General features: G+C 47.2%; 3 protein-coding genes, 1 long non-coding RNA gene and 1 other non-coding gene across 6 annotated transcripts; 1 reads left to right on the forward strand and 4 right to left on the reverse strand.

Moving 5' to 3' along the window:
- Positions 1-19,302: 19,302 nt before the first annotated feature.
- On the reverse strand, positions 19,303-24,306 carry LOC135254556 (glutathione S-transferase P-like). Its single transcript, XM_064334819.1, has 7 exons — positions 24,172-24,306; positions 23,115-23,150; positions 22,305-22,411; positions 21,807-21,894; positions 21,578-21,681; positions 21,068-21,169; positions 19,303-20,084 (listed from the first exon to the last, which is right to left on the reverse strand). Coding segments are annotated over exons 1-7 (627 nt in total). The 5' UTR covers positions 24,173-24,306; the 3' UTR covers positions 19,303-19,895.
- Positions 24,307-25,604: 1,298 nt separating this feature from the next.
- On the reverse strand, positions 25,605-25,676 carry trnap-ugg (transfer RNA proline (anticodon UGG)). The gene has a single exon. It is a non-coding gene; the product is annotated as a tRNA-Pro (tRNA).
- Positions 25,677-27,550: 1,874 nt separating this feature from the next.
- trpc3 (transient receptor potential cation channel, subfamily C, member 3) lies at positions 27,551-48,255 on the reverse strand. Of its 2 annotated transcripts, none has more exons than XM_064334821.1 (12): positions 47,325-48,255; positions 43,302-44,067; positions 40,755-40,940; positions 36,176-36,340; positions 35,582-35,798; positions 33,877-34,110; positions 33,414-33,678; positions 32,049-32,244; positions 31,479-31,688; positions 30,422-30,505; positions 29,657-29,732; positions 27,551-28,815 (listed from the first exon to the last, which is right to left on the reverse strand). In XM_064334821.1, exons 1-12 carry the CDS (start codon positions 47,477-47,479, stop codon positions 28,673-28,675), a joined length of 2,697 nt encoding a protein of 898 aa, XP_064190891.1. In that variant the 5' UTR covers positions 47,480-48,255; the 3' UTR covers positions 27,551-28,672. The 2 variants fall into 2 exon arrangements, with proteins under 2 accessions (XP_064190891.1, XP_064190890.1); XM_064334820.1 differs by having other exon boundaries at positions 29,657-29,786.
- Positions 48,256-54,754: 6,499 nt separating this feature from the next.
- Positions 54,755-118,387, forward strand: kiaa1109 (KIAA1109 ortholog). Its single transcript, XM_064334822.1, is given in 85 exon segments — positions 54,755-54,919; positions 63,851-63,977; positions 66,011-66,127; positions 66,457-66,535; positions 67,185-67,249; positions 67,341-67,500; positions 67,847-67,928; positions 68,354-68,547; positions 69,078-69,157; positions 69,506-69,653; positions 69,981-70,137; positions 70,388-70,466; positions 70,593-70,684; positions 70,936-71,053; positions 71,790-71,945; positions 72,333-72,430; positions 73,378-73,559; positions 73,689-73,795; positions 75,131-75,327; positions 75,742-75,963; positions 76,345-76,482; positions 77,202-77,378; positions 77,904-78,032; positions 78,638-78,757; positions 79,322-79,611; positions 80,030-80,280; positions 80,530-80,779; positions 80,951-81,803; positions 81,953-82,023; positions 82,124-82,297; positions 82,446-82,566; positions 82,985-83,110; positions 83,459-83,586; positions 84,076-84,263; positions 84,608-84,805; positions 85,082-85,293; positions 86,495-86,646; positions 87,166-87,316; positions 88,592-88,744; positions 89,211-89,490; positions 90,151-90,236; positions 90,481-90,691; positions 91,348-91,512; positions 92,344-92,519; positions 93,047-93,222; positions 93,400-94,124; positions 94,505-94,753; positions 95,030-95,123; positions 96,130-96,180; positions 97,573-97,779; positions 98,095-98,330; positions 98,667-98,911; positions 99,141-99,246; positions 99,450-99,547; positions 99,745-99,930; positions 100,250-100,418; positions 100,550-100,761; positions 101,594-101,792; positions 102,148-102,207; positions 102,570-102,796; positions 104,191-104,321; positions 104,572-104,725; positions 105,010-105,119; positions 105,293-105,383; positions 108,050-108,300; positions 108,694-108,909; positions 109,242-109,422; positions 109,595-109,781; positions 110,355-110,516; positions 110,621-110,760; positions 110,880-111,078; positions 111,579-111,782; positions 111,957-112,133; positions 112,461-112,598; positions 112,732-112,986; positions 113,125-113,278; positions 113,752-113,909; positions 114,133-114,325; positions 114,844-115,061; positions 115,155-115,406; positions 115,520-115,723; positions 116,537-116,731; positions 116,863-116,997; positions 117,366-117,615; positions 117,744-118,387. Coding segments are annotated over 84 exon segments (15,042 nt in total). The 5' UTR covers positions 54,755-54,919; positions 63,851-63,880; the 3' UTR covers positions 117,961-118,387.
- A 10,242-nt stretch (positions 118,388-128,629) lies between these two features.
- LOC135254559 (uncharacterized) lies at positions 128,630-134,403 on the reverse strand. Its single transcript, XR_010329921.1, has 6 exons — positions 133,450-134,403; positions 133,295-133,339; positions 131,047-131,175; positions 130,879-130,917; positions 130,556-130,639; positions 128,630-130,444 (listed from the first exon to the last, which is right to left on the reverse strand). It is a non-coding gene; the product is annotated as an uncharacterized LOC135254559 (long non-coding RNA).
- Between the last annotated feature and the right edge of the window lie 9,339 nt (positions 134,404-143,742).

The raw sequence follows: 143,742 nt of genomic DNA on the forward strand, positions 1-143,742 counted from the left end.
CTGGTCAGCCGGCTCTGAGACCCCAGTGCTGCAGTCCTGTAGGGGAACTATCTATAAAAAGGGCTGTGATTCCCATATGGATCGCCCAATATAGATGTTACTGCCCTACAATCAAAGCTGACAGTCTGCACATTAACCCAATATTAATTTTTTTTTTTCCAAATCCAATGTGACAGAGTACAAAGCCAGAACAACAAAAATTGTATCACTGTCCAAATACTTTTGCATGTAGCTGTATGCATTTATAGAGACGCATTGATGAAGACTCAGCTGCTAATGCATTGAACACACATGACTCATGCCATCGTGTGCTGTAGCTGTCTGGAGAAAAAAACAGTTTTATTATCAGAGCTAAATATGGTGATAAACACACACCCCAGAAGACAAATACACGCACATACACACACACACACACACAAACATCCATGCACGCACACATATGCACACACACACACACCCAAACACACATATGCACACGTACGCATGCTCACGCACACACGCACGGACATCACACACAAACACACAAGCACACACACGCATGTATGCACGCACACACACACAAACACACGCACACACACACACACAGATACACACACACACACACACACAGATACGCACACACACACACACAAATCTACAGGTGCAGAACATTCTCACCAATTAATCTGTCGGTTATAGTCTGTCAGCCAATAGCCGGGACAATTAACAGCTTAATGAATAAAGATGTGGAATAAAAGTGCTCGGAATGAAGCTCAGATGGCCAGCAGGTTGAACTGCTTCTCTCTGCTTGTCTTTCATAACGTAATGGTGCCAAGCAAATGTGTTTTATGCTTGACGCAGTGATATCGCCTGCTCATAACACAACGTAAACGGATCATTGCATCACATCATCTTTTCATAATAAATTGCTCAGATTAGTTGATAATTTAATAACGGACTCATAAAATATTACACTTAATTTGTACATGATTAGGCCTCTCTCTGAGAGAGTGAGTGTTTGTGTTTGTGTGCGTGCGTGCATGCGTTTGTGCGCGTGTGTGTGTGTATGGGTATGTGTGTTTCAGTGTGTTTGTGTGTGTTTGTGTATGTGTGTGTTTGTCTTTGTGTGCGTGTATGTGTGTGTGTGTGTGTTTAAGATGGCTCCCTAGCGCACCTTGATGGACACAAGCCGCCTTGGCAGCGGCACCTTCTCTTCATCAACCCATGAGAATCGTCATGGAGATGGATGATTAGACCACAACTTGTTGACTTGTGTATTCTCATGCTTGATCCCATGTCAGGTTGCCATGGTGGCCAATTCAGGAAGAGACAGAGTAAACTTCGCACCCGATAAGAAATCTGTCACATCTCCTGGTACGGACGTAAATCACAGAGTCGCAGTACCAGAATAGCCCCCCGTCCCCTCCCCGAAAGAGGAGAAGGGAGAGACACAAAGCAATCAGCAATATGAATGGTCTGTCAAGGGCTTAGTTTCTTTGGAATCGAGAACAGATCAGACAGCCAAGTCAGTCTAACAACACCAACACTCAACAGTACAGCAATGGTGAGGGAATGGTCTCAGCCTTAGTCTTTACTATTATTATTATTATTATTATTATTATTATTATTATTATTATGTTCACGCATGTTGTGGTGCCTATACTTTTGGTTCACACCTGTAGACCAGGTAGAATTTTCTGGGGCTGTGTTTGCGTGTGTGTGTGTTTGAGTGTGGGCATGTATGGGTGTGCTTCAGATATGAGCACTATGACTGTCAGGTGTGTGGTCTTGTTGTGTGGAGTGTTTTTAATTTTCAGTGGGGTGTTTTTATTTTTTTATTTTTTCGTCGTAAATTGCTTTTTGGGTGTTCAGGCCTGGATTAAGCCTGTCTCCTCTGTAAAGCATCTTTGTGACAGTGTCTTTGTAAAAAATTGCTATACAAATGAAATTGAATTGAACATATCCAAATTGACTGCCTGAATTTAATTTTTGCCTCTTTCCTACTGTTGACCTGGAGCCAGCCCGAGTCATTGTACCCCTTTCCCACTGTAGAGCTGGAACCAGGCTGGCTGATTTTTGCCCATATAGAAACGTGTCTGGCACTCCAGGACCAGTTTTGCCTACCCATGATCTAGACGGCCTGTCTTTCTGTCTCAGATTAAAATACTTTTTTTGGGATCGTATACTTCTGCTCAAAATAAACAAGAATAAAGAGTTTAGCTGTTTATAAATGAACGGCTATGTAAATTAGAATGTGAAAAAAAGAAATATGATAAGTCATGATTTTTATTGTTGAAAAATAAAATTCTAGCAGAAAGAATCATGAATATAAATCTTAAAATAAAAAAAATATTTTGTTGGCCGGGCCTGTGCTTGCTGAGTCTGTATTTTGTTATTATTGTTCTGAAATGTATTTTACAGTGAAGGTATGATATATTATCTCCCCGAGGCCAGAATTAGCTTCATGCTTTTGTTTGTGTTTCCAGATGAGAGCTCTAGGCTTTGCCGCGTTCTGTTTGTTTGACCCTCATTATCTCCTGTCCTGATCTGTGATAGCTCTGTAGCTTTTAGGGCTTGTGTCTCTGGACCAGTTATTCTCCAGCGAGCACTAGCATTAGCATTAGCATTTCAGGGCCTTGTTTTGAGGTGGTTGTGTAAGTTAGTGCCCATGTAGTGGCTCTTCTCTGGAGGATGCTTTGATTAGCATTAGTGGATATTGCTCATTGTAGTCATATGTCGTTTTTTGTGTGATATAAATGCGGAGAGGTAAGTAAGGGATAATCCATGACAATGGTGGTCTGCCATCGGAAATTTACAGCTGACGTGGAGGCGATGAACCCTGAGGGTCTGATACAGAGAGCCCCAGTGTTCAATGTCAGTCTGATACAGAGAGTCCTGTGTTCAGTGAGTCTAATACATTGAACCCCGTGTTCAGTGAGTCTGATACAGAGAGTCCCAGTGTTCAATGAGTCTGATACAGAAATCCCAGTGTTCAGTATGAGTCTGATACAGAGAGTCCCAGTGTTCAGTGAGTCTGATACAGAAATCCCTGTGTTCAGTATGAGTCTGATACAGAGAGCCCCCGTGTTCAGTGTGAGTCTGATACAGAAATCCGGGTGTTCAGTATAAGTCTGATACAGAGAGTCCCAGTGTTCAGTGAGTCTGATACAGAAATCCCTGTGTTCAGTATGAGTCTGATACAGAGAGCCCCCGTGTTCAGTGTGAGTCTGATACAGAAATCCGGGTGTTCAGTATAAGTCTGATACAGAAATCCCAGTGTTCAGTATAAGTCTGATACAGAGAGCCCCTGTGTTCAGTATGAGTCTGATACAGAGAGCCCCCATGTTCAGTATAAGTCTGATACAGAGAGCCCCCGTGTTCAGTATAAGTCTGATACAGAGAGTCCCAGTGTTCAGTGAGTCTGATACAGATATCCCTGTGTTCAGTGTGAGTCTGATACAGAGAGTCCCTGTGTTCAGTGTGAGTCTGATACAGAAATCCCAGTGTTCAGTATAAGTATGATACAGAGAGCCCCGTGTTCAATGAGTCTGATACAGAAATCCCAGTGTTCAGTATGAGTCTGATACAGAGAACCCCGTGTTCAGTGTGAGTCTGATACAGAAATCCCCGTGTTCAGTGTGAGTCTGATACAGAAATCCCCGTGTTCAGTGTGAGTCTGATACAGAAATCCCTGTGTTCAGTGTGAGTCTGATACAGAGAGCCCCCATGTTCAGTGAGTCTGATACAGAGAACTCCGTGTTCAGTGAGTCTGATACAGAGAACCCCGTGTTCAGTATAAGTCTGATACAGAGAACCCTGTGTTCAGTGTGAGTCTGACTGCTGTCAAGGTCGCAGTTGAGCGTGGAACAGAGCATAACTGATTTAACGCCCAGACAAATCTCATTACAGCCAGAGCAACAGACACGGAGAGAGGGTGGCAGGTGGGGGTCGGGGGTCTGGCGGTGCAGAGGGGTGCGCGGATGAGCAGGTGTGGCTTTTCATGCCCCCATCTCATCATGCTCTCTGATTGGCTGGTCTCCGCTCTGTGATTGGCTGGCCCTCGCTGACCCGCGTCCTGTTGCAACCTGGACAAGCTCAACTGTGCACCGCACCTCATTTAAAAGAGTAAAAAAAGCCTGTCCCTGGCCGCACCTTTGACCTGGACTTGATTGAATCCATGCTTGCATAACCTGAGCAAGTAGACAAATTAACCTGCATGGCTGTTTGTGAAGTTTCCGGAAAAACGGAATTTCCTGGGGGTTTTTTTTCATGTCTTTTTTGCCTTGATCAATTGCCCCCTGGTGAAGTGTAAGGACTTCATTCTCCGTATAAAACCCACTGTTCCTTGAAGCATTCTTCAAATGAACAGGCAGCTGAGATCCAGCCTCTGGTGTTTTCTTCTAGTGGCGATCGCAGTTGTAGTTTGATTTGTGCGGTTGTTTGTGTTTTTTTCCACCGTTTATTTCAATTAATCATATTGTTTTTTTTTTTGTGCCCTGGACCCGTTTGACTTGTTCTGTACATTTGCGATTCAGCTCTTTACCTTTTTAAAGACAGTTAATTTGTTCTGCCATTTTTATTTTGTGTCAGGAAAAATGACTCTCCGTTGTGTTCATTACCGTTGGGTCTTGTTCACTATCCTGTGTGCGCAAGAACACAAAGGCCGCTGTGAATAAATCACTCCGGGGAGCCCGCAGTTTGTTTCTGCTCCAGTCATCGAGCCGTTCGAGTCCGTGTGGGGGAAAAAAAGCGCTTTAAAATCCGCTATCTCCCGCATGACCAGCAGAGTCCCGTGACTCCGTCAAATCGAAAATGCGACGCTGTTTCCAATGCATGTGTAATCCTGGGGCAAATGGGCTTTCCAGCCTGAACCGGCTGTGACGTGGTGAAAGCTAAGGCCCTCACCCCTCACCCCCCACCCCCCCCCCCCCCCCAGGCCCGTCGGTAAAAGGCAAGTCTCGGGGCCCGTGGCTGCGCCCGGTTGATATTCATTGGCTCGGAGGCAGCTGTCACGCTTTAGTCACGCTGCGATTGGCCGCGCGGTGAAGTGCAGCCATTTTTTTTTTTTTAGCTTTCTCCCGACCTGTGATCCTCGAGCATTCAGCCAATGCGTCTCCCTCGTGAGTCACAGCTTACGTATATAAATCGGTTCATTCAGCAGAAAGTGCTCAGGCGGTTTTCCTGATGGTGGAGGTCTCCAAAATTAAGGAATTTATGCCATATTTAGAATAATTAAGAACTATTGATTTAGAGACATGGTTGTGACAAGAAGGCACTGAACATCCCTTGCAAACCAGACTGGTGTAAACCAAACAGCAAAGGTATCTGGGTGGAAAAAGGAACATCGGAGTCACACCTGGTGCTACTGGAATGGGATTCGTTTAAAGTTATCTCGGTTCTCTGGCCCCAAAATGATGTTTTGACCTTTCCTCTGTGCTAGCAGTTACACATAAAAGGAGACTACAAATGAGGGGTGAAGGCCTCTTTCCACCAGAAGTGCGGCTCTATGCCGATTGCTATCTACCTTGGCAGATGTGGACGTGCCTCTGGGTTGTGTAGCCTACAAAGACACTATTCTGTATTTTGTGACAGCACTAGTGTGTAGGTGAGTGACTACGCAGTGCAGTTCTATGTGTATGTTAGGACCTTAAAACCGCATGGTGTGTAGTTGTTTAGAGTCAAAGAGGAATGGCATGTCATGGTGAATGCAATTAATTATACAGCCTGTTCGACAATAGCAATATACAAAGGTGCACTACAAAATGTGAGTAGTGAATTGGCTATAAGCGAATGATGCACAGGAGACCTTGTTGGCGACTGTCCTTGAAGCATTCAACTTTTCCCCGTATATACCCAAGGATCAAAGGAAAACACCCAATCATCAAAGAAAGACGCAATCGCAACAAAACATCAGTGACCCTGCTTGCGTTATCTCTGTAAGCCAATAAAACCGGGATAACCTTTATGGCACAGCTGGCTTCTGTCTCATAGATAACTTGCATTACCCACTGTTCATTTTTGAATGGTGTTCCAAGATCTTTATTCAGTGTCCACTGTGCCACACCATCAATGAACACCAGCTTGCCATCCCAACAACACCAAACCAACGGCACCAAAGGTGATTAAACATGTAGGTGGTAAATCTCCGGTTTACATAATGCTATTTCAACTCAGTAAATGATTGCAATTGTGCAGTATTGGAGCAAGGTGTGCTCAGTTGTGTTTAGGCTCTGCGTAGACCTTACCGATGGCATACTGTGTCTTTACCCATGGGTGCGGCACAAAATCCTGGGCCCTATACATAAGCAGTCTCTGTGGGCCCCCTTCCTCTCTTGATCCATGTCTCTCATGCATCATTCCAGGCTTTTCGAGGGCCCTCCCCACATCCAGGCCCTGGGTAGTCAGTCCCACTTTTCACCCCACTACGACGCCCCTGGCTTTACCTAGATGAACATTCCAGTCCTGCAGATCAGTGGATATAGCTTGTTCATGTTTTGAAATATATTTTTTTAAGCACAATAAATAAAGAATGCCTTTTAAATCTGTGGGAGCATATCAATTCCCTTAAGAGCATATTTCGCTCAAAAGCTTGCCCCTTGCTATTGATGCCTTTTAGTAAAATATGAAAATGTGGCAAATTGGTGTTTATCACTTTCGGTAATTGAACGCTTGAAATATTTATGTCTGTGTTATTTCCAGGTGAGCGCCGGTCGACGGTGTTTGGCCCTTCCCGGAGGCAGGTGTGCGGCAGCGGAGCGGCGGAATCGGAATGCGGCGCTCGTAGACGCTCCCCATCGCGACGGCGAGCGCGGCGCCCGAGAGCGCCTCAAAGCGGCGAAGGCCGCGCGGTTTGTGCCTAACGAGCCAAACGAAACGAGGACGAGGAGGTTCTCGCGGACGGGCGCGCCCGGGGCCTCGCCGTCGGTCGGAGGCTTTTTTTTTTTTATCCGCGCGGCGGCGGCGACGGGGCCGAAGAGCAGCGGCGGCCGCGCTCCTCAGGTTTCCCGCGCATTAGCGAGCGACGGGCCCGCTGAGCCCTAGCCTGGGGTCGCTAGGCAACCGACGGCTCCGGAGAAGTTGAAAGAACGCGTGAGGAGCGAGCTTTCACCGAGTTTTGCGGAGGGAAAACAAATTAAGCGCTGGGAACCTCGAGGAGGAGGAGGATGAGGAGGAGGAGGAGGATGGGGGGGAGAAGTGTTTCTTCCTATTTTACGGCATCAATTAAAGGTGCAACTTGCAAGCGAAAATCTGGACGACGTAATCGCGCTCGGAAAAGAAGGCAGCGGCGCGGGTTTTAGCCGCCGTGCTGAGAGGCTGACATCACGCAGGCGGCTCCCCCTCGCCTTCTGAATGGATTCGGAGCTCCAGCTCAGATCCGCGAAACGCAGCCCGTTTATCACCCGCGGACCCGCAGGGGCGTAGCGCAGGCGTCTGAAGTGCCCCGCGCCTGACTTCCTGACGTCTGTTTTACACACAAAAATAAAATTCATTTCGTCAGCGTCATTCATTAGATTGCATTATTTATTTATTTATTTCCTGCATTGCTTTTAATAAATATGACATGGTTTGAGATGCGTATACCGATTGGGTGCGTATACTGTTGTGAGGAAATCGTGAGATAACGTGCCAGATCTCCACCGTCTCAGGTGCGATGAGAAGATTAATGTGGGAAGACAGGCAGCAACTCCACCAAGGGGAAGCGGCAGAAATGGTCGGTGTTTCTTTTTTTTTTTTTTCACTCATTCATTCATTAATTTACATTTTCATTTATTTATTTATTTATTTATCTGGATGCTCGCGGAGAGCCGGCACCTGGCTGATTGATATTTAGATCGGCAGTCAGCTGGTGCCGTGATGAACCGTCGGCTTCCCAGAGCACAGCTGGCGGCGATAAACCACCCAACATGGCCGCCGTGTGGGGCCTTTCAGCGCGTGATTAACCGTGATTTCAATATCTGTGTCTAATTAACACGGACGACGAGATTAAAGGCGGACTCCGGGCTACGGAGGCAGCGCGCTTAAATGGCAACTGTCACATTGCTGCAGTATGTAATGAATTAAAATTAATCTGTCCATAAAAAATTTATGCAACTCGCGGAATATGTTTGAGAGTTTAAGCTATTTTACGTGGTTTCGAATGCTAAAATGATTCTCCTTTCTTTTTGAATTTTTCCTGTTTGTTGTTTGTTTTGAAGGACAAAGTCGCAGCCACAATCTGTTTTATATAAATAACTGTACAGTGCACAGTTTAGTATTTCATACGAGTCACAAACCTATCCAGGTAGCTCAGTGCACTGTCAGTGGCATGTTGTCAGTTGTGTCCTGTCAGTGGTCTGGTGTCAGTGGTGTGGTCTCAGTGGTGTTGGTGTTGGTGTGGTCTCAGTGTTGTGGTGTTGGTGTGGTCTCAGTGGTGTGGTGTTGGTGTGGTCTCAGTGGTGTGGTGTTGGTGTGGTCTCAGTGGTGTGGTGTTGGTGTGGTCTCAGTGGTGTGGTGTTGGTGTGGTCTCAGTGGTGTGGTGTTGGTGTGGTCTCAGTGGTGTGGTGTTGGTGTGGTCTCAGTGGTGTGGTGTTGGTGTGGTCTCAGTGTTGTGGTGTTAGTCGCATGATGTCACTGGTGTATTGTCCAGCGCAGGTCCACCTGTCAGGCCTCATGTAAAGTGTGTTCCTTTGACTCATGTCTGTGGGCATGACGCACACGACACGGTTGTTTCGGAGAAGAGCACATGCTCGTCTGCACCGTCCCGAATCGGTGGTGGAGGCGTCAGAATAGAGTGCCGGTAAATACATATTTGGGAGAAAAGAACTACACAGATGACACCGTGGTCTTTGAAACCGTGCAATTCTCTCTGCTGCACCACCTGCTGTAATCACTCGGAGGTCAAAGGTCGCCGATGTCGAGAGAGAGCGTCGGCTGCAGTCTCCTGTCAGAGGGCACGTCTGGGCCACAGCAGGTGTCTGAAACTCCGCGCGCGTCTCACAAACCACCCCCCCCCCCCCCCCCCCCCCCCCCCCCCACCTCTCACACCCCCCAGCGAGAGGAAGGAGGAGGTAATTGACAGCTAGCCAGTGGAGCCGCCGGCCCCCAGTCTGACAACGCTCACATTATTACCCGCCACCTCTCTGGTACCGCGCCGGGGCAGTCTGATTAGCCAGAGCTGGGGGTCGGCCTCTGGCCCGCTCTGTCACGCGCGTCATCCGCACCGGAGAACACTCCGCCCAATGATTAACTGTCAGCGGACATTTTTAGCCGAGGAGACGTTGTTTTTAGGGGCTTCCAGATGCTCGATTTTCGATCGCAACGTCTGGCTTTCTGCTGATTTGTGCAGGTCTGGTTTGTGGTCCCGTGCCGCCCTGCCCCATCGAGGCCCCCGCCCCCCCTCCCCTGGTCCAGCATCTATTCCGATAACTCCCCATCTCCTCACCTTGTTTGTGATTTAGCTTCCAGCTGTGCATGTTTGGTCTGGCTTTTTATTTATTTTTGAAATTCCAAATCTGGCAAAAACCTAGAACTCTTTCACAGAGGACACATTTTTGCAAAAATTAGATATCTTCTAAAGAGAAGACATATTCTACAGAGGAGACATTTTTCTCAGACGAGACGTCTTTTCCAGAGCAGACTTATTTTACAAAAGAGTGCCTTCACAGGGGACGCATTCTTTACAGTTTAGACATCTAGAGGAGGCGTGTCTTACAGATAAGACGTCTTCTCTGAGGGGCAGAAGCAATGCATCTTTTTTTTTACATTTGTTTTTCTTTTCTTGGCATTCTTCTAAATAAATGATGTGCATCCTTCAGAAATGTGATGCCCCCCCCTCCCCATATTCTCAGTGGTTATCTGTGCTGTCAGGTGGATCCTGTCTGACAATCTTGAGCTTGAACTTTGCACTGGAATACAGCACAACATGCTACTCAGAGTCAAGAGGAACAAGTTGACAAGTTAGTCACAATGTCTAGCTGTCCTTCATATTTGCTCTTACCATAATCCCAGGGATTCCCTGAATACCTTCCCAAGTTCTATATTGTCAGGAGTTATTAAAGCTACACAGTCGCTTTTTGGGAAAGGCAGCACTTGTCAATACATGGTTCTGCACTTCGTCTCTCCAGCATGGCTAATTCAATTTATCTGAATCCGAGAAAATTGAAACTGTTGCTTCCTCATAATGAAAAATGATGTCATCTGCCAAACTCTACCCAGGGCCCGTCGCGCTGATACCCGTGCAAGATGGAAAATATTCCGTCCTGTCATTTGATTTCTTTTTTGCCTTGCAGGCTGCACGTGAAATCGATCAATATGTGATATTGCACGGTGCACATCACCACCCCCCACCTCCACCACGCTCCCCCCCCCCCCCACCCCAATGGAAATGAGCAGCTGAAGACACCTCCATAATGTTTAAGGCCATTAACCGGTCCGTATGTCCCGGCTCCTGTTTCTGGTGTGAAATAACACCCTTTTCTCATCACGTGGCTCATTTCCCTCTGGTGTTAGTGGAATGACATGGCACACTTAAATCCTGGTGCCAGTGACCAGGCAGCACATACCGTGTACTACATCACACCGTAGTGGTGCCGCTTTTAAAGGCGCGGTGGAGGTTTGACTTTTATCATTGAAATGTTAGAAGAGACGTGCGCTCACCAATGCAATAGCTCGAGGTGCGGAGTAAAAATTATGAACAAATAAGTCTTGCACACTTGATGTAATGCTTATTTAGTGTTAATCCGGCGATAGTGTTGACGTTTTGGCATTCCAAGCCAATCATTTTAGAGCATTATATCAAGTGTGCGAGGCTTATTCTTTCATTCTTTCATGAACTTGTATCATTCATAAAATGGATGGAGCTACCTTAAGATTTGTATGTGACAGTGTAAGTACGGTTCAGTTTTGTTACATTTGGAGCACACTCGATGACATCAACACTAGCATCAAACAACCTTTGACCTAAAAGTAAAATAAAAGTACACCGCAGTCACTCGTTTCACAACCAAGTCAACTACGTAATTAGTTAGAATTAACTATCTAATTAGCCTAGAGCTGAGGAAATTTTACCGACATTGATGCTGCTAGCTAAAGTTAGCTATCTAGCTATGATGGCATGCAAGTTATCTCCAGCTGTTTCATTGCAGTTATTGCCATTGTCACTTAAGGTACAATTCAATTTACAATGTGTTTCATGATGCATATCAAAAATATACAACAAAAAAAAAATTAAGATTACTACCTCGCTATCAGTGACATTAATCTTGTTAATTTATTTATATAGAGAATTACATTGTATTCAGAGTTCAATACATTTATTTTAATTTCTGTGTCCTGGTCACTGTGGTATTGTTCTGCCCTACCGCAAACAGAACAAACATGTAAAGATTCAACAGAGCATGCTCAGAATCGGGATTAGAGGGCTCTGTGGGTGTAGAGCCAAAGTGCATTTTCACTGGATAATGAGCCAGATTTGTACCAATAATATCTGAACAGAACGGAGGAGAACTCTTTCTCCTTTGTAATGGCAGAAAATAACCCCATTATAGCAATGAAAGGCCACATTGCGTTTGTGTAATTCAGTGAACTTTCTTGACCCGTCCTATTCAAACATGTTCAAAAGGCTGTCTTTCAAATAGTTTCTCTCTTTTTTTCCCCCTTTTTTACTGTTAACAATAAATGTTACAGCATCAGATTCTGCGGTTATAGGCTTGTAGGTCCAACTTCAGTTCGGTCCTGAAAACTGGCACATGGTAACACGTAGCCCAATCCTTTGCAAGAAGCAAGAAGAGGGGTGCCCGATTAGCAAATACTTCAAGCTAAACCCGTAATTATATACATGTTGCCAGATAATATTTTGGAGGTAGCAGATGGCTTCTGGCAGCCCATATTTCAGAGAGCACAGACAATATGTACCACTGACTGACACACTGGAAGCCTGGCAAGCTGTTCCCTGTGAAGCCAACCGCGGCAGAGTGAACAGCGCCCTCCGGTGGCAGACCTGGGAAAGCGCACGGCCGCGGGTCCGCTATGATGTCACTCTGATGACTCCCGCTGGTAGATATCCGCTGCTCAGTAAATGAATATGTGGCGGTACCACTAACCCCCACGGGCGCTGGCTCGGCCCCGTGGTCCAAAATGGAGCACCGACCGTCTCCGTCCCGGCTGAGGTCGACTGCCCCGAAGGCTGCCGCGTGATTGGACAGAGCGTTTTCACGGGCGGGAGGGTTTTCGCCCACTAAACAGCAGTGCAGTCCCCTGGAGCAGTGACTGCGCAGTTCAGCTGCAGACTATGCAGCTCACTGCAGAACAAAGCATCCGGTAAGAATGGGCCTACAAATAATATTGCCTACGATCTGCAACACAAACTTCTCAACGAGCTTCAGGCAACACTCACATTTATGTTAAACACTCTTTTTTTTAACACTTAAAACAGTCAAGGTCAAACGCAGTAAAGCGCTGAGAGATAGCAACGCTAATTAGTCCTGTTAGAAGCGGCAAAGTGGGTACGAACGGCAACCAGGGCAACTACACCAGACAACAGCTCGCAGCTACGAAGGGAACAACAATTCAGCAGGAGAGATGAACTGAGGCCTGTTCGCGCGCTGCTGGAGAGGAGACGCTTCCCTGTTTGTTTACGGTGTAAAGTTATTAGCATTCTCGCTCCACGCTGGCGACTGCTGCATGCCAAAGCAGCACGACAGTCACACCTGCTACCGTAAATGTGCTAGCGAATAAACGAGGTCTCTGTCGCTCGGTCACGCTGGTCCTCTCCCCATCCTCCTACCGTAAATGTGCTAGCGAATAAACGAGGTCTCTGTCGCTCGGTCACGCTGGTCCTCTCCCCATCCTCCTACCGTAAATGTGCAAGCGAATAAACGAGGTCTCTGTCGCTCGGTCACGCTGGTCCTCTCCCCATCCTCCTCAGCAAGTGTGTGCGTGAGGACAGGAGCAAAATAATAGGGAGAACGGCCATTTACTGCTGCTGTCGAACCAAAATATGTGGTGCGAACATGGCCCTGTGTCCTCCACTCCTCCTTCTCTCTGTAGGAGATTTATTTGTTTTCATTCCTTTAATTTTCAGGAATTGCTGGCCTGGCGACTTCTTCTGCTAGGCTAGACAGTGCTCTTCACCTGAGGCAGGCCAACAAGCTATCTCATTACGTCAATCATAAATTAGGGGGCGGAGCTGCAGGGTCCCATTGGTCCTTCTTCTGCTGCAGGGCGTGGCTCTTGTGCTTTAGCCCCTCCCTCCTCCTGCATCATCCCTTTGCTGATTGGCTAGGAGTTTGCACTGAGAGCCAGAGGGGAAATCACTCGTCAGGAACCCTGAACGTGTTAATTGGCCATGTTAATCGCCGGGGTTCAAAGGGAAAGAGTCAGGATCAAAGCCCTCCAGCAGAATGGAAAGACTGCTGACCTCACAATGATGGGGGGGGTGGAGGGTCCTGTGTGTCTGTGGGCGTCAGCCATCTTCACCAGGGGCTTCACAGGATAAAAAGTGGATAATGGGGTGCTCGAGATAACGGCTGCGGAACAGGGAGGCTTCCGGAACCTTCCCAGGGTCAGGCAGGGTGGAGAGCAGGGGGTGTCCCCGCAGACAGGGGAGACGGGCGGATTTACTGCCGGCAATTAAATCCAGCGCAGATTCAACACTTCATGGTCTCGTGACAGCTGAATTAATGACCAATGAAGTGAGTTACATTTACAGGAGGTAAAAATAAATGGATGTGCGTTTCAGATGTTCAGTAATGAGATAAAGCTTTATTGTCCATTTAAAATGAACTTCCTTCCAGCCAGATTGGAAGCGTTAAACAATAAAAAAAAACAATGAACAATAAAACAGGAAGGAAAATTAGTGTATTAAAGCCAAAGTCCACAACTGCAGCATAATAAAAGCTTATCCCTTCAGCTGAAATGCATGTATTGGTAGGGTTAAAAGGAGGACGTTGTTCTGCCCAGTTCAACCAACAGCTAGGTTCTGTGGAATGTGTGGCTGGAGGAGCTGCCACTCAAAACCAAAAGCCACGCCCACAGACAAAATGGCCCCTCCTTCTGGGTCAGAGGGGGAGTTGGCTGCACACAATTATGCTCAGCTGAAGGTGATCAGCTTGTTAAAGACAGCATTTAAGAGGGCTGCAAACACAGTGCAAAATGTGAGTAGCCTGCGGGAGAAGTATTATGTGGGCTGCTTGCAATTTCGTCAAGAGACATGGGAATGAATGAGTTTGAGGCTTTTATTGATATCACCCAGCAAACTGCTTAGCAGTCTGATATCAGAGAGAGCACGCTGAGGTTCAGTTGGGCTAGGTGTCTGATCTATTTTAAATTTAAACCTCTTTTGGTTTGAATTGGATACGGTAATTTTATCAAGAAGGTGGTTAAAAATGTTTGAGCCAGGCAGCGCAAGCATTTTTTAGTGCTCTTTACCCTGAACCTGCTTTTGCCTTCTATTATATTTAGTTTTCAGTTGAATGATACTGAACATTTCCTGCTAATGTTTCTGGCAGTGTCACCAGTTCAAGTTGAACATGCGCAGATTTTGTATTTAATGTGACCATGACAGAACGTATTTGGAACAATAAATGTTCTACGTAAGAATTTATTGAAAGCGTTCAAACAATTATTTCTTTTCGCAAAAAAAATTGGAATGTAATATTCTTTGTAGTCTTCCTGTGACCTCACAGCAGAGATCAAGCTTCTCCAGCCTGCATTGGTGTTCAGCCTCATGTCATTGTCTTCATTTAGCAGGCTATCTTAACCAGAGTGATCTGAAATGGAGAGAGCTTAAATCCATGCAGTAGGATGAAAGGGACATCAGTAACTAGAGCTAGTAGCACTCTGAGGCAGAAGAAAGATGGATGCCACTGAGCCCTGTCTTTCTCTCACACCTTCAAGCTGTTTGAGCTCCTCTGTGCGACGGTTTCATCCAGACCCTGACTCACACATCCCAGAAGAGCAGCAAGCAACGTGTCTGGCACCTTTATTATAAGAACCCTCTCATGATGTGTGACTGCGATACGCTGCTTCATAGGTGCTAATCTGCCTCTGGTTGGTTGAAATTAGAGGTTGAAAAAAAACAGTAAACGATTCTGTCGCATGATCCTCTTTTGACATTTTCCTGTTGCATCATGGGAGAAATAAATTGCTTGCCTGTGTCCTTTTAAAGAGTTCACTTCTTTTCAAAACATTTCTGCCTCCTTTAGACATTACAGGTATGCTGGGAGAGAATTTGGTCAACAGGGTCTTCTATCGTAGAGCAAGCTCAAAGGGTTAGTCGGCTAACTTTGTGCTTGAGTTTTCGGTGCCATGAAAGTCACTCTTTTGTTCAGACCAAATCGCCATGGTGACTTATGCAGCAGAGCCGATCTGCCGTGGTGCCGTTTCTGTCCAGGCTAAGTGTTCAACCCATCAAGCGCAGCCATTTCCTCACAGATACTCCACTCGACAGGCCTTTTGCTAAATTCAAACGTTCAGCTGCGGCGCGAACACGTGTGCAAGTCTGCAGCTCTTTAATTACACGTGCACTGATACAAACACTCTCAAGGGCGACCGCTGGCAGCAAATGCAACAGAAACAAAAAGGGAAGATTAAAATAACGCGGGAGAAACCATCCATCCGACGACTCTGATTAAAATCCGAAACGCACACCAGAGCATTATCTCGTCTGTGCGGAAGAGAAGAGAAAAAAAAGAAAAAGAAGGAAGGAAGAAAGCGGAGAGCTGTTTTGGAGGCCGTCGATACGCGGCCCGAGGTGACGCGAGCTGCTCGGGACGCGTCTCCAATCTGACACAAAGCGTCGAGCTCGCCGCTTCCCTGAATAATTCCCATTGATTTTCCCTCCTCCTCCGGTTCATCCCTCGCGTCTCCCGTGCCCGCCGCCATTTCCCGAAACGTAGCGCGCGCGCGCTCTGGCGGCTTATCGGAAGCCCTCCATTTTGTTGTCCCACGCACGCGGCAGGGCAGAGCCGCGGGGCCCGACGAGCTGGAAACATCTCAGCGACGAGGCCTCTGGGCATTTCTACGGAAACACACAACAGCATTTCTCACACACTGGGGTCTGTTCTTCTCCTTTTCCTCTAATCCTAGCTGAAGATAAGATCTTGGCTCACATTCCTGTTTAGTGCCTTATAGGTAAACTAAAGCTTGTAATCCCTCTCTAACAGCACTAGACCATAATTGGGTTCCCCCCTACCCCCCCCACCCTTAATCAGCCATGCCCCCAGTATGACCTTTCATTAATCTGACAGTGACCCCTCTCTCCACAGGCCCGAAGATCACAGGCCTGAGTGTTAATGAGGCTATACTGTGTCTGAACTTTGCATTCAGAAAGAAGAATCAGTTGCCATTTTCTGTATATTTATAGTATGAAGATGCTTTGTACTGTCACTGAAAGTACTTGTGACTGCGAGTGTTTATGGGCAAAACCATCGGAGGCAAATTTGTTTTGGGTAAGACTATCAGACACTAATTTCATGTGTTCACACAGCTGTGAGAAGTGAAGTTTGTGTTCTTCGATGCCCTCCTGGCCTCAGCCTTTTGCTCTCCAGTACTGGTTGTTTTGCTCATTTACACAATTTGCACTACACCGTGAATGCGAGCCACAGAATGCAAAGGTCCATGTTATCTCCTGTCTTTGTTATTCAGTCCAACCCTGAGCTCGCGCACTGCGAAGCTGAAATCCCCTTGGTGTGCAGTTTGGCGTTTCACTTCGGTGAGATAGGAGGGCAAAACAAAGGTCCGACGCTGCCACCTACTGCACGGTTGAAGTACTTCACCTACTCTACGTTTTTGGGTTTTTTTTCCACCCTCACCAGTCAGTGCTCACCTCTGTTACCTCTGACGCTGAAGCAAGATACCTCAGAATCACCTGCAATGCAGTGTAAACAAAGAAGAACATATACTGTCCCATCATTTCAAATCTCTCTCTGAATTGAAATGTAATGTAATGTAATTGTGCCTGCGGGGACAATGCAATGCATATATTATTATTATTATTATTATTATTATTATTATTATTATGGGAATCTATTTTTTTTCTTAGATTTTTGGGGGGTTCATTTTTTTCTCAGAATTGCTTTAAGATGACTGGTAACCCTCTAGTGCATCCACTAAACTGATAGGCTTGTTGGGACCGCTGGATTCTTGACCCAGCAAGAGCAGGCTGGCCACCTGGTGGTGCTATCGCACAATTATGAGCCCAGCCCTCATGCAGCGTTTGACCAGGGAGGGCAGAAAAGCAACAGTTCCAGCTACATTTTCTTCGGTATTATTAGCCTAGCGGCTACAGCATCAGCTGTGGGTGAAATGTGACAGATTTTGAACCTCGCTGCGTGAGAGTGAGGCTGTTATCAGTGTGTTTTACACCTACTTTATTAGGTGCTACTTGCTACTTCATTTCTCCTCAAATTGTTTCCTTTGCATTTCGTTAACTCTCTTCTTCAGTCTCTTGCCCTCCCCATATAGATTTACTCATCCACTGTGGAGACTGCTTGTTTATAATAAAGCATTGCACCTTCTCTGGATGCAACAAAACAAAACACATTTCTTTTTTTTTTTTAAATGAAGAGAACCACAAGAAATGGATTACATTTCGGGAGGACAACAGGCACTGCAATATAGCAACAACCCCAACAGTTAATATTTGTAGTGTCTATTCTTGCAAGAACTTCACCAACTATTTACAAAAACAATGTGGCTTTGCTGAAAAAAAAAAAAAAATTCTAGCGCCAGTGCATTGGTGCAGTGCCTTCCCTCGCTTCACCTCCCTCCCAACCGTTGCCGTTAGTGACACTCCCAGTTGTCGCAAAACAGGTGAGGGATGGATCAGTAAGTAGGCCTCCTGTTAGCAAGCAGTAATTAAATGCCTTTCATGCTTAGATGCTTAGATACGTGGAATCAAAGCCCTTCTTTACCTGGGTGTAATGTTCTGAGTTTGAGACGGCAGTCAGGTCAAGCGTACACTAGCCCAGTGTTACAACGTTGGTGTTAAACATTACTCTAAAATGGCAAAGGCTAGCTTATGTTGTTTTCTTTTGTGTCGTATGGTAGTCTGTTGTTGCACGTGGCAACCTGCTCTAACCTAGCAATGAGGAATGGTTTACATATGTGACTTGCAGATGTGAATGTTAATGAATGCATTATGCACGTCCACCCTGTTCTTATCTGCTGGACAGGTCGCAATAAGGTAATCGTGTTTATTACAATTTAATGCTTACAATAGGGTTAAAAACTTGAAACATTAAGAAAATCAATTGTCACTTCTAAGGAATAAAACCACAATTTGAATCCAGTTCCCTGGACCTTTTATATAGGTTTTTTTTTTTTTTGGCAAGAATGTGTACAATACTTCAAGATGTCCCCTTTTCAATTTGCTCCACTTCTCATTCAGTTTTGTAATCTAGATGATTCTCTGTATATATTATCATCTTGGATCTTAATTGTACATTTGTGTTAAGTAAAAGATTCTACAGTTGGAGGGATGACCTTATCTTGCAAAACTAGATAAAAACTGACCCGCTCGATGATTGCTTGTCCTGCGACGCAAATATAGGCAAGATTACATAATCACGTCCAGAATTGATTTCTCTTTCAGAGACCGAGTAAAAACCTGTATAAAAACGAATCATTAAATCTTAAACTCTTCAACATTTTCACGGTCTTGACCGATAATTAAATGTCTCTCCTTTCTGATAAGTGCCGTTTCCACACAGAGCATAGAACTGCTGTACAGTGCCCTCTGAAGCTGGTGGGCTATACTGTGCTCCTACCTTTAAGCTCTTTTTACACAAAGGTGGATTGGCCATTTGACAAAGCAATGTTGTCAGGGTTACGGCAGTTGACATTTGATGGCACGTAGTAGCTAGGCTTGCTTTCTCCACATGAATATAAACTGCTTTGGTTGCATTTGTTCAGGAGTTACACATCCAAACAAACCAAACTTACATTCCTTAAGTGTGACTGTAGTTAGCGTGTTCAATAGGATTGCAGCAGTTTACGTAAAAAAACACCCAATCATTTGGTTTGCCATGCACGGTTCAGGTCACACATCGGTTCTCTTGCTTTGACTTAGCCAAGTCAAGAGGACATAGCCATGTTTACAAAATAGGCACTCAGTAATTTGTCATGTGAAGGTTATACTGGCCATTTACATTTATCATACAACCCTGAAAATCTGGAATACAAAGATTAGTCAACTGCCAGTTGGTCGGTTTGGGAAATGGCAATTGCGCAACGAACACTAGTTAGCGGATGCTCTGACAAATCACAACTACATTGTCAAACAGTTCAAAAGGTTTTTTTTAATTTTTTTATTTCGTTCAAAGAACCAGTTTAAGTGCAATTCAAACAGGACAATTACTCATAGGACTGTAAAAAGAGATGACAAGTACAAATATTTAACTTTCCTCAGGGCTCAATTGTAAAAGGATGGATTGCATGCTGGATATAGGCTGTAGTTGTATTGGTTTAAGCCATTATGAATGCCACTTCATTTCAATTGTTGTAGGCATGTCAAAAAGCCACCATAACCCATGCAGTGAATAGCATTTCCTTACCCTCTTAAACAGTTTGGAAGCAATTGTTTTGACTGCCAGACTGATCAACTGCAAATCATGAGTGCACTATTGCAGTGAATATTTTTAGACTAAAACAGACATAGCTGCCATAAGCAAGCTGGCTAGGTAGCTAGCTGCCGTGCTGTACGTAGGTACATGGCCTATGTGGCAAGACAAACCCAAACAGCCTACATCCCCAGTGCATCCACAGGGATTTTAACATTACCAAAAAAAAAGGCTATCCACCCTCTCCCAGCTAGAGATTAAACCATCGTCATCAGAATCTACATCCTCTAGAAAATGTAGTTAATATGCAGTAATTTCCTCAGGAGGGCTAGTGGAGACACAAAACTGCTCGATTCATGTCTCCCTTTTGCAGGCCCCTCACTGTTTCCCATTTCCGTTGATGGGCAACTTCTTGTAGGCATCGGACTCCAGGTAGGCCTTGAGTTTCGGACGGGCGGACATCTTATCCACAAAACTCTTCAGGGAAGGAAACTTATCCAGGCTGTGGCTGCAGAGCACCTGGTGGTTGAGCATGACGTCCAAAAGAGTGTAGTCCGCAATGGAGACCTGGTCAATGTGGAAAGAGGGGAGGAGTTAGTTACCATGGCAACAATTAGCTGCTTGGCCATTTGAGGCTGTAGTACTACACTACTTACATTTAAAATAAAATGCAAATGCTGCTATTCACATTTAAATAAAATATTATAAAAACACAATTAGTCCCCCCCCCCCTTATGCTTATAATGTAGCTAGCTAATGGACTTCTTTTCGGTGTGTATCGATTTGTCTCTGGGGCTTTTCCAAGGGGGGAGAGAAACATCTTTTGAATGCCAAACCCCCTAAAGTTATTAGGAAGAGATGGATTCAATCCATAACACTGATGTCTTGGTTCTCTTATCCTGCCTCATTTGGACCAGTGAAACACTAAATCCCATTTTGAGTTCTAAAGCAGAGCATCTAGTCTCCATTCGATATATCACTTTAGTCCTAATGTGAAGAAAACCAAATACAATAATGCATTTTCTGCATAAAAATAGCAAAAGGTTATGCATGATCCTATTGGGAAAATGCCAAACTGCCATTCGCATTACGGTCACTTAACTCGTAGCCTACTGGGCTACAGTTCAATGTCCGTGTGGAAGCTACACTCGCCCCTCCCTTCTCCTCCCTCCTCTCCACGCTCACATTACTGCATTTTTCAAACCGCTACGGGGGGGGGAGGGACTGCTCATTATTTCGACTGGCTGCACCGGTTTAGCGGGCTTCTTTCAATATGGAAGGGAGCCATATTCTGCCACAGTTCAGTTAAGTTCATGTCAAACTGTGGGATCAGTCGAGGAACCGCCTCTTCAGGGTTGTTTCTTGCAGCCCGATTGGGCCTGCAAGTGGGGACTGGTTCAATGCATGTAGTTTTTGCAGGACTGGGTCAGTATTACGTCGCTCAGTTACCAGCTAGCTTAGGACTACCATTTCCCATTGGGCAGAGCAGCACCATTCATGGTCCATGGGATCCGCTCTCTGGTCATTTGAGTTAACAAAGATGGGCTTACCTTGTCCCCCACCAGAAATCCTGATTTATTCTGGGCCAAAACAGCTTCAAACTTGGAGAGGTGGTCAGGAAGATCTTTGAGGTATGCTTCCTTGCCAGTATCCTAAGGCAAGAGATCAAGGGGTATTAAAAAGGTGAATTCATAAATTCAGATGAATAATTAAACAGGAAATACAAGGCACTGACGTGGTAGGGCTAAAATAACCAAGCACAATTAGAAATGAGAACATTAAGCCTGTTTTCAGGGTGATCTAGCCCAGCTGAGTGGAAATTGCACTGAAGCTCACGATCAGAATGCATGAAAGTACAATTTCAATAGAACCACAAGTGTGATCCTCTGTAGAGGCAGTGCAAGCTTGTACAGTCACTAATGTTCATATAAATCGAGTCAGACTGATCTTCCAGCTGTTGATCCCTGGTTACTCCAGAGCTGTATACCAGTAGCGCACACACGCACACACACGCACCCCTTGGACTTTTGGTCATCGATCATGCACGTAGCTGGACTTACGTATTCCTGGTAGATCAAGCGTATGTACTTGAGCCGGAGGTCTTCGACACCGTCGACCATCATGTCAATTTGAGCAGCTTCCTTGTCATCCTTCCCATAAGCCCCTACACCATAGAAGGAAAAAAAAAAAAAAAACAGAATGAGGAGGTTTACAGTCTAACAATGTGCATTAGGGTTTACTTATAAATGCTCCATTCGGCTTTTCACAACTCAGTAAGTGAAAACATACCATGCTTGCGGCCCAGATGTCTGAGGATAGCGTTGGACTGAAACAGGGCAAGGTCACCATCCTCAAGTTTTGGCAGCTGGCCAAACACCTGAAAGAGATCAACTCATTGTACCAAGCTGTTCCCCAAGATCTGACAGCACATTCACTTGGCAATTAGTCAAGGACCTGCGCCCCTTCCAGTCAACACTGGTAGTCAGAATTCACCCAATCACAGGGCAAGTCAAAGAGCAGGTGTCCGCTTATTCCAACATTTCTGTGCAACATAAGTAAATAGGTATATAAAGATGGTTATAGAATTAGCAGTTCAAAGGAAAGAGCCAAAGAGTTCAAAGGAAGCTTAAAGAAGTTGGTCTTTCAGAAAGTTTTAAAACAGACTCTGCATTCATGCAGAATCAGAGTAGGACTGAGAGCCATAATCTCCCATGCATGACTACTCGAGCCCAAGGGTCTTTACAGCAAGCGCATGATCTTCGAATGACTTTCAGACGCTCCACTTACGCATTTTGCCTTCAGATCCCCCTTCATCCACTCGTCAAAACTTAAGACAGTCTCCTTCCATTCCTGTCCCAGGTCGGAGAGCGCGATCCGCGTGGAACCACATCGCCCTGTCCCGCGGGAGGCAAGCCCAGCCCATCAAAAGCGCATCATAACACACAGTTGCCTAAACAGGCCTTTTCCTCAGACCGCTTATTTAGCATGGCCTCAACGCTCCTACGGTGTACACGGTTTGGCCCGGAATCACTGCTAGCGTGAAGGAGGGGTGGGGGTGTTGCAGACATTCAAAAAAAAACTTTCAATTATTGAAATCATTGGACTGCAAAAGTAAAATTCCTTTGAATCAAATTTCGATTGTATTATGAAGAACCAATCAGGAGGAAGCACACACCCCCACCCCCAAAGCCAAGTCATGTGTCCCGTTTGACCTCAATCCTTCCACACACACACCCCAGACAGACAGGGAGTGAGCTTGAGGGAGTGTTTCCATGCCGACTCAGGTTTTTTGCAGTGGATAATATTGTAAGCACTATTTCAATCAATAACACCCAGCAACAGCAGTTACTGTAAAAGTGAGAACACTGGTCATGTCTAGTAATAAGAATCAACCAATGATAGTTTGGTTCGCATGGTTCAATATGGATAATTTAATGCACACATGCATGTACATGCGCACACACACAGACACAGCCAAAAGCCTTTTCCACACCCTGCAATGTAGCCACAATTTAAATCACTGTTCACAAGTCACACAGCCAGTCATGTACCCTGGCAACAGGATGTGTACATGCAAAACGTGCACTGGTCGCCTACCTCGAACCGCAAAGTAGGTGATGGTGTAGGGAGCCACTGCAAAGAAAAGTGAAAAGGTGTCAGTGCTGCAGGAAGCTGAACCTGTTCAAGCAGTCTAGTGTGAACACAGGCCACACCCCCACAGCCACATCTGCACGCACATCAAAATCTCTTCTTCCTGTTCTCCTTCCCCTTTGTCATACTGGAGTAACCGTTTTCTAGCCGTATCTCAAGATCGAAAGCTGGAGCGCGATCTAGCCGAAATATGCATTCAGACAGATTTCAGTTAGAGACATCTGTTGCTTCCGCGTGTTGCAGCATTCTCGCGCAACTAGGTCAAGTGTTCTGGGACAAGGGGCCTCCATTGTGAAGTCAGGAATATGGTACGGATTACAAACTACAATCTATTCGGGTGCCAAGCGTCCCCTTTTGTCTGTCAACCGAACTTTCTTTTCATTCATAATATGCATGTCTTTTAAAACGAGTCCGGTGATTTAATCATTAAAAGGAGTTACGCTGTTCACTCCTTAACCAGAGAAATTAGTACAACTTCGGAGCAGAGATACAGCGTAAAGAGGATACATACAGTGCAACTATCAACTGCACTTCAGGCGTTGGTTGTCAACGAATAGAAACGGCTGCATTACGTAATTCGGCAGCGAGCCACCACACAATTCTGCAAGCCACCAGACTGAACCGGAGATTAAATCTTTCGATTTAAAGTAAGAATACGCTAAAACCACATGGTTAATTTACCATAAACATTTAACAAACTTGGCGACTAAATGTTCAAATGTTGGGTTTATTTTGACTTGCTTTGCCAAATGCGTTTATTTATTTTGCAACAGAAGTCAAAACTCACATTAAAGTTTGTGATTTCTGCATGCAAAATAATTTGAATTTCTGCGTGCAAAGTTAGCTGCCGCCGGATACGCAGCAACACAATCGTCGATATGAGCTGAACTTTGCAACAAAGTAGAAAAAGTGAGGCGAAAAATCTAGTGGATCGTCTTGAGAGTTAAAACAGAATTTTTGCACAAATGTCAGGTTACAATGCAATAATTTCCACTATACTTACTTTTTGGGGTCCAAAGGATACGCCTTGCTACGATCTGTCCTTGAGAGATACGACTCGGAATTGTGAGATCGAGTATCCGCCTCGCACTTTTATAAGCGCCTCCTGCACACGAAACTGCTGAGTCATTGTGACAGAGAGATTGAATCCCAACCCAACACAACCCAACCCATACACTACCCTTCACCCACTCCCCTCGCTGGGTTGTCGTGCATCGACAAAGAAATGGCGTCAGGTGTCATAAACGGTAAGGTCCGGAGAGTGCAAACATATCATATGATACAATTAAAGTTGGTGCCAAGCTTTCAAAAACACTTGCACCAGTTATAACAATGGAGTCCATCCATACTGAACGTACAAGTTTAAATTTTAACAAGCTGTTAGTTGAATTTTAACAGGCTGTTATTTTTTCTTAATTAGGTGCTTTTCATGTTTTAGACCTGGGGTCCCCAGTCTTATCCAGAAATGGCCAGAGTGGATGCACACACCTGATCCTACTAATCAAGGTGTTGGCAAAGACTCTAGTGGTTGATTAGTAGAATCAGATGTGTGCACCACACTGGCCCTTTCTGGATAAGACTGGGGACCCCAGGTCTAAAACATGAAAAGCACCTAATTAAGAAACTGGTAAATTGTCCACTGGTAAATTCTTCACACAAAGCATCAGTCAATCAGTCAGTTAATCAATCAGTCAGTCAATAAATTTTTAATTGTACAGTGCTTTTGTACAGTAGGCACTGTCACAAAGCGGCTTTACAGAGATCAAGAGCATGTCTAAGGTGACAGTGGTAAGGAAAAACTCCATCGCCGGAAATAGGAAAAAACCTTGAGTGGAACCTGACACGGGGGGGGGGCTATCTGCAGCTGGCTGACAACGGTTAACAGAAGAGGAAAGATTAGAGGTTAGGAAGTAAAATTCCTGCTGTGTGTTTCTTCCATGCATTAACTAACAATTAATTAATTGGAAAATGGCTGATTACATAACACACATATAATAAACAGGGAATGATAGTATATTGAAGTACTTTCTTTCAAATATTAAAATGACAGAAACGACATGCAATTCAAACCTATTCATGGAGCAGTATAATGCTGGCACAATCACAGGGTTATGTAATGATTACAATCTGTGATGTGTGCAGCCCTGCTGAACAGGTCACGCATGTCTGTGCTGGTCTATGTCACGCAGGTCTTTGTCTTGCATGTTCGTGTTAAGTCATCGTGAATGAGCAATATGCTGTAGCGGTATGGTCCTATGTAACATATTTGCCCATTCTTGCACAGTGCAACAACAAAATATTGATAAATAAACACATTTATTTATTCGTATGTAATAAGTGCTGCACCAACTCAGGCTTGACGACATCAACCTTGCTCCTGTGTGTTGTGAAAACAAGTTCAGGTGAGTCTTTTCTTAGAGAAAAAACACAAAACACGGGCTCGTCCGGGATTTGAACCCGGGACCTCTCGCACCCAAAGCGAGAATCATACCCCTAGACCAACGAGCCATAGTACAACAAGGGGAAAATGTGTGTAGATATACTGTAGATCTGTTAGTGTTAGGAAAGGAATTAGTTGTTCGTTTCAGTGCTTTTTCAGCGCGCGTTTCTTTAGCTCATTTCCTTTCACGCTGTAACTTAAAAATCATATATTTCCCATGGTTTTGTATTATTTCCCCCTGATTCCAGGGAATCGTAATTTCATTTTGATTAAAATTTATGTCCATCCGCCAGAATGCTCTGAATGCCTGTTCTTGTATATCTCGATGTCTGAATGCATACATAATGGTGGTTATCCCGATTGTAGTCTTGATAATATAACAGGTTTTTTATCATGTTTAATTTTTTTTTTTCAATCCGATCTTATCGTGGCCTACTCTTTCCCTTTGTGCAATACGCGACTTTGATAAGGTTTTACGGGTTATTGTTGGCCTTCTTTTAAAAAAAGTTTCAGAAAAAACCAACCCGGCAGGTGAACAGTGTCAGTTCATGGTGAAATACCCGCATATTCTTTCTGGGGTTCATTGTAGTTGTATATTTTTACCACTCAGAGGCGCGTAACGACCAAGTTAAAACCCATGGTAACCCACCTCGTACAAATTATAGGCGCACAGTGCCGTTTTGGTAAACTGTTGTTAAGCAATTTCAAATATTTACTATTTTTGATACACCAAACTTGTAACCACTAAATATGAACTTCAGAAAATACTTTTGTGACAGAGCTGTACGATGCAATCGTAGCTGGTAGCCTATATTTGTACCGCTTTGAGTCATGACCAAGCAGCTGTAAAATAAATAAATAAATGAATGAATAAATAAATAAGTAAATAAGACACAAATGAATGAACACAAAACTCGTCAAGTCTTTTTATCCCAGTGTTTAATCAGAATTTTGTAAAGAAATCTAATAAAAATCCTGAACTAGGCTACACACATTTGTTTGCAGAATTCGGAGGGCACTAACGTCCCATATATTCATATACATCATCACATGAAAACACACTGCTCATCTGCAGTACGTACTTTGATAACAAGCTGAAGAAGGGGGTCTATCAAAATCCAACAGTGGACGAACTACACTTTCAGTTATGAAAGTGTGAAGAACGAAGTCATAGTATGATTAACTACAGAGGTCGAAATTTAACTGCATCCTTAACTTGGAGAAGTGCATTTTAAAATTCTTACAAAAACTAAGAGCTGAAAGTGGTGTAAATGAACATTTGTAGATTCTATATACAACAGAATCTACTGAGAATAAAATCTGATATGAAGTGAATTGTTTAATGTGTAGTGTAGCTAGCTTGTGGCTGGCTAGCATTTATCTAGCTAACTATTTGAATAATAATTTCCAAGTACTACTTGTGTATGCTTAGATACAGTTGCTGCCTATGGGTGTCTGTCAAAGTACACATGCTTAAGATTTGAATCTAAATGGTTTATCTTGTGATGCTGTATATGATAGTTTCCATGCCATGCTGTTCTCTCACTCTTAACTGTGTTCATACACAAATGACCAGTTATGTACAGATATACAAATAATAGCACATAAATAAAAATACAAATATAGCACTTCTCGCTACTGAGTTCTTGTTTAAAACCAATAACAAAAGCCGCCATCACAGATATTGTTCTATGGACAGCTGATGACCGCCTTAGTGTAGTTATCTCATAATTAAATGTACAGGTAAGAAATTTTGTGTTTGACAGCAATCACATTTCCCAGGGTTACAAACACTATTTTAAAAGACGGCAACCCACATAAAATAAACTGTTTTACTTCAGACATAATTTGTTTTTACAGTTTGGATATTTACAAATATTGAATATATTTCTGTGTGTATACATACTGTACATATAAATAATACACATGTATTTATCATGGCTAATATAAAACTATTTATTGCAAAGTTATTTGCCCAGCATTCATATTTTGGATGTTTACCCATATTAACATTGAAAAACAAAATCAAATATTTACCCTGCATAGTACATACATATGAAACTATTGGTCCGGCATGATACATTGTACTTATGCATAATTTTAAAAAAAATAAAGAAATTGATCTTAAAAAGGGAGAAACATGACAGTAATGTATGCAGTTTCATGAGAGAAACATGACAGTAATTTATGCATAGTTTCACAAAACTATGCCACTTCAAATATAGGTACACAAGAATTAAAGAGGCCAAAGTTATGTACAGAATGTTGCATTGTTTTAAAACACAGGCAGCAGTTCTTGTTTGGGTAAAGTTCAAATATTCAATAACAAAAATGAAAATGGAAATTATTCAGTCCGTACATATACATATTTTGTACCTCACAATATTCCTCAAACTCAAAACTTATATTAATTGTTCATAAACATACACAATTACAGTAACTGGATAAAATAATTAATAAAGGTACTATGGTTCCTGTGAAATAAAAAAATAATACTGTCAATGAATAACAAGTGTACAGGTAGAGGTAATTATATTTGTAAGTAAAAGATACATATATAGGAAGCAAGAAGCCCTATCTTTTAAGTGAAGGCCACTGTAATCTAAACTGTTACTGTTACTGTACCTTGGAAAGGCTACAAGGTAGGAGGTTGCCTAAAAAAGAAAATATTGAGGCATGTGCCATGTAAATTGCTTAAAATGGGCATTTAAGTGACCCACAAAGCAAGACTAAGTTTCAAAGAGTTCAGTAGCATTTCTTATTGCCATAATTTGTGCTATTTAACATCAGATTTACACTGTTGTACATAACCCTGTATATCGCAGGCAGTTTATCCACAGAGAGCGATTTTTTTTTTAAATGCATAAATAAGTCGCTCTCCGAAAAAGAAGCTAGGCTACACTGATTTTACTGGTTAAGAAGCTACTATAGTCCTGTCCGGTTTGGCTGCCTGATCCCCTCCTTGCCCTGTCCACAGAATGTGAACCCGCTGTCTCGGCGAATCAGCAGGTTTGGGGGTTTTTAGCTGCTTTGGTCGACGTTCCTTTCCGCTCAGCCGGCGTCGTCACTGGCAACGCGTCGCCGTGGCTTTCAGCTTGTCCCCGAGTTTCTGTATGAGCTGAGACAGCTCCGCCGTTGCCTGGGACTTGTCCTCCAGGAGTTCGTAGCGAAGGCTGGAGATGTCCTGTTTGATCTCCTTCAGCTCCCCTGCGTGCGAGCACACGGCACACCGTTAGCAACCTGCGCTAAGGAACATCGGCCCGGCGTCCGCGGAGGAGGCTGGTCCGCGGCGCTGTGCTAAGCTTACTTATACTGGGGATGTAGTTGACTGTTAACAATACAACAATAGAAGGCCCTTAAAGAAAAAGCTTAAGGAATGTGAGCCTGAGCTTCCTTCCCGTGGTGTCCAGTCCGCAAAGTCAGGAAGGGTCTCCACCCAGTTGCTAGCTGTGTGTTTGTGTCGTAATCAGGGTTGCGCTGCGGTTTGTGATAGAGCTATCCTGTATTCCATATTGAAGAAACACATGCAAATAACGTGAACAGGTGGCCTCACATTTCTGCATGCCTTCATTTGTCAAACATAGCAGTTGGACAGAGTAGGCCTAGCTGGGCACCTGTTATCGAAACCACTGAAACAACTGAAATGACCAAAAAACTGGCATCTTCATTATACAGGAACAGGATTCTGATCTTACCTTCATTATAAAGGAACATGATCCTCAGACTGATCTTACCTTAATTATAAAGGAACAGGAGCCTCAAGTTGATCTTACCTTAATTATAAAGGAACAGGAGCGTCAAGTTGATCTTACCTTTATTATAAAGGAACAGGAGCCTCAGACTGATCCTACCACCATTATAAAGGAACATGAGCCTCAGGCTGATCTTACCTTCATTATAAAGGAACAGGAGCCTCAGACTGATCTCACCTTCATTATAAAGGAACATGAGCCTCAGGTTGATCTTACCTTCATTATAATGGAACGGAAGGCTCAGGTTGATCTTACCTTTATTATTATAAGGAACGGGAGTTTCAGGTTGATCTTACCTTCATTGACCTCATCATTTTCTTTGTCAACCTGTGCTTTCAGCACGTAGCGCTTGATGAGTCTCTTCATTATTTGCTGTTGAGATTGAAAGATGGTCAGCTCCTGCCTTCCTTCTGCAGTCTCTGTAGGCTAGGACAGGGGTGACCAGTTCTACAGCTGAGATTCTGACAGTCTGAGAATTCCACTCTTACTCAGCACTAAATGGACCAATCAAAGCAGCTAATTACACAGTTAACTCACCCCAACCTTTTGGCTTCATTCATCACACAGGCGACTATATTATAAATTACAGCATATTTCTGAATCCATAATCATGTGTGTAACAACTTGCTAGTTATCAAAGTACTGTATAGCCACACACACACACACACACAGTGGTTGATACATAATTTGTTCCATTTGACAAAAGAATACAACTTTAAAGCTCTTTTGACTGAAGTAACTTTTCAGCCACTTTACCACATCAAATTAAAACATTTTATAAATCAGAAAGTTTGAATGTAATTTTGTGCGTACACACAAATTTGTATGAACAAATTTACATGTGTATGGACTGGTGAAAATGAGGTTCGTTCCGTAAAAGGATTGTCCAAAACTGGTTATCATGCATTAATATTCACAAGGAGACATGGTTGCAGTTGAGCTTTGGACACGCCTCATTCATTTGCATATCTCAGGTTCAGCAGAAGCAGATGCAGAAACACGGGGCTGAATTTTGCTAGAGAACCTGTGATGTGGCAGAGGTGTGGCCCAGGTGACCCTACCTGATGGCGTGTGGGCTGGTTCAGGATGCTGTTGAAGCTTTGGGACTCTGAAATGCGCAGGTTCGACTGGGAGAAGAGGTTCAGCTGTAGGACCGGAACACAGTCATTTACACATAGGGACGTGTTCTCCCAATGAAGAATCCCTACGGTATTTCAGAAGTAAAATTTAAAGCGACATAGTTTTCATAGGATCTTAAGATACAATCTTCACAGATTTCAAGGACTTGAATGAATTATTACTTAATAATAGTATTTAAATACATTTTAATTGCAGGATTCCATAAACAAAATTTCAGTAGTTCTAAATCCCAAACAGTTTGTATTTTTGTTATATAGAACACGTAGGCCCACAGCTACACAGAAGGAGAGTTTGATGAAATGCACATCGATAAAAATCCAGCATCTTCATTGCCTTGACTTCCACAGTAATGGAAAGTAGAATGTGGCATGTCCTTTAACACTGTGACATGACCAGGGTGCTGTCACATTTTTGGTGTGTTACTGACTCTCCAGCATGGTGAAACTGAGGGCTGCTTTCAGTGCTTCTGCTGGGTGTTATTAATAAAAGTACATTGTTCTCAGCTCCACTGATCATCTCAAAGCTGTGTGTGTGTGTGTGTGTGCGTGTGCGCGTGGGTGCGCGTGTGTACAACGTCTACTTGTGCGTCTCGGTTCATCTTATGCTGACATCATTAGCACTGACCTCAAAGGTTAATCCAATCATCTTCAAATGCATTAGTCAGTTTGAGCTGTGATTTGCAGACACCCAGTACTTGCTCCGGGTCTCTGCTGCGATGTTTGTGGTAATTAGAGTGCTTTAAAGGGCCATAACTGCTCTTCATGAGAACCACCAAAACTGACGCTAAGTCCTGGCAGCAGTGAACTACCAGTTGCAGTGCATCTGGTAAATTCTACAGATTTTTCATCAAGGTTTCCTCCAGACAATGATGATTTTATTTGATTATATTTAAAATGGTGTGAGCCCTCTGTAACCGGGACGGGGGGGGTTCACACTCGGCGTCGGGGCTGGAGCCTGTAGGCGAGAGGCGGTGCGGACCTTGGACTTGGAGCTGTCCGTCCCGAGCTCCAGGTCCTTCCTCAGCCTCTGCTTCTTGCAGCGGAACAGGCCGACGACCCGCCTGACGCACTGGAAGAAGGATTTGGGGCTGGGGACGAGGCTGTACGGGGGCGGCAGGGTCTTCCCGTTGTCAAAGTAGGACAGCCACAGCTTGGTGCGAGCGAACTTCCACTCCACGTCCGAGTCGTCCTGCAGGAGAAAGAGCGCCGTGCTCACTACACACAAGCCACACAGCCTCGTGACTGGCCAAAACTATACATAGTGTGCACTGCAAAATAGTACATGTAGTTTTGCCTCCTAAATGAACATTATGCACCACACTGTGCTGAAAAGGATTAGATTTAATCTATCTAGCAAAGTTTTTAAAAGTTATTCATTCTAAAGTATTCTAATAAATCAAAGCATTCAGTGAGATGTGAACAGTAGAAAAAATGCTGAAAAGACAAATTAGAGATGAATCATGTATAAGTTACTGTGTGACCCTGTGGGTCTTCATTGTTAAAATACAATTTCTTTAGGCATTAAGAATCAGGAATGATGGACACCTACCTCGATCTCTTGGTAGGAGCTGTTGATCATGGCGATCAGCATATTGAGCAGCACCACCACCATTGTGACGTTGTAAATCCCATAGAGCACGTAGCCAATGTTCTCTATGAACTTGTGGTCGTACTTCAGCACCACGGACGACACTTCAGACAGCCCAAATATAGACCAGAACAGCGTCTTAAAACTCTCCTCAACCCTGCGGTCACAAACACAAAGAAAAAAAGTCCTGGTGAAATTCCTTTTTTTTGTGGAAGGCTGGGGGGTCTACTGTGATCTCAATGTTAACTAGGAAGTGAGAGAAGGCTGTAACACCCGATCATTCATCTCCAGATGCCTGTGTAGTAAAGTTCGGCCTGGCTTTGGCGAACCCTCTCTTTTAGACACCACTCGGCCAGGGAACGGGCTGAATCTCTTGTGACCTCATCAAGAGGATCCACAGGGAAACGGTATAAAAACCAGAGAGGAACACATCATCTGCTTTCATCTGCCACTGTAGATTTCTTAGATCCCATGTCCTTCGCGCTCAGCAGGTATAACAGCAAAACTGAAACTTGATTAATCCCCTCTGCGTTCTCACCTGCTCCACCTCTGTAATGTGGAACTAGCCGCACTTCCGCTTCAGACGCACGGCAGTGGTTTTGGGGGGCGCTCTGACGGGCGGGGCTATGAACACGAACGCCCGCCGCGGAGCCCTGAACCGTAGAACCTCCGGCGGCTTTGCTGGGAGCTAGCCTTCCTGGGAGGGGCAGCCTAGCGTGAAATGGGTCATTTCTCACGGCTGACGCCGCACACGCTCTCTGGGGTGGTTTCTCATTTGGTTTAAGGGCCGCTGAGCTTCAGAGTCTCTGAGGGATTAGCGTGCCTTGGAGACTGTCTGTCAGTCACCCGAGCCTTAAACACCTATCATGCATAGCTATGTTATTTACAGCCAATCTGTTACCAAGGGCGGGGGGGGGGGGTGGGGGGGGGACTAGTGACATTACATTAGACTTACATTCATTTAACGGGCGCTCTCATTTTGAGCGACTTTGTGACAGAATGATGACATAGTCATTAAACCAGATATGATGAAATTGGGAAGACTGTAGTCAATCCAGGCTCTTCTCCTCTCAAACCTCCCATGCTCCAGTCAGGGTCAGAGTCCATTCCATCTTTTATTCAGTCAATTAAAAAAAAATGACCCGAAATTAAATTAATGATTGAGAATCTGGTCAACGAGGATTTATGAAATTCATGAATTGGATTTGAGTTCATTTTCTCAGTTCACTGAACTGAAAATGGAACTGACTCCAGACATAAATCTCAGAGGTCATCAACCCACCCCAACCGCCTCTCCCCCAACAGACCAGCAGGGGGTGCACTCACGTGGTAAAGGCGGGGTTGACCTTGGCTCCCAGGTAATAGGAGTACAGTATGAACATGCCAATCATGAAGGCGAGGAACACCATGATGAAGAGCACCATGAACTTGAAGATGTCCTTGACGGTTCGTCCCAGAGAGATCTGCAGGGGTCCGAAGCTCTCATTGGCCGGCAGGATGTAGGCGATGCGTGAGAAGCTCAGCACCACAGCGATGGCGTACAGACCCTCGGAGATCAGCTGGGGGTCCGAGGGCAGCCACTTATCCCTCGCTGAATGAGAAACACCAGTGTGAGTTCGCTGCATCAAACTCATTATTTTCACTAAAAACTGTGGGTTAAAGTTTAGTTTTAAAGTGCACACCACAGTAACATGAATGGGTCCGTTGTATATTTTTTTTGCATGGCGTTTCTCTTAGTGAACATTTTTAATCCAAAGCAAATGTTGCGTGATATGAGGGGGAATCTCACCGTAGGTAAAGTACTCTATGTCTGGCGGGAGGGTCACCAGGGAGAGGTCGTTGGCGTGGATCTTCTCGTCTACGTACTGCTGGGCCTTGGTAGCCTGGAGGAAGGCCAGGAAGCGGGCGGTGAAGGCGGCGATGAAGATGGAGAGCATGCCGAAGTCCAGAACGTTCCACAGCTGCAGGATGTACTCCCTGGGGCCCTCCATCCACAGCTCCTTACACTCCGACCACATCATCCCTGCACAGAGCCACACCATACCCAAACCACATCATCCACAAATCACACCATACCCAAAGCACATCAAACATAAACCACAGCGTTCACAAATGACATCATCCACAAAACACACTATACTCAAACCACATCATCCCTGTACAGAACCACACCATACTCAAACCACAACATCCTCAAAATACATCATCCCTGTATGAAACCACGTCACTCCTGAGGTCAAAACATTGTGGGGGGGGAGGGGGTTCCCATGATTATAAGAACCATGATTGTCTTCTTTTTTATGTGGACCTTAGAGAACGTAAGACACAACAAATGGAAGCTAGTTAACTGTCTGTCAGGTTCCTGTGAACAAAAATTCACTGTCTGGTCACTATAGGATGAAAAATAAAGCTCTGTTGTTCTCCTTGATAACGGTTTGGCATTAGGAAAACAGCAGAGCTTTCGTACACAATGGCATCCAAACGAAGACTCGGTTCTTTCAGCAGCGATAATGGACTCTCGAGTGTGATTGTTCCTGAAAGCATTTTCAGCTGATTGATGTATAGGCGCTTGTGACCTTTCTTTCACCTGCTGAACCAGGGAACACTAAAGCAAGTGCTTATTTCCTGACGGAGGGATGTTATGCAATCCACTCCCAGTTCAGTCCCTGCTCACATCACACCTTCCCCTCAGGGACCAGAGCAGTGCACCACCCATGAGACAAGAATCCGAGACCCACAATGCCTTGGGGATTGCGGGTCTCGGATGTAGAGCTCTCCAAACCCTCAGTCCCTCAGAAGTACGGTAACCACGGCAACCATGACCCAGAGTCCCCGGGTGTCACAACAACTATGGCCCGTGCTGGCACGGCAACCCAGGGCCTGATGTGAAACCCGGAGTCTCATGGTAATCCCATAATCCTGTTCTTCAAATGTGAGCCTTTATGAAAGACATTCAAAACAGTCCAGAGTGCTTAGCCTAACCAGAACCCTTACTGTACTTATTAAACCACCGCCCCAGAGACCCATGTATTCTACATGTTGCATCATCTCTGAGAGTACTCATACCCAAACACCCTATGGATAACTTGCAATACTCTATGGGAATCCTGTATCGTCCTGGGTAACACCAGGAGTCTCATAACAAGCAACCTATGTATGTAGTCTACCAGTAAAATAAGCTTATTTGCTAACAGTGGTTCAAAAAAGCTTCATACCACATACAAATAATATTTGAAACATGTATTTGAATCAATTATATCTTGCAAAAATAAACGTAGCTTTGCTCTTGAAATATTCTAATTTTACAAAAGTATTAGTAGGGAGGCAATAGCAAATAGCATGAGAAAAGTCACAAAATATCTAACAGATTACCCATAACAAAATGTAAAAGATAAGTACTCACAAAGCAGAACTCTTACTGGAGGAAACATAACCAAACTCTCCCTGCAAAAGAAACCCTGCGTGTCAGACCATCAGGCGATAGGTTACGCTACCTGCCACCCACACCATGATGAGGATCTCGGTCCAGCTGAAGCGTGTGGTCTTGACCCGGAAGATCTGGGTGGGGTAGTCCGTGACGGTTACGTTGGGCATGGTGCTGATCCCCTCGAAGCGGTCCGAGGCGTTGAACACCAGGAGGCAGAGGAAGATGATGAAGGAGGCGGCGTGGGCCACAAACTTCATGAAGGGGCTGCGCAGGATCCTCCCCAGCTTGGAGAGGAAGAGGAGAGGAGGAAGAGGAGGAGAGAGAAGATTAGCACTCTGTGCCAGGACCTCCAGCATGTCCTGGAGAGCCTACTCCAAAGGGCCACAGCAGCAGCCTCATGTGCACAAGTTAGAGCCTTCTGCAGGAGTGGAGATCCTATAAACCTTTCAGACTGTGGTCGTCCAAAAATAACTATCAGTCTTTTGATAGGACATATGCCGCCAACCCGCCAACAATACAGCGCATGTTACCACGCACTTCTGCCTCTTACTACACTTGTTAAACTTCTTTTTTTTTTTACATTTATCAAATAAACTTTCATAAGAGACAGGAGAATAAATTAGGTACTGGGGCAAAACACTTATGAGGGAGGGGTGGATACCTTACTGCAGGGTGCGAACCAATAGCAGACAGCCAGAAGCGGCAGGCCCAGAGCCACCGCCAGGACCACCAGACACTTGACCGCGATGGCTTGCTCCCTGAGGCCTGTCAGGTTCTCATACCAGATGGTGAGAAGCTGCTGCTGGCAGTTGGGATGAGCAACAAACTGGAGAGAGAAAGACAGGCATGTGTGCGTGTGTGCGTATGTGTGTGTGTGTGTGTGTGCACACGCGCGTGTACGAAAGGGAGGCATGTATGTGTTTGGGTTAGAAAGGAGAAGGAGAGACGCATGTTTTAGGTTTAGAAATGAGAAAAAATGCATGCGTTATGGGTTAGAGTAGGAGATAACTGTAATGTTAGCATGAAGAATAATGTTACCATCAGTGTTGGTTTTAGGGTTAGTGATAACATTAGCGTTAGCAATAGTGACAGTGTTAATGTCAGTTGTGGAGACAGGGTTAGAGTTAGTCAGAGAGAGGCGAAGCGTAGCTCTGTGGCACCCTCTACAGTCCTGTGCAATGCCCGCGCCTCCACACACAATCACATGACCTAATCAACCAATGCCTACTGCCTTAATGAATCTGAGAGAAAGTCCCTGGAGGCATTCAATCTAACTCCAAAGTCATTTCAGAAAGAGAGAGAGAGAGGGAGAGCTAAGAAAACGTAAAGGCCTAATAACAGGTGTAATGAGGAGCAGGAGGACCCAGCCCAGAGCGGATGTTAAACCCGTGTCCAGGGACCTGGATAAATTATACCTCAGAGTAAACTCCACAGCCAGCCCAGAGAGACTGGCCCCTTCACCGGTGCCCAGTGTTCAGCGATACAATCACAGCAAAACTAACCTGACCTCTTAACACTAACCCTAACCGTAACCCCGTACAGAAACCTGTGGAGATGGGCCCAGCATATCCTCCAGAGCACCCGGAGATCTGGGTTAGGCCAAAAAGTTAATTAGCCAAACCCCACCGGGTGCATCGGCGCTGTTATTTTCACGGCTGTCCTACATAATGGTTCTCGTTCCACGCGAAGAGGAGCGGCGGCTAAATTTGAGAGCGCCGCCGGCTAATTAGGCCTGCTCGCGCAGGCGGGCTAGCATTTCCGCGTGAGGACCGGAGGTAGGAGCCGTCCTGTCCCTCCTTTTTTTTTTTATCATGGCCCGATTCTGATGGCTCGCCCAGCCAATGACGTGTCCTATGGACAACGGAATCTTAATATGAGCCGCTTCCCTCGTCATGGGTCTGTTCCTCCTGGAAATGAAAAGATCTCCTTCCTGTGATGGGCCCGCTTCCAGAGAGGGACTGTAGAATTGCCTTTAAAATGTAGACTTCCCAGAACCCAACCCACCCCAACCTCCGCACTTCCTGATTAATAAGGCTTGTTAGAATGGATCATTCACCCGCAGCGAGGTCCATGTAGGCTAGGGGATTCGCCTCCTGCCCCTTCCACTGAGGTCCGTGAAAGGTGCTATTATAAATGCAATTAATTAACGCTCTAATCTTTATTTAATTGCTTCTAATGAAGTAGCATCACCTTTCTTTTATTTCGCATTAGGTCACGTGCATTAGAACAAAGAGAATGGCCCATACAATGAGTAATTTCTCCAAAAATATATAAATAATAAATAAGTCAATACAAAGTAAATTGCTTTTTTAAAATTCCAAATATACAGAATGATTGCGTGTGTAGGGTGGGTAGAAAATGGCCGCTCGCCATCCTGCAGATATTGCTCTCAGAGTCTCCGTTTCCAGCCATGTTTTAAACGACCAATCCGCTAATTGCGGCAATCATCTCAGCTAATCATTCAATTTCCACATAATCAGGCACCGGAGAAGAATGACAGCCCCGTTTTTCATGTCCACTGGCACGTCTCAAGACTACGGAGCGCAGTGCATTTGACAACGTGACAGCACATTAAAAGAGTTTGTATTTGAGAAGCTGGGAAATGAGCGACCTGCTTTAAACTGTAATAAAAAAATACTGTCGGGTGAAAAAAATTAAAGCAAGCTGTTCACAGTAGGGCATATAATTAAGAACAGGGCACATAATTAAGAACAAGGGCAGCTGTGAATGTCATACGTTTAAGTAATGTTAAAGTCCAATGCCTTGTAGTTAAATGTAGTCAATTGTCAGATGCCTCAGTGAACTCGGACAGAATTCCTAAAAAATGGCAGGTAGGGTGAGCGGTTTTCATGTGAACCGGGAGAATATTCTCCAGCTGTGCGGCAAAGATACGCTGGCGTTTTCAGTTGTGTTTGCAGTTTTGAATTTCGGAGTGACAGTCCTCATCAAATATGAAATAATGTTTGAGGTTTCTACATCCAGACTGCGAATTTGGGGTCAAAAAGGACATTCGGCTCATCTACTGTACACTCATCATTTTGCCTACGGTCTACTGTGTGCGTGTGTGTGTGTGCATATATGTGTGTGTGATGTGATGACAGGTGCTGTTATTAATGATAGGCCTGACTTATTCATCATCACAAAATTTTAGCATTTTTGTAATTGGGGTTACACACAATGTCCTCTTCCTAATATCAAGCCCCGCCAAGTTGGCATCAGTAACCAGAACCCCTGGATCAGCTCCCGTGAGCTCCCTCAGAATGCCCCTAAGTGAGCAGGGCAATGCATGCCAGAGTGCCCGCAGTGCTAGCCCACATCGCTAGCCCATAGTGCTAAGCAAGTGCCCAAGTGCCCATAGCGCTAGCCAAGTGCACACAGTGCTAGCCCACAGTGCTAGCCCATAGTGCTAAGCAAGTGCCCGTAGCGCTTGCCAAGTGCACCCAGTGCTAGCCCACAGTGCTAGCTCATAGTGCTAGCTGAGTGCCCAGAGCACTAGCCCACAGCACTAGCCAGGTGCCCACAGTGCTAGCTCATAGCACTAGCTGAGGGCCCACAGTGCTAGACTACAGCGCAAGCTCAAAGTGCTAGCTGAGTGCCCACAGTGCTAGTCAACAGCACTAGCTGGGTGTCCACAGTGCTAGCCCATAGCACTAGCCGAGTGTCCACAGCGCTAGTTCATAGCACTAGCTGAGTGCCCACAGTGCTAGACCACTGCGCTAGCCTATAGCACTAGCGGAGTTCCCACAGCAGTAGCACTCACAGCCACTTCATTCACATACACACTTCATACACTGCTGACAGACTCATTTCGCCTGATAAATGGTGACAGATAAGACAGAGGGTGCAGATACAGTAGCTGCCTTTAAATCAGGCAGCTGTTTCAGCCATAAGGAAAGGCAGGAGAACAAGAGTCCATGAACAGCCTATTTTACACGCTGGTTTGGCCTCTCATGACTTGGGGCAGCTGTACGAATTGAGCCTTATGGTCCTGTCAGCCAGTCAGTCATGTGCTTGCATGAGACAGGCAGGTAATTAAGCATTAAGAGGGTCTGACAGGTACCTGTTAATCTCTGGGAGATCCCAGTAGCCCCTAATTTCAGGCCAGAGACTCAGCCAATCAGCATCGCGAATGGAAAGGTCTGGCCATCAGAGTAGTGTGTTTACTCTCCAAACACTAGACGGCACTCTTAGATTTAGCCTTACTGCTCACCAAACATAATGCATCCAGTGCTGGGACATGGACTCCTGAAAAACTCTTTGACTCCAGCACAAGGGAGTTAAAAATATACGGTTAAAAATGTGTACTCCATTCCATTTCAGCTCAATTTCTTCCTACAAAGTAATGGACATATTTCAGCAAATATGTGGTAGCTATTTTTCCAATGAACACCAGTCTGTAATAAGGAGGGACAGGGACACACAGGGAACTGAACAAAGTACTCTTGCCCCTCACAAATATCGAGTACACTAGCATTACAGCCTTATTCAGACTTACACAATTATTTTTTTGCATAGTATTTACATTGCTTCCATTTATACAGCCGGATGTATACTGAAGCAATGCAGGTTAAGTACCTTGCTCATGGGTACAAAAGCAGGGATACAACAGCAGCGTCATACCCGGGAGTCGAACCCGTGACCTTCCTTTACCATTAAACTGCACTAAACCACCCACACTATTTTCTCTCTTTCATTATCTCTCTCTCTCTCTCTCTCTCTCTCTCTCTGTTTCTTGGACAGAATGGGGATTTAATTTTGGCCTCCTGCAATTAGCCTGATTAAAATCACATTACACTGGGAATCTGTGCTCACAGGCAGATGCCATTCAGGGGATGGAGAAAATGTGGGCATGTGATGAGTCAGCATTTCAAGGACAGGACTTGGGCCGGGTCCTGTTGACGTGTGCCACAGAATCTTTGAGTTTGGGCCAGGATCACTCTTACCCAGAATTCAAGGCCACACTGGTACAGTGTTCACATTCAGCCAGGAATAATATTGCTGTCAATCTGTCACACACTCTGGTCTTGAAGAGAGGACACACCAGAGCCTACGTTGTCCAAACACACACACAGCTATACTTTATCACTGGATAGCACGTAACACAGAGCTTGGATCTGTGTCCATTGGCTACTTGCTGGTGCATACAGGAACCTCAGCTGTCAGTTAGCTATACCAGGAGGCGGGGGGCGGGGGGTAGGGAGGTGGTGCGGACGGGCGGGGATGTGGGCGTGGCCACTGACCTTTTTGACCTCGTACTTGATGGCCATCTTGACGCGGCTGAGGAGGGCCCTGTGGGTCTGGCCCTGCTGCAGCTCCAGGCTCACGTCGCCGTTCAAGATGGCCTCCACCTCCTCCGAGTCCCTGCACAGGTCCAGCACCCCCACCACAAAGTCCTTGCACTGCATGGACAGCTTGCGATAGTCGTTCTGCCCGGAGAACACGATGGAGTGAGGGTGTTGGCTACACACCACAATTCACTCAAATACATGCACATGAATCAGCCTGGAACCGTAATAGTGTGGAACAAGGCAGTCTCCTTAAATTGATTTGTATTGACCACTGTGTTCGGCTGACAGCTGAAGGGTAATGTTTAAAATGTTTTGGTTCGTATTCAAGACCTGCACTGGCCTGGGCCACTCAATCAGTCAATAGCAACGCCCCCTTGTGAGCCAATCTCCCACAGTCCCTGAAGGAAAATAAACATTATTAAATGTGCTTTAATGTACAGCGTTGCCAGACTGAGACTAATCCACACAAGGTTACAATATGCACCGTTTTTTATGCATAATCCCTTGTCAGCAGGGCTCACTGAAACCTCGTATTACCATTTAACATCTTGGAGGGCACACAGTAGCGCATGCTTACACACACCCCCTCTCTACATCTGGGACCATTCGCTGTGTAAAAAAAATAAAATAAAAAAATAAAAACTGTAGTTATTAATATCATTCACCGTGAGACAGCCGCCGTCCTTCACTAAACAATCGTCTGTACTTGGTGATGAGTTACCGTCTCAGGTTGAGCAAACACAAAGCAAGCAAGCAAGCTTGTCGGGGAAGGCGGCTTCATCTGAGATGAGTAATGGAGGCCTGCCATCGAGCAGAGAAACGACAGCCCGTCTCTCTCTCCGAACAGCCGGCTGCTCGCACATTTGTCCCCGCTGCCCTGCGGTGCTGTGGTGCAAAGGACTGAACGTGTGAGAAGCGCGTGGGGCTCGCTGGAGCAATAGCAGGATATATCTCCAGCAGCCCTGCTCGTATTTAAAGGTGACTGACTGCAGAAGAAGAACAGATCTGTCCTGAGACGATTACGTTGACTCTCTGTTATCTGTGCCTTTCGTTACCTGTTACCTGAATCTTCCGATATCTGCACCTTCCCCATTACCTGAACATTCTCATTACCTGCGTCAGGGGCGTACTGTGTAGGTAACCATGATTCCACTCTTAGTCCTGCTTGTTGTTTGCTCAAAATTGACCCGTTTTGAATGGCACTGAGTCAAAATATCTTCTCCTGTCCCTTTCAGGACACCTCCTCATTAAATGCACAGCGTGAACCACTGGCCACCAGCGAGACACACAGACAGAGTGCAAAATTTAATCCCGCTTATTTTACACCCAGCATGCACCAGGCTGCCCAGTCAGGAGTCGACAAACACGTGACAAACAACAAAACGGCAACGGGGAGCCCACACGGAAACGAACAGACTGTCCAAACAGATCGGGCTACTAACGCAATTAAACTCCAAAAGGGTAATCAACATGTAATCAAATACAGCGAAAGATAGGAGTGGCATCAGGCTGATTTTACCTAACAAAATTGTGAGCATTTGTCGACAAGATGGCGATTCAAATGGAAAATAACATCTGACAGAAAGAAAAACTCTTTGAAAGTACAATATGAGAAATACAATAAAAACCTTGAAATGGATCACATAAATACAAGCATGGTTAAAGTCATCAACACATCACCACCATCATACTGTATGTTTTGCCTCAAAAGCGAAACTTGTGAAAATGGTAGGAATCGGTTGGGGCTGAAAGTCAGCCAGATTTTCTGAAAGACGATAATTCCTTACAAGCTCTTTACAGGCAAAAGAGTCATTAGCAACAGTGAAGCAAAGCCATTTTAATCAAGGTTCATGAAATAGTGTAGTTAAAATATTACACATGCACGCGCAGATGCACATACGCACAAACGCGCAACACAAGCGGTGCGCACAAACACCTGCCTAAACACACATCTACACACGCATGCACTTACACAAACACACGCCTACACACATACGCACATGCACATAAACAGACGTACACAAACACACGCGTGCATGCATGCACATGCAGCTGCGTGCACACACACTAAAACACAGGTATACACACACCACACACACAGAAACACGCACACACACACACACACACATGAAAATTACAGTTAAATGAAACGTGTAGCAAATAGAGAAATCTCAAAGCAGAACTGAGACATGACCTTCATTTAGAAAAGACACTTTATCTTATTAGTAGGTCGTTAGTCATCAGTTAAATGAAGTCAGTCCACACTGCCAGCCAAACCAAGGCAGTATATGTTCCAACAGGGAATTTGGGCTTTCAAATGAAACATCTGGCCATAAAACCAGCCCAATTTACGAATGACATTGTTACAGCGCCTTTTAAGAAACCAAATAAAAATAGGAGCCTTTAACTGAAATATGTGACAGCAATAAATCAAATTAGCAACCGTTAGCCCGCCGCTACACATCGCAAGAACGGACACGATGGTCCGGGCAAGCCTACCTTGAACTCCTTCTCGATGTTGGCCAGCTTGGCCAGCTCGTTGCTGAGCTCCAGGGCGGTGAGGACGGGGTCCTCGCTGGACAGCGAGAGGTAGGCGGGGCTGGCCAGGCCGCGGTAGGCGTTGATGCGCGAGCGGGAGTGGCTGAAGGAGTCCTTGCGCTGCTTCTCGGTGCAGTCGGCGCACTTGCAGAAGTAGTCGTGCGGCCGCTCGATGCGCGCGCCCTTGGTCAGCAGCATGTGCACCACCTCGTACTTCTGGCAGTGCGCGGCCAGGATGACGGGCGTGATGTCGGGCGAGAAGCGCGTGCCGTCCTCGTCGTAGGAGTAGAAGTCGTCGTCCTGCAGCTGGCAGGGGCTCTGGGTGAGGCGCTCGCCGGCGGCGAAGGACGGGTGGTTGAGGATGGCCTCCACGATGCGCACGTACCCCTTGCTGATGCCCAGCAGGAGGGCGTCGCCGATGCGCGCCAGGTTGTCCTTCTTCAGGAGCAGCTCGGTCACCTCCAGGTGCTCGTTGCCCACCGCCAGCTGCAGTGCATTCTGGCCCATGTAGTCCACGCTGTTGACGTTGAGGGTGGGCGACTCGTCCAGCATCTTGCGCACCACGGGGATGTTGCCGTACTCGGCCGCGTCCAGGAAGCGCTCCTCCTCCGCCGTCAGGCTGGTGCCGCGGTCGTTGAACATGAACGCCGGGCCGCGCACCGCCTGGCGACGCCCCTTCTCCCGCATCACGCCGTGACGCCGCTGCGCCGGGTTGTCCGTGTCACCGCTGGAGTGGGGGGGGGGGGGGGAGGGAGGGGGTGGGGCAGTGGTCGGAGGGGAACAGGTAACACTCTTAGCATTTCAATCACTTAACAGACTGAACATTCAACCATGAGTCAGCAGAAATATATGTTGGGATGGAATGCCGGTTGGGCAATTTGAACCACGATTCACCTACGCCCCCCAGGAGAGGACGAGAGCCAAACTGCTTTGCAATATCGACTGTGCCCGCCGCAATAACTGGCGGAACACGGCCTTCAAATAGGTAATTAAGTACGTTTTTATAAGAACGGCTACCCGAGTCATTCGCGCGGCGTGTCTCCGCATTCGAGATGGCCGTCCGAGGCCCATCAATATGCGGCGTGCCACGCTTCGCCAAATGAAAGTGCCGATCGGGGCAATCGTGCCGAACTGGCAACCCCCCCCGCCCCCCCCCCCCACCCGGAGCCTCGGCGAACCTCAGACTGACAGGAACATCGCCGTCCGCGCCAGCGTCCCCGCAGACATTAACACAACAGCTGCAGCCGTAAAAGCTTGAGGGGCCCAAGGACAGGCGTTCCGCTCCCGCAAACGCACACTCGACACGCCGCTGCTGTTCGGGCTAAAATCTCTGCGTTTCCCTCGGAATTTTTATTGAAGAGAACACACTGTGAGCGGGCTGCCACGGGGCACTGCGCAGGCGTAGGCCTTCATGAAGCAGACAGAGCAGCCAGCAGTGAAACAGTCAAAGGAGACCAAACAATCGGCTGATGACTAAAAATAACCCCCCGATTGTTTTCCATTTGCTATACCCCCCTCCTCCCCTTGCTAATTATCATCAGCATTGCTAATGTATTAATTTATATTGTCTTACCCAAAATCAGATGAATCAAATTAATAAAGCAGTCATATTCTGAAAATCCATCACAGGCAGAGTTGAGTATTACAAAAATCCATATTTTATGTTATGGAGGTATATCAACCAGCATGGTGTCTTTAGGTGTTTTAATGGACTATAAAGCTAAGGTTCATCCACAGAAGAATGAGACTTTTTTAAATGCCCCCCTTGTCTTCTACTGCTTTACAAAGTGCCCAATTCTCCATCATTTATTCAACAACCATGGAAACCCCACAGGCTGGCATGCCCTCCAGTATGGTGACTCGAAAAAAAAAAAAAATAACTGGAATAGATATCACTAAGTGCATCCCCAGTACTGATACTTTCACAATGATTCATTAAGGCAAATGATCTGGATCTGTAGTTTAAAACTGAAATTAAATCTGACGGTTCCTACGCATCTATCCTACCCACTGTATACTTACTGTATCTTCCCTCATTATTTCCCCTGTCATTGTATAATTAAAGATTGAAATTGAAACAGCATGCAGGCTCTGTTGTCTTGTCTTATTGCTTTTCCCTTATGAATGTGCAGACCACTAATACAGGGATTAAGTCCTCACTCACAGCAGTCTTTCCGAATAAAAGACCCCATCAGCATGTGGGACTGTACATACATGGGACTGCTGGGTGGCTAACCTCGCTAAAGTCCTGAGACTGTGACAGTAGTCCTGTAGGGATCTGTCATGTTAAATAACTTGTTTCATGACTTTATTCAGATGTGAGTCATATGTCATATGTCTCATGCAACAGTAATGCCCTTGCTTAGTGGGGCTAGGCTAGGTTGGGTGAGGGGGGGGGGGGGCAGAGGACAGAGTAACATGACTTTAAAGGCAGGCACATCACGCCTGGCTAAGAATGGTTACAAAACTGCCTGTGAAACCTTGTAATCTGAAGGTTGCAGGTTTGATTCCCAGGCAGGACAGCGCTGGTACTTAACCTGCATTGCTTCAGTACATATCCTGCTGTTTAAATGGATGCTACGTAAAAATGCAAGTGCCGTGCAAGTTGCTCTGGATAGGTGCCTCTACTAAATAGCGTTAATGTAACACAATGTAATGTAAGCTGGTCATCACAGTCTGTAAGTATACAAGCAATATGAAATTATATATAGGCTACACGCATTCAATCATACAGCAAAATATACTAAACATATTCTGAGTCACAATATAAAAAATAAAGGCTCAACCAAAATCATTTTCATCCGATGAAAGCAGAAAAATCAGAGGGTAGATAAATTCAGGAGTTTAAACCTTATCAGAGGGGATACTTTTATTGATGTTAACATTGTAATGGGACATGACATTCCTCGTCCAGTTCAGAGAAGACAAAGCCCGGGGTTAACGGTTATGTGTTATTTGATTAATTACATTAAATTATGCTCTTCTCCAGGGCGATTCACAGAGATTACATTTTACATGCAATCAATTTATGCAGCTAAAGACTTAGTGAAGCGTTTCGGGTTAAGTATCTTATTCAAAAGCGCAACAGTATTGCTCCATCCGAGAATCGGGTCTATAAACCTTGCAAGCCATTGTGCTTCACTGTGAACCTTGGAAACTGTACTGACTTCCTATTCAAAATATCCAGGGCATCTAATGTGAAAATATGAAGGGCATCTAATGTGAAAACATTGAGTATATTGTATATAAGAGTATAAATATGACATTTATTGCATCAATGATTTGAGTTAAATTAATATGCATATGGATGGTTTATTGTTAATCGTTCGTAACTAAAACACGAGTTACTTCATGAAATGAGGCTATAATTTCTAAACATACAGAACATTCTCTCAAAATAGATTCACGTATCCCACAATATGTATCTGGTTTATGTTCAAATTTTGTTACACATTTCTTTTCCAAATCACAGTCACTGGAAGATGTGGCAGTTCGGTAAAAGATACTTTTGAGCCCGTTCAGTCTCAATTAAGTGTAGTTCTGTTTTCCGAACGAACACAGATATTCTATATTGTATAGAATATCTACAGAGAGAAGATGGACACCGTACAGAGGACCGTTTAACTTCCGAAACCTAAAACCTAACCGAAAATGTCAATCCACTCAGCGGCTAAAAGCCGAGTCATTGACTGGAATAATGCTTAAATTACCTCGTATTTTAGTCATGTTTCGCATTGACTAGTCCCAAATGTATTTTGATTGCCGCACCGAGGTTTTGCCATATGATTTTTAATCTTTTGCAGAGAGACAGAATGGGGTAATCAATTACCAAATAGTCTACATTGCTATTAAACTGGGATATGAGAAAATATCAATTGCGGTTGAAATCGCACGTGGTAATTTTGTATTTTGCCAAGTTTTGACATTACCCACAGCAGGCCACGTCATGGAAAGCACAAGTAGCCTAGTGTCCGTCCTACTTACATGTTATGGTGGTAATATCCAGACGAATCTTGGACCGTTTTCACGGATTTTATGAAATGCGCATCCACGCCACCGTTCTCTTCTTTCCAGTCTTTCTCATTTTCATCTTCCGAGAAGGACACGCGTTTTTGATACTTTCTGCTTTTTGTTGACATTCAGGCAGCCGTTTTCCCTTCGCAAATATATATAAGTGTGTCTTACAATTATGTATGCTGTCCTAAGCTCCGGAAAGTGACTGGTCGCGCGTTCGTCCCAGCAGGTGCCGTATGTAACTCCCTGTGCGTAATGGTGATGCTAGGAGCTCAGCAGCTTCCCGGAGTGAACTGCAGAAGATGTCCAGTCCTGCCCATGCTCGTCAAGTGTTGGATTCGACCATAATCTTCACGATTCGAGTGATTTAACTACCAGAGGGGACTCAGGCAGACGTTTTCCAAACGGCATCCAGATGCAGTACAAAGCGCAAGAGCGAACTTTGCTTTCCTTTCCTTCTGGGTCTGGTTGTTCATATTCTTGAAGTCATGTAGGTACCGTACCGACACACATTTTGATATTTTTTTAGAATTTGTCATTTGTCATTTTAATGTACTAGAAATTAAAGGGCACAATGCGACCAACGCACAGCGAATACCTGCGTTGTGTTACCTTAACAATGTACACGAAAACACTTAACTTGGTTGACGTTTTCATCACGAAAGGGCAGCCAACTAAAATTAGCATGCCGTGCGTCACGGTTACAAAACACATTCCTTACTGGACTGGTGTTATCTCAGATCACACATGTCATCCCAGAGACCCTGAAGATGTTCAGAGAACATCAGGATCTTCCCGTCTGTCTTCCGGAGAATGTCCACAATAACCTGAGCTGAAAAGAAAAAGGCTGCTGTAGTAGCACGTGGCTGGCCACGGTCTGGCATGGTCTAGGTGGATGTGGTTTGAAGTGAAGTGGTGATCACGGACAAGCACGGAGTTGCTGGTTTGTATCCAGGAACTCTGTGTCTAGTTTGGGATTGATGTAACTGTAGGACTGACAGCTTAATTACTGAATTACTCACTCGTGCACATAATAAACCAGCATTAACACTCCAGATCATTCATGTGAAGTTCAATGGCTGGGTCACAAAATTACTGAACAACACAAGCTTTAAAGAGAAATATGTTGGAGCATACACTTTGAGACATAAAGGTCCAGTGGAGGTACACTGTTTTTGTTTTAGGGAACAAAATTTGCCTAAGGGGTACAGTTTCATGTACTGATAGGGTACCACCCAGGTAGCAAACATTTGTACCTTTATGGTCACTTTTTCCACACCTTTTTCCCTAGAGGGTAGATTTGTGCAAACGTTATCCTCTCAGTTTGTAATAATCCAAGTCACCCCAGACCTGAGGGAAACTGTGACCTTCGAATCAGGAAATGCACAAGGGGGATTTGGATTTAATGAGCATTTGGTCTTTATCAGCAAGTCCCTGCAAGTATAATGAGGCTGTCAGATCATATGCAGTATTGGGTACCAATGTGGGCATCAGCAAAAGCTCAGGGCCCTGTTTCAGCATTGACCTCTCCTACTCTCCATCCCAAATTAGGGAGGGTCTCCCCCACATTAACGTCTTTCACGTGAGCAAAAGAGGGGAATATACAACAAAAGGGGTTTGTGCGGGAAATCAAGAACAGAGATCAATTCATTCTCATAATAATACTATGAATATTATTATTATTATATTAAATATTCATTAACATATTAATATTTCTTTTTAAAGTATGTTGCTCCCAGTTTTTTTTTTTTTTTTTTCTTTTTGCCAGTCCGAACATAATGTTCTACGCATCACTGGACTCTCTTGCCTCAGTCCACATTTATTAAAATCGCCAACATGTTGTCTGTGCCCTTTTCATCCAGCGATGAACAGAACAAAGGAGTTTCGGAAAAGGTTAAGTTTTCTCTAGGTTCCTGAGAAGTCACCCAGTTTTAGAGTAATTACAGTCATAAATCCTTACTTTTCAAATTATCCTGGAATCCAACATAAAATGTGAACTCACCGACTGAGGTCAAATTGGAAAACAATTACTAGTGGCAGGTTTGAGCTCGATAACGACATGCGCATCCGATCAATTGTCAGTGGGTGGAAATGCGCAATGAGTACGTAGTCTGGTTTTGATTCAGGCCAGGTTAAGCCGTATTTATTCTGTACAGGTACATCTTGTTAGTGTTAGTGCTTTTTATGTTTCATGTCTTTTTTTAAATTAACGTGAGTAATATTTAACAATGTGCTCTGTATTAGCGAGCGGCTGGGAGGTTGAATAATTCCCTGCTGTCCTTGTATGGCGTTCCCTCAGCGTAGGCAGTGCCATCGGCATTAATGGGAAAGTGATGCTGAGTGTGACGGCAAAGGCCGGGGCGGGTCACCAGGTAAAAGCTGCGGATCCATTCCGCGGCGAATCAATTCAGGAACGAACGCGGGATATTGATCAGCTGTGGCACGAACTGACGAATGGGCTCGTTTGCTGCGGCGTGTGTGTGTGTGTGTTTGTGCGTGGGAGTTAATGAAGGGGGAGGTGCTGCAGTGTGTGGGCAGATGAATGGGGAGGTGACCAGGGTCAGGGCCCAGTAAGAAAGGAGATGCTGTGGCAATGGCTGGACTCTGTGTAGCTGGAGCAATTGACAGGGGCTGGGGGGGGGGGGACTGCTCATCTCTCTGCCATTACTGCCCCCCCCAGCACTGGAGAAGTTTGCCCCCCCAGGCTTTACCCCGGGTGCCCTCTGACATGGCAGGACCCACAGAAACAGAGCCCTAGCCATACCCTGCCCATCTGCACCCGGACACTGGGTTTCTGGCCAACTGGCACAAAAACACGGTCGGCTGAAGGCAGACGGCCAGGTAACGTGCTCAGGTTATTTAAAGAACACCCTTCCGCGAGGGCATTCAGAAAGGACAGGAAAGCACACAAAATTTTGTCAATGGCAGATTATGCCCCCCCTTGAGTCCGCTGTATTCTAAATTATGATTAATGTCCCTGTCCTCTCCTGTTCCTGCACAGGTTCTGCTTCCCCATTTCCCTGGGCGCACACAGCAATATTTCATGAAAAAAGATATAAGAGTAATGTTTTGGGAATATGAAAACTTTATTATCTTTAGTGTTATTTCATAACCATTCGTGTAGCTGGCAAGCATGGGTTTTGAGATTACATCAGAACGCATCAGAAATAAAATCACCTGTCTGCAGTTGCAGAAAATGCACAGGGCTTTCTATTTGCTGTTCATATAGTTGTTTATTGCTGGATTTTCTTGTGACCAATTGTTTATTGGAGAGCATAAAATGTTAGAAAAAACAGAGGAAATACACTAAGGATCATTAAGAAACAAAAATACATATGGGATATAGAAAAAGTTGATGAAGGTTCATTTGTGCCCTGTAAAATTAATATAAATATACTTACTTATTTGCTCATTTCCATTTTTGGAAGGAAGGATTGCATTAGACCAGACTGTGTCACAATCAACAACAAAGTCTGACTTTATAACACCCCTCCCTGAAAGAATGTCAGTGGTCGAAGCTTTACACTAAATCCTGAGTAACGGCAGATGTATCTGAATATCTGAAGCCATGGTCCTGCTCCCAGGAGACAGGACCTCATTTTAATGAGCGTTCGTCCCAGCCTGTGATCCATGGGACACCGGGGATCGCAGAATAAAGACAGAATTGAAAAAGAAAGTGTGCTTTCGGAAAACGAAGCCCTTAGACACCATTTAGTCGGACGATCCAAACGATTACGAATTGCCCAGTGAACAAGGCTTAATTGCTCCGATATTGGGAACTGGAGGCAAAGGTCACCATGAGAGACGGACGTGAATAAGTACTCAGCTGTGAACTCAGTTCCTAGGAGGAAAGTCATTTGCATCAGAAAATGACCAAAAAAACAAACATGATTTTCAAAAGCTGGATAGCCTGTTTCTCTCACTGCACACACATGCCGATGCACACGCGAGCACGCACGCACATATACACACATAGATATGTATGTGTTTGTTTCCTAATGTGCGTTTAAAAAGCACCACCGATGTGCCTAGTCAGGAGCAATGCCCTGTGGCTGGGGATTAATAGCAGCTTAATGGGGCAGAGCCTCAACTTCAGTTCCATGCCGCTTCAGTAAATATCCAGCTATAAATAGATACCACTGTACAATGTGCGACATGTGTGTGTAATATTGCTTGCAGGTGTCTGTCAATCAAATAAATATCTATTTGATATTCAAATAGAGGCATGTATTACCCACATAATAGTCAAGTCAAATCACTTTTATTTGTGTAGCACATTTAAAAACAACAGGAGTTGCGCCAAAGTGCTTTCCAGTCACTACAATACAACACAACAAACCACAACAAAATTACATCACAATACAATACATGTATTAACAACACAACAATAATAAATATTAATATATTCACATTTTTGCTTTGGTAAGTCTCTGTTGTATCATATATCAAAAGATTGGCATCTTTTTCAAACGCACATTTTTTTTTTTTATGCCCCCAGCATCAAAAATAGATTACTATTGGGGATAATAAGGGGTGTGCTTCATCACACAAACTGATCAAACAATATCGCACAACTAGCAGAACCAGAAAATTATGGGGGTTTTTTGGACGCTGAAATTTTCCTTTGACAGTCTTGATGAAGACAAGTGACAGCAATGTTATGTTCAGAAAGTTCCTCTGCAGCCAGAGAAATGTGATTATTTTCTGTCTGATGAGCATCTCTTTGTTTCACAGGTGAATGAAATCACTCACACACACACAAAAAAAAACAAAAAAAAAACACAGGCCTGGTCACATGATCACCAGGAGCCATGCTTTGCTTATTCTGGGTTTAGTTTCTGAAGATGAACTTTGTAAAACCCATACTGATATCGCTGTGGGGCTCACTGTGGGGTGGCATGGTGGTGCAGTGGGCAGCACTGTCACCTCACAGAAGGACATGGGTTCAGATCCCGGCGTGGAGTTTGCATGTTCTCCCCGTGCCCCCGTGCCCTGGGTTTTCTCAGAGTACTCTGGTTTCTTCTCACAGCCACTTCTCACTGCTGGTAGGATAATTGGAGACACTAAATTGCCCGTGGGTATGAGTGTGTGAGTGAATTGAGAGTGAATAGTGTGTGTGCTCTGAGATAGTTTGGTGGCCTATCCAGGGTGCTGTAAGTCCTGCCCCTCGCCCAATGCATGCTGGGATAGGCTCCTGCACCCCCGTGGCCCTGCCCAGGATAAGCAGGTTTAGATAATGGATTGGATGGCTATCACTGTACACTGAACTCATTGAAAACAATATGAATGTGAATATGCTTGAAATTAATCAATGAAAATGACTGGCTGTTGCAACCTTTGTCAATTTCTAAATGAGGATTTGAGATTAGATTTTGAAATCCTCCGTTGAAAATTGACCAAAGGGGGGGGGGGGGGAGGATTTAGTGCCCTATGTGGGAACTGTGAATAAACCATATTTACTGAAGTGGGCAGCTGGATATAATTTGATAACAGCTTGCAGTCGTGCATCTGTAGCACATCTCCTAATGCTCTGCTGACATTTCTCACGTTCCGTGTAAGCGTTCATTTGTTGCTTAAACAGCACGGAGTCATTTATTTCCTCCTACTGGCTATAGAAAATTTTCAGGAAATGACCAACCCTTGCATGTGACAACAGTAACCACATTTCTCTTGAAATATGTACGCAGGGTATACAGGGGTGAGAAATGGTTGTGACAGGGGTCGGAATTTGATCACGTCAGGCCAGCTTTGATCTGATTGGGTGAAGTGTTATAGATGACCCCTGTGCCAATAAGATTACAGGGCCATTACACTGTATGTGCGTGTAGTCAAGGGCACATGAGGCTCCAGAGCTCCTTTTGAAAACCGCCGTTGATGTGGACAGAGTCCTGCTGATTAACGGTCGAATGGTTATATTGTTATTTTGAAGCAGTTACTGTGTACCGAAAGCTGAAACAGTGAAGTGCACATCTGTCACTGTCTCTTCTGTGAGGTTACTTGTGGAACAGGGGGTGGCCATCTTGGCCTTGGTCTGGGAAAATATCAGCCTGAATCAGGAGAGGCAGAATAAAACTTCATCCAGATGTCATGAAGCTGTTTGTGAATGTTTTGCATGATCGTGACATGAGTTTGTGAGTTTGAGCTGACATGATTCTATGTAGATAAGGAACACCCAGTTAACTAGTAAAAGCCATGTGATCTGGTAGTAGGGCTTTGTTTGTGACATATGCACTTCACATTAACGTACATCCTTTCATTTTCTAACCACTTTGTCCAGAACTAGGTTGCTGTGGCAACGGGGCAAGCAGAGCAGCCTAGATGTTCCTCTCCCTAGTGATTTCCGCTAACTCGTCCCGGGGAATCCCAAGGCGATCCCAGGCCAGTCGGTGGATATAATCTTTCCAGCGTGTCCTCGGTCTACCCCTGGGTCTCCTCCCAGCTGGCCGTGCCCGGCACAGCTCTAGTGGGAGATGCTCGGGAGGCCTCCTTATCAGACACACGAACCACCTCAACTGACACCTTTCAATGCGGAGGAACAGCGGCTGTACTTTGAGATCCTCCCGGACAGCTGAGCTCCTTGCCCTACCAAGGAGAGTAAGCCCTGTCACCCCAAAGAGAAACCCCATTTCGGCCGCTTGTATTCGCGATCTCACTCTTTCGGTGACTACCCATAGCTTGTGACCATAGGTGAGAGCAGGGACGAAGATGGACTGGTAAATCGAGACCTTTGCCTTTCGGCTCAGTTCCTTCTTCGCCACCACCGTCCATTACAATGCCCGTATTGCTGCGGACGTTGCACCTAGAAAGTGGCTGAGCTCCAAATCCCTTTTTCCCTCACTCGTGAATAAGACCCCAAGATACTAGAAATACTCCTCCACCTGGGGCATTAACATACACTACTGTGCAAAAGGAAGAGACCATCCGTTCGTTTATTCAATTTCCAGTCAAATCAGCCATTCAGTGAATTTTTTTCAGTGTTATGTACAGTGCATGCAGAAATATTATGGCCGTACCCGGTTGCCTTATAACGCTAACTACACAAATAAGCAAGATAAAACTAGATTCCCATACTCTTGACATGTAAACGTCTGGCATAATTATTTAAAGTCTGACAACGGTACGTCCCGCACGATTTCAAATTAGATCTATTCTAAAAATGCTGACATTTATTATTGGCTCTTTCTCCAGCCCTCTCATAAGTGGGTATAGTTTTGCACTTGCCATCTCCAATTGGTTAGTTTCCCTCCATCAGTTTGCGCACTTAGAGCGCTTCTAATTGGCTGAGTGGCAGACAGGTGCGACAGCAAGGTTAGCGGTTGGTTGAGAAGCAGTGTAAGTGCGAGAGAAGACTGGTGATTGGCTGAGTGGAGGACTACCTGAAAAATAAGATTTACGATTGGCTGAGAGGCAGAGTAGGTGCGACCGGAAGGCTAAAATAAAGATGTAAATAGTGACAGTCGAGGAGTTGGTCTTTCAAATGTCGTATGCTGGAGCGGTAGGAGAACCGTACGCACAGCAACCCCGCCAGTGAAAATGAGACATAAAACTGCTCCTTGTGTCACTAGGTGGGTTTTTTACATTTTAAAATCATTTCGGTGCTTTGGGCTTGGTGCTCGGGGCGCGGCCTCCGCTGACAGCCGGGCTAGCTGGCTAACGTTAGCCACCTCAAAGCCTCTGACTGCAGAGCAGATTATAATAGCAGAGTAGCATTAGCTGTGTTGTCAAAGCACGCTATGAAATGTATCGATATACATGTATGAAGGATGTTTGTAATTTTTTTTTTTTTTTTTTGTCTTCATATAGCTGTGAGCTGCGCGTTTAATTCGGTAGCGTTAATGCTTGCTAACTAGTAAACTGATGTTATTCTGCGGATAGCTACTAGCTACTGCAAGGTACCTGTCACAGTCGTGTTGTTGTACTGCAGCTAGCTGGCTAAAGCTACATGTGAACATAATTGAGCTTTGACAGGCCCCTTCTTTGTCCGTTACTGAGCCACTGCCACATTTATAGCTCAGTAAGATCAACTGTGTTAGCCATGTCGGTAGCAAACATTACATTGTTTTGCATGCTGGTATCTTGCGCCGGTACTGTATCTTATCTGTAGCCGAGCTTGCTAGCTGGCTTCTTTGCTATCCAATGTTATGTGACTATCGGCTGGTTGCTGAAATGGGTCGGAATACTTATGCTACTTAGCTGTAGTTAGTATTTTGGTAATGGATTTAATGAAATTAAGAGATTGACAGCTTGTGAACAAAGTAAAAGGAGATATTCACTCACGACGATGCGAGTGTACAGTAGCAAATAAGCCCACCGTCAGCAGGCAAAGACCAGTTAGCCATCTTAGCAATTGGGATTCACGCGGGGCAGTAGTCTGCTTGGGTAGAGTTTACATCATGGTTGCATTTTCTAATTTCCCAGAGCATTTCTTATGGTCATGGAGAATGTAGGCTACACAAATGCCCAAACTGACAGTGGCTATTCCAGGTCAGTTAGCTAACGCATTTTGATTGATTCATTGATTGTTTTGGGTGAAGTCAGTAGTTAACACAATCAAGCTGAAATTAGAGGTTTTACAGTTGAATTGCTTTGCGTGTGTGAAATGTTGTTGTATTTGTTATGATAATGAAATTAAGTTGTTGTGTACAGTAGGGTGCATGTCGGTTACTTTCACTATGACTGAGTTTAATCGTACTGGAAGTCCCAAATGCTTGGACTTGAGTTGGCCAGGATGTTTTCACTCAGATCTGGTGACGAGATGCAGTGACAGCGATGAACAGATGTTGTTTATTAGCCTCCCTCTTATCTGAAGGTGTAGTTGGAGGTGTGCTTTTGCTACAGGTAGAAGCCCTCTCCACCATTGGCTAGCCGAGAAGTCGCCCTCTGGGCAGAAAAGCTGCTGCATGCGTACTGAACAGGACTTTTAAAAACACGGATTAAACCAGGAAATATGCGTCTTTAGTAAAGTGGTTTAGCAGCAATCCATTTCATGTCCGTGGTAGGCTACGCGGTGTTGTGCAACGAAGTTGGGGCGGGCGTGAAGCGATGTGCTAATTACAAAGCTGCCAGTTTACTCCCTTCAAAGCCGCTACTGACTGTGCCTAACTGTGTGCAACCTGTTGTTCAGCCCAGAAATCGAGCCTGTTGTGCTGTCTGTAGCCGTGCTACAGAACACACGGCCATCTTCTCTGCTCGTGAACAACCCTCTATAGCTCAGTATGACCTGAGGCCCGTTTGCTCTTCTTGTGAGTGAAATGCTAGCCTATAAAGCAGCAATGGCACAGGCAGCACCTTTATAATTCGCTGTCTGAATATGAAAGAGCCGTACAAGCTGATTGTTAGGCTGGGCTTCTGCTTTTATTTTGGAAATTAAACCAGCTTTGAAATTGTACATGTGGAGGGCCTGTTGCTAGATGTGACTCCTAAAACAACCTCAGTGATAGTACTTTGCTTGCCCTGCTTTCTAAGGAGTGTGATGTTTTCATTCATTTGACATCACATTAGCAAGGGAAAGGACAGCATTTTCGCATTTTCATACCGCCCTCGACTTCTTGTAATACTGCCCACGTCTGTCAGTTTCAGTGAACAGACAGACAGACACTTACAGTTATGTTCAATAGGACATAACTGTAATGCATGGTGTCAAATTGAAGGTTCCCAAAATTCATTGCCAGCAGCTGTTGGGTCAGTATTGTGCTGAAATGTTACACATGTGCTGTAGTTGGGTCAGTACTGTGCTGAAATGTTGCACATATGCTGTAGTTGGGTCAGTACTCTGCAAAAATGCATTTACTGATATTTTCCCAGGAATGATCCCTGTTGAGATTCAGAATCTCTTTTACAAGGGAGTCCGGACCAGGACGGCAGCACAAAAAGTTTCCCATAAAAACACGGCTTGACACTGAAAACAGACAGCAACGTACATCGGACCATGAAGTTACAGTAGTCAGCACTTTAGTAAGTGCCACATGAGCGTTCAGTGACCAAGTAGTCCTTAATCCTGTTTTTACAATCCTCCATGCTTATAAAATAGTCTGGTTTAAGAGGAGATTGCAGCTCATGAGGGTGGATGAGGGTGGACAGGCCTTTTCCTCTAAAACAGAGTTGGTTCGAGGAATGACGTACATGATTTGTCCCTATGACCGGGGTTGGAAGCTATTGATAGTTTGGGGAGTCTGCAGAGAACATAAATAAGGAGGAAGTTCTGCGCAGTAGTGGCCTTATCAAGAAAAAAAAAAGTACCAGTCTTCCGTTTATCTAAGGACAGCAGACCAACTTTCTTGTATAAATTACAGTGCTGTGTACAGAAACTTGAGCCAGAGATAGGCCTAAGTCCTAAGGATGCATGGTTTATGGAATTACTAACATTTTCAAAGAGGAACTATTTTTATGAATACAGGAAATGTCACCGTAAGCAATTACTGATTAAAAATAGCTTAAACTAGCTAACTGTTTCCTCGGGTCCGAAGAAAGGCAAGATTTGTTTCTATAATAGAAACCCAGCTTCATCTTTTCATAATACTCTCGGTATGATATTTAAAAGACATATATTCATCCAGCAGAAAACTCAACAATCTCATTGATAAGATTTAATAATCTTATTTTCTCCATCTGCTGCATTTTTGGACCTTGAGAAGCACCTCACTTTAGCCTAATCAACATTTAGCAAAAGTCTTCAGTCAGACAACTTTCGGGGTTCAACATTAGAATATGATTGCAGTTCCTTTGTCACATTTGCTAGAGGTGAGGCAGACCTGTACATAATGGTATCATGCATATTAAAGTGAAATATTTCAAAAATGGGTTGTTGATATAAATTGTAAATAAAATTGCCCGCGTTCTGAACATGTCGATGAAATCATGTCCAACAGTTCAGATATGGTCCTTTGCTGAAGTTGGTCAGCTTTTAAAGGAGTCTTGTGCAGCAGTGCTATTGTGTAACCTGCGGTACAGTCAAAGGGATGCACTCGAGCCTGTGCTTTTGGTTTCATAATCTTAGCCAACATTTCTGGAGTTGATAATTGGACGTGTGCGCTGGGAGCGGCTATTCGTTTGCAGCAGTGTCTGTGGGATATGGACTCATTACCAAACGCAAATATAGCCTCGACCTGATTGTATTTTGAGTACAGTGTGTGAACGATTGTACTTTCGAGAGCTGGGTAATACTTTGACCGTGCAACATTGTGCTGCTGTTTGCTTAAGTGTGGACCACAAGCTGTGCAAAGCCGTAGGATTGGAGGCCATGACGCAGCTACTTCAGAACGGCCTGAAACGGTTTGAGGAGAAAATGCGAGGGGTTCTAAATCTGGACGCAAATCCAAAAATGCCTGAAGGGGTTCAACAGTGTGAGTTGCAGCCTCTGCAGGGTACCCGCTATTAAAATACTCTGAGCCCGTTAGCCTATCTGTTTCTGCTGCTGCTGCTCCCATACCGTGTGCTGTCCATGTTATCTTTGTTTTTCTGGTTGAATTTTTGTGCATTAATCAGTGACTATGAAGGTGTGCAAATCATATCCCATTGAGAGAAAAATAAAACCTAGCCTATGTGAAATTGAAGGTGATACAAGTAGCCTATACAGGCCTATGATTTCTTCACTGGCACTAGCCGGCTTGTTCCAAGTGCCGGGAAGAAGAGGAAGACGAGCGTGTGTGGACATGACCTCACTGTGTCTGTGATATAACCTCTGTCCTCCTTTAGCAATTTGCTGAAGCCTCAGAATCAGCTGGCTGTCGGACTGAGTGCTACAATAGTGTATTACCGGTGAGCCATAAAGCCATAAACTTGAGTTAAATACCAAGACATTTGCTGTGTGTAGTTTACTGTGTGTAGTTTGCTTGCTGATTGTGCTGCTGTGTGTAGTTTTCTTGCTCATTTGTGCTGCTGTGTGTAGACTGCTTGCTCATTTGTGCTGCTGTGTGTAGACTGCTTGCTCATTTGTGCTGCTGTGTGTAGTTTGCTTGCTCATTTGTGCTGCTGTGTGTAGTTTGCTTGCTCATTTGTGCTGCTGTGTGTAGTTTGCTTGCTCATTTGTGCTGCTGTGTGTAGTTTGCTTGCTCATTTGTGCTGCTGTGTGTAGACTGCTTGGTATTCAGACTTGTTGTTGCCTGTGGCGTAGTGCATGTACAGACAGAACTAGCACATAGACTAAATACTTCCTCTGTAGCTGCACTCACCCTCTGCTAAAATGCTGCCATTGTTTTGGATCATAGATCCATCTTTGAGAGGGAGTCCCACAGATAATCTGACAGGTTTACCTGTGTCTGCTTACAGAGCGATGGTTTACTTCTCTGTTGGTCCAGGTTAAAGATGGATTCTGTGTTGAATTAAAGCTGGATTCCGCTTTGGGTTAGAGCAGGATACCGGTTTGGGTTAAAGCTGGATTCTGACTCGGGTTGAAGCTGGATTCTGACTCGGGTTAAAGCTGGATTCTGACTTGGGTTAAAGCTGGATTCCGTGTGGGATTAATGCCCAGGTTTCCCCGGGCCTGGTTTATGGTTGTGCGGGATTACACGTGCTGGCACCACATCAACATAAGCGCCTTCCCCCTCCAGACTTCAAGGAACCAGGCACTACACCTAGCGCCACTCTGTGTTTGCCATGCACAAACATCTCCTCACTGCTCTCTCTCTCTCTCTCTCTCTCAAACACACATTCATGAAGCTCTGCAGGTTACGGGCCTTACAGTGTGCCAGGTCATGTGACATACGCCTGCTGAATGTTTGGCCTGCAGTGATTGGACATTTCAGGCCGTGGATGCAGCGTCGCACTTTACTCCGTTTTACTCCGGTGAGCCGATAAGGAGTGCGTTCCTGTGTTGGGCGTGCGCGCGGTGGGCGGAGAGAGAGAGAGAGAGAGCGCGGTCTGAGCACGCTCACAGGCCCCGCGCGGCGTTCCTCCGGCGAGCGCGGGATCCGGTTTCCCCACCGCGGCGGCCGTCGGGGCGAAGCGCGCGGCACGTGCGGAGTCAGGCGGTGGTTTCCCGCGGAAACGGCGGCGCGGCTCATCCGTGTCTGCGGCGGCGTCCGATACGTCACTCCATACGGGGGGTTCCGGGGTGATCCCAATGTCATGGCAACCCACCCAAACAGGCTCTCGCTCCATGCAGAACACAGCCAGCTGACACATACTAGTCTTTTTTTTATTTTATTTTATTTTTTTTGACATCTCAATGACTGGTTCTCCCGGAAGAGCTCTTCCTCAGCTGTGGCCGTTCGTTCGTTACTCTCCTCGACCGAGCTTACGCGGCGGCGACAGGCAGAGCCGTCTCAGCTGAACCGAGTTTGTGTCGGGCTAATTAAAAAGGACAGGGCTGGAGGGATGGGTACTGGCAGTTTTATTTCTGAGTGAAACGTTTCCCTGTGAGGGCAGTGAGATCGACAGGTGCTGAGGCGCTTTCGTGTGAAATTGCGTTTTCTTTCTCAGACATTAATCTGCTGCGAGATGACAGGTGTTGATGAAACCGTTATAGGTCTTGTGGAGACCGGGGATGCAGTAAGAGACCGTTTGATATGAGGAAACTGAAGTCATTTAGATGTGTCTCTGGGTGCATTCTGGACTGCAGTGTCCCCTAAACTGCATTCACCACATATGGCCAATATTTAATATTACTCTAATATGTTTAGTGCTTACTCCAGTGTGAATTGGGGATTGAAAGCTTGACTTGAAAATTAAATTTGTGACTCAGAGGAAATTCGGACCATTTTACAGAAAAGAAGCTGAATGTACAAGCTTTGCCTGCAGGACAGCAACCTGGTGCCACACTACAGGGCAGCGGATTTGGGCCACACTACAGGGCAGTAAACTAAGGCCACACTACAGGGCAGTGGATTTGGGCCACACTACAGGGCACATATGAGTAATGGTGCACACATGCAACATTGTGTTGAGCTGCACTTGTATGATTGTGTAACTTTTTTTAAATCTCTAGCTATAGTGGTGTTTGATAACCATGTTAATTGTACTCTTTGTAAGTTCCTTTGGCTGAAAATGCTGTCGGATAACTAAATGGTACATTGCTGCTTGTAAATTGTAGCCTATATGAGGCCTGACCAGGTTGAAGTGCGGATGAGAGCGGAGTTCGCCATGCCTCTGGGGATGCGCTAACAGCCTGTAGCAGCCTAACCGCAGTCAGCTAGCTGTGGGATACGAGCGTCGCCGTTCCCACAAGCTGTGCCCGAGGCGTAGACATGGCATTTCTGAGAAAGGGGAAACGGGCCGGCTGGCCGAAGGGCTGACTGCAGTCTCTCCTCGGGCCCCGTTTCTGAACCGCGCTCCCACATCCACGGGGCTTTTTAAAGAAACGGCCACGCCCACTTATCCTGTCAGTCACGCACGCATGATTTTTTAATGTGTTTACCTGCAAACGCAGCCTGAGCGGGAAGTGAGGTCGTATTGTTTGAGGGGTTTGTTGCTCACCTGGCTTCGTGAGCGGTGTTAATTTGATTGTGCGGTGCGTGGAGCTTATACAGGTTCAGCACGAATTAGCAAATTCACGGTTCTTATTTTACTACTGTGCGAATGTGAGGTGCTGTGCCAGTGTACGCCAGTGGGATGTTTAATGAAACGCTTTTGGGATCTTTCCTGAGGGAGGCCTCTTGGTTTAAGCAAACAAGAATCTCCAGCAGAGGGGATGGTTGAAATGAACAAACATTAAAGTGAAATGTGAAATTTTGCTTTGACACAGGATTGATGTGACTAAATAGTCTCTTGGACTGCCTGTGAAAGTTTCCTCTGGGTCATGCTTTTCAATGCTTTACGCCTGTAGCCAGCAGGATGTGTCTGTCTGGCTTTACTGAACTCAGCTGTATAATGCTGTGACTCTAAGCAGCTTCTCGCTTCAGTTTGTGTGTTATTTGAGAGTTTTGGTTGGTGACCACCAGTATTATTTTACACCAGAACGTAGCCCAAGTTCCTCATTCCCTCCACAGGCTAGCATGATGCTTGACGATTCGAAAGTGTAAACACCAGCACTGGTACAGGCTTCATCTCACATAGGCCTTCAGTAACCGCTCCCTACCCATCATGCAATGGGCCTTGCTAATTAGACGAGACTTGGTGTGAGGGTCAGGTGCTGTGGTAGAGTTGAGGGACAGGTGCTGTGGTAGAGTTGAGGGTCAGGTGCTGTGGTAGAGTTGAGGGTCAGGTGCTGTGGTAGAGTTGAGGGACAGGTGCTGTGGTAGAGTTGAGGGACAGGTGCTGTGGTAGAGTTGAGGGTCAGGTGCTGTGGTAGAGGTGAGGGTCAGGTGCTGTGGTAGAGGTGAGGGTCAGGTGCTGTGGTAGAGGTGAGGGTCAGGTGCTGTGGTAGAGTTGAGGGTCAGGTGCTGTGGTAGAGGTGAGGGTCAGGTGCTGTGGTAGAGTTGAGGATCAGGTGCTGTGGTAGAGGTGAGGGTCAGGTCCTGTGGTAGAGTTGAGGGTCAGGTGCTGTGGTAGAGTTGAGGGACAGGTGCTGTGGTAGAGGTGAGGGTCAGGTGCTGTGGTAGAGTTGAGGGTCAGGTGCTGTGGTAGAGTTGAGGGTCAGGTGCTGTGGTAGAGTTGAGGGACAGGTGCTGTGGTAGAGTTGAGGGTCAGGTGCTGTGGTAGAGTTGAGGGACAGGTGCTGTGGTAGAGGTGAGGGTCAGGTGCTGTGGTAGAGTTGAGGGTCAGGTGCTGTGATAGAGGTGAGGGTCAGGTGCTGTGGTAGAGTTGAGGGTCAGGTGCTGTGGTAGAGGTGAGGGTCAGGTGCTGTGGTAGAGGTGAGGGTCAGGTGCTGTGGTAGAGTTGAGGGTCAGGTGCTGTGGTAGAGGTGAGGGTCAGGTGCTGTGGTAGAGGTGAGGGTCAGGTGCTGTGGTAGAGGTGAGGGTCAGGTGCTGTGGTAGAGTTGAGGGTCAGGTGCTGTGGTAGAGTTGAGGGTCAGGTGCTGTGGTAGAGTTGAGGGTCAGGTGCAGTGGTAGAGTTGAGGGTCAGGTGCTGTGGTAGAGGTGAGGGTCAGGTGCTGTGGTAGAGGTGAGGGTCAGGTGCTGTGGTAGAGGTGAGGGTCAGGTGCTGTGGTAGAGTTGAGGGTCAGGTGCTGTGGTAGAGTTGAGGTTTGACCGTGTTGCTCTTACCGCTGCTCTGCCTGTGAACACGGCTTCACCTGGGCAGCGTTTCATCAGGCTTGGCGGCTTCGGTGCCGAAACGTCGACGATGACGAGCGAGCGGCTTTGGAGCGTTCAATCGGCAGGAGTGCGTGCGTGGCCTTATTCTCCTTTAATCTGGGGCTAAAAAGGAAAAAAAGGAGATTTGTCGGGTTTGCATACGGTCCAGTCGGTTCACAGGTGATAGTGGGTAGGCTAGCTACCTTAGCCTACACACTCCCTACTGGTGGTTTGGAAGACCCAGGGGCAGTGTGGGAGACCTAGGGGTGGTTTGGAAGACCCAGGGGCAGTGTGGGATATCAACTGGCCTTCATATTCAATTATTACAGTTTTATTGTTTCCCCTTTCTCGCATTAATTGGTTTCTTGGTTTTCCTCTTTTTTCCAGTGCTGGACTTTGTAAGGGTGCCCTGTAGCTATGGACACCAATACCAACGACAGCGCCTTCCCCAGCTATGTGGATTTGGACAAGTTCCTCGTGAAGCATGACTCCAACTTCGTGTGGCTTCTTATGGGTAAGAACCGTTCATGAGCTCAAATTCATAAACATGGAATCCCTTTTTATTATTAATTTTTAGCCCTGTCTACCCCCCTTCTACCCTCCTTATTGACCTTGTTTAGCCCGCTTCTACCCACATTATTGACCCTGTTTAGCCCTCTTTTCTGTTGGAACGCTCAGCCATAATCCTGTTCCCGCTCATGGCCCTGGAGCTGCTCTTCACTGCACAGTCCACCGTCCCTGCACTGAGCACCAGGGCTTTTCTGGATAGTCTCCCAGCAGGGGAAAAGGCTTCATTATATGCTTAGATTACACATGGCTTCAGTGTAACTGTTTGGTCAGTGTGTGGTTTTAGGCTTTTAGTAGTATTCTGCACTTTGCTTTTCCATGTGTTTCCGACCACAAACCACAAACACAAAAACGAATACACTCTTAGAGCTTAGAGTACTTGTTTTGTTCATGAAAGTACAGCCTGGCAGCATCTAGGCCCAGTACTGACTGCATCAGGTGGCTGATAATTCTGAAGTGCGTTTCATGGTCCTGATTGGGCCGGTTGGTTCTGTGGGTTTAATTCTGTACCTGTTCCTCAGTGTGATGCATGTTATTGTGTGGAGTTGTCTGTGTACCGCAGTATAATGGGTAAAGAGTTGGTACTTAACCTGCATTGCTTCAGTATATGTCCAGCTGTATAAATGGATGCAGTGTAAAATTAATGTGTAAGTCGCTCTGGATAAGAGTGTCTGCTAAATACCAGTGTAATGCCAGGGTCATTTATACAGCTGGATATATACTGAAGCAATGTAGGTTAAGTGTCTTGCTCAAGGGTGGAACGGCACTGTCCTACTCGGGAATCGAACCTGTGACCTTTAGGTTACGGGACCAGTTCCTTACCCATTACACTACACCTCCCCCCAGGCACGTCACTCAGCCTTGAGACAGGCAGCCTCGCCTCTTCCTGCACGGGGCACGCGGCGAGGCACGGCTGCTGTCTCCGGGGAGACGGACGGGGGATGGGGGGGGGGGGGGGGAGCTGAAGCTCTAATAATCAAGTATTTATGAAGCTCCTGAAAGGAGCGGCGCGGGCTCAATGGGGGATATCTGATGGAGTCGCTACGGCCCGCGAGCTCTTTGTGTGGAGGATCTTATCTGCGTTAATACGGCTCTCTGCTCTCCTGCAGGCCTCGGCTGGGCTGTGCCGATCCTGTTCCTTACCCCCGCCCTGCCACCCCCCAGTACCACTGTGCAGCTCCTATCCCTAACCTCCCCATGCCCCAGTACTGCTATACAGGTCCTGTTCCTAATACCCCCCACTCCCCACCCCCCAGTACCACTGTGCAGCTCCTATCCCTAACCTCCCCATGCCCCAGTACTGCTATAGAGCTCCTGTTCCTAATACCCCCCACTCCCCACCCCCCAGTACCACTGTGCAGCTCCTATCCCTAACCTCCCCATGCCCCAGTACTGCTATAGAGCTCCTGTTCCTAATACCCCCACTCCCCACCCCCAGTACCACTGTGCAGCTCCTGTTCCTAACCTCCCCATGCCCCAGTACCGCTGTGCAGCTCCTATCCCTAACCTCCCCATGCCCCAGTACTGCTATACAGCTCCTGTTCCTAATACCCCCCACTCCCCACCCCCCAGTACCACTGTGCAGCTCCTGTTCCTAACCTCCCCATGCCCCAGTACCGCTGTGCAGCTCCTTTTGCCAAACCACCCCCCCGCCGCAACTCTCCAATACCACTATGAGCTCCTGTTCCTAATCCCCCCTGCCTGTATTGCTATAGAGCTCCTGTTCCTAACACCCCCCCAGCTCCCCAATACCACTGTGAGCTCTTGTTCCTGATTCCCACCCCCAGTACCACTATAGAGCTCCTGTTCCTAATCCCCCCAGCCCAGTATCACCATGGAGCTCCTGTTCCCCTCACCCCCCCCCAATCTGCTGTGGGTTCATGTGCTCCACGTTTGATGGGATCCCGGTTTGGAGTCTTTTTACCGTTAAACAACGCGGAGTTCACACCTCCTTCCTTCTTCTCGTTCCCTGTTCTTCAGCCACCATTCTGTCCTGTGGATGGATTATATACCTGACGTACTACAACTCCCGCAACATCGGCCTCATCTTGACCCTCATCATCAACCGACTCTACAAAAATGGATACATTCATATCGGTAAGTCACAGATTTACGTGACAAAATTACTGATATACAAATGTGCATACTGTGTGTGTGTGTATGTGTGTTGAAATCACAGTAGCTTGTGGGGAAAACTGGGAAAACTGTCTGCTTATATTTCTAGTGAACTAACACACCACATTTTGGAATACTGTTTTTATAGTGATCTTATTTAATCCACAAATTGATGCATTAGCACGTGCGCAATGGTAAATTTTTACTCGGTAAATCTTTCTCAGGAAACTTCTCTCTCAGGAAATGTCTTTGGTTCTTTGGGTTCAGCTGAAGCTGAAATGGGTGGTGAGCTGGTCTGCTTCCCTCCACAGGCTCCTTCTCCTTCTCCGTGCTCTCCGGCAAGGTCATGTTCCGGGACGTGTACTACATCAACGAGGACATGTCTATCAGGTGAGCGTGTACTACATCAGCGAGGACGTGTCTATCAGGTGAGCGTGTGCTACATCAGCGAGGACATGTCTATCAGGTGAGCGTGTAGTACATCAGCGAGGGCATGTCTATCAGGTGAGCGTGTAGTACATCAGCGAGGACATGTCTATCAGGTGAGCGTGTAGTACATCAGCGAGGGCATGTCTATCAGGTGAGCGTGTAGTACATCAGCGAGGACATGTCTATCAGGTGAGCGTGTACTACATCAGCGAGGACATGTCTATCAGGTGAGCGTGTACTACATCAGCGAGGACATGTCTATCAGGTGACGCATGACGTGACCCCTGGAGCGGAGGTGGGGTGGAAACATTCCTGGGCCCAAAGCTCTCCTGCTATCCCTTACATTACAAGGGAATAAAATGATAATATAGCAATTTAATTTTTATTTTATTTATTTATTTATTTCACGCAGTTGTTGTAGTATTGGTTGTTAGTCAACGACACACTCCATATATTTTCACGTAATGGATTATATTCAGATAACCTGTACATTGAGAGCACAGCACCACAGTTGGGAACCTGTTAAGACCTGTAACAGTTCAGTTTTTCACAAAGAGGCATTTCAGGCTTTGTGTAAGAGAGCATTAAATAGTGTGTGTTTGTGTTTCAGAATCCAGGACGGCTTCCTGATATTCCGCTGGTGGAAGGTGTACAACCCCAAACAGAAGCAGCATGGTGAGGAACCCGGCGTGCGCGTTTCCTCTTCCTGCTCGGCCGCCCTGCGCCTGGGACGCCGCTTTTATTTTGGTTTTTTTTCCCCCCGCAGACCCGAAGGCGGAAACCAGGCTTTACGTGACCGTGAACGGGTTCGAGTTCCACGTCTACAACCGCACCGACCTGTACTCCCGGCTGCAGGAGACGTTCGGCCTGGAGCCCACCCTCACGGGGCACAAGAAAGGGGAGGAGCAGGACGAGACTCTGAACAGGTGCGGAGTCTACCCACGATCCTTTGTGCTGACCCGGCGCAGCATGACATGAACAGGAATGTGTTTAACGGCGGGGAAACCGAAGGAGAGTTTTTTCTTGCTTACGCACATTCGGAAATAAAAATAGTCTGATTAGAAGTGAAACAAGCCCTGTGTGTATGTGTGTGTGTGTGTGTGTGTGCGCGTGTGTGTGTGTGTGTGTGTGTGTGTGTGTGTGTGTGTGTGTGGTTTGCCCTTAAGGGATAGTGACATTCGAGTCTTTCCCCACAGTACATGTTGCTTTATAGTACTGGAACCTTTTTGAAGCTGTAGTGTGCATCACAGAAGGCTTTTTCTCCTTTTGAAGTGTTTCCATCACAACGGAGTCCCCAGACCCAGCGTCGTCCTGGAGATCCCTCATTCCTGTCATCAAAGTCAACATCAGCACCGTGAGTACAGTATGTTTGTGTGTGTGTGTGTGTTTGTGTGCGTGTGTGTGCATGTGAGCGTGCGGGTGGGTGGCTATGATTATGTGTATATGTGCTCAATGCTACAGGCGTTGATTTTAGATGCTCCCCCTTAATCTATCTGTAATTTACTCTGAGGTATAATTTATCCAGGTCCCTGGACACGGGTTTAACATCCGCTCTGGGCTGGGTCCTCCTGCTCCTCATTATACCTGTTATTAGGCCTTTGTTTTCTTATCTCTCTCTCCCTCTCTCCCTCGCTCTCTATCGCTCTCACTCTCTCTCTCCCCCTCCCTCTTTCCCTTTCCCTCTCTCTCTCCCCCTCCCTCTCTCTCTCTCTGTCTCTCTCTCTCTCTGCCCCCCTCTCTCTCTCTCTCCCTCCCTCTCTCTCTCTCTCTCTCTCGCAGGGCCGCCTGGCGTTTGGGAACCACTACCTGCCCCAGACGCTGTGCGTGCACTTTGACGACGCCTTCCTCACCTACACCACCAAGCCTCCCTCCAGCCACCTGGACCAGTTCATGCACATCGTCAAGGGGTCTGTGGAGAACGTGCGCGTCATGCTGGTGCCCAGCCCCCGCTACCTGGGCCTGCAGAACGACGAGTGAGTGTGCCGCACCCCGCCCCGGTGCACCGTGGGACAGCAGACCGGGGTGGGGGTTGGTGGGGTCGGGGGGGGTTACCGCACATACGCGCCCCGATTTCATTGGCTGGATTCCCATGTCGTGAAGAGTCGTGATTGGAGGCCGCACAGCCTCTGGCCTAGTGGATGTAGTGTGCTGTGGATGTGCATTGTGGGTTATGAAAAGGTGAAAGGTTAAACGGAGTAACCATGGCGATCTGAGCAGACTGTAACGCTGTGGGTCTGATTGGTGGACTCCCCCGGGTTCCTTCGCTCTCGTTCATTCAGATGTTGTCGTTTGTAATGGTAAATGGACTGCATTTATATAGCGCTTTTATCCAAGCGCTTACATTGAGCCTCTCATTGCCAGAGCGTTAGGGTTAGGTTGTGTCTTGCTCAGGAACTTTGACCGCCCAGGGCGGTTTGAACCGCAACCTCGATGCCGGACATCGTCTACCTCTGAGCTATGTTGCCCCCTAACTTTGTGTTTGTGACTGTCTTTCTGCCTCCAGGCCCCCCAGACTAATGGGAGAAGGTTTCGTGGTCATGCAGTCGAACGACGTGGTCATCTACTACTACATGGACGAGCCAGGTACTCTCACACACGCATGTAGATATGTGTGTATATACTGTGAACCATTCCACTGTTACCATGCATTCCACTGTTAGGCAATCCTTATTTTCCTTTTCTCTCTCTGTGCCTACAGTAACTGCACACATTATATTTGGCCTTATCTCTACTGCATATGACGCATTCTAATGGCTGTTATGGAATGTCACCCCTTTCCTTATTTTGCCACTGCTGTATCCATGGTGACTGTCGCTCAAGCTCTGACGGACAGCTGTGCATTTCACCGGCTCCCTGAATGAGCTTTTCAGTTTTCATCAAATTTAGGAAATTTCGGGTTAATGGTAGGGATTTGTTGTCTTCCTTCCACAGGTCTGGTCACTGAGGATGTAGAGAATGGAGAAGCAGAGGGCTGCAGCGAAGGCACGAAACTCCAGGATCTGCCCCCCTGCTGGGGGCTGGACATCGTCTGCGGCAAAGGCACCGATTTCAACTACGGCCCCTGGGCCGATCGGCAGAGGTAGGAGAGTGGCCCCCGTGGAACCCCAGACCCGCGGTAGCTAACGCTAGCGTGCGGGGTAGCTAATGCTTGCATGCAGTTCACATGTAATTCTGGTCCTTCTGGAACAAAAACCACACATGTCAACACACCCTTAAAATGCAGGCTAATGTGTCTCTGTGTAGTCAGACCCATAGCTATTTTAGCATTGGGGGTGTGGAGCTCTGCTTTAGTGTTTTGTTATAGTCATGTCATCAGGCATTCAGCAGGCGGTGTGACCTGTGCTCTAGCTCTGTTGAGCTGTCAGGGTGTGCTGCAGACGGTGATGTTACACCCCCCCCCACACAGGGACTGTCTGTGGAAGTTCTTCCTGCCGGCTGACTACCAGTCCATGAAGGTGACCGACCTCGCCCAGCCGGGGAAGCCGCGCCAGATCCTGGCCTTCGAGCTGCGCATGAACATCATCGCCGACGCCACCATCGACCTGCTCTTCACCAAGAACAGGGTAGGAGGACGCCAAATGCCCACCGAACAGGGCGCCAGGATTCCTAATGCCCCCACCTTACCAAGCATGGTACCGAATGGCCACCAAACAGCTTATTAGGATGCCAAATGCCCCCCCACCCACCAAACTGGATGCCAGGATACCAAACCCCCCCCCCCCACCCCCATCCCTGCTTACCAAACAGTGTTCAGTGCTCAGTGTTAAATGTCAATGTGCTGTTTGAACTGAAGTAGCCTCATTCTCCCCTCAGGAAACCAACGCGGTCCATGTGAATGTTGGGGCGGGTTCCTACCTTGAGGTCAACATCCCCATGACTGTGGGGGAGAACGGTAAGGCCCCCCCCCCCCCCAAAACCTTTTCTTCCGATCCTTCCACATACCTTTGCCCCCACGCACACACACACACACACACACACACACTCAAACTTTCACCTCTGATTCCTGCCCCCCACCCAGGTTACTCCCCCACCATTAAAGGGCAGCTCCTGCACGTGGACACCACCAGCAGCATGCTGTACCGCACCCTCCTGGAGGCAGAGATGCTGGCCGTGAGTGCTCATGCATTTACTGCGACCGCTGCATCGTCACTGCGTGTGCATTTACTGCAACTGGCATTATTTCAGTCACAGTGGGCGGCGTGACTCCTGGGGTGGATTTTGTGAGGTTGGAGGGACATTCTGTCACTGGTCCCAGCTGTGTGCGTTCTCCTCCCACAGTTCCACATTAACGCCAGCTACTCCCCCCCCTCCTCCCACAGTTCCACGTTAACGCCAGCTACTCCCCCCCCCTCCTCCCACAGTTCCACGTTAACGCCAGCTACCCCCGCGACTGGAACATGCCCCAGTCCTGGCAGTGTGAGATCGAGGTGTACAAGGCCACCTACCACTTCATCTACGCGCAGAAGAACTTCTTCACAGGTGCGAGATACACGGTTAAGCATTTCTTCTTCCTGCTCTCTGTCTTTAGTTCCTGTGTTCACGCAGTGCTGAGTGAGTTTGGGCCCCATGGTCATCTGCCAATAGGGACATTTTTTTAATTGGGCTAACTTTTTGGAGGGCATTTTTGCGATTATGCCAAACGCTCTGATTTTTTTGGAGGCCTGTGTTATTTATTATTTATTTATTGACACAAATACACCACACGTTTAACGAAGATGAACTACATGTCCCTGTATTTACTCCAATAGATTTAACATCACATTTTGAAGTAATTAAGAGTGTAAGCATTCAACCACTCACAAAATAAATAAATAAATGTTTTTTTTTTGTTTTTTTTTTACTTGTCCAATCTTCAACAACAGCGTAATCGAGCGAGATGAAGTCCGAGGATTTTGTGAGAAGGGCTCGATTAGTGTCTGTGCTGTAGCCCAGCCAATCAAAGAGGCAGGCCTGAGATTTGAACGAGCTCAGAATTGAATGCAAATCTCAGGATTATGATTTTATAAATCCCACAGCAAATGTAGTTTTGGAGTTGAGTTTTTTCTTACGAAGTGCTCAGAGTGTGGACTGCACAGTGTGTGTGTGTGTGTGAGCAGTGTAACCCCAGGCTGTGGTACAGTGTGTGTGTGTGTGTGTGTGTGTGTGAGCAGCATAGCCCCAGGCTGTGGTTCTGTGTGTGTGTGACGCGAGCTGGTTTCTGGCTCCTGTGCTCCAGACCTGATCCAGGACTGGGCCAGTGACAGTGCCCCGGACATCTACTCCTTCGTGCCGTACGCCTGGAAGTTCAAGATCCTGTTCCACCAGTTTGAGATGATCTGGGCTGCAAACCAGCACAACTGGATCGACTGCTCCACCAAACAGCAGGAGAATGGTGAGAGTAACACACACACACACACACACATATATATATATATACATACATACACACACAAGCACTCACACAAAAATACATGCATACACAAACACACACACACACACAGACAAACAATTACACATACACACACACAGACATGTAGGCACACACACACACACACATGCACACCTACGCATGTGCGAAAGTGAAAGTGTTGATTGAGGGTACTGCGTCATGGGCTTGGAATATGGGCCAGTTTTCCAAAAACAGCAGAGAGGCCTGCGTGCGTGCATGTGCGTGCGCGTGCGCGTGTGTGTGTGTGTGTGTGCGTGCGTGCCTTTGTCTGTGCCTGTGTGACTGCAGTATAATATGGTAAAATGATCTCTTCTCTCCTTTGCCCTGTAGTGTACTTGGCGGCCTGCGGGGAGACTCTCAATATCGATTTCACGCTGCCTTTCAACGAGTTCGTCCCGACCACCTGCAACATGCGCTTCTGCCTCAGGGTGAGTACGGCTTGGAAGAGGGGGTCGGGTGGGGCAGGGAGGCGGGGGGCAGACCGAGACACCCCCTTTCCCCCCTGCAGAGTGAAACGCTGCTGAAGTTTTCTGAAGTTGCTGATCCCTAGACATCAGATTTGGATACTTGTGTGGCCTGATTGCCTCCTGCCCTCTGGTGCAAGTTCTGTGGAACTTTTTTTTTAATGACCACTGCATGTCAGCATTTGAACTCCTCACATGCAGAAGCAGCAATGCCCTCTGTACCGTGTAAAGTTCAGATCCCAAAGCTCACTCTGGATGCAGCCCTGGTCTGATTTTTCTGTTTTTATTTTCTTTGGTGAGACGCTGTCTGTGTGTGACCCTGTCTGTGGAGGTTACATTCCGATGATGTCATTTCCTCCTCTGAAACAGACGCGTGCATGTTTACAGGAAGCTGGCAGCCCAGCTGTTTCCCCTTTAGCTGCTGGTGTGCCTGTCTGTGTGACCGTGACGAGGTTCCTCTTTCAGCGCCAAAGTCAAGGCCTTTACTCTCCTGCGCTGTACTGCTGCTTATGACCTCACACAAAGGGGCGGGGCCGAGGACTGGACCTGTGAGATTGGTGTTTCTGCCACCTGGGACAGTCCTAAAGGGGAGTGGCCTGGCTATAGTTCTAGCCCTAACCACACCCCTTTGGAGCTAGTCTCCTCCTATTTGGAGCTAGGCCCCTCCCATTTGGAGCAGCCCCAGGCATCAGAAATGCATACTGTACTTGGGACCAGTGCCACGGCCCTGTCTTTGGACACGCCCCCCTCATCCATACTTATGAAATGTGTCCAGTTGGGGGACCCCTGCTTGATGAGTAGAGACCCGGGACCCTGTTTTAGGAACGTGGTCAGTGTGTAGGACCCGTGTCCTCGCCGTCCCGGGACAGGGAGCAGCAGGGCTGACCACGCCCCTCTGGTTGTGCGCACAGGCGGAGGACACGGACCTGCAGCTGTCCCTGCCGGAGTGCCACCCCAGCCGCTACCCCCTCCTCACCCTGGCCAAAGACTACCAGCCCAACAAGCTGCCCCCCGAGACCTGCATGCCTGGGGAGGGACCCGGAGCACCCCCCAAACCGGGCAAGCCCCGCTGGAGGAACATCACCCACGCCGAGTGAGTACCCCCTTTCAGAACGAGGGTTAGCCTCAGGGGGGTTAGCCTCCTCTGTGGGCTGCAGGGGGGCCGACGCGCTGGGCTTCTCTGTCTCACGCCCGCCTGCGTTTCTGTTTGCCTCCCGTTTAGAGCCGGTTGGGTCGACTGCTGGACGGTGCCGAACTTCACGCTCATCATAGACTACACCTGGCACCCCATCTACCCCCAGAAAGCCGACGAGCAGCTGAAACAGACCCGTGAGCCCCGCCCCCTCCCCTCCGCCCCCTCCCGACACCTGTTCTTCTCTCCCAGGGTTCACCTGCAGTCCCCCTCAGGCTGAAGCCTTTGTACTTGGACTTTGATTGATTGATGGCCTTTGACTGATGAGGGTCCTGATAGCTGAAGCATGATTGATAAGATTCCTGATTGCTCAAGTGTGATTTATAAGGTTCCTGGTGGCTTTTACGTGATTTATAAGGTTCCTGGTGGCTCTGGCATGATTGATTAGGGTCCTGATGTCTCTGGCGTGATTGATTAGGGTCCTGATGTCTCTGGCGTGATTGATTAGGGTCCTGATGGTGCAAGTGTGATTGATAAGTTTCCTGGTGGCTCTGACATGATTGATTAGGGTTCTGGTGGTGCAGGCATGATTGATATGATTCCTGTTTGTGTAGGCATGATTGATAAGATTCCTGGTGGTGCGGGTGTGGTTGATAAGATTCCTGGTGGTGCGGGTGTGGTTGAGTTTCCTGATGAAGGGGCACTGGATTTTGGTGATGAGATGGTGCTGAAGATGGCTGTTCAGATTTCCTTCCAGCCAGCACAGTGCAGGCAGAATGAAAAGCCAGTTAGTTTAGAGCTGTGTTCAGTGTGTCTGGTCAGAGTTTAGAGCTATGTTCAGTGTGGCTGGCCTGAGTTTAGAGCAGTGTTCAGTGTGGCTGGTCTGAGTTTAGAGCTGTGTTCAGTGTATCTGGCCTGAGTTTAGAGCTGTGTTCAGTGTATCTGGTCAGTGTTCAGAGCAGTGTTCAGTGTGTCTGGCCTGAGTTTAGAGCAGTGTTCAGTGTGGCTGGTCTGAGTGACTGTATTAAGCCGGGTGCTTGGCAGTGATTGGCTGCGCTCTAAGCCCCGGCTCACAGCAGCAGTAAGTGTGATTGAGGCCTTTTGTGTGTGCTGTCAGGGCCCTGAATAAGCCCATCTCTCCCTGCAGTTCTGAAGCTCGAACCCCCTCACAGCCAGCCGTACCCACACTGTAATGCCACGAGTTCCCCCGGATCCATTCCCTTCACCTCTTATTCACACTCATGCGTTTTGGATTTCTGCTGCAGTGTTAAATTACTAGATGTGTTTGTACTGAACTTTAGAAGTGGTGAAAATAGCCATTTTCTCTTGTATGCAATCGCCATTTTGCAGAACTATGCATTTATTTTTATTGAAGGAACAAACGAATATTTCTTCATATTTAATGATTATTTTTGAAATGTTGCTTTTTAAATTTACTTTCACCACTCACACACCCACACACCCACACACTCACATGCACCCACGCACACACACACACACACACACACACGTGACACATTTCTCTCTCTTAGTGTCAGAGATGGAGGAGTCGATGCTCTCGGCTCTGAGACCCCCGGAGTACACGCCCATAGTTCCACCCCAGCCCAGCAGGGCGGTGACTGACCCGTCTGAGCTCACCCCCGACCGGCTGCACGTGGAGATGGAGCTCTCCCCGGACTCCCAGATCACCCTCTACGGTCCGCTGCTGCGCGCCCTCGTGTCCATCAAGGTACGGCCACGCCCCCTTCCCTGCACGGGGTCTCTGCCGTGCTGGAGAAAGCTCCGCCCCTCCTCCTGCCAGCTCGACCTAGTCATGTGTACATCTGCGTCATGGTTCTCTTCATGTTCAGCAGACACATTGGAAGCTTTCCTATCTGAAGTGCCAAGAATTTTTGGAAAAAAAGAAAAGGCAGCTCATGTTGGGATCTCATGTTGCTTATATGCGTGTGCGTGTGTGTGTGTGTGTGCGTGTGTGTGTGTGTGTGGATTTCATTATTTAATGTAGCCCAGTCTCATGATTTGGTATGAAGTGTACACACTTGCTGGAAAGAAACTGTAAATGTCGAGGGCAGTTTTTGAATTAAGGGGCAAGTCTCCTCCTTCTGGGTGTGATGCGACCCTCTCCCTCCCCACCCCCCCTCAGGAGAACTACTTTGGGGAGGACGACATGTACACGGACTTTGAGGAGGCCGTGTCCAGCCCGGTGCTGTCCATGTCCACGTCCTCCAGCTCAGGCTGGACGGCTCTGGGGATGGAGGACAGCGAGCGGCGGGACGCGGGGCCGGCCGTCCACCCCCTGACCCTGCGGCCCTGGGACATCACCGTGCTCATCAACCTGTACAAGGTGCACGGCCGGCTGCCCGTGGTGAGTGCCCTCCCCTCCAGCAGGGGGCAGCGCCTCCATCTTTAAATGGGGGACCCTCGGTGTCTGTTTCTGAGGATGTCACTGGAACTGTCCCTGAGGTTCAGTGATCTGTGTAGATCTCCTCTACCAGGCCTGCCATGTGTAACCCCATGGGTTTATGGGTAAAGTCCTGAGCTTTGATGGAGCTGGAGGAAGTGTGCTGCACTGGCTTCCTGTCAGAGGAAGGACCTGCCAGAGCTTCCTGCTGAAGAGTCTGTTGGAAGTGATGGATTATAAACATGCTTCAAATACAGAATGGAATTAACGTAGGTTTTCCTGTTTGTGTGTGTGTGTGCGTGTGTGCATGCGTGTGTGTGTGCGTGGGTGTGTGTGTGTGTACAGCACTGCAGCAGTGACGGTCCGGAGGGGCCCACAGGGTACTTGGAGAGGCTGTGCTTTGAGATGAAGAAGGGCTACAAAGAGACCATGCTGCAGCTGGTGCTCTCTCCCATGCACGTGTTCGTCAGCGACAGCTACCAGGTGGGCGCACACACACACACTCACACAGACGTATTCACACACTCACACACACACACACATTTACGCTCACGCACACACACGCGCCCACACACACATTCACACACACACACGGCAGGGTGAAATCAAGCTGCCAGTGCTGTGGCATTTCTCTCCATCGCTCTGTAATTAAGCACGCTGTCTCTCATTAGCCTGCTGTCCTTCATTGTGCTGCTGCTCTGGTAAACAGCACGAGCTCCTGTGGGGAGGGAGAGCTGATAGTCAGATTATCACTGGGGAAACGCCAGCACAGACAAATCAAACAAAAACTTTCCACCTGATCTAATAATATGTGTGTACGTGTGTTTGTGTGTGTGTGTCTTTGTCTGTTTCTGTGTGTGTGTGTGTATGTTTGTGTGTGTGTGTGTGCATGCCTGTGTGTGTGTGCGTGCCTGTGTGTGTGTGTGTGTTTGTGTGTGTCTGTGTCTGTTTCTGTGTGTGTGTGTGCTTGTGTATTTGTGTGTGTGTGTGTGTGTGCATGCCTGTGTGTGTGTGTGCATGTGTGTTTGTGTATTTCTGTGTGTGTGCGTGTGTGTGTGTGTGTGTGCGTGTGTATTTCTGTGTGTGTGTGTGTGTGTGTGTGCGTGCGTGCCTGTGTGTGTGTGTGGTGTGTGTGTGTGTGTGTGTGTGTGTGTGCGTGCCTGTGTGTGGTGTGGTGTGTGTGCCCGCGCGTGCGTCTCCAGCGGCCGGCGGTGGACGGCGTGTTGCGGGAGGGCCACCTCAGCCTATCAGGGCTGCAGATGCGCGCTCACGCCATGTTCTCGGCCGAGGGGCTGCCGCTGGGCAGCGAGACGCTGGAGTACGCCTGGCTCATCGACATGCAGGCCGGCGCGCTCACCGGGAAGGTCACCGTGCCGCAGGTAACCCCGCCCACATCCGCCATTCGCTAATGTGCCTGTAACCCCGCCCACATCCGCCATTCGCTAATGTGCCTGTAACCCCGCCCACATCCGCCATTCGCTAATGTACCTGTAACCCCGCCCACATCCGCCATTTGCTAATGTACCTGAATCCAGCCCATCAGTCATGAACACAGAAGGATCGCTAAACCTATCAAAGCAGATGAGGCCTTTTAGGGGAGGAATTAACTGCACTCTCGGGCGTTAGCGTGTTGTTGACTATGACGCGTGAAGGGCGTGTGTAAAAGCCCTGGTGGGGTGGCGGTGAATCAGAGGGGTGCGGATTTTGGCACAGACTCTGTCTTTAATGAGCTGGACGTGTGATATTGTTGCTCTCAGTAGCTCGCTGGCTGGCTATGCTGTACTTCTCACTGTCCTCTTAACTTGGCTTTGGCCACGTGTCACCTGTGAGTGGAATAACAGGCTTGAGTCACCCCGGCCAGCAGGACCCTGTTTTAACCTGCCCTCCCTTGGCGCCCCCTGCAGATGGCCAGCCTGGTGGAGTGGGGGGAGACCTTCGTCTTCCACGTGGTGTCTCGAGAGTTCCAGCTGGAGCGCCCAAAGTCCTCCATCATCTGCCAGCACGGCGTGGACCGGCGCATCTGCGAAGCCAAGGTACCCCGCCCTTACCTGAGACACACCCACTTTAGCCCTTACCTGAGACACACCCACTATGGACCTTACCTGAGACACGCCCACTTCAGCCCTTACCTGAGACACACCCACTATGGACCTTACCTGAGACACACCCACTTTAGCTCTTACCTGAGACACACCCACTTTAGCCCTTACCTGAGACACGCCCACTATGGACCTTACCTGAGACACACCCACTTTAGCCCTTACCTGAGACACACCCACTATGGACCTTACCTGAGACACACCCACTTTAGCTCTTACCTGAGACACACCCACTTTAGCCCTTACCTGAGACACACCCACTATGGACCTTACCTGAGACACACCCACTTTAGCCCTTACCTGAGACACACCCACTTTAAATACAGCTAATTAGATACATGAGGTAGAAACTGGGGTGTTGTCTTTATTATTTGTTCTTTTTTGTGTGTGTTGAATGGAGTTCCTAGCACTAAATGGAAACTGTCCCGATTATGAATGTTGAAATGGTTTTTTTTCAACGTTCGTTGAGAGGGACATGTTTGCTTCGTTTGATTGGTTGATTGACTGAATGATTCATTCATTCATTTCCTGCTGTGCAGCTGGCATCCCTGCCGGGGCCCTGCCGGACCTCGGAGGACCTGAAGTACACCATGACGCGTCTGTCGGTGGACACCGTTGACGTCTTCATCGCCGAACACGGATGCGCGGCCAACATCAAGGTGCCCTCCCTGGCGGAACCCCTCCCCCTGTCTACCTGAGCTCCTCCCACTGCCCAGCTGAGCCCCTCCCCCTGCCCATCTGAGCCCCTCCCCCTGTCCACCTGAGCCCTCCCGTCTACCTGAGCTCCTCCCTGCCATCTGAGCCCCTCCCTGTCCACCTGAGCCCTTCCCCCTGCCCATCTGAGCCACTCCCTGTCTACCTGAGCCCTCCCCTGTCACCTGAGCTCCTCCCACTGCCCATCTGAGCCCTCCCCTGTCCACCTGAGCCTTCCCCTGCCATCGAGCACTTGCTACTGAGCCCCTCCCCCTGTCCACCTGAGCTCCTCCCACTGCCCATCTGAGCCCCTCCCCCTGCCTGGCTGTGCCGTCCCCCTGTCCAGCCTAGCTCCTCTCCATCTCCAGATGAGCCACCCCCCTCCAAAATATTGCGTTTTAATAAGCATAGATGTGTAGTTGATTTTAAGTTCTCCAGTAGTAAAGTGTGTCTGTGTGTTTGCGTTTGTGTGTGTGTGTGTGCTTGTGTGTGTGTGTGTGTGTGTGTGTGTGTGTTCATGCTCTCCTCAGACCAACTTCATCCGCCTGGCCAACTGTAACCTGCACAACCAGGCGGTGGGGGAGGGCATCAGTGCCGTGGTGCAGGACCTGCAGGTTCGGCAGTACCTGGAGCAGCAGGACGGGGTGCGGGCGTGCCCTATGGGCCTGCAGCCCGCCGTCCTGCGCCGCTCCGTCTGGCTGGAGGCCGGCTGCGCCAACTTCGCCCTCATCACCGCCGACGTGGCCCTGGCCGCCGACCACCCCGCCAAGCACCAGGTCCAGCGCCAGTTCCTGGAGCTGCACGACAGCCGCACCAAACGGTGAGCAGAGTATGCAGCACAGAGCCCAGAGTATACAGCACAGACAATAAAGCACAGAGTATGCAGCACAGAGTATGCAGCATACTGCACGGACTGTACAGCACAGACAATGAAGCACAGAGTATGTAGCACAGAGTATGCAGTATAGAGCACCGAGTATGCAGTACAGAGGACAGAGTATACAGCACAGAACATAGAGCTCAGAGCATACAGCACATAGTATACAGAACAGAGCTCAGAACATCAAGCCCAGGGCTTAGAGCACAGGGTTGATGCTGTGATGCTGTGTATGTCTCTGAAACTGTGGTTCTCTGATGGTGCGTGTGTGTGTGTGTATCTGTCTGTGCGTGTGTGTCTGCGTGTGTGTGTGTGTATCTGTCTGTGCGTGTGTGTCTGCATGCGTGTGTGTGTGTCCCAGGCTGTGGTTCCTCTGGCCGGAGGAGGTGGTGCGGAACAAGCGCAGCAAGAACAAGTGCGGCTGCCTGGGGGGGTGCCGCTTCTTCGGGGGTACGGCCGCGGGGCTGGACTTCTTCCGGCTGGACGAGATCACGCCCTCCAGCAGCTCCGCCTTCTCCTGCTCCAGCGCCGAGACGGACATGTGCTACGGCCAATCCCTGCTGCATCCCAGCGAGTGGATCGTCACCAAGGACACGCCCAAACTGCCAGACGGTAGGCCACGCCCCTCTCACTGGCTCATTGGCTGCTCTCTGGTCTTGTGGCGATGAATCCCACCTCTGCTCCCAGTGCGTCTGAAAGCAGTCTGCTGCTCCATAATGTTCTTACTCCATACTCTTCATCAGTAACATGAGTCACTGGCTTAACTTGTGTTTAAGTGCTGATCAGTGATATTTAGAGCAGAAGGTACTGACGGTAGTAGCTGTGTGTCTGTCTCCTCTGAAACGTGTTTTTGGGGTCCAGGGAGGAGCGGGGTGAGGAAGGAGGGCCGGTCCCCGGGCCCCGAGCTGGAGAAGAGGGGCCAGCCGCTGAGCCTGCAGGTGCCCCAGCGCTCCCAGAGCTCCGCCTCCTCCTCCGAGGAGAACAGCTCCTCCAGCGCGGTGCTCCCCCTGCTGGCCGGGGAGCGGGACAGCCCGTCGCCCAGCGCCGACGAGCGCCCGGGCCCCCCGGACCACCCGCCGCCCCCCAGACCTGGCGCCGACCTCAACGGAGAGTGAGTATGACGCCTGTAACAGGAAAACTGCCCAGTGCATTGTGGGTAATCCACACTGTGGCCCTGCAGATGCATGTGTAGGGCTCAGTCTGTCTGTTGAAGTTGAGGTAGATTGCTGATGGTCACAGAGTGTGTGTGTGTGTGTGTCCCACCCCACCCCCCTGTCCACAGGGTCATAGGACCGGAGCCGCCCGACGCCACGCCCGTGTCCCCTGAGAGGGGGCCCCTGCGCTCGCCCCTGCGCTCCCCGCTCAGGCGCCAGTCCTCGGTGCAGTCGGGCCGGCTGGGCAGCACCAAGAGCCTGTCGGCCGCCGTCTTCGCCGACAAGCCGCCGCCGCCGGCCGGCGTGCAGTTCAGCAGCGAGGTGTCGCGCAGCGACGAGAACGTGCTGGACTCGCCGCGCCAGCGCCGCAGCTACGGCTCCTTCCCCTTCACGCCCTCGGCCGACTCCTCCACCTTCCACCAGTACCGCTCGGTGGACTCCAGCATGTCGGTGGCCGACAGCGAGGCCTACTTCTCGGCCGCCGAGGAGCTGGAGCCAATCAGCAGCGACGAGGGGCCGGGCACGTACCCGGGCCGCAAGCGCAAGCGGCGCCAGCAGCAGGCGCAGCAGCAGCAGCAGCAGCAGGCGCGGCACATGGACTACAGCCGCAGCTCCATCTACCACAGCGTGGAGGGCCCGCTCACCTACCTGCTCAACGGCGAGGTGGTGACCGAGCCCCGCCCGCCGCCCATCCGCAGCCACGCCTCCCAGGCCTCCTTCGTCTCCGCCCTGGGCATCGAGGAGGAGGGCTCCCTGGAGGCGGAGAAGGCGCCCGAGCCGGGCCTGGCCTCCTCCGAGCCCCGGGTCATGGCCTGCTACCAGAGCTACCTGGCCCACTACCACGTCTCCAACTGGTCCGTCAAGCAGCCCACCAACAAGAGGACCTCCAAGTCCTCCTTGCACCGCCCCCTGGACCTGGACACGCCCACCAGCGAGGAGAGCTCCGCCTCTTTCGACCAGCTCTCCATACCCACCTTCAAGGTAAATGAGCTGAGCCTGATTACACAGTACCTGATAAAATAATAGCAGTGTAAAGTTAACAGCTCTGCTAGGCTGCGCTAGTGCTAAAGCTAAGCTAGCCCTGGTGCCAGTGGGTGCGCTGAAGTGTCCTCTGCTTGTCTGTGTTGTAGGTGGTGAAGCAGGGGCTCTCTGCCAGCTCCCTGCTCGACCGGGGGGTGCAGATGATGGGCGGCTCGAACAGGTAACGTCCCGTCTCGGCCTGGCGCTGTACCTGAGGAGGCGGGGCCCGCGGGCGCGGAACCCTCCGGAAAGGCTGACCTTTGCCCCCTCTGTCCCGCCAGCACGCCGTACACCCCGCTGGATAAGAAGGCCATGGAGAACACGGACGACGACACCACCACCGAGGACTGGAGCCTGGACCAGCCCCTGTCCCAGACGCGCACCACCGCCATCGTGGAGGTCAAGGGGGTCGTGGACGTGGTGCTCACCCCCCTGGTGGCGGAGGCCCTGGACAGGTGAGACACGCACTGGCCTGTCAATCATCTGAGCCCAGGAGCACTGCGTCCTTTAAGCCACGCCCTTCTCATACGTCGCCCCCTGCTGTTCTGCGCTGTGAACTGCGTCTCATACACACTGCTGTCCTGTGTTGTTTTCGTGCGGCAGATACATCGAAGCGATGGTTCACTACGCCAGCATTCGACACCCCGCCTCCATCCTGGACGACCTGCACGGGAAGGTGCTGAACGAGGCGTATCAGATCAGCAAGTCCACCGTGACCGACGCGGTAAGGGCGCCAGAGTGACGCGCTGCGCCCGGTGTGCTGATGGAGCGGGACATAGCTCTGGGGTGTATGGTTATGTGCTGGGGTGTCAGGTTGTGATATCCTGGTTCTGATGCCGGGATGTGACGTTGTGATATCCAGCTGGGATGTGACGTTGTGATGTCCTGGTTCTGATGCTGGGATGTGATGTTGTGATATCCTGGTGGGATGTGATGTTGTGATATCCTGCTGGGATCTGACGTTGTGATATCCTGCTGGGATGTGACGTTGTGATGTCCTGGTTCTGATGCTGAGATGTGACGTTGTGATATCCTGCTGGGATGTGACGTTGTGATATCCTGCTGGGATGTGACGTTGTGATATCCTGCTGGGATCTGACGTTGTGATGTCCTGGTTCTGATATCTTGTGGATTTTGTGCAGTCTGCAGCGAAGCCGGAGCAGAAGACCACCAAGCCCGAGGGGACCACGCCCGGCCAGACGGACCTGTCAGTCAAACCGGACAATGTGAAAATTAAGGGTCTGCAAGCCAACGTGACCATCCCTAAGGTGGTACTCTCCCTCTCACACACACGAGCGTGCACACATTCACACACACATACTATCACACACACACACACACACACTCACGCACACACACACACACACACACTATCACACACACTCACACGCACACACACACTCACACTCACACGTACACACACACGTACACATGCGCACACACACACACACTCACACTATCACACGCATACTATCACACACACACACACACACACACACACTCACACACTATCACACACACACACACACTCACACACACACACACACACACACACACTCACACACACACACACACACACACACACACACACTGATTTGTGTCTGTGTCCCGTGCAGGTGAACCTGTGCCTGCTGCAGGTTTCTGTGGAGCAGGGCTCTCCCTCCAGCAGCAGTAAGAACGTCACGCACGTCTCCCTGGTGGCGCTCTGCTTCGACCGCATCGCTACGCAGCTGCGCATGAACAGGTGGGTGTGCCCCATCCCACCAATCACACTGAGCCCCGCCCCTCACACCTAGCCCCACCCTCCACACTGAACCCCACCCCCACACCCGCCTCCTCCATCTTGATGCTGCCATAGTTCAGTCTGGGTTGAGTTAGGGTAAGTCTGGGTTCGAGTGCTGGGGTTCAGACTTCACTGGGTTGCAGTAGTTGTCGGTTAGTGTGGGTCAGGCTGGTGAGTGCTGGGTTCAGTGCTGTGGTTCGGTGCTGTGGTTCAGTCCTGGGTTGAGTATCGGGGTTCAGTCCTGGGTTTAGTATCGGGGTTCAGTCCTGGGTTGAGTATAGGGTTCAGTCCTGGGTTGAGTGATGGGTTCAGTCCTGGGCTGAGTATCGGGGTTCAGTCCTGGGTAGTATAGGGTCAGTCTCTGAGTATAGGGTTCAGTCCTGGGTTGAGTGATGGGTTCAGTCCTGGGCTGAGTGTCGGGGTGAGTAAACGGCAGCGCTGGTGTCGCAGGGGCATTGTGGAGGAGGGAGCGGGCACGCTGGCCCGGGGCCTCTCATGCTGGACAAGTACGCCACCAAGATGCCCGCAGTCGTCCGGCTCGCTGCGCTCCAACGCCGGCATCGAGAAGGGCAAGGAGATCGCCGCCAAGCTGCACGTGCACCGCATCCACGGCCAGCTGCGCGGCCTGGACTCCTCAGGTACCGCCCGCAACGCTCTCGCAACGCTCTCTCAGCGCTCACGCAACGCTCTCACAACGCTCTCAACGCTCTCTCAGCGCTCACGCAACGCTCTCACAATAACCGCACACACAGTGCTCTTACAATTACCACACAACGCTCGCACAACACTCAGCTCTCAGAAAACTGCGGTTTTTCCACAGTACCCTTCCAAATCCTCCACAGCGCCCTTATAATGAGCACTAACACCCTCAGAACATTCTCAGTGTTCTCCGCCGCGTCCTTACCTGGGTCTGGTGTGAGTTTGTGACCCTGCCCCCTGGCTTGCTGTGGGCGGGGCTGACTGAGGTCCCTCCCCCTGGCAGACATGGGCACCTGCTCCATCACGGCCATCCCCTTTGAGAAGTCCAAGGTGCTGTTCAGCCTGGAGGAGCTGGACGACTTCTCCTTCGTGGACGAGACTGAGACCCCAGGCAGCGGCGACCCCGCCCGCCAGGCCCCCGCCCCGGAGAAGTGGGGCTGGATCATGTTCGAGTGCGGCATCGAGAACCTCACCGTCAAGGGTAAGGGCTGACCCCCCCCCCAAATCAAGAGCCCCTCTCCTCCCACCTGACTCAACCCCTCCTCCCCCATATGGCACTGAGAATCACACCATCAAGGGTAGACCCCACCCCACACCCCAACCCCCTCCATGCATCTTAGAGACAAACCCCTCCCATAACGTGGCTCTCAGTACCTGGTGGCTGCCAGTAGCAGTAGCTGTGCACACTGTTATGTAAATTTTGGGGGTGGCGGGTGCACTCTCAAGCACTGAAAAGCGCTGCTGTGCTGCACTGCAGGAGGCCGCCAGTCGGGGGCGGTGTTGTACAGCGCCTTCGGCGTGATGGGGAAGGCGGACGGAGCGGAGAAGAACGGCCGGACCAAGTCCAACGGCTCCACGGGCTCCCAGACGGGCAGCGGCTACAGCACCGACGTGTCCGAGGAGAACCTGCCCCACGACGCCGCCAGCCCCGGCTCCGACCCCAACGGCCACTCCGACTCCGACGAGCAGGTGTGTGTGTGTGTGTGTGTGTGTGTCTGTGTGTGTGTAACTGTGTGTGTGTGTGTGCCTAACTCTGTGCGTGTGTGTGTGTGTGTGTGGAACTGTGTGTGTGCATGTGTGTGCAACTGTGTGTGTGTGTGTGTGTAACTGTGTGTGTGTGTGCGTGTGTGTGTGTGCGCGTGTGTGTGTGCATGTGTGTGTAACTGTGTGTGTGTGGAACTGTGTATGTAACTGTGTATGTGTGTGTGTGTGTGTGTGTGTGTAACTGTGTGTGTGTGTGTGTGTGGAACTGTGTATGTAACTGTGTGTGTGTGCGTGTGTGTGTGTGTGTAACTGTGTGGTGGTGTGTGAACTGTGTATGTAACTGTGTTGGTGGTGTGTGGTGCTGTGTGTAACTGTGTGTGTGTGTGTGGAACTGTGTATGTAACTGTGTGTGTGTGCGGTGTGAGTAAAAACCAGAATTTCCACGATTGACTTCTTCAGAAGGCAGGTATTCATTTGTGATGATCGATAGTTGCCTGTGTTATCTGGTTAATTTAATTACCAGGCAGATGAGCTGATCTGAGATCAGCCTCGAGTCCAGATTAACCCTTTCAGCAGCCTCTACTAGCTGCTGCTGTTCAGAGTTGTGGCTGAGACTCCGCCCACTTCCGATGACTCATTTCAGACCCGGTCCTGAGCTGGCCTGAATCCAGGGCGGCGAGTCCGCCAGTTATAACGAACACAGGCTCAAACATTCACACTGTGTTTCCCGGTCACTCTGGGCTCTTCGGCTCTGACGGATGCGTCTGGCTTGCCGCTGTGTTCTGGTTCACGGATAATTGCTTCAATATTTTCTGCGCTTGGCTCCAAATTGACACATCAGGGCTTTAGAATGACCCAAATCCATGGTTACAGGCGGCCATTTTCTCAGCCAGTCACTGCCGGAGTCCATGAAGCTAAGAAGCCTTGCTCTTTTTGGCTGGACCGCAACAGCGGGGCCAGCCCTACAAACGCGAATGTCTGTGACTGACTGAGTGAGTGACTGAGTGAGTGATGAAGTTACACCTTTGGTCGGCCGAGTTATGAGGTCACGCCATTGGTCGGCCGGATCACGTGTGTTAGGTCCAGCCATATACTAGGTTTTACCTGGTCTTGTTAAGACTGACTGCGCCTCAGGTGTTGGGATCTGAGCAGTGACTGACAGCGCCTCTCTCTCTCTTTCCCGCAGGACGAGGGGGTGGAGTCTGACGATCTGAAGAAGGACCTCCCCCTCATGCCCCCGCCCCCCGACTCCAGCAGTATGAAGCTGACCATTAAGGAGATCTGGTTCAGCTTCGCCGCGCCCACCAACATGCGCTCTCCTGCACAGGCCTTCTCCCGGTACTGCCATACCACCCCAACCCCAAACCCAACCCCAAACCAAACCCTAAACCAAAATGTCAAACACACCTTCTACCCCACTCTGCTCTGCCCGGCCTTCCCCTCTCTACCCCACCCTGCCCCACTCCCTGGTCTGTTCCACTCAGGTTCTCATAATGGTAATATTGTTTGACGTGTAGACCAGGGTCCTCTTTAGTGTTACAGGTAATAATGCCTGGAACATCTTTATTTGTACAGCACCTTTTGCAGAGGCATACACTGTATACTTTACAGAGAAGGCAAATGATGCATAAAAGGAGCTCAGCCTTAAACCCAGCAAACAGAGTAATAGCAGGATATAAGAGAACAGGCATAAAAGATGTGATGCGTGGCTGAGGGGTAGAGTGTGTCACTGCTCCTGGCTGATTGGCTGAGTGGCAGTTTGGCCTGTAGCTGATTGGCTGAGTGGCAGTTTGGCCTGTGGCTGATTGGCTGATTGGCCTGTGGCTGATTGGCGGTTTGGCGTGTCCCCGTGTGCAGGCAGCTGAACCTGCTGAGCACCGCCACTCCCGCCATCGGGGCGTGGCTGGTGCCCATCGACCAGCTGAAGTCCTCCCTGCGCAAGCTGGACACGGAGGGGACGCTGCGCATCTGTGCGGTCCTGGGCTGCATCATGACCGAGGCGCTGGAGGTACGAGCCATGTCACACCCGCCTGCCTGTCTCTCCTTCACATCATTCATTCATTCAGTCATTCATTCATTTACATCATTCATTCATTAATTCATTCACTCATTCATTTGAGTCATTCATTTACATCATCATTCATTCATTCATTTATATTATTAATTAATTCATTGATTTACATCATGCATTCATTTACATCCTTCGTTCATGCATTCATTTGTATCATTCATTCATTTACATCATTCATTCATTTATTAATTCACTCATTCATTTTCATCATTCATTCATCATTTACATCATTGACATCATTCATTACCTGACATCATCCATTCATTAACATCATTCATTCGATCATTCATTCATTCATTCTCATCAGTCATCCAATTCCATCATTCTTTATTCCCTTCTTCTTCTTAAGTAACTTCTTTAAAATTCTTTATTCTCTGTCTTCAATTTCTCGGTATTGATTTATAAAACAAGATTTTTTACAGAATTAAAAAACAGCAGATGCAACTGGACTTGAGGGGTGTGATTAGAATAATTGTTTAGCTGTTTTCAACAGAGTCTTGGATCGGTGCTTTACTCATAGAATCTTCAAGATGTGTTTTCTTCACAAGCTATTGATCTGTTAAGTTAGTCTGCTACAGAAGTCCTCTCTGTTTACATCTTTTACTGGGGAATCATTCGATATCAGTCATTCGCTCTGAAATTCCCCTTTTGTCTCTACAAGAAATCGATGCTTTCTCTGCTTTTTGAGCGCAAGTCTAATCATGCAGGGAGCTGAATAGAGAATAGTGTTTCAGACTGGCCTGTGGCTCCCCTGGCTCACATACAAAGAGAAATGTTTGCGGTCTCTGAAATGATACGTGACTTGTGCCTATAAGGTTCCTCTTGTCTGCTTATAATATATCACTCCCCACTTTAAATTGCACTTTGAAAAGCAAAGGAAAGTTGCAGGTCGTCGGACAGATGCTGTCCAAATTTATGTTGCTTTCAAACGTTGTGGGATCGCACCACTGACTGCACAGATAAACGAATTTATAGACAAAAAACGTTACGATAATCATAAGGAATAGTTTCCGGGCCATAAGAGCTTACAAGCCTCAGTATACAGTTTATACAGTAATTCACCACACAGGCTGAAGTGCAAGTGTCTGTTTTTTTCTGGCTTGTTGATTGCTGTGGAACTTTAGTGACTGTGCTTGTGAGTGGAAGCCCTCCTGTTTAAACAAACGGCTCCTCTGTGTCTTGTGTTGACCCCCCCATCCCGCCCCCCCACAGAAAAAGAGCATTCACATTCCCATCCGCAGCAAGTACAACCGGGTGACCAAGCGCGCGCGCTACCTGCACGAGAACCCGTCCTGCATGCTCTGCAACATTCTGCACCGCTACCTGCAGCAGGCCGACTACTCCACCATCGAGGACGCCACCATGGTGAGTCACCGGCTCGGGGGTGCACGCTAACCTGCACTCACACGCTCACAAGCACGCACACTTACACAATCACACACACACACACATACACACACACACACACACACGCTGACTCACACACTCACCCACACTCATGCACGCTCACACACACACTCAAATAGTGATGTGTACCTGTATTTGAGATTTGATTGGCTGATGTTTACATTTACATTACATTAGAGGCATTTAGCAGACGCTCTTATCCAGAGCGACTTACACAACTTTTACATAGCATTTTACATCGTATCCATTTATACAGCTGGATATATACTGAAGCAATTTCGGTTAAGTACCTTGCTCAAGGGTACAACGGCAGTGTCCTACCCGGGAAGCGAACCTGCGACCTTACAAGCCCAGTTCCTTGCCCACTGTGCTACACTCCGTCCTCATGTGATGTGCAGTAAGGGCTGTCTTGTCTCCCTGGCAGAATGACGGGCTGCCTGCTCTGGTGACTCTGAAGAAGGGTCTGGTGGCTTTGGCCCGGCAGTGGATGAAGTTCATCGTGGTGACCCAGGGCTTCAAAGCCATCGGCCTGATCAGACCCATGCAGCTCCCCAAAGCCAAAGAGCCCCCGCAGAGCCAGTTCGAACCCGGGCCCGGCCAGGACAACGGCACCGGGCTGCACAGCGACACCAGCGCCGACGGGGCGGAGTTTGAGTTTGACGCAGGTCAGCCCCGCCTACTGCAGGGTGTTAGAGCCCAGAGCCGTGAGTGAGTGAGTGAGCGAGCGAGTCGGTCAGTCAGTGAGCGAGGCGGTCAGTCAGTGAACAAGTGGGTCAGTGAGTGTGTGAATTGGTCAGTCAGTTAGCGAGTCGGTCGGTCAGTCAGTGCGTCGATTAATGAGTGAGTCGGTGAGTGAGTAAATGAGCCTGGTGAGAGAGTGAGTGAGTGGGTCAGTCAGTCAAATGAGGGAGTGAGTGAGTGAGTGGGTCAGTTAGTCGTTAAGTGAGTGAGTGAGTGTGAGTGAATAAGTGAGTGGGTCGGTCAGTCAGTCAAATGAGTGAGTGAGTGGGTCAGTTAGTCGAGTGAGTGAGTGAGTGAGTCAGTCAGTCAGTCAGTCAGTCAGTCAGTCAGTCAGTCAGTCAGTCAGTCAGTCAGTCAGTCAGTCAGTCAGTTCCAGCAATCGAGTAGCGTGCAGTGGGTCAGTCGCAGGTCGGCGTCGTGAGCGCAGCGGTCGTCGTCTCGTCAGCACGAGTGTTGTTTCAGTCAGCGGTGTTCGTCCGTCGCCGTGTCGTCCGTCACGCCGCTCAGTCCCCGCGCTCAGCGTGAGTCGCCAGCCGCGCGCGTCACAGCATCAGTCGCATGCTGGAGTCGTGTCGCAGCACAGCCACTCAGAGCGCGTGTTTCGGTTCGGCGCACTGAGTGAGCCACCTGCTCAGGGGGCAGCCTGCCCCAGATCATGAGGAAGCTCTCCAAATCCCACACGTACAACGAGTCCGGCCTCAAGATAAAGGTGTGTGTGCGTGTGTGTGTGTGTACGCGTGTGTGTATGTACAGTGTGTGTGTGTGTGCGTGTGCGTGTGTGTGTGTGTGTGCGTGCGCCTGTCTGTGTTTGTGTATGTACAGTGTGTATGTGTGTGTGTGTGCATGTGTATGTGAACACACTGTTATCAGTTATTAGTTATCAGGCCTGTGCCAAGGCTCTGTTGTTCCAAGGCTCCAACCTTAACCCGCCCCCCCGTGACTCCGCCCCTTAGGGCTCGCACCCGTACCAGTCGCTGAGCTACACCAGCGGGGACACGGCGGCCGACTCCCCCGCCCACATGAGCCGCACGGGGCTGCTGCTGAAGGACAGCCCCCGCAAGGAGAGCCTGCTCAGCTACCTGACCCGCTGAGCGTGCCACCAGCCCGCAGACACTCGCAGGAGACGCGCTGCCTCTCAGGCGAGGGCCCGCCGATCGCCACGTAACTCGCTGACCGCCCTCATCAACCTGACGCCCCCCGCCCTGACGCCACTCACTCTGCCGACCGTCCCCTTCTGCCGCACACCTCTGCCCTGACCCACCACTCGCTCTACCTCCCACCTCGCTCTACCCTGACCCGACCCTTCCTAACCTACCCTCACTCTTCTGACCCCGCCCCTCTTACTTACTCTACACTCCTGACTGGGCTACCCCGCCCACTCATCCTGAGTAGCTTATGAAGTTAATGAAGAAAGGGAATGGAGTCGGAACCAGAGTGACTGTAGAAAGCTCAACAGTGCTGTGAAAGAGTCAATGGTTCTGTCCAGGAAAATAGATGCGTTATGATCACTGGGATTGCAAGCCCAGAATCCATTTGGCTGTCACACATACTTAATTATGAATGTTATTGAATCTTCTTGGTGTCTGTGATGAGGCCACTGTGAGTATTCAATAATTTATTATGTTTTTTTTAATATATTGAAGATCTTAAGGTTGCCTCCATTTAATTGCTTAATTTTAATATGCAGTCCATTTAATACTTGATTATGAAACCCTCAGTGTGTAAATGTTTATGCTGGGACGGTCTTCCTTAGACTTCCTTCGGGGATAGGGTTGTGTGTTTTGGGGAGGGATTCGGGACGGTAACCGTGCCGGTTCCCCCAGGGAACAACGTGGGGTCGGACATGCTGACGGAGCACCCCCTGCTGTCGGAGCCGTCCTCCGTCAGCTTCTACAACTGGATGTCCAACGCGGTGGGGAACCGACGGGGCAGCCTGGCCCAGGAGTCGCCCATCAACCGCTCTCAGCACAACAGCCTGCCCACTGGTGAGGCGCTCCTCCCATGCTGTACACCTGTACCTCAAACATACTGCATTACACCCGACCAATTGACTGATTACACCTGTACCCCAATAGACTTTTATACCCGTACCCAAATGTGACTGCATATACCTGACCCAAATGACTGCATAACCTGACCTCAATGGCTACTACCCTGTACCCCCAAAATATGGCTACATTACACCCTGTACCCCAAATGTGACTGCATTATACCCTGTACCCCAAATATGGCTACATTACACCCTGTACCTCAAATATGACTGCATTACACCCTGTATCCCCAAATATGACTGCATTATACCCTGTACCCCCAAATTTGACTGCATTATACCCTGTACCCCAAATATGGCTGGTTTATCACACCCTGTACCCCAACTGTTTTTTGTATTGAAGGGGATTATCAGTGTTCCGGTACTTTAATCAAGATAATACATCATCCACAGACAGATTTCCAGGGTTAAGTAATGAAGACAGCCCCATCAGCTGTGTTAATGTGTGATTGTGTGAGCTACTAATGATGGTACAGCCTGACAGAGAGCAGATCTGTGCACCTGAGTTCCTGCTGCTCTCCCAGTCCCACTCAGTTCACTCTCTCTGCTCCGTAATATCAACGCACTCACCTCTATTAAATATAAACGCAGTGCACTGTGTTACTCAGTTGAGTTGTGTTCCATCTAACCACAGTGCACTGTGTTACTCAGTTGAGTTGTATTTGGTGTAACCGCACTGCTTTGTGTTACTCAGTTGGGCTTGTGTTCAGTATAACCGCAGAGCCCTTTCCCCTCCTCACCTCCTCTCCTCCTCTCTCCTCCTCAGGAGTTCCCTGCAACCTGCCCACCATCCCCTCGGCCTCAGACTTCAACACGGTGCTCTCCAGCGACCAGAACACGCTGGACGGCACGCACTCCCAGCACAGCACCAGCCAGGACGACATCGCCGACATCGAGGAGGGGAACCAGTGCCCCGTGGCCGTGCAGCTGGCCGACGCCCAGGTCAAGCGCTGAAACAGGGCTCCAGGACTTAGATTGGGCTTCAGGATTTAGGTTAAAATGAGCTTCAGGACGTTGACTGAGTTAAAGTGGGCTTCAGGACTTAGATTTGGTTAAACAAGGGTTCAGGACACGGATCAAGTTAAATGGGGCTTCAGGATATAGATTAAAATAAACAGGGCTTCGGTGCCCAGCTGACGTTTAGCAGTGGTTCAATGTTAAACAGGCATTCAGGACGTAAATGAACTACAGTTAGCTGCTTTGGCTTATCTATTAAGTGTTGAGTTTAGTATGAAGTTCCCTGCCTATCTCTCTAAGTTGGGGACCCATTACCTAGACTGTTGGTAGAATCTGGGCAGGGTCTGCAGGGTAGATGTCTTGTTCTCGAGGGTTGCTGTTTGGTTGAAAGGCCCAAGAAGTCCAGCCGACTGTGTGCAGCCCTGCAGAAGGCCTGTCTAGGGGCTCCTAGGGTGTCCATCCCTGGGGTCAGATCCACAGCCCTGCTGACTGTGTTCCCTCCTCCCCTGCAGGTTGTGTTTAAACCCCTCCTGAGCCACACTGGGATTCAGCCCCAAGACGCCACCCCTTTAAGCTACAAGATGTATTTTGGGGAGCACCTCTCCTTCTCGGGGACCCTGGAGTGCCTTCGAGCGGACATCGTGGACTCGGACACGTCCAAGGACAGGAAGAACAAACGGTCCCGGAGGTAGGGTCTGGTCCCGAAACTTTGATTCACGTAGGTGTAAGGTTATGGAGTTTTTGGTGGGGAGGTCAGGTCAGTAAGACATCTTTGATCCAGCAGTAGACGTGGGTCTGGAGTTGGATGCAGCCAAACCAGGTGTTGAGTCCTATTCATGGAGCGTTTGTGCTGTTCCGTGTTCAGGCAGGGAATGATCAACATGCCGCCCCTGGAGTTCAAGCCGGCCCTGATGATCGAGACGTTCAGCCTGAACGCCGTGGTGATGGAGAAGTCCATGAGCACGCCCCAGAACTCCACCAGCGCCCTGTCCTTCCACGACCTCAACCGGCGCCACTACAACACCTTCCACTGCGACTTCACCATCTCCTGCCAGTCCATCAGCCAGCACGTGGACATGGCGCTGGTGCGCCTCATCCACCAGTTCAGCACCATGATCGACGACATCAAGGCCACGCAGACCGACATCAAGCTGAGCCGCTACACGGCCGGCTCCGCCTCGCCCACGCCCACCTTCAAGGCGCGCGGCCACCGCGACTTCCGCTCGTCCGACTTCAGCCGGAGCTCGCGCGGCAGCCTGAACGGCGCCAGCCGGGCGGGCGCGCAGAAGGGCAAGCGGGGCGCGGGGGCGGGGGCGGGCGGGGACACGCTGGGCCGGAAGGAGCCGCGCGGGCGGAGCTCGCTGGGCCGCTCGGAGCGACGCACCTCCAAGGTGTCGCGGAAGGGCTCGCGGGACGTGGCCGACCACATGGCCATCCAGATGGACGACTCGGACTCCATCACGGTGTCGGAGCAGAGCGAGCCGTCCGCCGAGTGCTGGCAGAACATGTACAAGCTGCTCAACTTCTACTCCCTCATCTCCGACCCCACCGGCATCCTGGAGAAGGGCTCCCCCGAGAACTGCCTCCCAGGTACGGCCTCACACGCAGGGGCTTATGGGTAGGGCCTTACACGCGGGGGCTTATGGGTAGGGCCTCACACTAGGCTAGGAGGGCCTACATGCAGGTCTATGGGTAGGGCCTCACACGCAGGCTTAGGGGTGCCTCTGGGGCTTATGGGTAGGGCCTGGTTATGGGCACTGTTTGGCTATTTATTGGACTGTTCATTTGTTTGCTTGGCTTGTTTTCTGACTGTGGTTTGTGTGTGTGCGCGTGCGTGCGCGTGCGTGCGCGTGCGTGCGTGTGTGTGTGTGTGTGTGTGCGTGTGTGTGTGTGTGTGTGTGTGTGTCTGTGCGTGCGTGCGTGTGTGTGTGTGTGTGCGTGCGCGTGTGTGTGTCTGTGCGCGCTTGCAGAGGGCGGCCGCAGCCCCTCGGACCCCACGTGCCGCGTGGTGTTTGAGAACGAGCAGGACCCGTCCAGCCCCAGCCGGCCGAGCCGCCGGCGCAGCCTGGTGAGCTCGGAGCCGCAGCACGTCACGCTCATCGTGTTCGGCGTGGGCATGGTGAACCGCACGCACCTGGAGGCCGACATCGGGGGCCTCACCATGGAGGCCGAGCTCAAGAAGATCCACGGCAGCTTCACGCTCAAGGAGAAGATGAAGGGTGAGCCACGAAGGCCGTCCCTTCTTCCTCTTCCTCCTCTCATCCTCTCCCTCCTCTTTCCTTCTTTCCCCCTCATTTTCCTCTTTTCCTCTCCTCTGTGATCCCCTCCCACTCTCCTCCGGGGCTCATTGTAATTCCCTCTTCCTTTGACTGTGTTTGATTTCAGTAATGAGCAAACACACACGCGCACGCACGCACACAGACACACACACACACACACACGCACACACACAGCAGAAGGTGTAATGGCTCCCCTCCTCCCCGGGTCTCTTGTAGACATCCTGCACCAGAAGATGACAGAGACGTGCGCTTCCGCTCACATTGGGGGGGTCAACATCGTCCTGCTGGAGGGCATCACCCCAAACATACAGTGAGTATCCCCCCCCCCTTCGGTCATGTGACTACAGACAGTTTAGTGTTAAACCCCATCCTTGTGCTGATCCCAGTGTTAATTACTTTGAGATGTACCTTCGCTTTTGAGTAGGCCAGCCTGTACATTTTTAATTTTCTCTGACTTTGCGAACCTTTTAATTACATGAGTAAATTATTGCCTAAAGCTTGTGTTTAATTTGATTGTGCTCTGCTTTGATAACCTGATTTATGAGCGATAATCCATTTTCATTTGTCAGTTTTTAGATTTATAACGCATTTTAATTTTTGATTGAATGCCCTCATGAACTATTGTTGTCTGTCGAATTCTAAAATGAGAAATGACAAATGGAACGATCTGTTTTTACATTTTTATAAAATGAGCTACGATCTGTTTGACTTGAGCGTAACCCAGAATGCACAGCAGCCACAGGTACAGGAACAAGCCAGCCTTGCTCTTGCGCACATTTGGGATCTGAGAACATTTTGGGTTTGGATATTGGGGGGTCTCGCATGAGGAATACCCCAAATTTTGATGTGTCCTCACATTTCATTTAAAGACACCATGTTCTGTGAAGAGTGGTCACTTATGTACAAACAGCTAAGCACATCCACAGGGTGTTTTAGTCGTAGAACAGCCCCGGGTGCATGTCAGATTTGGATTGTTACTCTTTACATTTGCATAGCCTGCACAGCTTGCCGTAAATTTATTTGGGCAAATCCAGCTGCTGTGCTGAAATGATTTCATACTATTCGGTTGCTGTAAGCATCCAGGCAGTAGCATACCACTGCTGGACTAAATTAGACCACTCTGTCTCTCCCATCTGAATGTGCTTGATTTCTTACTTGGGAAGTCTGGAAGATCGGGGCTGCATATTTTGGGCTCGATACTGTTTCTGTACCTGTTTCTGCACGATGCTTACTCCTGATTTGCTCTTTTTTTCTTTCTGTTTTTCCTTTTTTACTTTCTACCTTCCTTTTTTTTCCTCTTCAACCTACGCGCATAGACTGGAGGATTTCCCCACATCTCCTACCAGCACAGCCAAACAAGAGTTTCTGTATGTGTACTTCCCCTGCATGACAGAGCCTGACCCCTGACCCCTGACCCCCGACCCCCCCCCGCTAGCCGTGCCGCAGTGGTCTGGGTGTACCGCTTGCTTTCTGTGTTTGAGTTGGCAGTGCCAGCTTTTGTGCCCAGTGTACCCTCTCCCCTCGCCTGACCTGTGTGATGTCACCTGTGCCCCGCCCACTTGTGCTCCTGCACTGTGCCTTGTTGACTTGAGTGACTGCAGTGGTTGCCATTAGCAGCGGACACGGCCACAGTTTGGTGCCCCGTCGTTCCTTCGATGCACACGTTCTGGTGCTCTGGCGCAGGAAGTGACTGTTGGGCAGGATGCTGTTTGATTGGGGAGAGTGACTGTTGGGCAGGATGCTGTTTGATTGGGGGGAGTGACTGTTGGGCAGGATGCTGTTTGATTGGGGGGAGTGACTGTTGGGTACGCTGAGAGCCAGCCACATCAGTACTCCGATATCCTATGAGACGTGCTGTGTTTGAGTGGTATCCTATGAGACGTGCTGTGTTTGAGTGGTGTCCTATGAGATGTGCTGTATTTGAGTGGTATCCTATGAGACGTGCTGTGTTTGAGTGGTATCCTATGAGACGTGCTGTGTTTGAGTGGTATCCTATGAGACGTGCTGTGTTTGAGTGGTATCCTATGAGATGTGCTGTGTTTGAGTGGATCCTATGAGACGTGCTGTGCTTGAGTGGTATGCTATGAGATGTGCTGTGTTTGAGTGGTATCCTATGAGACATGCTGTGTTTGAGTGGTATCCTATGAGACGTGTTGTATTTGAGTGGCATCCTATGAGACGTGCTGTGTTTGAGTGGTATCCTATGAGACGTGCTGTGTTTGAGTGGTATGCTATGAGACGTGCTGTGTTTGAGTCGTATCCTATGAGACATGCTGTGTTTGAGTGGTATCCTATGAGACGTGTTGTATTTGAGTGGCATCCTATGAGACGTGCTGTGTTTGAGTGGTATCCTATGAGACGTGCTGTGTTTGAGTGGTATGCTATGAGACGTGCTGTGTTTGAGTGGTATCCTATGAGACGCGCTGTATTTGAGTGTTATGGTATGACTATGAGACGTGTGCTGTAGTCTTTGTGTTACCTCTTTCCCTCTGCTTGTTTGTATCAGTGACTGTGTTCCCACATGTACCGCTGAAGCGTTTGCCTGAAGGTGAATGTGTAGACCCCCCCCCCCCGTGTGGTTAATGCTTGCTGAATATCCTAATAAAGTACTTAACCGCACTTGTTAGAATGCGCAATGCCGATTTTGGCTGTTCGCAGCAGGAGAATTGGCACTGGAGCGTTGACTGCCTGCGTTGTGTAGCGGAGTAGCTCCCAGGAGCGGTGCGCGGGGGTCGCTGACGGCGTTTTGTCCGTTTCAGAACGGTAGTAAAGTGCAACATCGCCAAGTCCCAGGCGCTGTACAGCGCCCAGCGCGGGCTGAAGACCAACAACGCCGCCGTGTTCAAGGTGGGCGCCATCATCATCAACATCCCCCAGCACCCCGCCACGCTCCACAGCATGATGGTCCGCAGCTCCCATCAGCTCTCCAAGCAGATCTCCGACCTCATCCGCCAGCCCTCTGCCGCGTGAGTCTCGGGAGGGGGGGGTGGGGGAGGGGCGGGGGGGTGGGGGGGGGATGGGCTTCTGGGGGCAGGTGGAGGAGTCGGGACAGGACAGCCCCTTATTAGGGTATTTCTTTTGCAAACCAGCGTGATTTCTGTGATGGGCTAGCTTCGGTAAACGTTCGCTCTTGTTTTGACTGGCCATGTAAAGGGAAGCGGCTTAAGTGTGTGTAAAGGACGAAGTAACACACTGGATACGTAAGGACCATCTCAGGCTGTGGGACTGACTAATGAGGTCCTCTTTGGTTCTGTCTGTCTGTCTTTCTGTCTGTCTGTCAGGCCCCCGCCCAGCAGGGAGGACACGGCCACGCCCCAGGCCTCAGACAAGACCTCCTCCAGCGTCAACCAGACCCCGGTGGAGGCCGAGTTCCCCCAGCTGCCCGAGGGGCTGGAGAAGAAGCCCATCGTGCTCAAGTTCAGCGCCATGATGGACGGGATCACCATCGGGGCGGCGCTGTTGCCCTCCCTCAAGGCCGAGTACAAGATGGGCCGGATGAGGAGCCACGGCATGACTGGTGAGCTCTTCCGGCCAATCAGGAGGCGGTGCACTCTTCTTTTATAGACTTCTGTTCCTGTCCTCCATTTTGTTAACTTTGTTTGTTTATACCCGAAATGGTGTCTGCTTCACTGTTACTTTGCTCTCATCAGTGAATTTGACTCTGCACATGTTCTGATGGTTGGGAGGGTAAGAGCTCATGAACCTGCCAGTCACTGACTTTGAACCAATCAAAAAAACGTTTGTCCAGAGTAAAACACTGATTGGTTCAGATCTGCGAGTAACTGTTTAGACATGGTAGCTCTAGTGACCACTCAGGTGACTGTATCTCTGTATCTTCTCCTCGTTTGCGAAGGTGCCCAGACGAGTTTCACGTTCGAACTGCCCAATCACAAGCTGCGCTTCCAGTCCAAGGTGTCGCCGGTGGACACGTCCACCATGCAGCCCTCCGCCAGCCTCACCCTCCCGCCAGTCACCATGTCTGGCGAGTACATCATGGAGGACCACGACAGCCACTCCGACCAGGGATGGGGCCCCGACGACTTCCCCACCAAGCCGGGCAACTATCTCCAGGGCAACTACCTGCGCTGTGTTGCCGAGGTGATGATTTAGGGGCCTCCTTGGGATTTGTCTCCACAGCCTGGGCTATTTGTAGATGGCCAATAGGGAAAAAATAAATTCAGCCTCAAAATGCCTGGTTTATTTAATTTTTAGTTTGTACAGGTTGCTGATAGACAGAACATGGTGACTCATGGGAGTCTCAAAACTCTCTTGCTGCTGTTTGGGTCATGGACCTGCGAGGATTTATGTCGCCCTTCTCTCCTTGCAGATCGGCTCGTTTGAGCACAACCTAACCACCGACCTCCTGAACCACCTGGTGTTCCTGCAGAAGGTCTTCATGAAGGAGGTCAACGAGGTCATCCAGAAAGTCTCAGGTTGGAGCACCACCCTTTCCCCTTTTCTTCTTGTTCTCCAATGTCTAAAACCTTGGATCCATGTTGCCATTCAGGTTTCTGTCAACTTTTGTTTACTTTTTCAGCCTGGGGAAAAATAAATGGATACTTGCATTTAATGGTGAGTCAGAGTTAAGGACTGATGTTGGATTGGATCCAAACGCTATGTGTGTGTGTGTATGCAGGAGGAGAGCAGCCCATCCCACTGTGGAACGAGCATGACATTTCCACTGATGGCGACAAGCCCAAGATCCTCCTATACTCACTCAACCTCACCTTTAAGGTAGGACTCGCTCAACCTCACCTTTAAGGTAGCTAGGACTCATTGAAACCGCACCTTTAAGGTTGTTAGGACTCACTGCAACTCAGTTTAAGGTACACAACCTGCATGTCCTGTCTGTCGTGTGTTCTGGAGAGCCACAGCCGAGGTTCCCGGGGGAAAGTGAAGTCGGAAGTTCACGCCTCTCTTTGGGTGTGCAGGGTATCCAGATGACCGCCACCACCCCGTCCATGCGGGCCGTGCGCTTCGAGACGGGCCTGATCGAGCTGGAGCTGTCCAATCGGATCCAGTGCAAGGCCCAGCCCGGCAGCAGCAGCTACCTCAAGCTGTTCGGGAAGTGTCAGGTGGACTTGCACCTGGCGCTGGGTCAGATCGTCAAGCACCAGGTGAGCCGAGAGACAGGGCGAGTTAGCACAGCGCTCACATCACAGGTGTGTGAATTTCCCACATCTGCACACAGCGCATTTCTCTGTCTGGTTCAATGGTTTTGTGGAGTGCCTGCGGTGGTAAAGAATGAATGGATTGCTTGGTTATTGCGTTGTGTTGTGTGGCGTTATTGCATGTGTAGCATAACCTGGCTGAAGCAAAGCCGCCATTTTGTGCCTGGGTGCTGGCCGCTGATCTGAAGGCAGTTAGACTTGGGCATGGGTTCGAGAGCCTGCGCTTTGGCCAGGGAACCTGACGGTGTACCCCGTGGCTCTCCAGGTGTATGAGGAGGCAGGCTCGGACTTCCACCAGGTGGCGTACTTCCGCACGCGCATTGGCCTGCGCAACGCCCTGCAGGAGGAGATCAGCGGCTCCTCGGACAAGGAGGCCGTGCTCATCACCCTCAACCGCCCGATTGTCTTTGCCCAGCCCGTGGCCTTTGACAGAGGTATCCTGCCCAGGAGCACCTTTCCTGTTTATTCTTAGGTTCTACTAATGTGTATGGACAGCAGGCGGGGGTAACGCCCCTCCTGACCTCGAACGCGTGTGGTTGATCCGCTGTTTTGGCCCTCATTGCAGCGGTGCTCTTCTGGCTCAACTACAAGGCTGCGTACGACAACTGGAACGAGCAGCGTCTGGCCTTGAACAAAGACATCCACATGGCCACCAAGGAGGTGGTGGACAAACTGCCTGGGATCCAGCAGACCTCAGCCCAGGCCTTCAGCACCCTCTTCCTGCAGCTCACCGTCAACGACCTGGGCATCTGCCTGCCCATCACCAGCACCTCTCAGGTAGGGCAGCCTCGCCGGAGTTCGTGCTGATGCTAACAGCTAGCAGCTATTAGCCTTGGCCAGAGTCTTGCTCCAGAGTTTACGCTAATGCTAACAGCTAGCAGCTATTAGCCTTGGCCAGAGTTGGAACACTAACGCTAATGCTAACGGCTTGCAGCTATTAGTTTTGGCCTGAGTTGGAACACTAACGCTAATGCTAACTGCAGCTCTTAGCGTTTGTCCTTTGTGCTTAGCCAGTAGTCAGCACGTTTAAGCACGTGACCTGAATCAAAATGCCTGTAAGGATTTTAGCCAGTCTGAATGAATGAAGTTGGTATTGTTGTTATTTTGTTGCTGTTGCAAGCAAACCGCAGCCAGACGGAAGTGGAAAGAAGTCTGTATTGTTGCTTGGGTGTGCGGTGTTGTGGGGGTTTGAACTGAAGTAAAATTTAATTGGAAATAATTCACATTTTTAATCCCAGTACCGAGACCCTGGTATCTCCCAAAATTCAATGTTGAATCGGATAATTAAATTCCAATTAAATTTGTATTGCCTCGGGTACTGCGCAGAGATTGGTGTTTCTTATAGTACTGATAAATACATTTGAAAATTGCGCTTAAAAAGGAATTACAGTTTTATCCCTTATTTCCATAGAAAGGACATTTTCCAGTTATGGAACGCAACAGTATACCCAGCTGTGAAGCAAAATGTGCAAGAAAAGTAACCTGCAATCTACTCTTATCCACTCCTACACTTTATAATTTTACCTAACTGTAGTGGTGGCGTCAAACGTTAACTCTGGTTTGTTGTCTATTGGACCCCTATCCCCCGCCCCCACCCCCCTTTTCCCAGGCCAATCACAGCCTCGACTTCGACACGGGCTCCGCCCTGGTGCTGACGATCGAGAGCACGCTGATCACCGCCTGCTCGTCCGAGTCCCTGGTCAGCAAGGGCCACTTCAAGAACTTCTGCCTCCGCTTCGCCGAGGGCTTCGAGAGGACCTGGGACGACTGGAAGCCCGAAGTGCGGGGCGAGCTGGTCATGAACGCCTGTAAGGCCGCCGCGCTCACCCCTTCGCGTGAACCGCCACGCGACCGAACGCCGGCTTAAAACACGTTTGAAGTCGTGAACCGAAGCGTGAACACTTCTGCCGCTATCTCATTGCGTTGTGTGAATTGTTGCCGTTCCGTCCTTGACATTAATTAAAATGCCCATGGAGAAATTGTAGGGCTAATATTAGCAGTATTGTTATTACTTTTGGCGTTGTTATTATAATAATGAGGGTACTGATATCTACTTAGCCCTGCAGGATGGGACTGTGACAGGAGAGTCGCTTTTAATGTGCCTGTTAGTTTGGCAGTATCGTTTTTACCTGCAGTGGTGTGAATTTGTCTTTTGTTTTGAAGGTGTTGTCCCGGACGGAACCTATGAAGTGTGCTCCCGAACCACGGGCCAGTCTTCTGCAGGTGAGTGATCTCAGTCTGATATGAGCCAGTCTTCTGCAGGTGAGTGATCTCAGTCTGATATGAGCCAGTCTTCTGCAGGTGAGTGATCTCAGTCTGATATGAGCCAGTCTTCTGCAGGTGAGTGATCTCAGTCTGATATGAGCCAGTCTTCTGCAGGTGAGTGATCTCAGTCTGATATGAGCCAGTCTTCTGCAGGTGAATGAGCTCACAAAGACACTTTTACTGTGAAACTCTCTAAGAGCACTGCACCATTTGGCCATGAGGTGGCATCAGTGCATGAGAAGGATGCCTCAGTTGTGTGAATTTTCTGTGTGTGTGTGTGTGTGTGTGTGTGTGTGCATGTGTGTGTGTGCGTGTCACAGAGAGCAGCAGTGCGGGTACCTGGACTCTGAACGTCCTGTGGAAGATGTGCGGTATCGACGTGCACATGGATCCCAACATCGGCAAGCGGCTGAACGCCCTGGGGAACACGCTGACCTCGCTGACGGGGGAGGAGGACGTGGACGACATCGCCGACCTCAACTCGGTCAACATGGCCGACCTGTCCGACGAGGACGAGACCGACACCATGTCCCCCATCGTCCACGTGGTGAGTGCACCGACGCGGCATTCGCGGGGTTAATTCCGTTGTTCTCACCTTGCAGGATCACACAGTTAGTGTGCATCTTTAGTTACGATCAGCCATATTTATCTTGTAACAAGGGAATCAGAGTTTTGGGATGTGTGTTTAAAGGGCTGTGTGTAGCTCCGTCCTGCTGTGTGTTTAAAGTGCTGTGTGTGAGTGCTGTGTGTAGCCTGGTGTGTGAGTGCTGTGCGTGGCCTGGTGTGTAAGTGCTGTGTGTAGCCTGGTGTGTAAGTGCTGTGTGTAGCCTGGTGTGTGAGTGCTGTGTGTAGCCTGGTGTGTAAGTGCTGTGTGTAGCCTGGTGTGTAAGTGCTGTGTGTAGTCTCATGTGTAAGTGCTGTGTGTAGTCTCATGTGTAAGTGCTGTGTGTAGTCTCGTGTGTAAGTGCTGTGTGTAGCCTCGTGTGTAAGTGCTGTGTGTAGTCTCATGTGTAAGTGCTGTGTGACTATGTGTAAGTGCTGTGGTAGTCTCATGATTGTGTGTAAGTGCTGTGTGTAGTCTTATGCTGTGTTGCGTGTGTAAGTCGTTAGCATGTTAAGTGCTTGGTAGTCTCTGTGTAGGTGTGCGTAAGTGTGTGTGCTGCTAGCCTAGTGTGTAAGTGCTGTGTGTAGTCTCGTGTGTAAGTGCTGTGTGTAGCCTAGTGTGTAAGTGCTGTGCGTAGCCTCATGCTAGCCTCATTGTTTACAGCCTGTAGAAGGAGACTGCAGCCCTAGAATCACGTTTAAGAGGCGTCTGGTTAACCACCTGCTGGGCCTTAGCCCAAAGCCTCCACGCTCGCCCGTCCCAGCCGAGTATCTGAACGTGTTCGCCGTGCCGGACGGGACCCTGTCTAAGGCGGGGTTGATGCGGGGCTCCAGGCCCCTCTCCTGGGGCTGTGTATGTAGCCCAAATGACCCTCTGTCTTCTCCGTCCCAGAGTCACCAATCACTGCCTGTCTGTCCTTTCCAACCACCTCCCTGCTCTAACTTCCTGAAAGGGGGGGTGGGGTTTGGGGGTGATCACAGCTCCAACTGCTGAGTGAAACCCCAGAGCCATCCCCCCCCCACCCCCCACCCCCACTCACAGGGTGACCAGTATGTTATGGAGAAGTTGACATTTGATTTGTGGAGGGACATGATATGGAGGTGGAATTAAAGTGGAATTGAGCCCTGAAAAATTTCATTTAATTCTGTAAAAATATCATTTAATTTGTACAGCAAACCACCTTTGAATTAGATGTGGTTCATCTCGTTGGTGTGGCAGTGCTCTCTTTCCTGGTGGTGACGGTGGGGTCGATTTGCATGTGGGGCAGCCGTTCAGGGGTGGGAATGTGCCGGGGGGTCAGTTTGGATTTAACCGGATTCCCCCGGGTCCCCGCACAGGAGCCCATAGACCACCGGCGGCAGATCTTGTCGGGGACCCAGACCGTGGATTCGCGGGGGCGCAAGTTCTCCAAGCGCCTGGTGGACATCCGCGAGCTGAACGAGCAGGCCAAAGTCATCGACGACCTCAAGTAAGCGGCAGCTGGACCGAAGGGTTTCAGTGCTGCGCATCGTAGATACAAGCACACAGACAGACACAAGCACACACGTGTGCAAATACACTCAAACGCACACAAACACACACACACGCACCCATGCACGTACACATACACTCAAATGCATGCAAACACACATACACGCGCGCACAAACATGGGCGCACACACACACACACATGTACTGTATACACACACACACTCACACACACCTTTTCCTTCCTTCAGGAAACTGGGGGCGAGCGAAGGCACCATAAACCAGGAGATCCAGCGGTACCAGCAGCTGGAGTCCTGCGCCGTCACGAATCCAGGAGGGCACGTGAGGAAAAGCTCCCGGACTGGTACCTGCCTACCTGCGGTGAGCGATGTGACCTGCCTACGCGTACTGGCACCTGAACCATACGCCACTGCGTACCTGCGCACCTGCACACCTGCGCACCTGCGTACCTGTCTAACTGTGTCCCTGCTCACAATCACCCACCGTTCTGTCACACGTAGGCTCAGAGATTGAGTGGTGATTGGACGTCACGTATAGGCTGACAGTTGAGTGGTGATTGGGTCCTGAGGAGCAGTATATTTAATAAAGTATGTTGAAGCGATTACTATGATTTAACCTGATATTGTTTCATTTTTGTAATGGGAGTTTTCCAAATGTTCCTCTAACAGGCCGCCTCCTTAAAAGACAAATGGGGCCTGGGGTACAAACCCAGTTACAGCCGGTCCAAGAGCATATCTGCTGCCGGAAGAGCCCCCCCAAAGAGGCTGGAGCGGGCCAGGTAAGGGCACTCCAGAGAAGCATGGCCAGTGGGGTGTGTGTGTGTGTGTGTGTGTGTGTGTATGAGAGAAAGACACAGTTGAATATATCATATGTACGTGCGTGTATGTTGATGGTGGAGATGGATTTGAGCTGGCAATTGTGTTGGGATATTATGCTTTGTCCGTTCCTCAGCTCTAGAATTGGGGATGTCGACGATCTTCCGGACGTCCGAGTGGAGGCATCGTCCCCAGGACCCAGAGTCACCTTCAACATCCAGGACACGGTACTGTACGCCAGTCTGCGCTGTTTCTGTGCTGGATACAGTGTGGATACTGGTTTAATTATAAGTCATTTGAACTCCATACCGCAATACTCTATACTCCATATGTTTGTGACATGAGAGTATTATTGGACTGAAAATGCTAATTCTATTTTGCTAAATATTTTCAGTTTATACACTGAATATGGTGAATAGTCGTAAAATTTTATGGTGTGAAAACAGTAGATTTCCTATATTGTTTTGTGGTGTAAATGCAGTTGATTTGATTAATTGCGTTTTGATGTAAACATGGTAGATTTGCTGTATTGTTTTAATCCACCCTTTTAGTATTTCATTGCTCTTTTGTTTTATGGTTTGAGCATCAGTATTAGACAGGTGGTCTAGAGGTTTACAAAACTCTGAAGACACAGTATCGTCAGTTTTCCTTTCCCACCATTTAAGGGCACATATTTTATCTGTGTGCTCCTGACTTTTTCCTTCTGAAAACTTTTTTTTTTTTCTCAGCACAAAATGATGCATAATTTCACAATGACTGGAGGCTAATTGTTTGAGCACTGTAAAGGATTTTAGCACCATAAAGAGACAATTTTTCATTTAGATTCTTCCAGTCAACATTGTAAAAAAACAGAATGAAATAAATCCCTGTGAATATGCATCATTGAATAAGTATGAATGCCATGGGCATTGACTCCACTTTTGCGGGAAAAACACTCACTAATTTGGTCATTTACTTTTACGACCTTGACAGTTGTGGTGTTAATAGAGGTATAGTTTATATTTATGCGGTATTTTGAATTGCCTTCTTGAATCCACCTGAAGGTTCAGGAAGTGTAATTCTCCTCTGGTTAATCTTTATACTCAAAGATGGGTCTACATTGGGTAACTTGGTTATCGCGATGCCTTGAATCACTGCGGTGTCCTAATGCCTTTTGCTAATTGCTTCATCACACTTTTCATTTTTGGCTTAATTTTGTGAATTCTTTTGTTCAATAAAGATTGATAGTTTGGGTGCGGAAATGCCAAACCTCCCTGACAGTCCAGGAGAAATGTGTTTCAAGGTATTTGTAAAAATGAACCAACAAATGAAAATCTACTGTAAAAAAAATCTCTCTCTTTTACTAATACACTTAACCTAATGGGAAATCCTGATTTAACAGCAAATTCTAATTCTAAGAGAATATTGTAAGGTCACTGCCACACGAAAGTTTACTGATCACTTTTTTTAAAAAGTTTTTTTATTTATTTATGCACTTTTCTTTCTTTTATTGACATTTGTTGCATGTTTTTTTTTCCTTCATATGATAGCAGGATATTTGCACTTTGAATCTGGGGTCTATGTAACAAATCCTGTAATTAAACCCTGTAATTTCAGCATCAGGAGGTAATGTGTGTGCGTAAAGATAAGATCCGTGGGTACTCTGACTTAAAGATGGCGGGTGTCCGTTAAGCACACCTCACCACCCTGAGCGCATTTGAAATGAGCACCCGAGTAGCTCTTTAAATGAGAATGAAACTGGTCCTCGGGCCGTGCGTTGAAGGCGTAAGACGTGCACGTGCGACTTCAGCCTGAATACCAGCATACCTGCGGTGTGCCATACGTGTTCTCTTGGAATTCAGAATTTGCGTGCCTGTGCTGTAGTACGAGCACAGCGAAAGGCTGTTTGGATGGGAGTTCGGCCGCCTCGGCCGGGCACTGCCAGTTCCAGTCTCGGCTGCGGTGTAAAGGGGGATTTTACACCGCAGCTGGACCCGCTGCGTCACTGCACCCCAGCCCAACTCACCGAACCACTCACTCTTCCTTCCCCTCGCTTCTCTGGGGCCTGCGGCATGGAGCGACCTTTAACCTCTGCTTTTTGACCTTGGAACAGTTTCTGCTTGTTTTAATGGAGCTGCAAAAATTGCTAAAATGATATATTGCCCAGATCAGCTGTCAGATTTCATGTTTTATTCCAACACTGTATTTTTTGTATTCATTTTTTACTTCGGGAGTTATTTTTGTCTGTTCTGATTGGTGGAGGCAGGTAAGATCACATTGAGGCACTCAGTGATCGGTCAGGAAGTAGCGATGGTGACCTGTTGCGTAGCTTGTTGGTCACAAGGGGGTAACGGGGCCTGTCTCTGGCTGGTGTCTGTCCTTCTGTCTCATGTGCTACTGACATCTGTCCTTCTGTCTAACGTCCTGCTGACATCTGTCCTTCTGTCCCACGTTCCTGCTGGCGTCTGTCCATCTGTCTCCGTTTCCATGGAGAGGTGCTGGTGGACACCTCGCCGTCTTGTCTCCACTGTGTTTTTTTCCTTCCATTCATTCTTCACCTGAACACTTCTGTCGTCTCCACGGAACGTGCATGCAGCTGGTGACTGTGGGATATGGCGTCACGGAATATGACTCATGGCAGATATCTTCACATCTAAATGAAACTGTCCAAAAAGATTATGCGCAGCAGTCCCCCCTGTACTCTCTAAAGTGGTTGATCCCTGTACATTTGTACTGTGATGCACTGACTGTCCAATTACTGCAGTCCTCCTGTAATTGGACAGACCACCACCCCCCCCCCCTCCCCCCTCCCCCAATAAAGAGGGTTGATATCTGCCAGAGAGTGCCATTTGACATATTGTGGTGTCGCTGCCATAACACTTCCTGTTTTACGTTCTTCCATGTGTGGCCAAAGTTCCCGGAGGAGACAGAAATGGACCTGTTGTGTGTCAACGTTGACCAGCCGCCCCGTCATTTCCTGTCAGTTAGCGATGGCGCATGCTCTGTGTTCAGCACCCCCACCTCCACCCCCGTCTTCTTACCCAGCCTTCCCTTCCAGCCCGAAGACAGCCGGCGGGACGACAGCTCTCTGTCGTCCTCCGACGACTCTGAGAAGGAGGAGGAGTTTGACAGGGAGAGGCAGCCATGTTACTACAGGAGGCCCGTGTGAGTAGCCTCTCCTTGGGTTTGCTTGTTTGTATAGTTGGCAGGGACCATGGACTGTTAAAATACAATAGCAGTAGAGGCAGTTTCAAGCTAATTTACATCTGTTAATTTACATTAGCAGATGGCCAATTATTATTATTATTATTATTATTACTTAGTAGGGACCATGCACAGTTAAAATACAGTTCCACCAGAGTTAGCTTCAAGCTAACTTACAAACGCTAATTTACGTGTTAGCACATTTATTATGTGCGTCATTGCCCAATACCTTCAGCCCCTTGAGGCATTTGATAAGGTAGTGTATTGTTTTCTATCAGCATGGTTCTCTGAACCAGATTTACCTCCTGAGCCTGCATGCGCTGCCACAGCTGACCGAGTCGCTCCCCTCCCCAGGCAAACGCCGCGCAAGAAGTCGTCCGGTTTCGCGGCGGTTAGCCAGCTCTTCAGCGAGCGCTGGCCCGGCACGCCAGCTAGCCGAAGCATAGTCAGCTCCGCCACCGAGCGGAACATCGACTTCGAGCTGGACGTTCGCGTGGAGATCGACAGCGGCAAGTGCGTGCTGCATCCCACAACCCAACAGGCGGAGCATGATGAGGTCTCGCTGAGAAGGTAAGAACTATTACACACGGCTGTACTGTATCCAAGAGCAGCCCCGAACTCCAGAGTGACCCATGGGGCACACCTAACACGCTGTACCCAAGAGTGACCCATGGGGTACACCTAATACACTGTACCGAAGAGCAGCCCGTGGGGTACACCTAAAACACTGTCCAATCCTTTTATGACTGATTGACAATGTTTATTCTAATTTTCATTTTCAAACCTGATTTGATAATAAAAGCACAAAAGTACTGAGATACTGTTCTGTTTTTTATGTCCTGAATTTTTTTATTTATTTATTTATGTATATTGTGTTTGTTCATTTGTCCCCCACCTTACAGGAGCTGTGACCGCAGCTTAAGGAGTCTGGACCAGGAGTCTCCACCAAAGAAGAAGAAGCTTCAGCCGACGTGTACCTCCAGCGCTCACCTTCTGGCAGGGAAGAAGGTCCCATCATCCCTGCAGACCAAATCCTGCGACTCGGAGACCACCGTCTTCTACATTCCCGGCGTGGACGTCAAGGTGCGTTATCCTTCTCTGGCCATTCACCACCCCAGGATTTCACTACTGTGGCACAGGGCTGGGTCGTGCTGGTTTTCAGAAGCCGCATAAAGGCCATGTTCGGCGTGTGCATTTCGGGATTGCGACGAAGTTCGGCGGTTAACCGGTGGAATTTTCCGTTTCCCGAACGCAGCTGCACTACAACTCCAAGACCCTGAAGACGGAGTCGCCCAACGCCTCTCGGGGCTCCTCGTTGCCGCGGACGCTCTCCAAAGAGTCCAAGCTGTATGGTATGAAAGACACCGCGGCCAGTCCTCCCAACCCGGCCCAAAGCAGGACTAACAGCCTGCTTCCTCCCCCTCCCCCACCTATTCCCTCAGGTACCGTGACCCCCCCGTAAAGGATGCATGCCCCGTCTGCATGCTGCATGCTTGCCTGCGTGCTCCGCTGCATGCCGCATGCCCTCCCCTCTCGCGGCACTGCCCTGCAGTGCTCCAGCTCTGAATGCACGTCTGAATGCATTGTTGCGTTTTACGTCATCCGGACCATCACCAGGAAATAAATCCATTCTCTCCATACGGTGCTTCCCACATTTCCCAGACCACTGGATGAACAAATTAACTGTGTTTTATTTGACCCTCCTCTGATTTGAAATGTTAAAATATGTTTAGAAATCTAATCGAAACATGTCTTCGCTTGCTTGAATCCACTGCTTTTTCACTTTTTATTTTTTGAAGCTGCTATCTTGTGATCCACCTCCCATGGCCCGCCTGTGGGTTCTGATGCAACGGGCGCGTCTGGCTTAGTGTAGAGAACGCTCGGCTTTCTGTGTTTATAGGGACCGGCTGCTCATAGGGACTGGCTGGCCTTGCTGAGCACAGCTGTTTGATTGAGAGCGTGTGCTGGTGGCTAACCGTTAGCGTAACCGTTAGCGTCCTCTCCTTTGAATGCAGCCAAAGGGAAGGGGAGCGGCGGGGTGAAGACGGCCAAGCTGTACGCCTGGGTGGCCCTTCAGACGCTCCCGGAGGAGATGGTCATCAGCCCCTGTCTGCTCGACTTCCTGGAGAAGGCCCTGGAGACCATCCCCATCACCCCCGTGGACAGGAACTACACAAGTATGTGCTGTGTGTGCGTGTGTGTGTGTGTATGCAAATGAAAAAGGAACTGTATGTGTGTGTGTGTGTGTTGTTTTCTCCTAACTCTTCTCTCATTGGCTCAGCCCTTAACTCCCAGGATGAGGACATGGGCCAGTTTGACCCTGTGGACCCGCTGGAGGAGTCCACCACGTCCCTGGTGTCCTCCTCAACCTCCGCCTACTCCTCCTTCCCTGTGGACGTGGTGGTGTACGTCCGCGTGCAGGTAATGGCCCAGTCTGCCCCGAAGTGCCCCAGTCTGCCCCAGAATGCCCCAGTCTACAGTCTGTCCCAAACTGGCCAGAACTGTCCGGTCTCACATCCTCTCTCTCTCTCTCTCTCTAGCCATCTCAGATTCGCTTTAGTTGCCTGCCCATGTCGCGGGTGGAGTGCATGCTGAAGCTGCCCTCTCTGGACCTGGTGTTCTCCTCCAACCGGGGCGATCTGGAGACCCTTGCCCCCTCGCACCCGCCCGAGGGGCTCCACCAGGCGTCCGCGGCATCGCCGCTCGCACAGAACGTGCTCAAAGCCTCGACGGGCAAAGGTACCGCCCCTGCCCCTCATCCACCCAATCACAAACATGCCACAGATTACAACAGACCTTTTATGGGATTGCTTAACCCAGCCTAATTTGTAGTCTGCCTGAGTTACACATTTAAGTCGGATTTAATGCCATTGGCTGCAGGTGATCAGGTCTGTCTTCATGCCATTGGCTGCAGGTGATCAGATCTCTTAATGCCATTGGCTGCTGGTGATCAGTTCTTAATGCCATTGACTGCAGGTGATCAGGTCTGTCTTAATGCTATTGGTTGCAGGCAATCAGGTCTCATAATGCCATTGGCTGCAGGCAGCCAGGTCTCATAATGCCATTGGCTGCAGGTGATCAGGTCTCATAATGCCATTGGCTGTAGGTGATCAGGTCTCTTAATGCCATTGGCTGCAGGTGATCAGGTCTCATAATGCCATTGGCTGCAGGTGATCAGGTCTCATAATGCCATTGGCTACAGGTGATCAGTTCTTAACGCCATTGTCCCGCTTTCGCAGGCCCCTCTCCAGGTTTGGGCAGCCCTCTGGGGCGGTCCAGGCACAGCAGCAGCCAATCGGATCTCACCGGGCCGCCCGCCAACTCTTCGGGCCTCAGCTTCACGGCCTGCATGTCGGACTTCTCGCTGTTCGTGTTCCACCCCTACGGCGCCGGGAAGCAGAAGTCCGCGGTCACAGGCCTGCCCGCTGGGTCGGGCCCACTGGGTAAGGCCCCGCCCCTCACACCCAGGCCACAGGGGGCCTTTCTGAAGCTGTAGGGCCATCACCGATTAACCTTCCATGTGGCATTCCACAGTGACGCTGTCGAGGTAGCCTTTGTGTTATAATGCCGTGGATGGGTAAGTGGGTGATAGTTACGTGTGATAATTGGGTCGGTAGGTGCCGTGGATGAGGAGCCTCCATCGGTGACTGGCAGGAAGGACTCCCTCAGCATTAACCTGGAGTTTGTGAAGGTCAGCCTGTCCAGAATGCGCCGCACCGGCTGGCCCACCTTCACCGAGAGCTTCATCCCGGGAAAGGGGGGCAAGATGGACACCACCCTCATCAACATCTCAGGTGACGTGCCCATGTTCACTTGCCCTTAGGGTACATCACTCACCCTTAAAGAATAGGCATGCCATGAGCATATTACACAGTATCCCAGAGTGGGCCTCATCTCAGACTCTGATCAGGGTTATCAAAGATGTCCTCCAACTAAATATACCTAAACTGCAGTTTAGGGTGTGTGTTGGGTGTGCGTGTGTGTGTGTGTGTGCGTGTGTGCGTGTGTGCGTGTGTGCGTGTGTGCGTGTGTGCGTGTGTGTGTGTGTGTGTGTGTGTGTGTGTATGTGTGGGCGTGTGTGTGTGCATGCTGGGTGTGTGACGCGTGTGCTCTCTCCGCAGCTGTGTGTGACATCGGCTCTGCGTCCTTTAAGTACGACATGCGGAGGCTGAGCGAGATCCTGGCCTTCCCCCGGGCCTGGTACCGCCGGAGCATCGCCCGCCGCCTCTTCCTGGGAGACCAGACCATCAACCTTCCCCGTGAGACACACACACACACATATGCACACACAGCGTACACACACACACACACACACACGCACACACAGACACGCACACAGGTGTACACACACCAGGCTGCATGTGATGACCTGTCCCTTCCCATCATGCCCAGCTTCAGGCCCTGCGACGCCGGACTCAGCGGAGAACGTGAGCCAGCACCTGTCCCCGGAGTCGTCCCGGAAGGCCAGCTGGCGGGGGTGGGACCAGTCCAGCCAGTCGGCCTCCTTCCAGCACATGCCCCAGTCTCCCAATGTCTTCAACGACCACTCTGCCGCTGCCACCATGTCCCCGGGGGGGCTGTCCCACCTCAAATCCCCCGCCCCCTCCCGCTGCAGGAGCGTGTCCGACTCCTCTGTCCCACGGAGAGGTGAGCCACCGCATCGCACATCGCCCCGTGTGTCTGTGTGTATTCTGTGTGTGTGTGTGTCTGTGTGCGCGTACGCTCACATATAGGAGCCATCACCCTGCTCTGAGCTCAGGGCTTCCGCTTCTGCGTCTGTCCTAGACTCCGTCACCAAGACGTCCACGCCGTCCTTCAACAAGAACAGCAAGGCCAGCGGTCAGCAGGGGGCGCCGTGGGAGACTCTGGTGGTGTTCGCCATCAACCTCAAGCAGCTCAACGTCCAGATGAACATGAGTAACGTCATGGGCAACAACACGTAAGCCAGCGGTCAACTGCTTTATTCGTTGGAAACCTTCCTGCTAGCTAAGGTCACCGGTGATTGGTAACCTGGAATTTTTAACTGTCTCTTTAAAGGTAACTTATTGATTATTGATTATTTATTTTTAGCCATAGTAGCACGGTGGCTTAGCACATTGCTTTACATTAGTGATATTCTAGCTGCTCCTCTGACTGACCCCAGCATGTATGGAGATGAACAGCTTAATGAATCTGAAGCATGGTCGCCACAGGCTGCACCTGTTTTGTTACATTGAAGTCACACTTTTCTCAGGGCTACAACCGCTGTTCTGTTGCATATAGTATATGTATATACCTGGGTATGCCTGATCTGCTTCAGTAATCTCAGCCCATTTAAATGGCTAATATGCTAAAAGCCAGCTGTGAGGTCCCCTAGGTCAGTTGTGCGGTGAATGCCTGCTTAATTGATTTAAATGGGTGCGCTTCCATCAGGTGGAACACCAGTGGGCTGAAGAGCCAGGGCCGGCTGTCTGTGGGCAGTAACAGGGACAGGGAGATCAGCATGTCCGTGGGGCTGGGCCGGTCCAAGCTGGACTCCAAAGGAGGCGTGGTGGGGGGCAACATCGACGTCAACACCCTGGAGATGGTGTGTAAGTTCCATTTAAACGCTCTTCTCCTGCCTCTGAGGTGGTATGTCCCGTTTAAACACTCTCAACCTGCCCTGGTGATGGTATGTTCCATTTAAAGTCTCTCCCACCCCCTCCATGGAGATTGTATTTTCCATTTAAACGCCCCAGATTCCCGCCCCAGATTCCCTCCTCAGATTCCCGCTATGGGCTTGTTTCCCGCCAAAGCCTCATCCGTTTGTTTCAGCTCACATCTCGGAGCACCCCAACCAGCAGCCCAGCCACAAGATCCAGATCACCATGGGCTCGACGGAGGCGCGGGTGGACTACATGGGCTCCAGCATCCTGATGGGCGTGTTCAGCAACGCCGATCTGCAGCTGCAGGACGAGTGGAAGGTCAGCATGTGCAGCACTGTGGACGCCAGCCTCTCCGAGAAAAGGTATGTACCCCCCAAAAGAGATATCCTGTACCCGTCCAAAACCCTAGAGATACCATACACCCATTCAGAACTCTAAAGAGAGATCCCACATCCATCCAAACCCCAAAAGAGAAATAACCCATCCACGCCCCTAAAAAGGTACCATACACCCATCCAAAATCCTAAAAATATATCCTAAACCTACCTAAAACCCAAGAGAGATACCATACACCCATCCATAACCCTCAAGAGAGACCATACTCTCATCAAAAACCGAAGATATCATACACCCAACTGAACCATTAAGAGATACACACCCATCCAAAACCAAACCCCTAAACATATATCAAACTCCCATCCAAATCCCTAAAGAAATATCATGCACCCATCCAAAACCACTCTGCACACCCCAAACATTACGCAATAATGGCCATCATTTTTGTCCCATCATTTTAGTGTAGCATTTGGAACTGGTCGTGGTTCACGTTCCTCGTCAGCAGCTGATCCGGAGCTCATAGATTTTGCTCCTTTCCCCGCAGCGAGATCTTCGTCCATGGCGACCTGCAGTGGGACATCTTCCAGGTGATCATCTCGCGCTCCACCACCCCGGACCTCATCAAGATCGGCATGAAGCTGCAGGAGTTCTTCACCCAGCAGTTTGACACCAGCAAGCGTGCCCTCTCCACCTGGGGCCCTGTCCACTACGTGCCCCCCAAAGCTCCCATCGTCACCATCGAGAAGGGCTCTGCCGAGCTCTGTAAGCACCAGCGCCCCCCTGCGGCCGAATCCGCTCAGGCTCTGAGGGAGGTTTCTTGGCCTGTCGAGTTACATGATCTGTCTCATCTTTTAGACATGGACGCTGCCCACCACCGCCACTGGCCGGACGTGCTGAAGGTGGTCGCCGGGTGCCACATCTCCCTCTTCCAGATGCCCCTCCCCGAGGACGCCGTGCAGCTGGGGGGCTCCATGAGTCTCCACGGCAACCACATGACCCTGGCCTGCTTCCATGGACCAAACTTCCGGTCCAAGTCCTGGGCCCTGTTTCACCTGGAGGAGCCCAATATTGCCTTCTGGACCGAGGCACAGAAGGTCCTGGAGGACGGTGAGTGTGTAGGCTGCCTGGGTAACAGCCCGTTAGCACGTTAGCACTAGCGTTCCTTCTTAGGGATATTCATCAGGCCTCATCAAAGCCATTTCCTCTTCCTCTCCCCGCAGGTTCCAATGACGACTCGACCTACATCGTGCAGACTTTAGATTTCCATCTGGGCCACAACACTATGGTGACCAAGCCCTGTGGGGCACTGGAGAGCCCCATGGCAACCATCACCAAAATCACCCGCAGGCGGCACGAGAACCCTCCCCACGGAGTGGCCAGCGTGAAGGAGTGGTTTAACTATGTCACCGCCATGCGGAACGAAGGTATACAACACGCTCATCGGCCATTCATTCTCCATCTCTTCTCCTTCCATTCCCCATATGTTCCTCTCCCAACCCCCATCCATTCTCTATTAATTACTGTACATTCACCATCCATTCCCCACCCAATCTCCATTCACCATCCATTTTCCATCCAATCTCCATTCCCCATCCATTCTTCATCCATTCTCCGTGTATTCCTCGTCCAATCCTTTCCCGCAGCGAGATCTCCTTTATTCCTTGTCCAATCCACATTCATTCTTTATTCATTCAATATACATTCCCCATACATTTCCTACCCATTCTCCATTTAACATCCATCCATTTTCCAATCCTTTCTCCATACATTCTGCATGCCTTCATTGTCATCAGCCAGCCAGCCAGCCAATGCTTTGTGCTGCTCAGTTTTATATGCCTGGAAGAGGAAGTGGTCTAACATCTGTGTCCTTGAAACAACAAACAGGTCCACTGAACATCAGTTCGGATGGGTCATAACGGCTCTAAAGATTCAAGATTTTATGTTTATTGTCCTTCAGTGACGAACTTGCTGGCAATAAACCGTTCAGCAAATCTCTTTAAGGTTTTGCATGCTCTGCGTCAGTATGAACAAAACACCCAATCACAATGTGTCGGCGTGAATTACCGAATACGATGAAGATGAACTTCAGAGTCACCTGTAAGGTTATTACATAGCCAGTATAAATGACGTGCTTTCCTAAGGATGAAAAATGCTGCTTATCCTGCATGTCTCTGGAGTCCAACAGAGGTCCCAGTGCTGCAGTGTTTCAATCTGAGTGTCCTGTCCTTCTTCTAAAGAGCTCAACCTCCTCCGAAACGTGGACGCCAACAACCCCGAAAGCAGCGCGGCCGCCAAGAGCTCCAGCCTGCTCAGCGGCTTCCGCGGGTCTTCCAGCTACAACCACGAGACGGAGACCATCTTCGCCCTGCCCAGAATGCAGCTGGACTTCAAGTCCATCCACGTGCAGGACCCCGAGGAGCCTTCGCTGGCCGGTAAGACCAGCGTGTGGGGGGGGGGGGGGGGGGGTGGATGAGGTACAGTATTCCTGCGTGATTCCTGGTGATGTCACTGTTGTTCTTCGGAAGCTCCCCGTGTTCACGCACCTCGCTGTGGTCTCCTGCAGACCCCAGCAGCAAGCCCAAGGTGGAGTGCAGCGTGGTGACCGAGTTCACGGACCACATCTGCGTCACCATGGACGCAGAGCTGATCATGTTCCTGCACGACCTTGTGTCGGCTTACCTGAAGGAGAAGGAGAAAGGTGAGGCTGGTCTAGTAGCGGCAGTTGCCCGTCACTTCTGTCCGTAAAATAAACTGATGAAATATGAAATGGGGTATCAGGGCTAGGTTTACAGTTTAGGATTTAAGGGTATAGAGTTGGGGCTAGAGCTTGGTTTAGGGTTTAGGATTGAGGGTTTAGAGTTTGGGGCAGAGCTAGGTTTAGGGGTTTAGGATTAAGGGTATAGAGTAGGGGTTAGAGCTAGGTTTAGGGTTTATGATTAAGGGTATAGGGTGGGGGATAGGCATGGGGTTAGCGTTGGGGTTAGCCCAGCTGTGTAGGTCTGTAGGCGGGTTTCCCTGCAGATACCCTGTGAATCGGGACTAAGTGAATCTGGCTGGTCTTCACAGCTCTCTTTGCCCCGCGGATGTTCTCTGCCCGACCCGGCCAGAAGAGCCCCACCACCTCGCATGACCACAACTCCACCGACAAGGACAAGGACAAGGACAAGGACAAAGACAAGGACAAAGACAAGGACAAAGACAAGGACAAAGACAAGGACAAGGACAAGGACAAGGACAAGGAGGACGCCATAAACTACACCACCGTGGACTGGAGGGAGTTCATGTGCAACACCTGGCACCTGGAGCCCACCCTCAGGTAACCGCCCAAAATGTATTCAGACAAGAGAGCTGGTCTTTATGTGCTATAATGGCCTGGCAATAAGCTGTGAAATTAAGAGCATTGTTCCTGTAGTTACTGGGAAATCCCTCCTTTTTCTCCTTCAGGTTAATTTCCTGGACCGGAAGGAAAATTGACCCAGTTGGGGTGGACTACATTCTGCAGAAGCTTGGCTTCCATCACGCCAGGACTACAATTCCCAAGTGGCTTCAGCGAGGTGTGATGGACCCCCTGGACAAGGTTCTCTCGGTCCTCATAAAGAAAATGGGAACCGCACTGCAAGATGAGAAAGAAAAGAAAGGAAGAGAGAAAGATGAACATTAGCAACATAGTCTGTCGCTCAGTCTGAACCCGCAAATGTGAAATGCTTATCATATAAGTCCAAGGGTTCACTCAGCATGAAAACAAAATGCTCATTTTTTCCAAACACTGGATCTCTCCTCGCTACTGTAAACTGCATTTCCCATAGGCACCCACTGCTACTGCCCGACCATGTGACTTGGAAATGTTTACTGTGGTGCATGCTGCCACTGTATGGAGTTGTGACCCAAATCGTTGCACAACTGTTGTATTATGTATATTTTGAACAGAAAGTAGGGATTTAATGTTACGTGGCTGCTTAGACTTTTTTTTTAATGAAACGTGCAATAGACTAATGTATATAAAATAACTGTATTGACACTTTAATGTGAATTTGATATGTGTTGATTTTAACATAATAAAATCATGGCCATCATGTGTTCCGATTTGATTCAGGTGTGCAGCTTCACTTTGCTTTCACCCAGAAAAGATTCAGATTTTTGTTTACAGTGAATACTTTGTGCTTACTGTGGGAAGCAGCCGCAATTAAAGATTCAGCCTATTCTCTCTTTGGACTGATCAAGTTCTGTGGGGGTATTTTTGCCGCAAAAGTCACAGAAATGTGAATGGGGTTTCACAAATGTGTAAAGGATTTCACAAATATGTAAATGCTTCCACGTGTCTGTAAATGGGGTGGTCCGCTGGAACGCAGTCCTGCGAACGGGTTTTCCATGCAAGAGGAGTATGGCTGCATGTCGTATGTAAGGGCAGTGTGACGGGATCGAGCTGTCATCTACAAAACCGAGCGTCTGCCTGCCACTGCGAACAGGTAAACTGCAAAAGAACTTTTTTTTTTTTCTTGTCTCGGGTTTTAAATGTAATAAAAACGTTTTAAACACCATTTCTGCGCGAGTAAATATTTTATCGAGGTGCTTCGGCCTTGTTGGGCATGGTGTTGGCATGCATAAATCCAGGACGGTGGATTCTAAGATTTGATCTAGTTTTTTTTTTGGTTTAATTCAGTTGAATGTTATGTTTTATAGATGTTCTGAAGAACATGGCGTGTTTGGGATCATTAAAGTGTGATACATTTAATACATAATGTAAAAATATATAAATATAAAAGTGTGAATATCAACCGGAGGACATCCTGGCAAAAACCTGATTTGGGTTGAAACCTTGCTCTGCTGCATGGTAAATTTCTTTTGGGAGCTGTGCAGGTGTCCCCCCCCCCCCCCCCTCCTGATGCGGTTTTGACCAGTGCCTCGCTATTTGGACATATGTGCTCAACCTTCAGTGCATCAGCAGAAAATGGACTCAAACTTGAACAAGTCTGTGTCTGATATTCGCACGAGACTGTGCAGATGATATTACTATGACTCTGTGTGTCTGTGGTACGTCAGTCTGTGTGGGTGATAAAAAAAAGTTTTGAAGCAGTGACATGGAAGTGACCACGTTTTCTCACAGTCGAGTTCTTAACAAGATGTTGCTCGGCTGATCTTATCTTTTGGTTTCCTGTCAGCGTGAAGGCGCTCTTCGTCACATAAACTTAGAAAACCGCTGCCATTTCAGCTGCCTCCAAGGGACTATGTGGAAAAAGGGCTGTAATTCCTGCAAGGATCACCCAATATTGATATACATACCGTCAAATTAAAGCCCACCGTCTGCACCTCATATTCATTTCAAATCCAATGTGCTGGAGTACAGATTCAAAACAAAAATTCTGTCACTTACCCAATACGTATGTATAAATACACGTATTTGTGTGTGTTGTGCTATGTGTGCATTTGCTTATGTTTGCATGTATTTCCTTGCATTTGTGTGCATGTGTGTGTGCGTGTGCACGTGTGAGTTTGTGGGTATGTTTGCGTGCATGTGCGTGTGTTGTGCTGTGTGTGTGTATGTGTGCTTGCGTTTGCATGTGTGTGTGTTAATATGCACCTGTTTGTGTGTATGTGTTGTGCTGTGTGTGTGTGTGTGTGTGTGCGTTATTGTGTGTGTGTTTGTGTGTGTGTGCGTGCATGCATGTGTGTTGAGCTGTGGGCGTGCGTGTGTGTTGTGCTGTGTGTGTGTGTGTGTGTGTGTACTTGTGGGCATGCATATGTGTGTGTTGTGCTGTGTATGTGTGTGTGTGTGTGCTTGTGGGTGTGCGTGTGTGTGTGTGCGTTGTGCTGTGTGTGTGCGTGTGTGCATAAATGACCTCAGTTGAGGAAGGCTGGGAAATCCCTTGTTTGCAGCTACCTCTCTGTGTACAACCCTAGTGTAAAGGAAAAATGGCCAAAGGTGTACGTCCCTGGTTGATGTAGGAAACAAATATGCAAATGTGTCTTTCATTTGGCCCACAGGAACATTTTTCTCATGAGAAAAAGTAATCAGGAACTCATTCTGAAGGTATTTCAGATTTATTTAAATGGCAGTCATCATCATCAATTATATAAATACATTTTAGCAATAAATAAATAAATAAGCATAATAAATATTTAAATACAAATTGCCACATTTTTTCACAGTTTTTTAACAAATGTTAGAGTCTCTGTCAAAATACATTCAAGTGTAATGATTAGGAAGGACTGTAATATATGAACAGGTGTACAGATTTTATCTAAACTTTCATTTTGATTATTACACAATCACAAAGTCCAGCCCAGTCAGCCAGAGTTTCCCAGACTGTACAAACCAGTGGATTCCCTTTCAGAAATGCCTTGAATACAGTCAAGTCTATAGTTGCGTTTTGCAAGCTCTGGCTAATTAATTAAAGTATTTTAATATTTTTATTAACTCTGTTAGAGTAGCACTAATTTTTTTTTTCAAAGGTATTACAATGTGTACAATAATCTGTACAGATGAGTGGTGAACTCCAAATTTCAGGTTGAAGAACTTTAGCTACCTCATATTAACTCATTTGGTACTGTTCAGCATAGCAATCTTACACTGTACCAAACTCCGAAAGGCTTCTATGTAGTCTTTAAACGTCTTCGGTTCGAATCCCTCACACGAGCTCTTCGTACAATTCTGTAGAAACAGAGGAAAAATAAATTAATGTTTAATTAATATTCCCGAAAGAGAAAACATGACCATCACCTGCAGAACACCCCGTCAGATTATAGTTTATACTCTCCGCCCTCCCAAGCTGTGATACTTACATTGGGTTCGTAGAAAGCTTTCGCATGGCGTCTGACGTGAAAAACTAAGTCGTTAACACTACGAAATCTAGTGTCTCCTATTTTAGTACAGCTGGCCTTTTCAATGTTCTCCAGTTCGTAGATGAAGCAGTTCTCACTTCGGTCCTGTAAATGAAAGAACACAGCTTTAGCCTGATATACTTTAACACCTACTATCAGTGTGCATGCTGGGCTCTGTGGAGGCCTCTGGTGTTTCATAGCACAATCCTGAGGTTAGACTTTCTTTGTACTGGCAACCTTTACTTCCTCTGCTTCAGATGCTTGAAGTCACCTTGGTTTGCGTGCTACTGAACTATGCGACAGCACTGTGTGCGATGAGAGAAAGCTTGGCAGTGGCTAAGTGTGGCTCTCTGGCCAATGCAAGTACTTTTACAGAACATACAGACTTACACCAGAATGCTCATATTTTGTAAACTGAGCACTCTGCACATTACTATACTCATGTTTTCTGAAGGCTCATTTGATAATAGGGTTGGGTTGAAATAAAATTATTACACACTTTGTAACTTTGTAAGCAAACCCAACCCTCCCTTTCTGCGTTCATTCATTTCAAATACACAGATGCTTACCTTGTTGTTAGTGGTACTGGAGTACGTCCCATTCTGAAAAAAAATAATGGAAGACAATTGTGGGGTAAATCACAAATATCACAACTTTACAATAAACATATTCATGTACGATTTGCCAAAGGATAACTTACGCAGACATATGATTCCATGTCCTTCAGGTATATCAGCAGTTCCTCGCCAATTTCTATACTTTCCCATTTCTGCAAATCTGTGGATGGAGCTCCTAGAGAAGAGCTGGCCAGGACCAGACATAGAGCAGCGAGTCCCAGGAAGGTGTTCACATTGTTGGGCTTCATGGTGCGTCTGTGAGCCTCAGGGGTCCAAGTCGGGCGATGTAAGGCAGCTCTGGAGAGTTTCTGATCATTAGGGTGCGAGCAGCTCCTTATTTATACCGAGCTGAGTGTGGAAAAGAGCGGGTGGGTAGAAGTAAAAGTGTTGCATGTGTGTGTTTGCGAGTATTTCCAAATGATGACTAGGTTGAGGAATTTTCTCAGTGGCTTCAGTATGGTGAAGTCCCTGCTCACCCCCAGATGACTGAGGTTTCCCCTCCCCGTGAGCACCCAGCCCTGTATCTGCGAGCTTACCTTCGATGCTGACATTACTGCTGGAAGGGAGTGTTTACACTCTCCCCTGTGCAGAATCAGGGGTACACAGAATGTGTGTGCGCCCCAAGTGAGGGCTTTGCGGCTTTGTGTGTTGACTTTGCCTGCTGAGATTCGTGAGATACCACTGCCAGGATGTCTGGCTCCACCGCTGGAGAAGTTACATTCCCTGGTTCACAGGTGCAGTGCTACTGAAAAATTATTTGCCAGATTTCAGTCTTCACAGACAATGCTGCAGCCAGATCCCCGAAACCCTCCCATCCCCCCATCTCCTTCCCTGAAGCAGTTGCAGGATGTTGTGGTTTAACCCCTGAATGTACTGGTCTGTACCCCAGCAGATGTGGGACACTGCACAGGGTTACCTTCATATTGAGGCAGGAGTCACTTTTTAAAAAAAAATTTCACATCATTTTTTTGAAATTTTGGGTTCATTGGGTGTGTATGCTGTAGGAAACCAAAAACATCTGTTCAGAGGCGAAGATTTTCCTTGTTTGGACCCCCCAAAATTTAAGTTCCAGTGGGATGCATCACATCTGACTTCAACACTAAACAAACGTGCACATTGGAGAGTCATGTGTTTGCCATCTATTATCCATTTACTTCATTATCATTATTAATTACTATGTCGCAATGTCGGGCTGTACATCGTATTCCTTAATGACAGATGCATTGTTGCTGAAAGGACTGTAGATCTTTAGTGATGAGGTTTATGCTGCTTGTAAAAGGCTGGTCTGAGTTCATATCTAGCACACAAACACACCTTTTGGAGATCAATGGGGATAGACAGTCTAGGTGGGGGAAACCCCTGCACCTTTTACTACAAATTGTTTTCAAACGAAATGACTTAAATAACATTATTTAAATGAATGAATCCACAGTGGATGTTTCAATATCCAGATGACAAATTTGTTTGCATGATGTCAAATCTGAGAGGTTTTAGGATTAGAGGTACTGAAATATTAATCTTTAGTGTTTCATAGTGTTCATTCTCCAGGTATGGCTACTTGGAGTATGCCTGCACATCTAACGGCTGTTTTCCACACACAATCATGATCACCTTTAAATCAATTTCAGAAACAAAATTTATTTAAAATGCAAATACTAAATATATAATAATATATAGTGATGGGGAAGTGATAGGGATGTGATAGGGAAGTGATAGGGATGTGATGGCTAATTCTAATTCTCAGAATAAATCATTTTGTGCTTTGCGAATCGCTTGGTTGTTTGCATTGAGTCACGGTGATCAGATTCACGTCCGCAATGTACGACGCCGCGTCGCTGAAGCACCGGTGTAACCTAACTATGCTAACCGAGAACCAAAGTACAAATTGTGAATGCATTTAAAGCAGATTAAAGTGTGCAGGCTGGAAGTAGATCAGGGGTCATCACGTCCACATTGGCAAGTTGCATGAGGTGGGTGTTTGGCAAAAATTACTAAGCCCTGCTGAAGCACTTGAGTCTGTACAATCGGAGAAGTTCAAAATTCCATCCAGAAGTTATCAAACCTTAATCTAGGCTGACCTTTCTGCAAGTCTACTCCCCCTATTCTTCCACTGCTTACTTTCTCCTCTCCTCTAATTATCAAACCACATAATGAAAGCTCTGCACAGGCACACGTTCCCTGTGAACTAAGGATAACTGATGCTAATTGGGCATAAGCTGCTTTCATGGCTCAATTTTGCATTTCGACTCATTTTGTGGAGCGCTTTAGTAAACAGTGTGCTCATCTGTAATGCTGCAATTGTGTGTAATCCAATCTAGCTGCCTTTGTTGTGTAGCTGCTGGTTAGGGGTAAGGTTTTCTAATAATGCGGCGAGCAAAACTACGCGTGAGTTCTGATGATTATATCAGAATTATATTAGTGTGGTAGTTTCCTCTTACAGTCTTGACCTGCTGGCTACTGCCTTATGATTAATTGTGGCCACTGGAGGTTCTCAAAGTGTCCACAAAGAGACGTAACATCTGACTGGCTTTGGGAAGTGTGAAAGTCCATTCACTGACCCGATTTATTAAATTGAATTTGCACCCAGGAGCTCTGAGGATTAGTGGTTGAATTCAAGCCACACCAGCTCCCGAGAGATTTCACTTCCCCCCCCCCCCAGTGAATGTTGCTGATGCCACCAGCTTCAAGACCAGAGTGCTTTGTCTATTATTAGATCCAGTATAAGGAAACTTTTGTTACCGGAAAACTAGGAGGCTGCTTTGCAAGTGGTGGGTGTTTAGCGAAACTTACTACTCATTGGTGCGGACTCAGATTTTTCAAAGATTGGGAAGGTTAAAAATGTAAGATCTTGATAAGATTTTATCAGCAGGTATTACCTCAAAAGACTTGCGTTTGTACTTTAAAAAAAAAAACATTTTTGTTCTGCTAGGAAAAAAATCCACTTTTTCACTTTTGCTTTTACTCTCACCTGCCATTTTAAAAGATGTTAAGATGTTTTCTTCTTAAGGTTTGTACTGACTACAGTAAATAGGTGGTAAATGTCACCGCCTGAAATAAAATATAATTTTAGATTTTCAAACTTAGTTGGCACGTATATCCAAGCCTCTGACCAGTAGCGCTTCATTGATCACACCCCAGCAGGCATTTTGCATTGGTTCATGTTGCACATGTGAAATAAATGACCAAAACCAAACAAACCCAACATCTTCCTTCTAAATTTACTAAAAATCATTTTTTTAAAAATCAGTAAATTGATGGCAGTTGAAGGATTTTTGGAGACAGCGGGACGGAGGGATGTGGGGTGGTAGTTTTGCACAATGTGCTTCCCCATTGTCCTTCGCACTCCTGTGCCCTTCCCTTGATGCTTGGATGTTAGGAACTGCACTGGTAATGGCTGTTAGGAGCTACAGGAGCTCAGCACTGGTAACAGCTGTTAGGAGCTACAGGAGCTCAGCACTGGTAACAGCTGTTAGGAGCTACAGGAGCTCAGCACTGGTAACAGCTGTTAGGAGCTACAGGGGTCAGCACTGGTAACAGATGTTTGGAGATACAGGAACTCAGCACTGGAAATAGCTGATGAGAGCTACAGGGTCAGCATTGGTGACAGCTGTTAGGAGCTACAGGAACACAGCATTAGTAACAGCTGTTAGGAGCTACAGGAACACAGCATTAGTAACAGCTGTTAGGAGCTACAGGAACTCAATATTGGTAACAGCTGTTAGGAGCTACAGGAACTCAATATTGGTAACAGCTGTTAAGAGCTACAGGGTCAGCATTTGTAACAGCTGTGAGGAGCTACAGGAACTCAACATTGGTAACAACTGTTAGGAGCTACAGGAGATCAGCACTGGTAACAGCTGTTAGAAGCTACAGGAGATCAGCACTGGTTAGGCTACAGCTGACAGGAGCTACAGGAACTCAGTATTGGTAACAGCTGTTAGGAGTTACAGGAGATCAGTATTGATTGGGGCGACATAGCTCAGGAGGTAAGACCGATTGTCTGGCAGTCGGAGGGTTGCCGGTTCAAACCCCACCCTGGGCGTGTCGAAGTGTCCTTGAGCAAGACACTTAACCCTTAACCCCTAACTGCTCTGGCGAATGAGAGGCATCAATTGTAAAGCGCTTTGGATAAAAGCGCTATATAAATGCAGTCCATTTACCATTTACCATTTGATAACAGCTGTTAGGGACTACAGGAGTTCAGTATTGGTATCAGCTGTTAGGAGCTACAGGAACTCAGTATTGGTAACAACTGTTAGGAGCTACAGGAGATCAGCACTGGTAACAGCTGTTAGGAGCTACAGGGAATCAGCACTGGTAACAGCTGATTGCATTAAAAGGATCATTAGGCTGGTAGTGGGAAGAGTATTTGTGTGGCTGTCAGAATTTGCTAGCATTACGCAATGAAATGCCAGGTTTGAAAAGATGATTTTGTTTTCTATTAAACGTGACATTGATGCCTAATCTGAGAATCTGGTTCTAGGAAGATGCTCTAATGCCTCATGTGATGGAGGGGGACTGGAAGGCCTTCATGTCAGGCAGCCCTAAGGTGCACTGCATCAGAAATGCGGCCTGGCAGTAGGCTGATTGACAGGAGAGAATGTGGAGGTTGTGTCACTCACGATGGGGAGAAAGCTGGTTTCAGGGAGAGAAGCCACAGCGCTGCACTTGAGTAGGATGTGAAAGTGACTGGGATTTTTATTTCGATCTTTTTTTGGGATGATTACTGCCCCTGAATCTAAATTTGTCATGGAAACACTGGCTAACACCTTCCACCACTTTTCCCTGTGCTGAGTGATGTCAGTCACTTGCTGAGAACACGTTAGCACGTTAGCTTCTGTGGCTTAATGAGGTCATGGCCGTGGTTCAAATGGAACTGTCCACTCTGGTCTGAGTCATGTTAGAGATTAGCTATGATGTTAGACTACTATGGCAGTGATAGAGACTACTATTTTGCACATTAGAGTAAAATATTGGACTCAAACCTGGATCGTCAGAACTGAAAAACATACAACATTTTAAAAAAATGAAGCAATAGTTTACTGTAATACAACCGTACTGCTTGGGTAATGGGTAGGACTGTGGATTTTCTTTGGCCACACAATATTTTACTCTAATGCAACCTCACTGCTTGAGTAATGGGTAGGACTGTGGATGTTCCTGGGCCACACGACATGAATCGACCCTCTGGCTGGCAGTATACAGCAACGGTTATTTATTTAAGTGGGACCATGGAACATACACAGTCCTACCCCTTACCCAAGTTGATATGATCTTTGGCCGGGGAAAAAATATCTGTAGCAACAGTGTTTTCATGTTTTAATATACAAGCTTCATAGTGACTTTGGCAGATGAAAACATCCCTTGGGAGGCGAGGGGGGGGGGAGGGGGGGTTGCGGGGCTGGAGGTGAGGAGGGGTAGTGGCAGGTGTGATGGTGCTGTGTGTAAAAATAGTGTAGTAATTTCTACATAATGAAACCAAAATGTATGAAAATACCTTTTAATGAAAGCTGAGAATGTACACTTGAACCACACGGGAATTGATTGATTACACAACCACATGTGAATTATTTGATTACAAATCAAAAAAGTATGTCTTTGTCCCAAACTTATATATATATATTAAATATATATATATATATTATATACACACATATATATATATATATAATATAATATTATATATATATATATATATATATATATACACACTATATATATAAATATATATATATATATATATATATAACTATATATGTATATATATATATATATATATATATATACACACACACTACATTTCCAAAAGTATGTGGATACCCCTATTTGGCCTATTTACTGGCTTTGGCTATTTCAGCATACAATGACATTCTTAGAGAATTGTGCACTTCCAACTTTGTGGCAACAGTTTGGAGAAGGATGACCATGCACAAAGCAAGGTCCAGAAATTGTTTTCCGAGTTTGCTGGGGAATAACTTGCCTGACCTGCACAGAGCCTTGACTCCTATTCCATCAAACAAACCCATTTGGGATGAATTGGAATGCCGACTAGTGCTTTTGTGGATGAATGGAAGCGAATCCTCGTAGCCAGTCAAAATCTGCTGGAAAGCCTTTCCAGAAGTATGGAGACTGTTGTAGCAGCAGATGGGGGGGTCCAACTTTAAATTAATGCCCATGGTTTTGGAATGAGATGTTCCGATGTTCCACAAGTACATATGGCATATGGGTGCAACTTCTCGTTAACGCAAATATCTAATCAGCCAATCACGTGGCAGCAACTCAATGCATTTAGTCATGTAGACATGATTAAGACGATCTGCTGAAGTTTAAACCAAGCATCAGAATGGGGAAGAAAGGTGATTTAAGTGACTTTGAACGTGGCATGGTTGTTGGTGCCAGACTTGATTATTTCAGAAACTGCTGGGATTCTTACACACATTCTCACAGTAACTCAAATAACCACTTGTTACAACTGAGGTATGCAGAAGAGCATCTCTGAATGCACAACACGTCAAACCTTGAAGCAGATGGGCTACAGCAGCAGAAGACCACACCCGGTACATATATATATATATATATATGTGTGTGTGTGTGTGTGTGTGTGTATAGCACTGACACAAAGTATCGAAACACTGTGCTTGTTGACGAAGTTTAGTACTCTTAAAGCTTTTATCTGTACCCATTTCATCTGAATGTAAAAATGTATTCAAGAGTATGTCCTATATATATACACACATATAAAGTAGACAAGCCATTTTTGAATCATATTGATATTTCATTTATTAAATATTACATTTATTATGACAGAAAGATAAATTGTTTAACAATATTGCATTTATCATCAAACTCTGATTATCAATGCAGTGTTCCCATAATTAGTCCCATATACACTGTATATATAAAATGAAGAATGTGAAATAATAAAAGATGTGTGAGATGAGATGCCAAGGAATAACCACTGGAGGGCAGTGTAGCACACATTTAAGGTAAAGAATTTAGCTTCTTGTCTGCTGTTTAACTGCTTTATTCTGCGCTAGTTTGCACCACTGTTCTGTTTCAGCCCATCCGGACCGATATTAGCACATAGGTAACAGATGGGCTTCATCTGGGCAGTTTTAGCACGTAGCCCACAGCTAACAGGTTCTGCCATCATACCCATACCTGGCAGTCTAGTATAATGGGTAAGGAGTTGGTCTTGTAAGCTAAAGATTCCCCACTAGGACACTGCCATTATACCCTTGAGCAAGGTACTTAACCTGCATTGCTTCAGTATATATCAGCTGTATAAATGGATGCAGTATATATCCAGCTGTATAAATGTATTCAGTATATATCCAGCTATATAAATGGATACAATGTAAATTCTTTGTAAAAATTTGTTTTGGTTGCTCTGGATAAGAGCGCTTGTAATGTAATGTAGAAAAAGCCAGCAATTGAGTGTATGGATTTGAAAGTTAACTTTTCAATAAAATATAAACAGATTGGCATTGGCATTAATATTTAATTCCAGCCATGTTACCCTTAGTAATTGAATGTCAGTCCAGATGCTCACATCAACACTTCTAACAGGTTTGCTGTGTCAAAGACTAATTCTCAATCTGTGAATCTGGGTCAAATGATACTCCTTGATAAAATATCTGGCTTATTAGCTTAGGCTAGATTAAATAAAAGCTGCTTTCAAAGTTCGAATGTGTTCTGCTGCCCTGTGAGAATTGGCTTTGTGTGTTATTAAAGAATCATGCCTGAATTTATTGAAAATTTTTTTAATAAATAGTAAGAATAGTCCATTAAAAACAAGAAAATACATTAATATTTTTTGTATAATGATACAAACATTTAAATTCTCATTATGAGATAACCTTAAATAAAATGATACTCTGTACTTATACCACTTTTTTTTTTTCTTAAATTCACAGGAGATACACAAAAGCTTGTTCAAAACATTTTGGACAGTTGCTGATCAGGATCTCAGCAATTGAAAAAGGTTAGCTTGTGGTTCTTTGGAATAAATACACAAATAAATAGCATTAATAATAAATAAAATGACTAATGAGTCAGTACATAGAGATGTTCTGATACAATGTGAAGTATTCACACTTCACAGCGTTGTACTCTTCTGAAAACCATGAGCTGCAATTCACAGGAAACACCACAGGTGGCGCCGAAGAAGAGGTTTTCAGAAGAGTCAGCAGTGGTTAACTACGCTGTGAAGTATGAATACTTCACATTGCATCAGAACAATCCTTTGCTTCGTTTGATTGTTACAACAGACTGAATATTTAAATGCCTTGAGAGAGAGACACTTCTACACCCTTACAGATTTTTTTTTACAAAACAAAAATTCAGGACATTGGTGTGCTGCACTGATACACTGTTGTCTAAAACATACTGAGAAAGTAATTTGCAAACAAAAATCACACTCAGAAATAAATTATGTTATAAAATAATATTTTGCCTAAAAAAATTAAAAAAAATAGTAAACCGCTTGTTCAACACCAATGTAAAATAAATAATGAATAAATAACAGTGAAGCACTGACAAACAAAAACAGAAGAGGTACCCCCCCCCCCCTTCCTTCTTTCACTATCAAGCACATTTGAACAGTGCTGGATAAATAGAATGTGTAACAGAAGAGGGACTCCTGGAAGCTTGCAGGTGAAGTAGTGTCACGGGCTCATTGAAACATCAGGGCCGCGCGAGTATCATAGACTGGAAAACAGGGTTTACAATAATGTTAATAGTCAACATACGCTAACATTAAATGTTTAAATACATTGTACTGTCAATAAGCATGGCCTCACTGTTTCATGTAGAACTTACCTGCTGAAGTAGTGTTTTAAGTGCGAGGACAAACTGTTTGCTGTCTCTCATGGGGTAGGAGTCACATTCTTGACAGTTCGCATTCTATAAAAGACCATAAATGTCTGTTAGGACCTTGTATGAAGTAACGGTAGTTAAGTACAAACATTATGCAGAACTAGCATGCCGACTTAAACCTGACCACAAGACACAAGCTACAGCGTGAGAGCACCAGGAGAAACTGCTGGTGGCTCTCAGTAAACCAAGCAGATCTTTGATTATATCGAGGATTTAAATATCTTTATACACTTTCGGTTTGTGACAAAAAAAAAAAAAACTCTTACCTTTGTTTCATTCTCACTGCAGGAATTGACACTGTTTTGCTAAAATGTGAAGGAAAAAAAAAGATTTGTGCTTTGATTAATTTCAAAAATGAGTTATTTGACACACCTATACATCAATCGATACAGATAACACAAACACAATTTATTTTCAATATAAAAGGAACTTACAATGGTGGTTTTCTGTAGACTGTTGCTGAGTCTTCTTTTCAAGGATGCAGTCGCTGGAAGATTTGGTTTGATCCTCAGCTCACGCAGTTTTTCACTGAAGCACTGCAGTGCCTGTCCCATGCAGCATTTCTAGCAGGGGAAAAATACAAATTACATTACATTACAGGCATTTAGCAGACGCTCTTATCCAGAGCGACTTACACAACTTTTACATAGCATTTTACATTGTATCCATTTATACAGCTGGATATATACTGAAGCAATTTCGGTTAAGTACCTTGCTCAAGGGTACAACGGCAGTGTCCTACCCGGGAATCGAACCTGCGACCTTTCGGTTACAAGCCCAGTTCCTTACCCACTGTGCTACACTCCGTCCAAATGAATCAACAACGCTCTATCGCGACTGCAAACGAGAATACTGTATGTCAGAAAGCCTTCAGCGCGCTTCAGCTGAACGTTGAACCCACTCAAGCGTCACCAGCAGGCGGCAACAGTCAAAACTAATTTAATAAGGTAACGTAGCGAGTAGCATATTTTCCATTCATGCAATGGGTGTTATGACGGAAGTGATGTCATAAAGCCAGTGGTATAATGGTGCGTCTGTGGGATTAGAGATGTACGGATAGAAATGAGTGAGCAAAGACGGAAAAGAGAGAAGGTTTTGTATCCGCAATGAGGGACAGGATGGGTGACATCATGAACATAACGGGCTATGACTTATTTTCTATTGATAAATGTCTTTAGGTCGATTTTTGACTATTTTCTGCTTATCTGAACCTGTACTATTGCTGTTCCTGTTCCTGCGGTAAAGTGTTTAGTGTATTGAATTACGAGCCATCCGTAAGGCCTACGAATCCCTACGGGCAATCCAATCAACCAATCCACAAACCACCCGGAGGCTGTTAAATCGTGTTTCTTCAGTAACCTCGGTCAGAGCAGTATCAGATTCTGGGACTCCTGTGAGCCCACCGTGTGTGTCAGTGAATCTCACTGGGCTTTTCCATATCAAATCTATGTCAAGCCTCAGAAAGGTTTTCTGTGCGCATATAAGACATGCAGAGGATAAACTAAACTAAAAACATGCTTTTTGGCCTTGAATCTAATACAACAGAAATGAAAGTCAGGCACGAGGAAAGCAAGTCAAACAGCAACCAGTACTGGACATCTCAGTTGCTTTTGTTGAGAATTATTTATGTACAATATGATGTAATACCTTATCTTTCCAGCTAAATGGCTCGTACTAGTCAATACAGTAATTTCAGGTACAAACGGTATTGTCTGAAACGCAGAGTACACCATCATCCCAGGCTAAGAAGACTGCCCGTTTTACTTCTTACCCTCGTAGTTTCATGAACGTTGTATGCTGTGTGCATTTCTACACTGCCCCGGTCTTAAAACGAGCACGTTGTTCAGAGCATGTGGACGCTTCTCGCTGGCGACTCATCGAACATCGAAAAAAAACACACAAGGTTCTGCGGCTGCTTCAGTCTGACACAACTAGATCAAACGATGAGGAAAACACCGACTGTTCCCCATGGCCTCCTTGTCCCTAGTTACGTTTCCGCATCAACTGACAAAAAGTCTTCTCTGCATGGAAATTTGACCGAGTTACCATCTAAACATGTTTCTTTTTTTTTGTTTTACTCATTTGTGGAAAGACCTTTTAAATGAGTTCAAACAAACATTATTGTTAAAGATTTTAAGGATCACATTCAGTTGATTTAGTACCTCTAATATATACAATGGTCCTCTCTGTAAATGTAAAATTGGCAAATGAATCTGCATTTGCTTTGTGAAAACGAGCAAAAAGATACAGCAATTATGTCATATAAAATATCAAAATTTACTTCCCCTCATCTCAGCTAACAAGTGCCCCCGAGTTTTTCCCGTGCAATGTCACAAACACAGCCGGTGTTTGGTGGCGATGCTCGCTGAAGACTCACTGATGAGGCATCTTTTCCCTTTTCACTACTCTTGCCTTCTTAAGCTATTGTTTTACAAAAAGCAATCCGAGGTATTGGTTCAAACACCCACAGCACGCTAAGTGGGACAGTAGTTTTCTGTGACTCAGACACCCTAAAAAGCATCAGTCACGCCAGTAATCCCTCACTGAAGAGCCTCTCTACACTACCGCATGTTTACGTTTGCCCGTGCATAAAAGCGAAGAACACATTTGCATAACGTACACAATAAAAAAACATTTTGGAATATATATTTTTGTCTGTTTATTTGTTTGTTTTTAACCTACCTTTATATCCTCTGTCTGAGGTGTATTCAGCATAAAATCATTGTGCTGTAAAGAAAGATGGTACATGGTTAATAACACTATTACAGAGGCATACAAAAACAATTGCATAAAAATGTACCCCCAAAATGCACATAAAGTCAGTAAAGGAAACTAACCAGCACACTCCTGTTTAGTTTTGTCAGATCCTTCTGAATTTCATGCAGTTTTTGCTGGATTTGACCCAGTGGAGCACCCGTTACATTGTGTCCCACAATTACTAGAAGGCAAAAGGTTAGCAGTTGCATTGTTGAAGCGCTCTTAAGCGATAGAAATCTTTCTGAAAGTTTTTCAAAGGCTTTCGTGATACTGTGTACAGGTGCATGTCTAAACCTATATATATGTGTGTGTATGTATGAATTTGTCTGGACACAGGAAAACCACTCCTTCAAGCTTGGAAAACTGCGAAGTATGAATGACTAATTAATTTTTCTTTTCCACTGGCCAACTCTACGTGAGTTCAGAGTTGTGTGTGTCTGTGTGTGTGTGTGTGCGCGCGCGTGCCCGCGTGTGTGGGGGTGTTGGGTTGTAACGGTGTGAATGCAAAAAAAAAAAAAAAAAAACGGCAGAATTTGCACAGCAGGCAGGAAAACAGAAAATATGCGAGCGCTGAATTTCAGTCTGAATCAGCAGCAGCGGCTCGGGTGCTGATTAAGGTATCAGACCTCAGATGTATCTAAACAAAACAAGGTACTGCTGGGGCCTCCCACACGAACCTACCTGTGGCAGAGAAAGCGCACAGTCATTTGCAGAGTACCACAATGACTGCAGCGAGGCGAGCTGACTTCCACCTCTTCCCCTTTCTCTTTGCGCGCTCTTGCTTCTGCCGCCCCTGGTGAAATCAGGTGTTTCCATGGCGAGCAAAGGGGACCCCCGTGTTTTAGCCATGAACTGATGTTCCGTAAATCACACGTGCGTGCGCGCATACGCACACCCCACGCACACACACACACACACACACGCACACACATGCACACACACACACACCCCCACATGTGCAGACACACACACGCACACGCACACACACGCACACACACACACACCCCCCCATGTGCAGACACACACCACACACACGCACGCACACACACACACACACACACACACACACACGTGCATTCACACACATGGCCGCACACACACACACACACACACACACACACACGTGCATTCACACACATGGCCGCACACACACACACACACACACACACACACACACATGCACACACACACACCACACACGCACACATACACACACATACTGTACACACACACACACACACACACGCACACACACGTGCATTCAAACACATGCGCTCACACACATACACACACGCACACACACGTGTGCATTCACACACATGCGTGCACACACACACACACATATTATTTAGATGTTCATCACTGTCATCAGTGGGAAGAGCAAGCTTATTTCACAGTTGTGCCAAGGTTTTAATACCAAGTTGCGCAAGTTGCCCGCAACATCAAACCATGAGAAAAACTTCATCTTTATTTGGCACATGGTCAAAAATTCTGACTCACTCTGGTAACAAAGTACTGAAGAGGGGGCTGAGGGCACTGAGTGCATTATTACCAGTACACTGTTCGCAAATGATATATTGGAGCCACTTGTGGAGTAATGCCTGCCTTTTCTTTGCATGGCCTATATGTGCATGGGCAAAAAACCCAGTTCTCAACCAGAATTTCAGGAGAACTGCTGGTCCAGCAATACATATTTAAGCACCAAAAATATCCAATAGATGGTAACTGTTTTCTTTTTCTTTTTATTATTAATTATGACTCAATGTAATATTTTAATCCAATGCTAATTATCCAAACGCAAACACCTGCAAATCTCATAATTTCTCACTTTAGAACCGCAGGTTTTGACTGTGCAATTTCCCCTGTGTTTCAGCTGCGTTCAGGAGTTTGCACAGTTATTTGTATACTTTGGAGTGCGGTCAGTCAGTTCAGCTTGCCCATGTGGAGGCAACTTTATAAAATCACGTTCTCAAACGAGAAGAACGCGCTCAGAATTCATGAACAGTTTCTATGAAATTTAAATGTATTTTGAATTGTGTTCCCCCCGGAAGAAAAACATAAGAATGTTTGATAAAGAGGAAAAAGCTTCAGAAACACTCTTCATTTTGCTTTCTGCCTTCTGTCATCCTGTGAGCTGTGTCAGGCCGATTACAGCAGCTTCCGATTACTCTTTCTTTGGAAATAGTGCCTCCCAGATTGAATGGTAAATTCCTAGTTCCCGGTGTCACTGCAAACGTATGAACATTTTCCCTATGCCACTGTGATGCCGACATCAATATGTGCACATTACCATTAAATCTAGTTATGACTCATAGAATGGCATGGTAATGTCGTGGGGATGTTTTCATTAGTTCGTGACGTAAGGGGATGAACAGGGGACTTACGCAGTGGTGGGATGTCACTGGTTCTCTATACTATGGTTTGCAATGCCTGCTGGATGATGAAACTTCAACCAGAGTTCACCACTGAGTGTAGGAGGTGGCTGCTGCGGGTTTTGACAACAAACTGCATCTACTGTAAATATGAACACTTTATTGCGATTATTTCAAACTAATGTTACTGCTACTGTCACTACAACTGCAAGTAGTAATAATAGCAATATTAATCTCCAGCCTGCCGACCAAGTAGGCTGATTGCCCATTTTGTGATTTAAAAAAACATAACGTCTATTATTATTTCTGTTTAGAGTAACTGCTAATATGTTCATTAAAAACAAACTGTGGCGTAAATTTAACGTCTGTCATGATCATCCCATGGCTGAAAAACACGTTTCATTCAGTTTCATTCTTTAATGGACTTAATCGCCCAACTCTGTCATGTCTCTTATCGTCTTTGTTGATGTAGATTCATCAAAATGAAATGAGTGCACCGGTGCATCGGTGTACCATAATACCAAAGGTGCCACTTTAACACGTGTGCTTATTTTGTATTTTTAATTTGTTCGCCTTTGTTTAATTGTGTGTGTGTGTGTGTGTGTGTGTGTGTGTTCATTTATTTATTTGTGTTTGTTAACATGCCTATCACAATAGTGGACAATTGACAATGTGGAGTTGATTCTTATAATATCACCGTAAAATTAAGATGTTCTGTTTATCTCAGATACCTCTGCATTTCATCAGGGCAATGGTGCTATAGTTACAAAAATGTATTTAGTATTCTAGCAAGGACATTGAACACAGTCAGATCAGTTTCTCAGGGCTTCACATTTCAAGCATCCCACAAAAAAAACACACACACACACACACACATACACACACACACTGATGAGGCTTCTGGAATCAGGCATCGGAGATCGGAGAGTTTTCTCCGTCAGCGATGACGTCCTGTCTGCCAGGCCTCGCACTTGAAGGGGGCACGGATCGTAGAACGCCAGAGAGGACGTCTCTCTGGCACGTCAATCAGAGGAGGAAGTGATGTCGTGGCGGCGACAGGATGCTGTGGGTGGGGGCTCGGCTCACAGGCCTTTTTACTCACACCATTTGAGGTGGGGAATCTCTCTACCCATAGTGTCATCAAAGGGGAAAAGGCCTCTTGCGTCTGAGCAGAGGGATTTAGGCACGGCCCAGTAAATTCCATCACCAGGGATGGCCTCAGGTGCCTCGGTCAGCCCCTTACAATTTTGGGCTCCACTCTGCAGGTTAAACAGGAAGTGAGTCACGGAAGCTTGCTGAGACATAATGCCTAAAGAGCAGGGGGGGGGGGGGAAATCCAGCCAGGTCACCAAGGAAACCCCTGGAGTGTAGATCACTGAAGGAGAGCCCATGACTCTGGTATTACAGCTTTCACCGTACCTGTCAGTTTTTACAGTTGCTCCAATCACAATGCAGTTCACTGCAAACTGAGCGTACAGCCACTGGGCCGGCTGTGTGTGGCCATGACAACCTGTGTCCGCCCCCGTGTCCCCAATTCTGCGGGAGGAACCGTTCACCTCTCTTTAAAGGGAATAGAGGCTGGTTCATGCTTGATGGAAGCGGAGCGCTAAGGGAATCCGAGTCTCAGGGGTCATTCCCAAATATCCCGTCATTACCTGGCGACTGACAGAGTCATGGCATACGGATAATCTCGCTCTTCATGCTCCTCAAAATATTGGGTGGCTACTCCTGCAGATGGGACGGGGTACGGGGAATTGGGGAATCTTGCAGAGGAGGGATTGTTATCCTTTCACATCATGTGAAAATGATCGCTTGATACTTTTTAAGCGATGGCTGACAGGGACCTTGTCTTCTACGAGAGCATTCAAACCATGGTAGGAATGCCCCTCACTATTACAGATTCAACGGAGCTCCTGCCGGCTAGAATGATGTTGTAACTGTTTTTATTGTTACTTGATTAGAATGGGAGGAATGGCGGCTAGGGACTCAGAAAGATCATCACTGGCCTCGTTATCACTGTGTATGACTCAGTATAATCGCTGACATCGCTAGCATTGTGCATAACTCACTATAATCACTGAAATCGCTAGCATTGTGTATAACTCACTATCATCTCTGACAGTGCTAGCATTGTGTATAACACCCCACAGTCACTGACAGTGCTAGCACAGTGTGTAGCTCACTGTAGTATGCTGACTGCACAAGCACTGAGCCTAAACCTCATTTTCCCCTGACTCATATGTCTGACTCATAAGCCTAAAGGCAGAACAAACGGGGATGTGGTCACTGTGGTGAAGAGTAAGTTCCCTTTCCAGCACAACTGGGCTAATGCCAATCGAGCTAACGGCACAACTGGGCTAACGCTCACAGGCAGTGCTAAATGCATAACTGGGTTAAGATATTTATGGGAAGTGTTTGGGTTTAATTAGGGATACGATTTGGGTTTCAGTTATGTTTAGGGATTAGGGGCTACAGTTATGTCGTTTTGAATATAAATAAAATAAAACTTTTAATTTTTTGCATCGTGGATCCAAGACAAGTCTAAGGTATTTTGTGGTTTTCCACAGAATCATAATTTTCATCGTAAGTTTCTTAAAACACATTTCTATTAATTTCTTTAACTGGGGTTTTTAAACTAACGTGATTTCATGAGATTATATAATCTCATGTATTTTGCTGTTTTCCTATAAAAAACATTTTTCATCATAAATTTTTTAAAACATCTTTCTGTTCATTTATACTCGACAATCCTTTATCTCATCATTGAAAACCCCTGAGTTGCTTTCCACCAGTTAATGCCAGGAATTTTCTGCCTTTTTAGACTATTATTAGACAATCTATCAGCACTCTTATTCAGGCAAGAAAGTAAAGCCTCCATCTCCCACATACAACAACAGTACATGGTCTATGGCACATTCACTGTTTTAAACCTTATAGCACTTCAAGAAGCTGTATCAATCAATCAACCAAACTTTATTTATATAGCACAAGTCATACATCAAAAGCAACTCCAAGTGCTGAACATAAAAAGTGGGAAAAAAGAGTAAGTTAAAAAGGACATGAGTTTAAAAAATAAAAAAACACGAAAATGAATAAATAAAATATAGTATAATAAAACTAATAAAAAAACTAGATAAAAACCAGGCTAAAAAGGTGTGTTTTAATTTTTCTTTTAAAGATATCCACACTCTGCCACCCTGAGGTCGTCCGGCAAGCCGTTCCACAGGCTGGGGGCATAGTGGCTAAAAGCGGCCTCGCCGTGGATCTTAGACCAGACCCTTGGAACAACCAAGAACAACTACCAGAGGACCTGAGGGATCTAGTGGGCACGTATCTTAAAACCATGTCAGACATGTAGTCGGGAGCGAGACCATTTAGTGATTTGTAGACCAATAAAAGAATCTTAAAATCAATTCTAAAACTAACAGGTAGCCAGTGCAGCGATTTTAAAACAGGTGTAAGGTGTGCTTTCCTTCTGGTCCTGGTCAACACACGAGCAGCTGAATTGTGTATAAGTTGGAGTGGGTCTATGGCTTTTTTTGGTAGACCAGAAAGGAGAGCATTACAATAGTCCTGAAATGTACTATGTACTAAAGCTGAAATCTTCTACCTGCTGCCTTAACCTTCTCCCTAAATCATTTTTAAGGCCATTCATAGTTGCCTAGCAGAGGAGGTATTACAAATTTGGAATGTCTCTCTTCAGTCAGGTGTTTTCCCTAGTGTACTGGAAGTTATTAAACCTTTAGATATCACTCATTTAGATCTATTTCCAATCAACCCTTTTCTTAGTAAGGTTCAGGAAAAAAAAAGTCTGTAACCAATTGTATTATTATAATCTACTTAATTTCAAATGGCTACTTTGACTATTCCCAATGGGGATTTAGACTGCACTACAGTACAGAGACAGCTCTTGTCAAAGTCATAAATTGTCTTCAGACGTACACAGACTCAAATAAGCTCTCTATTCATGTGTTTCTCGATCTCAGTACTGCATCTGACACTGTTGATCACTTGGTAGTGTTGGATAGACTAGACTATTGTCTGGTCAAGCCACTCCAAAATCAAGCCATCAGCCATACGTACATAAAACATTATCCCAAAAGGCTTAGCTGAAGCTAAAGAGTTCTTTGAATGTTCTTCTGGGATCTTTTGTGCCTTCCTAGATAAGTTGCTGCTGCGCCCTTGGAGAAATTTTGGTAGGCCGGCCACTCCTGGGAAGATTCACCACTGTTCCCAGTGTTCTCCATTTGCCGATAATGGCTCTCACTGTGGTTCAGTGGAGTCCCAGAGCCTTAGAAATGATTTTGTAACCCTTTTCAGACTGATATATTTCTAGACTAATTTTTTTTTCTCATCTCTTCCAGAATTTCCTTTGAATGTGGCATAGTGTGCTTGCAGAAACTGTGGTGACTACTCCACTGTAATGGTAAGGTTTATATGAGTGAGGTCTGGCTATCTCAACAGGGCTGGCCGCAATCAAGCCTGGCTGTGTTCAGTCAGCTGACTCTAATTATCAATTAAAAATGTTAATTGGTTGATTGAGTATCTAAGGGGGCACTTGTTTCACCTGGGTGATATGGGTGTTTGATAACTTTTTTCATTAAATAAATGAAATAATAATAGAAAAATTTTTGTTTTTTTGTTTACTTTACTGTTTTTGTTGGTTTCCCCTTATCGGATTCATTTTGTCTAGATATCTGAAACCATTCCGTGTGATAAATGTGCTATGATTTCACTGCACTGTATGTATATTAGTGTTTTCCATTACAAAACATATTCTTCAAATTTCTTCAAATATATTTCTATTTATTTATTTCACCATGGTTGTTACATAAAAATTATTTCCTATCCACCTGTTGTAAAAAAACGTAATGTCATTTAAATTTTATTTAGCTTTTTTTTTTTTTATTTATCTATTTTCACTTTCTGGACAAAAGACTATATATAGTCTGATGTATTTTGCTGTTTTCCATTAAAAGTATTTTTCAACATAAGTGTCTGCAAAAAACATTTGTATTAATTTATTTCACCAAAGTTGTTACATAGACATGCTTGCCTAACCATCTGAATCATGAAATTACATTTACATTTTGGTAAGTTTTCAATTTTTGTACATGACTGTAATGTTATGCATTTTGCTGTTTTCCACAGAAACAGATTTTTCACCACAAATCTTTTAAAGCACATTCATAATCATTAATTTCCCCATGGTTGTTAAACATGATTTCCTATCCAACTAAATCAAAATTTCATTTACATTTACATTGCATTAATTAATTAATTCATTTTTTTGGACGCAGTCTTATGTATTTTGCTTTTCTCAACAGAAATACATTTAATTATAAATTTCTTCAGGCACATTTCTAGAAATTTACTTCACTGTGTTAGGGTTAGGGTTGGGGTTGGGGTTGCATGATTAAAAGCAATAGCAGAATAACATAATTACTCTTACAACGCATGGGTCAATCAGGGCTAATTGAATATTCCTCCTGGCCTAATGTAGGTTTTTCCATCATCAAGACTGAAAACTTGTACCTCGTTCTTCATCCATAGAAATGAATAAAATAAAAATAAAAATCATACATTTAGGATTTTTCTTTTTTTTCTTTTTGGCCTATACTATATATATTATAGTCTGATGTATTTTTCTAATTTTTGGGATTTTGTTTTCCAATGAATTTGGTCATATTTATTAAATACATCTCATTCTTCATCCATCAAAATGATAAAATTGCATTTTTTTTTTAATTTTCGGAGGTAAGACTATAGCGTTGTGTATTTTGCTGACTTTCATCAGGGTGATGTGTTTTCATATTTCCACCGAGATGATAAAACTGGTGGCCGAGCACAGGGAGCTTGTGAAGCCCTCCTCACCCAGTCTCTTGACTACAGGGGGAAAAAAAGCTAAATATGACCAGATGGATGGAGAATTGTGTGTTTATTCTTAGGGATCATTATGATTTGGTGATAGCAAATGGTTTGGAGAAATTACAGTGGCTGCACTGGGAGGCATTTAACAGAGTGTTACAGTGTGAAGGTAGCAAAAAACTAATACAGAAATCCAGGATACTTGAATGTCTTATTCTTATTTACTTTATTTTCAGAAGTCCCATTGAGTTCAAAAATTCTTTTACAGGAGAGCTGCAGGTAGCTGCGTACAAATCAAACATATTCAAATGCAACATACAACATGATATACAAAATCCCAATATCAAAGAACAGCTATTAAAAAGTGGTTCTCAAAAACAACACATCTATATTATGATGCATTTAAAAAGGTTTAATCTGGGTTAGGGAAATGGTAAGTGTTAGGCTGAGGGCAAATTGGGTTATGTTAGGATTAGGAAAAGGTATATTGGACAATGGTTAGTCATTGATTTTGAGAATCCAACTTTCACGAGGATTTATACATTTTTTGCTGTATTTATTGCATTGATTCAGTCATTGATTTTAGATGATCCAACTTTTTTACTGTTGGGACAACTACTCTATAGACTTATGGAAATCATTCCTAGGTCTAGTAGTAGGGTTTCTGCAAAGAAATATTTATAGGTAGAATTATGGTTAGGGTAAGTGCGAGCTATAGTAGGTAGGCTAGGGCAATTTGTAGGACTAGGGAAGGGTCAAGCATGGATCATGATTGGGGGCAGAAGCTTAGATCATTTATACTGTTATTGTATGTAATGGACATTAATGCTTTGACAGCTTAGGTGTTGGACGAGACAAGTGATGCTGTGCAGAAGTGACGTTGGATAAGAAGGTGATATTGTGAAAGAATAGCGATATTTTGACAGAACGGTAATTTTGTGAGAGACGGAGGCGATGTGACAGACAGGTGACCTTGTGACAGAGAGGATGCTCTGACTATGGGGGGCAGAAATAGCTGCATTAAGCAGAATGAAAGAGGGGTCCTTCGGACAATTGCTGTGCGTACCCCTGCGATATTATGTGGAATTTTTTACAGTCAGTCACAAGTTATTGCGAACTTCTTTCGTCATAGAAAGGGGACACTCGATACACCTAACCTTGGCCGTGTCTTCAGCGGATGGGTTCTCACTCTTCTTGAAGAAAGTTGAAATGTCTTCTGAAAAAAGCCCCACTAATTTGTATGTATGTATTTCTATTCACATGCACCTTTGAAAAAAGAAATACAAATATATTTTTTATTTTGTGTTTTTTATTTCTCCTTTTCGGGAATGTCAATATGCTTTTCGAATGAAATAATTAAAAAATTAAATGAACATGAGAGGTATTTTTTTGTTGTTATTTTTTCAACTTTTGGTTATCATTTCCACACTTGGAGAGTGACAAGAACATTTGCAAGCGCTATTAAATTATGGCCAATGTGTAATTGAAACAACAATGTGATACTGATTTGATACATTTCACCTGATGTATTGTCTGCCATGTATGCGTCAACAGGTGAGGCACAGGGTCAATTTTGGAAAACAACGAAACAACAAGTGGTTACAGAACTTGCTCATGATTTTCATTACGTTTTTCTGTCATCTATCCAGACGAGGTTCAATGCCCAATACACTGGAAAATGATCTCTAAAAACTGACCTGGCCTCACATTCTGTGGCCCTGGTGCAAATTGTTCAAGAAGTGGCTTGTTTTACTTAAATTCAAATGCAATAGAAGGAAATGTTCAACAGCCAATAAAGTGAGAAAGTGACACCAGAGCGTGGGTGTCCGCGTATGAGAATTAGTCACAATTTTCTTGAAAATCAACCCTTTCGTTGCCAGCATGTCGGCAGAAGCGAAAAGTCTGGAGATGATTTCACAGTGAGTGAGTCAGAATTTAATTTTGAACAGAGACAATGTGAAGCCAAACAGGCAAAAATGCAAAAAAAACAACAAAAAAAAAACAACAAAAAAAACTATTTGCACTGTAATATATCCCAGCTGTTAAGCCTACTGTTATTTGTCATGAGAAATGTTGCTTTAAGAAATTAAACAGATATCGTAATACTTATTTTACTGTAGTATAATAATAATA

Source organism: Anguilla rostrata, chromosome 5, assembly GCF_018555375.3.
Source record: "Anguilla rostrata isolate EN2019 chromosome 5, ASM1855537v3, whole genome shotgun sequence".
Lineage (NCBI taxonomy): Eukaryota > Metazoa > Chordata > Actinopteri > Anguilliformes > Anguillidae > Anguilla > Anguilla rostrata.

Bases quoted from the DNA above. Each gene is read 5' to 3' on its own strand.
- LOC135254556 (XM_064334819.1), bottom strand. The intron at 21,170-21,577 runs GTAAGTCCAGCT...CTCTTGCCTTAG, and splicing joins GCTTGATCTACCAGGAATAC to GATACTGGCAAGGAAGCATA. The intron at 20,085-21,067 runs GTAAGCCCATCT...CACATTGACCAG, and splicing joins GATTTCTGGTGGGGGACAAG to GTCTCCATTGCGGACTACAC.
- trpc3 (XM_064334820.1), bottom strand. From the start codon at position 47,479: ATGTCAACAAAAAGCAGAAAGTATCAAAAACGCGTGTCCTTCTCGGAA. The intron at 35,799-36,175 runs GTATCCACCCCT...TTCCTCTCCAAG, and splicing joins GGTTCGCACCCTGCAGTAAG to CTGGGGAGGATCCTGCGCAG. The intron at 28,816-29,656 runs GTAAGATCAACC...GCTCGCACGCAG, and splicing joins AAATGATGAGGTCAATGAAG to GGGAGCTGAAGGAGATCAAA.